The 115,210-nt window shown below is 45.0% G+C and overlaps 5 protein-coding genes across 10 annotated transcripts in view; 3 read left to right on the top strand and 2 right to left on the bottom strand.

Annotated features, from left to right (window-relative positions):
- SCUBE1 (signal peptide, CUB domain and EGF like domain containing 1) overlaps window positions 1–29,559 on the top strand; it is a 190,793-nt gene extending 161,234 nt beyond the window's left edge. For 4 of the 5 annotated variants that reach the window (XM_028728733.2, XM_028728732.2, XM_028728731.2 and 1 more), the window contains 14 exons: window positions 10,085–10,201; window positions 12,928–13,050; window positions 14,799–14,918; window positions 15,232–15,324; window positions 17,275–17,394; window positions 18,449–18,607; window positions 19,821–20,027; window positions 20,430–20,591; window positions 22,312–22,479; window positions 23,555–23,716; window positions 24,418–24,615; window positions 25,767–25,919; window positions 27,626–27,705; window positions 27,965–29,559. In XM_028728733.2, the coding sequence (XP_028584566.2) occupies window positions 10,085–10,201; window positions 12,928–13,050; window positions 14,799–14,918; window positions 15,232–15,324; window positions 17,275–17,394; window positions 18,449–18,607; window positions 19,821–20,027; window positions 20,430–20,591; window positions 22,312–22,479; window positions 23,555–23,716; window positions 24,418–24,615; window positions 25,767–25,919; window positions 27,626–27,705; window positions 27,965–28,117 (2,015 nt within the window). In that variant the 3' untranslated portion in view covers window positions 28,118–29,559. The remainder of the gene's footprint in view (window positions 1–10,084; window positions 10,202–12,927; window positions 13,051–14,798; window positions 14,919–15,231; window positions 15,325–17,274; window positions 17,395–18,448; window positions 18,608–19,820; window positions 20,028–20,429; window positions 20,592–22,311; window positions 22,480–23,554; window positions 23,717–24,417; window positions 24,616–25,766; window positions 25,920–27,625; window positions 27,706–27,964) is intronic. The other variant, XM_028728730.2, reaches the window with a different exon arrangement.
- A 13,687-nt stretch (window positions 29,560–43,246) lies between these two features.
- Window positions 43,247–67,766, top strand: TTLL12 (tubulin tyrosine ligase like 12). Of its 2 annotated transcripts, none has more exons than XM_028728734.2 (14): window positions 43,247–43,409; window positions 48,661–48,836; window positions 49,672–49,870; window positions 50,267–50,426; window positions 52,150–52,283; window positions 54,816–54,892; window positions 57,657–57,773; window positions 57,879–58,073; window positions 60,765–60,876; window positions 62,226–62,377; window positions 62,481–62,562; window positions 63,620–63,688; window positions 66,444–66,582; window positions 67,433–67,766. In XM_028728734.2, exons 1-14 carry the CDS (start codon window positions 43,290–43,292, stop codon window positions 67,582–67,584), a joined length of 1,884 nt encoding a protein of 627 aa, XP_028584567.2. In that variant the 5' UTR covers window positions 43,247–43,289; the 3' UTR covers window positions 67,585–67,766. The 2 variants fall into 2 exon arrangements, with proteins under 2 accessions (XP_028584567.2, XP_028584568.2); XM_028728735.2 differs by lacking the exon at window positions 43,247–43,409 and adding an exon at window positions 43,936–44,169.
- A 1,809-nt stretch (window positions 67,767–69,575) lies between these two features.
- Window positions 69,576–77,274, bottom strand: TSPO (translocator protein). The gene is given in 5 exon segments (XM_028728736.2): window positions 69,576–69,886; window positions 70,547–70,685; window positions 73,125–73,314; window positions 77,129–77,222; window positions 77,224–77,274. Coding segments are annotated over 5 exon segments (648 nt in total). The 3' UTR covers window positions 69,576–69,712.
- Window positions 77,275–79,750: 2,476 nt separating this feature from the next.
- On the top strand, window positions 79,751–86,006 carry MCAT (malonyl-CoA-acyl carrier protein transacylase). The gene is made up of 4 exons (XM_028728737.2): window positions 79,751–80,255; window positions 81,007–81,094; window positions 83,654–83,871; window positions 85,212–86,006. Exons 1-4 carry the CDS (start codon window positions 79,794–79,796, stop codon window positions 85,623–85,625), a joined length of 1,182 nt encoding a protein of 393 aa, XP_028584570.2. The 5' UTR covers window positions 79,751–79,793; the 3' UTR covers window positions 85,626–86,006.
- Window positions 86,007–89,088: 3,082 nt separating this feature from the next.
- Window positions 89,089–113,169, bottom strand: LOC114596893 (uncharacterized). Its single transcript, XM_028728738.2, has 6 exons — window positions 113,005–113,169; window positions 112,861–112,908; window positions 99,211–99,353; window positions 95,673–95,774; window positions 91,344–91,458; window positions 89,089–89,605 (listed from the first exon to the last, which is right to left on the bottom strand). Exons 3-6 carry the CDS (start codon window positions 99,330–99,332, stop codon window positions 89,504–89,506), a joined length of 441 nt encoding a protein of 146 aa, XP_028584571.2. The 5' UTR covers window positions 99,333–99,353; window positions 112,861–112,908; window positions 113,005–113,169; the 3' UTR covers window positions 89,089–89,503.
- Window positions 113,170–115,210: the final 2,041 nt, after the last annotated feature.

The following is a 115,210-nucleotide window of genomic DNA, read 5'->3' as shown; positions in this document are numbered from 1 at the left end:
ATACTCAGAGGTATACTTTCAGCTTCTCTACCTACAGCCACACCCTCAGTTTTCGCAATGAACTAGTTTTCTCCAAGGGACGCGGGTGGCGCTGTGGTCTAAACCGCAGAGCCTAGGGCTTGCTCATCAGAAGACCGGCGGCTCGAATCCCCGCGACGGGGTGAGTTCCCGTTGCTCGGTCCCTGCTCCTGCCTACCTAGCAGTTTGAAAGCACGTCAAAGTGCAAGTAGATAAATAGGTACCGCTCCAGCGGGAAGGTAAACGGCGTTTCCGTGCGCTGCTCTGGTTTGCCAGAAGCGGCTTAGTCTTGCTGGCCACATGACCTGGAAGCTGTACGCCGGCTCCCTCGGCCAATAAAGCGAGATGAGCGCCGCAACCCCAGAGTCGGTCAGAACTGGACCTAATCGTCAGGAGTCCCTTTACCTTTACCTAGGTCTTCTCCAGCTCTTCACCTCTGATTATTTCCTTAAGGACTCCTGTTGCTCTAACATCAGTTCCAGCCTGTAGATGGTGGTCATCCCTTCCCAAACCAATGCAAAGCCAAAGTGGACTTTAACTCAGCTACGCTGTCCAGGCTGATCTCCAAGGAGCACCATACCCAAATCCCAGTCTTCATGCTTGGCTGGGTCAGAGAGTCCTCCTTCCTTTAGGAGGCAGGGAAGCTGTCAAACTGACAAAAAGAGAGTGCCCACCTACCACACCTGATGCTACAGAAGTTCCCTCCCCAAACCCCACTAATTACGTTTCAAATGAATTTTCACTTCAAGTTCCAGTTGCAGCTCTCTCCTCACCGACTGATTCCTGGGAAGGTATGCCCAAAGATTCTTGAAGCAAAAAAAGACCTCATTTTCTTTTGAACGATTACAGCCTGATTGGTTGCAAGGCCAATTTGGTAACCTTCCCGAAGAATCCAGCTGCCTGGAAGTCCATGCATCTCTGGCAGTGAGACTTCTGATTCAGATCTTTAGACTAGAGGCTACTCTTCGGCTCTCCATCCCTGTCGGCCCCCTCTAATCCCCTTGATTGGACTCCCCTATCTGCCTGTCCTGGGGCTTACCATCCTCTGCCTGGCGTCCCCTCAATATTGTTCTGCAAAGACAGTTGGATGTGCTTGTAGGCTTCGGGTTCACAGTATGTGGACTTGCTCTGGGTTTAATTCCTCAGACAAACTCTGGTCCTAGGCTGGGATTCTGTCAGCAGACTCCTCGTGCTTTCTCGCTCTGTGCTTTCTAAAGCACAAGGGTTCATTTCCTCTCTTTCCCAGTGAATAAGTCTGCTTCCTTCAGCCCCAGTAATAACTGGACTAAATAAACTCAGATGGCAAGCTGGTTTTACTGATCCTTAATTACTGATCCTTACCAGAACCTTGTTATTGTTCTCATTAGTTATTCTTGATGAAGCCCTTGGCTAAACGATGTTAGCAGTCAGTAGGAAATGAATAATTAGCAGAATAAATAGCAGTCATGATCATTATTTTGCTAAAGCAGAAAAATTAAACAATTCTGGTCACATCACTGAAGAGCATTCTAGCTGGACTCTGCTTTAAAAAATTAAGATGTGTTTTTGTAATTTCAGATAGTTTTGTCAGTCTGTTGTTTTGGCCATATAGACAAGCCAGTATAGTACACTGGGCAGAGTGTTAGACTAAGACCACCATTGTGACCTCTGGAAGGCCTCTGTGGGGTTTGGTGCAGCAGCAGGGGCCACCAAATCTGGGCCCTGCTACTATTTGTTGCAACCAAGGGAGAAGAGAGGCAGGGAACGTCTGGATGTTTTCTGCGTGAAACTGAGAACCAGCTGCCAAATCAAGCAGCTGAAAGGAAAATGATGGGCTGGCCCTATAGGTGTTGTAGGCTTGTAATTGGATTCTTTGTAAATGATGGTCAAGAGTGTCAAATTGTTCTCCTATGCCATTTCCTTTTTTTAAATGGGGTCTAGGTGAGTATACTCTTGGTTTCACCTAATTGGTAATGGTATTTAGAGGCTTCTGTAAGCAACAACAAAATGACCCTAAATCAAAGTGTTCTGGTATGCAGCTTACTTATTGAATTTGGTTTTGGCCATTGCAGCTGCCACGCTTCACACTAGTTCAGCCCTCCTAGAAATCAAGGCTGGATTTAATGGCTATGGAGGTGTATGACAAAGAAATCAGTATGTAGCAATTCATTTGTCTTACACACATACACAAAGTCTTAAAGGTTTTCTGTTGTGGTATGTCTCTTCTTGAAAATGAATAGGATGAGAAGGGTGTTGAGGCCACATTTTAACTTGGCAAAGTATGGATTGTCCAGTCCTATCCTATTCAGAATAGGGCAAGGCAAGGAGCTCTTCAATGGCTTGCAATGCTTCTTTCTTTGGCAGCGCAGGGCACCAAGTGTTTCCCTGCGTTATGCACATACACCAAAAATTCCCCCTTTTTCCCTTCACATGTTTAGGGAAAGAGGGCCACTTTCTCTTCCAGGCAGTCTTCAGGGGGCCACATTCCATGCAGAGTGGGGCTGAGGAAAAGGCAAAAGTGGGCAATGAATGTGAATTTTACATTCCCACTGTTGGCTGTGTTATACACACACTTGCATATCCTTCTTGGATAAAGCTTGCTTGGATGGGTGACAGCGGTCGAGGGTGTATGGTAGCCAAGCAGAACCACAAAAGGGGTGTGGAGCAAGCTAGGGAGAGTTGTGACCTGGTGAGGGTTTGTGACCCTAGGGGAGTCCCAAGGACCAAACAGAGAAGTCTGCAGGGCCAGATTTGGCCCACAGATCTGAGGCTTCCCACCTCTGCACTAATAGCTCTTTCGCTGTAGATTGAACTGAATTAAAAGACACATCCTGTCAAAGGGATGAATGCCTCATCTCTTTATGGCTGTCCATTAGAATTTCATTTATTGTGAGAAAAAATAATATATTTTATGTTTTTTTATTTAAAAAAAGCTTGATTATGTAAGAAACTTTTATTTTAAAAAGTTTTTTTAAACAAAGGAAGTACAATTAATAGATGCAGAAATTAACTTGCCTGCCAATAAAAAGGTGCATTTGTTATTTCTCTTTTTTTATAATCCACCAGACCCAGCAATTTGTTGGTTTTTATTTTGTCTATTAGGCCTAGAACTTCCACTGGTTATGGGGGCAAGTGCCTAACTCCTTGTGCTACTATGGCAGCTTATACACTGAGGAAACTGCCAGCGCATTTTCTGTTGCACTGCACTGCACTGCAAATGGGTAGAGGGTGTTATTGCAGCAATTGATCCAGCAGGGATTGGAGATACAAGAAAGCAGCTACAGTGGTACCTTGGGTTAAGAACTTAATTCGTTCTGGAGGTCGGTTCTTAACCTGAAACTGTTCTTAACCTGAGGTACCACATTAGCTAATGGGGCCTTCCGCTGCCACCGCACGATTTCTGTTCTCATCCTGAAGCAAAGTTCTTAACCCGAGGTACTATTTCTGGGTTATTGGAGTCTGTAACCTGAAGCGTCTGTAACCCGAGGTACCACTGTAGTTCGTTAGCTTCTGGCTGTGTAAATCTGGCACTGAGCCAAAATAGTGCATAACAGGTGACTTTAGGCAGTGACCTGTCTCAATTGTATGTAAAGTGAGTATTGTATGTAAAGTGAGTATTTTTGTATTACCGTATTTTTCGCTCTATAACACGCACCCGACCATAACACGCACGTAGTTTTTAGAAGAGGAAAATCCGTAGGCATGCCACCCATAGGCATTCCCTCCATAACACGCATAGACATTTCCCCTTACTTTCTAGGAGGGAAAAAAGTGAGTGTTGTGGTGCAAAAAATACGGTATGTACTTTTGTGTTTTTATATCATAAACCTCCCTGTGATCCTCGGGTGAAGGGCAGTATAGAAATTTAACAATTGCTGGGCAAGCCTTAGGTCTATTTGATTGACGGTAATCTCCATTGAGCGGGACACGGGTGGCGCTGTGGGTTAAACCACAGATCCTAGGACTTGCCGATCAGAAGATCGGCGGTTCGAATCCCCGCAATGACGGGGTGAGCTCCCGTTGCTCGGTCCCTGCTCCTGCCAACCTAGCAGTTCGAAAGCATGTCAAAGTGCAAGTAGATAAATAGGTACCGCTCCGGCGGGAAGGTAAACAGCGTTTCCGTGCGCTGCTCTGGTTCGCCAGAAGTGGCTTAGTCATGCTGGCCACATGACCCGGAAGCTGTACGCTGTCTCTCTCTACCAATAAAGCGAGATGAGCGCCGCAACCCCAGAGTCGGCCACGACTGGACCTAATGGTTAGGGGTCCCTTTACCTTTAACCTCCATTGAACTCAATCGAACTTTTTTTTTATTCTGTGTTAAATGAAGAAAAGGAGGAGGAATGTGAAAAGATGGCATCAAGTCTGGGAATAAGGAGAAAGTTTCCAACTTTTTGTTGTTTTGTTGGTTTAATTAAGGTACAGCGGCAGCTGTAGTTGTCTGGGGGTGTGGGGGGCATCACAGGCTAAAGAGAGCCCACCTAGTAAGTAGGCAGACCAGCCAAGGATAGAGGGGTGTGTGTTGGTTCACCACAAGTAGCCATAGTTGTTTCCATGTTGCTGATTTCCAAAGATGTTTGAGATTAGCAGTTTGCCAAAAAGAAGGGGGTGGAGGGTATAGCACTGGCACAGAAATGTCTACTTTGGCCCTGCTGGGGACTTATTGATGTATCTGCAGCCACGACAGTTTGTGGTAACTGATAAGGCAACCCAAAAGTCTAGATTTACATTTGCTCACACTGTCTTTGTCTCAATCCACAGTGGTAAGCTGTGAATCACAAATGGTGTGCAAGGTGCTAAACGGAGAGGCTAACATCAGGAACAGAGGGCCTTTCACTTTTGAGACAGTGGTGGGACTCCAGACAAGTTTTGGGACTGGCCAAAAATCATTACTGTCTGATGGCTGCGTTGTGGCCTGAGCTCTCAGTCCACAAGCAGGAAAGTGTCCACATCACCAAAACCACCAGCATAATTTAGTGTTGCTGCAATTGGAAATTTTGAAAGCTTCAGTAAAAGGTTCAAGGTCATGTACTTGGATGGGCATGAAAAATGAATTCTACCCTCTAGTTCATGGCTACGGCCCAGCCACATAGAGAAATGTGCAAGAACTGCCTCTGTCCTTGCAATATACTTTCCTTTCTGTTGTGTAGAGAACCTCTGCCAACCACCCATCTGACATAATATCCTCCTCTTTGACAAAAGGTTCAGAATTGCATCTCAGAATTTGGTATGGTCATAACCCATCACTAGTTTTCAGTAGTCTTAAGTGTAGTAGGAATTGAGGACATGATCCAACCCCATAGGTACAAGCTGGGAGGCTTGTCATCTGTGTCATCACCATTAGAGACTGGAAGAGGGGAGGCATCGCCCAGTCTCAAATCTACCATTCTTGGGCAAGGTGATTGAGCGAGTGGTTGCTGAACAACTCCAAGCACGCCTGGAAGATGCGGACCATTTGGATCCCTTCTAGTCTGGATTCAGGCCTCACCATGGGACTGAAATTGCCTTGGTCGCGCTGGTTGATGATCTCCGGAGGGCTAGGGACAAAGGTGAGAGCTGTTTCCTAGCGGCTTTTGATACCATTGACCATAACATCCTTCTGGACCGTCTAGAGGGGCTGGAAGCTGGGGGCACTGTCATACAGTGGTTCCGCTCCTTCCTCCTGGGCCGTGTCCAGAAAGTGGTGTTGGGAGATGAGTGTTCAGACCCCTGGGCTCTCACTTGTGGGGTGACTCAGGGTTCCGTCCTCTCCCCCATGCTTTTCAACATCTACATGCAGCCGCTGGGAGAGATCATCAGGGGTTTTGGACTGGGTGTTCATCCATATGCAGATGATACCCAGCTCTATCTCTCTTTCAAATCAGAACCAGTGAAGGCAGTGAAGGTCCTGTGTGAGTGTCTGGAGGCGGTTGGAGGATGGATGGCGGCTAACAGATTGAGGTTGAATCCTGACAAGACAGAAGTACTGTTTTTGGGGGACAGGGGGCAGGCTGGTGTGGAGGACTCCCTGGTCCTGAATGGGGTAACTGTGCCCCTGAAGGACCAGCTGTGCAGCCTGGGAGTCATTCTGGACTCGCAGCTGTCCATGGAGGCGCAGGTCAATTCTGTGTCCAGGGCAGCTGTTTACCAGCTCCATCTGGTACGCAGGCTGAGACCCTATCTGCCTGCAGACTGTCTCGCCAGAGTGGTGCATGCTCTGGTTATCTCTCACTTGGAATACTGCAATGCGCTCTATGTGGGGCTACCTTTGAAGGTGACCCGGAAACCACAACTAATCCAGAATGCAGCAGCTAGACTGGTGACTGGGAGCTGCCGCCAAGACCACATAACACCGGTCTTGAAAGACCTACATTGGCTCCCAGTACGTTTCCAATCGCAATTCAAAGTGTTGGTGCTGACCTTTAAAGCCCTAAACGGCCTTGGTCCAGTATATCTGAAGGAGCGTCTCCACCCCATCGTTCTGCCCGGACACTGAGGTCCAGTGCCAAGGGCCTTCTGGTGGTTCCCTCCCTGCGAGAAGCCAAGTTACAGGGAACCAGGCAGGGGGCCTTCTCGTTAGTGGCGCCCACCCTGTGGAACGCCTTCCCATCAGATGTCAAAGGAAAAAATGACTACCAGACTTTAAGGGGACATGTGAAGGGAGCCCTGTTTAGGGAAGCTTTTAATATCTGAAGGACTATTGTGCTGTTTTGTTGGAAGCCGCCCGGAGTGGCAGGTGAGGCCCAGCCAGATGGGCGGGATATAAATAAGAAATTATTATTATTATTACTATTATTATTATTATTATCATCATCATCTCAGGGCAGAGGAGGGGCATGTTGGGAAACACAACGCTTAGAGCATTTGCTTGTAGCCACAGATGCTCCAGAGTGCTTTGTGAAAGCTAGCATGGGATATGATGGGCAGCACTTTCCCCCCAATCCCAATAGGCTCATTCTAAGCTCTGAACTGACTCCTTTCAGAACCTGCACACCCCCCGTCAGAAGTAATACCTCTCCTAGATGTGCTTTTGTCATAGACTGGATAATACCATTTAGTAACAGTTAGGGTCTCCAGCAGGGAGCCTAGGGCTTGCCGATTGGAAGGCCGGCGGTTTGAATCCCTGTGACGGGGTGAGCTCCCGTTGCTCGGTCCCAGCGCCTGCCAACCTAGCAGCTCAAAACCACGCCAAGGTGCAAGTAGATAAATAGATACCGCTCCGGCAGGAAGGTAAACGGCGTTTCCGTGCACAGCTCTGGTTCGCCAGAAGCGGCTTAGTCATGCTGGCCACATGACCCGGAAGCTGTCTGCGGACAAGTGCCGGCTCCCTCGGCCTATAGAGCGAGATGAGCATGCAACCCCAGAGTCAGGGGTACCTTTACCTTTAGGGTCTCCAGTCATGCCCCTGGTGGTGCGTGGTTGCTGCTTGCCAAACTGGAGTCAAAGGCTCCAGTAAGATCTAACAGGATCACGTAGTCAAAGATCCTGGACATAGGCCACAAATGTTGTCTTAAAGCCACACTTGTCATTTACCACCATAGACTGTCCGCCTCTTATGCCATACAACATGTTTGTTCAAATTCTTTTTGCCCAGGATTGGCAGATTGCACAAATAAATGTTCAGCAACTGCCGAACATCCATTCCAGTAACTTTGGTGAAGTCAAATACACCAGCAGTCCTCACATACCAGGAGCATGATAACTTGAGCCCCGTTGTTTGCAGAACTTAAGCAGGGTAAACGAGGAGAGAGGGGAGCCTAGCAGCGTTATAAACTGACAATCAAATTCCCGACTAAATCAAAGAGCTGCTTGAAATCAGCAGTTGACTGAGAGCGTGTATCTGAAGAGGGCTGGAAGAGAGAGTCCAGTGTCCTGCCATTCCCACACAAGAAGCTTCCCTTTCTGCAGAACAAGTGGCTGAAATAGTTTTCTCTTTTCTACGGCCAGTGCTGAATTTCACAACGGACTGGTGATTCTGTAGAGGGGAGATTACCTGGTGTTCTGCATTTTCTGCATAGCCGTACCTGGGGCCCTCCAGGCTGCTGTTCTGTCGCGAGGGTATTCTGCAAGATACTTTTGACGCAGTATTTGTGCACTAGTGGTAGATTTCATCAGCTTTATTGATTGCCTTTCGATTCTTCCATCATGCTGCTACATGTTGTGCTCCCTGGAGGAGCTATTGCACAATAAAAGCAGGACAGAAAACCCCCAGAACTTCTTGTGTATTTAAAATTATGGGATTTTAGTAGGACATTACAAGATATTCACTGACTGGAAATGCAGCTGTTTGAGTATGAATGCACCATAAAAAGGATGGGGCCCAGGAGACATAATATGAGCCAAAGCATTTTCGTGTAAAGCTAATAGAATGCCTCTTTGTTCTTTGCATGCTTCTTTTAATGCCCTCGTTGTCTTAATAATTGTCAGTGCATATCATCGGATGTAAACTAGTATTAGACAAATGTATTAGACAAGTACATATACATGGATGTAATCTAGGTACTAAAACCACACTGGCTTACAAAGAGACTCATCGCTGGAGCACAGAGGTACATTTGATGGAGCCTTTTCCTTGTCTCTCTCATTTCCTTCACACTCATATGCCAGGACCAAAGAGTTCCGAGCTACTGACTAGACCAGTTACTTTAGAAAGGATTTTCCATTCTCTAAAACTCAGTGATCTTTAGATACGTATATTAAGGATGTATAGATCTAGCTGGACAATTGTATTATTCAGGAACTGCTGGATTTGTGCTGCTCTCTGAGAAGTCCCATCATTCTAACTTGCTCTGGGCAGTCTAAACGACAAGAGTTTTGACAGAGCTAGAATAATCCTAATACTTCAAGACTTGTTGTGGCAGCAGCCCAGGAACCCAGCTGCAGCCGCCCTCCTGTGCAACAACCAGGTCCTCTGCTAGCAGGACCCTCCTTCTTGGCATAGCATAATAGCTGAATCCAACAGGTGCTTTGTGCTTGCAAAAGATGTTCTCCGTGATGGTTAAACCTTGTGCACCAATGCCTGCCTGACACTTTGCACAATGTCAACTCTAAAATCTCCTGTGCAGACATTATATACATCAGTATCAATGGAAGCTATAAATGTAATTTTTAAGATTCCTGAGACTTCAGAGTCGTCATTATGTAGCGTGATTCCACAGTAATTTATGTAAATTTTACAGCTCCTTTTTTTGTAAGTCACACTGAGACTTTTTTGTAAAAAAGAAGAAGAGTGACTAATAAGTGGAATAAATATTAATGACTAATCAATAATAATTCTGAAAAGACCAATTTTCTTTAAAGCTATATACACTAATTAAAATTTTAGTGTGTGTGACATGCAGTTAATGTTATTATTTTGCTCACGTAATAAATATAGCAGTGATGCTGTTGATATTTTTGTAGGTATGGAATGTCTGTCAGAAGATCCTAGCTTATAAAGGGCATATTAATTCCCAAAAGTGTTTGGGACTTATTTATTTAGTTATTAGCATAAATCTCTAAGCATTGTACAATTTGAAAAACCACATATCATTCAAACGAAATCTAAAACCAATAAAATACACAAAATCATATGCACACAAAAGCATATAAAATTGAGTAAGCCAGAAATTCAGAATGTGTCTGAAACACATTGGACAGCACAGTTTATAATATCAGCGCCCTGAATGCATACGGGCCGTGGGGTTGCCTTAGTGAGGACTATTGCAAAGGAGAGAGAAATTGCGTTGGTTCTCCTTCTGAAACCCACAAGTACAAACTGCTGCCTGAAAGACATTTCACTCCTGATGCACTGAAATTCAGTGGTGACACCCTGTGGGCAAAATGGGGATTGCAGCAGCAAGACATGGTTTCAGCTTTGTAATTAACTAAGGACTGTTTCATGTGAGCTTTTTCATACCTGGGAATGCAAAGGCAAAACATGCACTGTTGGTTGGCATGTGGGAGGCATGTGCAAGCTTTTCCTGCAGGCAGCAAAAAACTGTGTTGCATGTCTTGTCCTCGACTTGTATTGATCCTTATGGATAGGTTACTGAGGTACGTTGATTATTTTGAACTTAGATGTTAAATGCACAGTTTCTCACATCATCTCCCCCTTCTGTTCCAAATCAAGATATAGATGAATGCTCCTTCGAAAGGACCTGCGACCATACCTGTATCAACTACCCTGGGAGTTTTGAATGCCTGTGTCATAAAGGCTACACATTATATGGAATGACACACTGCGGAGGTTTGGAGAGTTTGATTCATTTTTCATTCTTTGCTTAGTGACATCTCTCCATAAGGCTCTAGAATTGCAGAGTTAAGAGGGATTACAGAATCATAAAGTTGTAGAGTAGGAAGGGACCCTGAGGGTCATCTAGCCCAGGCATGGCCAAACTTGGCCCTCCAGCTGTTTGGGGACTACCATTCCCATCATCCCTGACAGCTGGTCCTGTTAGCTGGGGATGATGGGAGTTGTAGTCCCAAAACATCTGGAGGGCCAAGTTTGGCTGTGCCTGATCTAGTCCAACTCCCTGCAATGCAGTACAGTCGTACCTTGGATTCCGAACGCCCTGGAACTCATATGTTTTGGCTCCTGAACGCCACAAACCTGCACGTGATTGTTCTGGTTCTTTTGGAACCCGAACATCTGATGGGGCTTCCACAGCTTCTGATTGGCTGCAGGAGCTTTCTCCTACAAGTTGGATGGCCATCTGCTATGGATGCTTCAGTTGAGATTCCTGAATTGCGGGGAGTTGGACTAGATGACCCCTTCCAACTCTACAGTTCTGGGATTTTGTGACCGGGAAACCATCTGGACCTGGCACCTGCCCATTCTTCATCCACTTAACAATGCTTCTCGTTTCTTCCACCTTCAGTGTCTCAGCAAGGTAATCTGCCTAGGAAGAAAACCCATAGTCTCTGGTGCCCAACAGTGCCTCCAGCTTTGATACAAAGCAGAATATAAGTTCTGGAACTAGAGATTCATATCTGTGGGCATGCTGTAATTCTTGTCTTGATCACCCTTAATTATAGGGACGTAGGATGCTAGTCTGTTGTTGACTTAGAGAGTAGGCCAACAGCAGGCTGGGCTTCTGTCCTCTTTCCCTTAGCACTGCTTTAAGTAGGCCAGGGGGAAGTCTGCCTTAGAGGCAAAGGGCAAATTCAAATCACACACAACTGAGCTCTGCATGCAGCTGTCATGGGCTGGCTGGACGCAGAGGAGTGGTGGGTGTCATCAGCTGGGGAACCCCCAGGGGAAGAAGGCTCAAAACCCAGGGACTGGTGGTGGGACGATGATGAGTGGTCAGAGGGAGCAGACTGGGAGGAAGAGGTGTCAGAAGCAGAAGAGGCAACAGGGTTTAGTGGGCAGGAAGAGTCTGTGGCAGAGAGTAGTGCAGAATCAGAGGCCGGAGAGGAGTGGGGCCAATAGGCAGAGAGGAAGCAGGCTGCTGAAGAATCCAGGGAATCTCCTTGTCCTGCTGTGACCATCTCCCTTCTTTCCTGGTCTGAGGTATGAAGCGGGCAGAGCAGAGATAGACAAGGTGTCAGAGACTCAGGCTGGATCTAGACACATCAAAAAAGCGTTTCAGGAAAACGTGTTGTAAACCTCATAGTGGGAAATCACGTTGGCGAAAGATGGAACTCCACAGCGCCATCTGGTGTCACAGTGTAATAACACATATGCACTGGAAACTCCGGATACGAACTTAATTCGTTCTGGGGGTCCTTGCGCAACCTGAAAAGTCTGCAACAAGAGGCGCTGCTTCTGCGCACGCATGTGGCGCAATAGAGCGCTTCCGCGCATGCGCAAAGTGCACGGCAAAACCCAGAAGTATACACTTCCGGGTTTGCCGTGTTCGCAACCCAAAAGTTACATTACCCAAAGGTAACGTAAACCGAGGTACCACTGTAAAACGCTTTTTCTTTACTAACGTAGCTGAGTCCTCAGGTTGCTTGGGATGGAGCCTCATTGGGGCAAGACCTTCTGGGCTCAGGCCTAGTGAGACTGCTGTGCTCACTAGGCCTGAGCTGTTTTGTTTCTTTGAACAGAGAGCTAACTTCGCTGACACCTTGTGAGTTATTCTTGCCCTTCTTCCAACACCTGCCCTGACAGCTCTTTGGGCAATATTAAACTACAGTTTAAACCTTGAATGAAAGCTGTCTTCTACTAGCAGCCAGGGTTTAGAATACCTTTCTGACAGTAAGAGCTGTTTGACGGTAGGACGGATCCCCTCAGGAGGTGGTGGCCTCTCCTTCCCAACCTTTAAGCAGAGGTTGGGCACCTTCTGTCCTGGATGCTTTAGCTGAGATTCCTGCATTGTGGGGGTTGGACTAGATGACCCTGGGGTCAGTGGCATAGCGTGGGGGGTGCAGGGGGGCCGGCCGCACCGGGCGCAACATCTGGGGGGGGGCGCGGAAGAGACTCGAGTGCTAAAATCCACGGGTTAGGGGGCGCAAATTACTTGCCTTGCCCCGGGTGCTGACAACCCACGCTACACCACTGCCTGGGGGCTCCTTCCAACTGTACAGTTCTATGATACTATGGTTCCTTGAGGCATAAGCTGTTGCAGGTCAGTTTCTTGACTAGTCTCGTTTTCTTTCTGCACAATGTCACGGCCCCACATTAAGGCCTTACCAGTCTCTGATTCTGTCAGCAGAAAAGCCATAGAACCCTCATTCAGTTCTACAAGCGTCCTCGCCATTTGTGAGGGAAAATGTGGGTCATTCAGCAGAGAAGTGTCCAGGTGTCAGGTCTTGGATTTTGCAAGGATTGGAGGGAAACGGAAAAATAGGCGTGGCCCACAATTACTATTTCACCAACTCTGGAGTCCACAAAAAGGATGAACATGGAATCAGGAAAATAATAATCTAACCTAAAGCAGTTCTGGTGGACAGACAACAGGAAGGAATAGTCACACCTGATAGTATTTACTTGCAGTGCAACGCTAATTCCTTTAAATGTACTTTCAGATATTGATGAATGCAGTATCAGCAATGGGAGCTGTGACTATGGATGCCTCAATACAATGGGAAGTTACGAATGTGTATGTCCATCGGGGAAGAAGCTACACTGGAATAAAAAGGATTGTATTGGTAGGTAACATTTTGGAACAGGGCGCCTTCCTCTTTTTTCAGTTCTTTCACTGATGAGCAGCTTATTGATATATTAAATATATAAAATTGCATGTCAGAAAACGGGCAACAGATGTAATGTTACCCTGATTAGGAAACCCAGTCCTTGCAATTCTGTAATTTTAGATAACGCAATTTGAGAAAGATATTTCGGAGGAATCTACTACTTGTTTAAATAGTTAATTAACCCTCAGAGAGTTAGGGACTTCCCCTGCGTGTGAAGACAGGCTGTGGCAGATTGAGTGAAGAGTCCAGCGGAGACTGGCTCGCCTCCCACAGCCCCCAGCAAGAGCTGTCTCTCCTTGAACTTCTCTCCTTTTTTTCCCCTCGGCTTGGTTTGCTTGACGGCATGGCCCAGCCTAGTTTGAGGGCAATCAAAAAAAGCTCAACAACTTTCTGCTCTCCCCCCCCCCCCAATTGTCCAAATTTTCACTTCTATTTTAGGGTTTAGTTTTCTTAATTTTGGTTTCAAAAAAATAGGGGTTGTTTTATATGTGGAAAAATATGGTAATTTTAGTTCTCCGTCTGTACAATATTCTCCAAGCCTAGACAGTTTTCTTTTTAGACCTAACTGTGTAAAACAAGAACCATATTGTCTGTATATAAAAGAACAGAAGGTCCAGAAGGTCTTAGGAGGTCCAGTTGTAGAGATTCAGCCTTAGAATTATAGCTGTGAGAAAAAGGTTGAAGCGCATGGGGATCAGAATGCATTTTTGTTTAACTCCTTCTTTTGTTGGAATTGTATTTGTCAAAAGAGCCTGAGAGTCCTACTCTGATTTTAGCAGAAGTATTGCTAGAAAGGGGACATGGGTGGCGCTGTGGGTAAAAGCCTCAGCGCCTAGGGCTTGCCGATCGAAAGGTCAGCGGTTCGAATCCCCGCAGCGGGGTGCGCTCCCGTTGTTCGGTCCCAGCGCCTGCCAACCTAGCAGTTCGAAAGCACCCCCGGGTGCAAGTAGATAAATAGGGACCGCTTACTAGCGGGAAGGTAAACGGCGTTTCCGTGTGCAGCTCTGGCTCGCCAGAGCAGCTTCGTCACGCTGGCCATGTGACCCGGAAGTGTCTGCGGACAGCGCTGGCCCCCGGCCTCTTAAGTGAGATGGGCGCACAACCCTAGAGTCGGACACGACTGGCCCGTATGGGCAGGGGTACCTTTACCTTTTATTGCTAGAAAGCTCATGGAGCAGATGCAAAAGATGTTTATATTAGCCCACAAAAGCCACATAAAGATGTTTTAGGGTCCTTAATACTTTGTTGGGTAAGACTTGATTTAGTAGCCATTTAAGAGTTTGTGTCAAACTTGAAACCAGTTGCAGAGTTGAAAAGGATAATGAAAACAATCACAATTTTAAGTAGCTTTAATACCCTGTATCAGTTTGTGTCTATTTAATTCCATTGGCTGAGGATACAGGTGACAGCTTCTGGTTGGTTCTCAAAAATGCATATCACCTTTTAAAATAATACACACATGTTAAGATTTGAAATGGAAATGTGTTATACCATCTTGTATCCAGGGTTGATTGGCTTCAACATTAATTTTTGTATTTATGAGGTGGCTTTATGAAGGAGGGGATCATCGCTGCCCTCAAGCGAAGGCCTCAGGCTTACATGCCCCCTCTGCTTCTCACTCCAGTCTGAAAAATGAATGAGCTTAACTGGAGTCTCCCTCAGACGTTATCTGAACCAGTGATTTCCTGTTTCTTCTTCCTCAGAGATGGTGAAATGCCTTCCGAATGCCAAGCCAGCTCCAAAGGCCCAGTTGGTCTGCAGCAAATTGGGAGGGATGGAAAGCTGTTTCTTATCATGTCCATCCAATACACTTTTTCTCCCAGGTTGGTATTGAAGAGCATATTGTTTTTCTTAAATTCCTTTCCTGGCTTCATTGAAGTCCAAAAATTGTAAAAAAAATTAAAATACGCTGAAGGAAGGTCTTTTTAGATTAGTATTTATTTGCATAGGAAAACAACAGATAAGTCCCAGCCCACGTAATTGATCACAAGGTGCTATTTGAATGGTAATGCCCATCAATCAATAAATAAAAGTTCTGAGCAATGGACAAAGGTTGGTCTTAACTCAGATGAATAAATGAAAGAAAGGCCTTCCATCATCTCAGTATATTTTGCGTTCTTCTTTTCTGTTCCTCAGACACAGAGAATAGTTATTCAGTAAGCTGTGGAGTGCCAGGGCAGCACAGCAAGTCGCTTCAGAAACGCAACAGCACTCTTCCTAGCTGTGCAGGTAAGTGGTACTCCATAGAATCTGGTGAGAGATGTAACTCCCAAACACCCATTGTCCTGATAGGATCTTATTTATATCTTCTTCCATTATATATACAGTGGCACCTTGGGTTACAGACGCTTCAGGTTACAGACCCCGCTAACCCAGATATAGTACCTTGGGTTAAGAACTTTGTTTCAGGATGAGAACAGAAATCATGCAGCAGCAGCGCAGCAGCAGCGCGAGGCCCCATTAGCTAAAGTGGTGCTTCAGGTTAAGAACAGTTTCAGGTTAAGAATGGACCTCCAGAACGAATTACGTTCTTAACCCGAGGTACCACTGTAGCTGCTTTCTTGTATCTCATCATCGCCCCACTCATACTAACCATCCCAGGGCGCTCAACCACGGCCACAATGTCCTTTCTTCTATCAGATCAAAATGAGCAGATAACAGCAAAGGTGGCCAGGTTCATAGCAGGGACAGTCAGAATAAGGGCCACTAACTTGTGCTCTTATATCAAATTTCCTTTTCTGTGTATACTGTAATGTTTTACTGTTGCTGTGGCCATTGGTTAATGCGAATAAAGTTTTATCTTATCTTATATATGGTTTTATCTTATCTTATATATGGTTAACCCGAGGTACCACTGTAATTATACAGAAAGGATGGGAACCACTGACTTGAAAAGTTGCTTCGCCTCCAGGATTCCCCTTCTGGCTCCCAGCACAGCCTTTGACTCCAGCCCTCCTCACCCTTGCTATCGACTTTCGCTGCATTTCCCCATGTGATCTGAGACAGAGGGAAAGGGCTCTTTATCGCCATCTTCACCATCACCATTTTATTAGTTAAAACGATCCTCAAGGCAGCTTACAGCATGGAAAGATTCACATAATTACAACGGTAGTCATAAGCTATAAATGGAACATCAAAAGGTGTAGAAGCAAATTGGACAATTCCCACATAAATAATAGGATCCAAAAATAAAGATCACAAAAAATTAATAACAGCAACAAACTCCACTAAGCAACGCCCCAGCCCAAGAGTCTGTTCAGCAGCCAGATATTTTGTAGCTGGAGTCAGGGCCCACCCAAGCCAGGTGGGAAAATTATTGTTATTATTTATTGAATTAATATACCGCCCTATACCAGGAGGTCTCAGGGCAGTTCACAGAATAAAATCAAAATATAAAACCACAAAATACATAATCAAAATAAAAACAGCAACCCAATAACCCCCCCAAAAAAAAACCCACATTTTAAAAGGTTATTATTATTATTGTATTATTATTTATTTAGGTGTCTACCATCCTTCATTTGCAGATCTCAGGCAGTTCACAACATCAATTTACAATATTTAAAAAATCACAAAATACATAATAAAAATAAGAACAACAACAACCAATAATCTCTTTTTTTTTTAAAGATATTTATTAAAGTTTTCAATTTTTATACAAGCAAAAAGCAAAAAGCAAAAAATAATAATATTGAAAACACATAAATTTCACAACTTATTTTTCAATGACATACTTCCCAGACCTCCTCATACCTCCCCTTCTTGTATTCCAGTTCAAATTATATGTTCAGCAAATCCTTATCTCAAAGCATTACAGCTAAAAAACACCTTATTTTCTCAACAACCAATAATCTCTCCTCCCCGGGTGTCTTTGCAGTCTTCCATATTGTGATTTATTCTGATATTTCAGAAGAGGTGGAGCATTTTTCAGCTGCTGGGCTTCTTTTAGAACCCTCTTCCATTTCCACATCCCCTGCATCTAATTGTACTCCAGCTAGGAATTATTCTTCATGCAGAAAAGTAGTCCCTCTAACTCCATTATCTGTGGTATGAAACCTGTGAAGTAATTCAAGACAGCTTATATCTCGTTTAATCTGCAAAAAACTAAATATCCAGGCCTGTCTTCAGGTTATCTTAAGAATGCAGCACGACTGAAAACTTTTAATTTTATTTCTCTAGACATATTAGTACCACCCATCAAGCAGAAAGCTCGTTTTAAAATCAAGGACGCAAAATGTCACTTACGACCTCGCAGCAAAGAAAAAATTAAAGATGTTGGAAATCATCAGGCTGTTATAGGTATGTCCATGGGCAGAAAATTCCATGCTGGGTTTTCTCTATTCAGCAAATAAATAAGAGGATGGGCAGTAACTTTTGAGCTACATTTGCAGCTCAGCTTTTCACCTTTTGGATGTGATTGGTGATTTACCATGATTTACTATGTCAAGTGCTTGTTTTGTTGGAGGGCCTTTCTAAACAAATGTCATTGCTGGGGGAGCGGGCTGTAATTAGGCCTGAGCAATGCAGTGGTGGAGAAAGGGGGTTCGGGGAGTGCGGGACGCCCCAGGTGTCATCACTGAGGGGGGTGACAAAATGACAAAAATATGAGTTTATAAAAATTAAAAATTGGGCTCACGAAACTTTTTAGTTCAGCCAACAAACGTAACGAATCGCGGCTGGCGCTGGGCGCCACACTGCGGGGGCAGGCACTTACCGTGGGGCCTGCAGTGTGCCCGAGCCACATTTTCTCCTGGGAGTGACGCGGTGGCTTGGGCGCCTGCAGGCCGGGTGCTGCATGAAACGGCAGTGTGGGGCTTGCGGCTGCCCACCACCTCTCCCTCAGCCACCCTACAGCTGAGGGAGAGGCGGTGGAGAGACTCCACACAGCGTGCCATACCCCCAGGGGCGGCTCACCCCGCCCCCGGCTGCAGGACGTGCGCAGCACACCAGGCCCCCATGCGGCTAGCTACACCGCTGGGGCAATGTATTGATACATCGTCCAGGACCAGTATTGCTGGGGCAGACTGCAATGGCAGCTTCACCTGGCGGGATATCACAAGTGAAACCAACGCCGCTCCTAAATCCAGCGCCTCTTTCGACGTTTGGCTACTGGAAGCACAGGAGCTCAGGAACAGTGGCTCTGCAGAGGGAGGAGCAAGCTGTATTTCCAGGCTGAGTTCTATTTTAGTAGTAGGCATAAAGCTTCTTTTGGGGCATTCACTGAATAAGTGGACGTTTCAGATACCTGAGGTTTTGATAATCAGGATTCTGCTGCGCAGGTGTTACTGATGCAACTGCAGCCATGCTACTTTGCCCCTTGATTTCTTTTCCATGTTGCTTCTGTTGTGCAAAGGAGGTCAGTTCCCTTGTACAGACAACTGCCAGGTAACCTTTGTGAACCTCAAGTGCGATTCCTCTAAGAAGAAACGCCGAGGCCGGAAATCGCCGTCCAAGGAAGTGTCCCATATCACAGCTGAGTTTGAAATGGAGATGAAGTCAGAAGAAGTCTCAGGTTTGTGAAAGACCGTCTGCCTTTAGCATACGTTGGACTTTTAAAAAATTGCCTGCTTCGTGCCTTAGCAACAACTTCTGTGGCAGATTCACTCTAAATATGCAATGTTATTATTATGATTATGACTGTTATTTATAATATACTGTGTGACATGCTTTTTTTACAAACATTTTGCACCCTCTGCGGGAACTCTTACTATAAAGGATGAACTATCCTGGTTCTAGGGTGGAGATTTGACCCAAGCTGCAACGCTATTCCCCTTTTCATTTTCCCTTAATCAGGGATGGCAACCTTTGACTTATATGGAATAAAGGGGTCTGCTGTTGGACATGGGTGAGAGAGCAGGACTAAACCTGGTCCTTGCCCCCTGGTGAACCCCCCCCCGGGGGAATAAAGCCTCCTCCTAAATATATAATAGTTCCATCCTTGCTCCTTGGTCACACTAGACTAGACGGTGCTTTTTTTGTGGCAAGATTTACGTACTCTAAATAAAAATGCCACTCTTGTGTTCCTTTATGATTGCTGCTGCAGTTGTAACTTACTGATGCTGCAGTGACAGATTCTTTCTTTATTTAAACTATTAGCCGCTCTTAAATCTTACCTCTCAGAGCATCATTCAGCAAAAGATATTAAAGAAATGAATGCAATAACACAGCAACAAATTGTCCAGGGTGATTAATAGTCCAATAATAAATAAGTATAAATGGGCAAAGCACCAACTTTAAATCCTAGGCATTTTTTAAATTAAACAGCACCAAAGGGAGGCTAAAAGACAATTCTAGGCTAGCCTCTCTAAGAAGGAAGTTCCACAAACCAGGCGTCAGAGTTGAAAAGGCCCCATCTCTTGACACAGACACACACCCCTCTTATTTCAGGTTGGCATAGTTAGCAGGGCCTGTGACGTCATTGCAGGAAAAGGTATAAGAAATCATTTTGTCTCATCATCTGACAGTTGAGCCTGATTCACACATGGAGCCTCCCACAGAACTTGCCACATAATATAACAGGATGGACAAAACTCAGCCTTGTCAAACATTTCTGGGAGTGGTTCCCCTTACGATGTTTCTGTATTTCCTTATTAGGATAATCCAACCATTGCTGCTGCAGAGACATCTAACATACTTTACTTATTGTGCCTGTTTATTTCTCCCAAGTCATACTAGGGTGTCTGTTCTAAATCTGGATTTGGTTTCCTTACCGTTTCTCCACTTAGACACCTGCAATGTCGACTGTTTGAGGAAAAGGATGGAGCAGAAGCTACAGTCGGCAATCAAAACCTTGAGGAAATCTATTAACAAACAGCAATTTTACATTCAGTTTTCGGGGACAGAGTATGAAGTGGCTCAGAGAGCAGCTAAAGTTGTCGCTGAAGGACATGACGCCTGCAGTACAGGACAAGTTCAGCAGGACGGGAAATGCGGTAAGACCCAAGTAAAATGCTACAAGCCCAAGCGCAGAAATGTACTCTGTTACAACCTTCGAAGGTATGGAGGCTGGAAGCTAGGAGGAAAAAAAGCCTGGTATAGGAGTCCAAACTCTGGACTAGCAGGCAGAACAGTATAGAGGGCTGCGTGTTACCAGAAAGGAGCACATTGCAAACTCAGTATTGAAATGCTTCAGCTACCATATTGCAATTTAAGAAAGAAGGTTCAGAGCTTACTTGCAATGTTAGTAGTGATGCTTTGTGACTGTACAACATCTAAGAGTTTGGCCTAGAGATTGCAGTGTCTTGTTGGCCTCCCTAGTAGTGCTGTGAAGACAAATCATAATCATAATACTAGAATAAAGGTACTTAATATAGATTCCATTTTTATTTTCCCAGTTACCTGCAGCACAGGCACCTATTATAGTGGAGAACATAATCAGTGCATTGCTTGCTCACCAGGAACATACCAAGACACAGAAGGTCAACTTTCCTGTGAACCTTGCCCAAGCAATGATGGACAGGGAGTAGCAGGTGCACGGAATGTGTCAGAATGTGGAGGCAAGTTTACTTTGATTCTACATGTTGCATGCAGGAGTTGGGTATGAAGGCTGAGAACTGGGAGAGAAGGAAATCTGTGGCGCGCCCCACTGTCAGCGTTCCATTTCAGCTTGTCTGCTTCAGGTAGACAGTAGCAGGTCAGAAGATTCTGGGATGTGTTCTTGGGTAGCCTTGCCAACCTAGTTCTCATTTCACTGGTGTGGCAAAGCTGTGTCTGAGCTGCATCACTTTAGGCTACTCCATACATACAAACAAACTCTTTCCCTGTAGAAAATAACCTGATGTTCAGAATCGGTATGGGACAAGTCTGGGACTTCCCAGAAACTTCTCTCATAATCAAGAATATGATGACATCAAAGTGCCACTTCCCTCTAAGCATGGGGAGCAATTACAGTGTTGTGTGCACAAAAAAGCTTGGGAATCAGGATATTTTGTCATTAATCTGGAAAAGATTAATTGTAAGCCCACTTTCAGTCTGACCTGATATGAACTGGGCCAAGAAGGTGGGTCTTCCTGTCTCTCTGTTTATGAGGTATTTTTTTTTATTATTGAGGGAGTTACTACAGACCTATTTTAGTGGCAGCATCTATTGTTATACATATATAAAATGTTGAGAGGACCCACTAAGGTTGGGCTTTTTTGTCCTATTCATTCTGCACCTAAACTCCCATTCATGAGATCAGTTCATTCGCATCTCCAATAGATGTTTGGAGGGTGGCAACGCGAGAACAGGCCTTTTCCGTGCTGGCCTCCCGATTGTGCCATGCTCTCCTCAGGGAAGCCAGCCTGGCGCCAGTTTTGTCATCTTTCCGGCACTAGGTGAATAAGTTTTTATTCTCCTGGAATCTGGGCACCATTGCTGATTGAGCTTTTGGTAGCTACTGGTTTCAGATTACTATTTCTTTGGATGAACACTTTTACTATTTCATATTTGTAGTGTTTTATTGATTTGATTTATGTATTTTGTATTTTTTAAATTATAAATTGCTTTAGGACACTTCTGAATGTGTGAAGTGACATATAAATATAATTAAAATAAACCCATATTGGGCATGTTTAAATTCTATTAATGTAAGTGAGAAACAGGAGTGCCAACTTGAATAAAATATTGGGGGGGGGATAAGCCCCGCCCCACATAATCGGTCACAAGACACACATTCCATTTGAATGGCAATGCCCATCAACTTTGGGGAGTCCTGACCCCCTCAAATATTTTATAGGGGGGCAAAAGGACCTTGGCCCCTAGGAGTTGGCTCCCATAGTGAGAAACAATTAAGCATGTGCAAAACTATCGCAATGAAATCAATGGCATCCTGCAGCTGCAATGATATGCACATTTACCTAGGAATGAGTCCCATTGGAATCAATGGGACTCACATGTTCCTCAGCCTTTCTTTAAAGGATATGTGCATAGAGTCAGGCTGAAAACAGCTTAACTTTGTTTAGATCATTCCTGTTTCAATAGCTGCAGAGTCCACACGTTCACAGACTGATGACCAATGAGACTGCTCACTTAATAGATTTAAGTAAGCAGAGAGTGACTGGTGTTGCTGATCTCTCATCTGAGAACTTCGACTAGTCCTTTAATCCTAAAGGACCACTTCCAGTTTACACCAAAGAAAGAGCAGGCAAAACTTTCGTTTCTAAATGTTTCTGATAAAAAAATATTTTTGCATTTCCGTAGAGAGGTAATAACACAGTAGAACTTCTCAATTTCTAGGGCAGTGTTCTCCTGGATATTTTTCTTCTGATGGCTTTAAACCTTGTAGACTATGTCCCCTGGGCACATATCAGTCTGAACCAGGAAGGACCCTCTGTTTTCCGTGTGGCGGGGGACTGGTGACAAAATACGAAGGCGCAATGTCGTTTCAGGACTGTGAAACAAAAGGTATGTTTTAAAGTTGACATAGGCAGCTGGGTTTCTGGGAGCTCAGACTGTCCCTCTTGAGCTTTTCATCCTAAATATAGTCATTCCCCCGGCCTTTATCTTCCAATCAGGCCCAGGATTTGGTCAAAATGCTTTTTAGACCCTCTTTCCCATTGTATACACAAACAGATGCTATTTGAGGGTTTTGCCCTAAGGCCACCTAGCATTTTTCTTTCACACTACCATTTTTAATTTATTTTCCTCCAACTAATCCCTCTCAAAATCTAACATATTAAAGTACATATAAAATATTACTCCTGCCACTATATATATATATAAAATATTTATTATTTTTAAAAATCCTCTGTGTAACCTTTTGTGGTGAATGAAACTGCTGCCTTTATCGCTTACCTTCCGCAGCCACCAATCATTCCTGGTAAAATCTCTGTTTTCTCAGTAACAGCCAGGTTTACCTGTAGGCACAAGACAAGATTTTATTTTCAAGTTGAAGGAAACTTATTTACAACAATAAATTAGCAGACTGGATATTAAAACTCAGTGTGTTGGATAGTAAACAGGCATTGTTCAGTGCTTGCTTACAAGTTATTATATCTTTGAGACAGTATCTCCCCTCCTGAGCTAGTTTCCTTCCCTAAGCAATACTGTTATCTGGTTGCCCTCATCTTAACTCCTCCACAGCAACTCTATAAAAGCAGCATCCAAAAAAAATGGGTCAACAGAAGTAAGAAGACTAAAACTTTAAGTTTACGATGGATTCATAATAAATGCAAGGAGTTTGTCAAAAGCGGCACCTGCAGTACCACTTGCCTTGTGTCCAGGTGTCATTTTGCTTTGTTCCTCCCTGCGCTCACTGCCAGCAGCTCACCAGGAAACTCTTCTTGCAAAGGATGCTGTGCCTTAAGGTGCTGCATGGCAGGCAGGGGGGACTCAAATGGTGCTGCTGTTTTTGACAAGACCCCTCTGCTCCTTATGTGCAGCATGTAGTCGTACCCTAGCATGTCTAGTGCATCATCCATTCTTTGTGTCTTCACCTGTAATATATTGAAAAAATATAACATGCCTTTATACTACACAGTTCATTGTTCTCCTGGCCACTACTACAACTCTACAACCCACAGATGTATCAGATGTCCTGTTGGAACTTATCAGCCTGAATTTGGTCAGAACTACTGCATCACCTGCCCTGGAAATACTAGCACTGATTTTGATGGCTCTACTAATGTTACACACTGCAAAAGTAAGTCGTATTTCCTTGTGAACAGCTGAAGTCTATAAACTGCCAGTGCTTAAGCCTGGTCATATAGTCATAGTCTGTCTGGAAGACCACGGTGTGGTGACAAACTAGGAGCAAAACACAGAATTTAAGCAGATCACTAGTTTCAACCAATCTACATATCTGGTCAGAAATTAGCTTTATTGGAAGGCACTGAGGAATGGCCTCCAACCCCTTCAGAGTAGACTGCTGGCACATCTCAAGGTGGCTTCGCCCCACAAATCCCCCTTGCTGACCCTTGATGGCAGTCTGAAGGACCCAATTTAGCCTGATGGGTGCCCCTTGTGGACCCCTAGTCTGAAGCCTGGAGTGTTTAAAACTGAAACATTGCAGTCCTCTTTGTGCATACGTGTGGATTACCTGTCTATATATCTATATCTGGACACAGAAAGATAAAGACTTTCAGAAGATGGCATAGGCAGATTTGCACTTTTGAGATCCAGATCACGAAGTCACTCAGATAAGTTACTGTAGTTGTTGTTGTTGTTCATAATCATTTATGAGGCACTTCTTGATATGCAAAATGGGTTACGATCTTCTTCCTTTTCATTCTCAGAACAAGCTTATGTCATAAAAATTCCCATTTCAGAAACAGGGCATTGAAAAATTAATTAGGCAGCTCACAGAGTCCATAGCTCAGTTTCTTACCATTCCTTCCCCTGTAGATCGACAGTGTGGTGGAGAACTCGGAGACTACACTGGCTACATTGAGTCTCCCAACTACCCTGGAGATTACCCAGCAAATGTTGAATGTATTTGGAATATAAGCCCACCCCCAAAGAGGCGGATTCTCATAGTGGTCCCTGAGATATTTCTTCCTATTGAAGACGAGTGTGGTGATGTTTTAGTAATGAGGAAAAGTGGTAAGTTGTTCTGCTGTCCTTTTTGTTGTTGTTTAGTCATTTAGTCGTGTCCGACTCTTCGTGACCCCATGGACCAGAGCACGCCAGGCACTTCTGTCTTCCACTGCCTCCTGCAGAAAAGGCATTAAAACACTACAGCCAATCAGAAGCCGCGCTTTGGTTTCTGAACGTTTTGGAAGTCGAACGGACTTCTGGAACAGATTCCGTTCGACTTCCGAGGTACAACTCTAGTGAGAATGTACATTCATAACTAAGCCAGAAGTGAACTGAACCTATTTCAGTGCTACATGGTGGCTACTTGCAACTTGGTTGCACTGACTAGATGGAGAGCTGGCGCTAATATTTGCTATTTAAATTCAGTAAATTCTGCAGACAGGAAATTGGGGTATGCAGTCGAGAATGTTATTTAAATGAACATACTCTTACACAGTTATATTTTAAAATGGCAGCTGCTCCTGATTTCTATTCCAACCGAGTGTTCCCTGGAACTGTTTCTTGCCACGTTACCTCCATGAGAACTTTTCAGATTGAACTATCGGTTACAAATTTCCCTGCTAATTCATAGCATTCAGCCATGCACTAAGCATAGCATTGCCATTGCCCAACCCCAGCTCCAAATGGATCCCCCAAGAGGTGCATGTAAAATTGTCTGTTTGTCAGTTGAGCAATTGGCATACACATTGGGGGCAGGGGTGGGGAATGTGCTGGGGGCCTGACCATCTACTGCAACAGGAGACTGTTCTGCATGGGGTTGAGCATATTCGTGATTGGTGTCATTTGGTCTTATGTGTACCAGTGCCTTTGGCCTGCCATCAGTTCTACCACCTTTATCAGCTTCAGGGCTGTGGGTTAGAGAGCTAATCTCTAATTGGGGAAGGGTCTCAGCTCAGTGACAGTGAACGTGTCTATATGCAGAAAGTCCAAAGTTCAATCTCCAACACATCCAGCCAAAATGATCTCAAGGAGGAGAGCTGGGAGAGACCTCGGAGCTGCTACCAGTTGGAGCTAATGGTACTGGTGGAAAGACCCAAAGGTCTCAAATGGTACAAGGCAGATTCACGTGTTCCTCTACTGAAAATTGTGCCGTTTGGAATGCCTGGTGTTTAACCCTTTCCCAAAAAATCTGCTATATGTTTGTTTTTCTTTTGCAGCTTCACCCACATCTATTACTACATATGAAACTTGCCAGACCTATGAAAGACCGATAGCATTCACCTCCAGGTCACGAAAGTTGTGGATTCAGTTCAAATCAAATGAAGGAAACAGTGGCAAAGGATTCCAAGTCCCCTATGTAACATATGATGGTGAGGCTTCTGCCGTTTCTCATCTCTGCAATACGTGCAGGAAAGTAGTACAGAGGATAAAAATTAATCTCATATTTTGGGGGGCTTTCCTCTGCTGGCCAAACATTTTTTTCCTTTCTGCTTTGTTCCAGTATTTTTCAGCAATTGTATTTATTTTTATTTATTCGCTTGTTTTTATTATAGTTAATTATCTTCCATGCTGCTATATACATAATTATTTAATAAAGGTATAAGAATATCTTCTTCTAACAACTGAAAACCTTTCAGCTACTTTTGCTTTGGTTAAGTTGTTATGGTATGAATTGATTGGATTCAATGGTTTTAGGTCTGCATTGGAATGATTTCATACCATTTAATAGTGAAGTCATAAATTCTAATAGCAAGCAAATGAAATTCAACACATTGGCTCAATTTACATAGAAACATGCCCCCCCCTTCTTATATATACAGAAAACATTGGGTGGAAACTTGAGAATACCTTTCTGGTGGTTTCTCCCAGGGTTAAGAACTCCTTGCCAAAGAAGACCCAACTAGACTCATCTCTGATTATTTTTTATAGCACACAAATACATTTTTAGTTAGACATGCCTTTGGCCCATAAGCTGATTTGTAAATATGTAATAATTGTTGTTTTTTATTGATGTTTTACCTGTCTTGGTTTTTTTAAACTTTGTATTGTATTGTACTTTAGAATCATAGAATTGTAGTGTTGGAAGGGATCACAAGGGTCATCTAGTCCAACCCCCTGCAGTGTAGGAATCTTGTTCTCAACATGGGGCTCAAACCCACAATCCTGAAGTTAAGAGTCTCATGCTGACTGAACTATCCCAGCCACTTAAATTGTAGTTGGCCACCTTGAACAGCATTTGGTGGAAAGGCAGAATATAAAATTAACAAATAATAAATAAATGATCTGGATAAATCTCATTGGTCCTTTTTTTCATATAACACCAAACCACTGTTTATTATTATGGGATTGGGTTTCAGGTTCACGTACTCCTCTTTTTTCCTTTGGCACAGCTACAAAGATGATACCGAAAGCTAATCAGATTTTCCCATTATGTTTGAAGTAGGAGAATTCTGATTAAACTATGGTTTGTTAACAAGCCCGATCATAAACAATGGTTCGATCCTGGCTTTGTTGAACAAGCCCAACTTTACCTGGTTTCCCTGATTTGGACATGGTGAGGAAAGTGAAAGCATTCTACCTCCTCCTTGTGACTGTGACAGAACTGGTTTGCAAAATATGCTTCAATATAAACTTCATTTAAACATAACACTAACCACATTTAATCCCAAAAAAGGAAAACAGAGAAGCTTGCACAAAAGAGGAGATTTTGACCTATAACTTTGATTCTCTGAGTTGACCCACAACCTTGCATACACGTTTTCTCTCTTCCCCCAACCTCCTTATGTTCTCATTAAACTGGACAGTTATGTGAGTATATAAAAAGGTTGGTCTATTATTTCCCTTACCCACCAGCTAATATGCTTTGCCTCGTGTCCAGCGTGTTTAGGTTGAGTTGAACCAAATAAGGAGACACAATTTAGTTCAGGATAATAAGATAGTCTGATTGGTATATAAAACCTTCTGTGAACTTGAGCTGAGCGCTGCTCACTAGTCCCTGGACCCTAGAGACTTTCTTTCAGGTTATCTGGTTGCTATATAAGTTGCTAGCTTGTTCTTCTTGCTGCTTGCTTTTCAGAGGATTATCAACAGTTAATTGAAGACATTGTTAGAGATGGACGTCTATATGCATCAGAAAATCATCAAGAAATTTTAAAAGTGAGTATGCAATGTCCAAGCTGCTATTTTAAATTGCAATGTCCAAGCTGCTATTTTTCTTTCATTGTTTAGCTCTGACGCTGTGCATAAGTGATTGCAGTACTCCTAAAAAGCAGAATCTTGAAGCCAGAAGCAATTTCTAAAGGGGGAAGTACAAAATGGCAATGTGCTCAGCAGAGGGCGCCATGCAAAATATACATTTGCTTTCTCTTTCTTTTCTCTGTCCCTGCTTGCTATCTCTGTCTCTTGTCTCCCACAGGACAAGAAACTGATCAAAGCGCTTTTTGATGTCTTGGCACATCCGCAAAACTATTTCAAGTACACAGCGCAAGAATCAAAGGAGATGTTTCCAAGATCATTTATAAAGCTACTGAGATCAAAAGTTTCCAGATTTCTACGACCATACAAATAGATTCCTAGTGCTTTTCAAAAGAAAAAATTGTTCTGTTGCGTTCCTGTCAAATATTGTATTGTCTTCAACAGTAGGAACATTTTTGCTATTTTGAAGACTCATTGGCAGTCTTTATCTTAAATTGTATATTGAAGAATAACTATAATGTTTTATAATCTCCAATATTTTGAATGGGATTTTTTTTTTTTACTTCAAAGAAGAAATCATTTTGGATTCCAGAATGCACCCAGTTGAAGATCCAAATTTATTCCTGCACTAGTTTATTCTTGAAGAGCATTTGTTTTAGAGAACGTATCTCTACACCTTTTCTAGAAGAGAAAAATGATTTCTTCTAAGCAAGGAAGGAACCTGGTCAAAGAAACTACCTGCAAAGAAGAGTTACGATATAAAGGAGTGTGTAGTATAAACTAATACTTGGATTTTGAATTGCACTTGAACTTTATATGTGAGATTTTATGGGGGAAATCTAAATTTCATTGTTTCCCATTGGTGGTTGTGGAGACTTTGTTCTAGGTATAAACCAAAAAATACAAAGAAGGGCAGGGATAAAATTGGTGAGTTTACTATTCTAATATTTTGTTGGCCCTGTCAGAATATTTCAAAAGTCTACTAGTGTCTAATCCTGCAGATGCAATTATGGAATTGTAGATAATTTGGTTTCACCAATGTTTTTTTACAATAGGATGGAAGAGACTTGGGGTGAGATAGCCAGTTTTCTTGCCCTTAATCTAATTAGGTACACTACTTCTGTATGAGGGTACTTTAGGATTGCTTTCTGAAGGTCATGTAAATACCGTCCACATCATAGAATTGTATCCAGCTGAGTCATACTCTGAATTAACCCATTGAAAATAATGACTCTGACTAACTCAAAACCATTCCTTTCAGTGGATATAGTCTGAGCTTGACTTAGTTTGATACAGCCCAGTCTCTCCCCACCCACACCATGGGTCCCAATCCAGAGATCTTCTTGTACGTGGTGGCAGCCCTGGCGGTGAGGAAGGCTGTGGGAAAGGGATCTCTGCCAGCGGCACTTTCACCTTCCACGCTCAGCAGGGATTCAGTTGCAGGATTTGGGCCAGGTTACCAGATTTTGGCTTTGCTGTTGATCCACAGTAAGTTTCCCAAATTTGGAGTAATCTTGACATCTTATGATAAGAGACTTTGATGTAGTCAGAGCAGAAAATGCTGGTTTGGGGGTGAACCTATAAAATAGGTAGAAGCTGTTACTCTGTTGTTTCCGATATGCTGAATCCATCGATTGCTGGCTCATAAACCTTGGTCCGTTTTATCTTAATTCAGCGTGGCCGGCCTGCTGTTTTCCTATGTATGCATTACTTGATTATGACCGCTTTAGAGAGCAGACTCCCAGCAGCACACCTCTTGCCAACGTTTGTATTGACAAGTGTTTCAAAAGAAATATTACCGACTGCGCTGCATTTTTTAAAAAATGATTTATCCACATACATGTATCATAAACATGGAAAAGCAAAGAAAAAACCTACTTGTAACCTCATTTTTCATCACCCAAATTGCAATGTTTAATGGATAGAAACAATCCTCTTGCATCACTTTGTCCCCCGTCCCCAGTTCTTGCAGTGTTGTGCCTACCACCTGTCAGATTATTGAAACAGTTGTGGTCAGTGGGGAAGGAACGGCATCACGACAGTGGAGTGGCAAAGCAGTGGGCCATTGTTGCTGTGCAGGACCATTCCGTTGGCTCCGTTGGTGCACAAGTGCAGCACTGACTCTTAACTCTTCCCACCAGCCCCCTTTGGCTGAGAGGTTTTTGCCTTTCTCCCAGTGTTTGCCACAACTTGTGCAGAAATGGCATTGAGTAGGATCAAAGCATAACGGGCGGGGTGGAGGCATGCCTGTCCTCAGCCTGAGCTTGGCAGGGCCTGTTGCCTCTCATCCCAGGTTGTCAGCGGGACCCAGCTCTGCTGGTCAGCTCCCATGGCGTTCCCCAACCAAGCAAGCTGGGATGGTGTGTCGGGCTTAAGATCGGAAGTCTTCGTGGCTAACAGCTCCCCACCCAGTGCCACGTCAACCGCACTTGCCTCGGGAGTCAATAGAAAGCTGTGGCCTGGCTTTGCCATGAGTCCCGAGTGTTGCATACCCGCTCTGCTTGGCCTCGGAGGCTTCCACAATGCGCCTGCCATGTGACTGGTTCCAGCTTACTGTCTTAAGAGGCTTGTCTTTGGGGGTTATTTTCTTTTATTTTGATTCAATATATTGCCTCAGGTTTGAGAGTGTGGTTTTTCATGTGTTTACCTTCCTCTGTCCTGGTTGGTGTGCAGTTTGTGTTATCTATGTCTGTGTCCTGAGTTTTCCCAATCAGGGACGCGGGTGGCGCTGTGAGTTAAACCACAGAGCCTAGGACTTGCTGATCAGAAGGTCAGCGGTTCGAATCCCCGTGACGGGTTGAGCTCCCGTTGCTCGGTCCCTGCTCCTGCCTACCTAGCAGTTTGAAAGCACGTCAAAGTGCAAGTAGATAAATAGGTACCGCTCTGGCAGGAAGGTAAACGGCGTTTCCGTGCGCTACTCTGGTTCACCAGAAGCGGCTTAGTCATGCTGGCCACATGACGCGGAAGCTGTACGCCTGCTCCCTCGGCCAATAAAGCGAGATGAGCGCCGCAACCCCAGAGTCGGTCACGGCTGGACCTAATGGTCAGCTGTCCCTTTACCTTTTCTTCTCCTTAGAGCCACAGCTACTTACTTAGTGCTCAAATCTACTTCCCTCTTCTATGGGCTGGATTAGGAAAGGTTGCAGACCTCCAGAGGCTATTTCCCTTGTTCAAATGTTGTTGTGGAATAGTTTAAACACTTGATGCCTGTTGCTGTCTAATTTTCCATATTTCTGATTCTCCACCTCCCACAGCAAAGGTTTTGAATGGCTTAATGAGCATTTCTGTTCAGGGTGCATGACGAAGATGACCAGAGGCAGGGTTTGTTTTGGTTATGGCATATCCACATTGGAATGCTTGCATGCTCCCAGTCTGATTTTTTATTTTATTTTTTGGTGTTGGAGAAAGTTTGTGGGGTTTTTTTTAATTTGCCAGAGTATTTCATCATGCTGTTTTAACTCCTATTTTCTGGTTCTGCCCGCTTTTATTGCTGGTTGCTGCTGTTCATGTGCTTATCTTGTTTTGCAATTGAACTTTTTGTTGTATAGATTTATTTTCTTGATTGACACCCCCCCCCCGAGACTTCTGCTGAAGGCGGCTTATACATTTCCTAAATAAACAGAAACAAACAAGTAATTCTTCTTTCAACACTTATTCTGTATCTGAAGTCTTCATCTGTGTACTTGGCAGTCTGAAACAGGCAGCAAGCATGCGCATGCCTCCCAGATACACATAAATATTGGAAAGTTATCTGGGTAAACTACCTCTCCCGTTATATGATATAGCTGCTAGCCTGTTGTGAATAATATGATTTCTTCTCCTTTATGTTCAACATTGTACTGGAGTCTGTAATATATTGCTTTTGAAAGATTGCTTAAAAAGAAAAGGGGTCGGCAAACGTCATTGTGTCTCAGGTTTGTGCCTGGAAGCAAATACAGTCAAGGAACAATACATAACAACAGAAAGATTATTGCCCAAAGGCTGTAAGGCAGCACTTAATACATTTGTAGTCAGGGCATCAAAAGTATATAGAATCAACACAAAGAAATAAACCTTTACTTCTACCAGTTTTCAATGTATACTTCTCTCATGTCTTGAATAACGTCAAAGGAATCAGATGAATAGTTGTTTCTTGTCTAAGAACATTAAGTTTCAAATAGTAGTGAGAAGACCATAGATTACTTGTCAGTTTGGGGGCTATGAAAATACCATTGGAGTTTAATTGTTGCAGTCCTTGTTGCTTACATTTGTTTCCAGTTGCCTTCCAGTTTTCTTTTATATACATAGCCTTAGTCCTCAGCTCTGTTGACCTGATGCCTCACAATGTTTTTGCGTCTTTCTTTTTTCCTTTTGGGATGCAAACGAAATGGCCAAGTCTTTGGCCCAATCCATCCATCCCCATGGCACACTGGAGGGAGCAGGCTGCTGGCTGCAAATGACTTCTTATGTGAGCTGGATGGGAGCACCTAGTGCACCTAAGCCGGCAGCATGCCTGGAGCCACCCTTCCTCTGCCTCTCCTCCTGGACAGCCTCAGCATCCTCATCTGCTAGAGCCTGACTTACAGGTACCATATTTTTCACCCTATAGGACGCACTGTCCCATAAGGCGCACCTAGTTTTTGGGGGGGGGAAATAAAGGGGGGAAATTTATTTTTCCCCCAGGCGCGAGGCTGGGGCGGGGGAAGCTCGAGCTTCCCCCGACCCCAGCCCCCAAACAGGCAGCTCTCTGCAAGCCGTGGGAGCGCTCCCGCTGCTTGCGGAGAGGTCCGCGAAGCCTGGACGCGCTGAGCTCAGCGCGCGCAGGCTTCAGCATGCAGGCAACTCTCCGCAAGCAGCGGGAGCGCAGTGCTGGGCTCCCGCTGCTTGCGGAGAGGTGTGAGAAGCCTGGAGAGCGAGGGGTCGGTGCGCACCGACCCCTCTCGCTATCCAGGCTTCAGCGAAAGCCTGCATTCGTCCCATAGGACGCACACACATTTCCCCTTCATTTTTGGAGGGGGGAAAGTGCGTCCTATAGGGCGAAAAATACGGTAGCTCCTTTTTCATGATGAACATAGCTCCCTACCTTTGCTTCACTTCCACCGACTTGCCACCTGCCATTTTGCGGGGGAAGCTTGAGTGCCACAATTCCCTAACCTCTATCCCATCCCTCTGGTTACCAAGACAGCTCAATAGTTTTGGAAAGGAATTGTGCAATAAATAATATTTTTTTAAATGCTATCACAAATTTACCAATTTAGACAGCCTCTTGCCATTTGTGTTTTCGGAAACAACAACAAACCCAAACAGTGAAGTAGCATATCAGCTCAGGGGTCCATCATAACAAAACAGTTTAACAGAGTTTTGATTTGATTTTTTAAAGGTTCCATTGATTCACCTCCTGTTCTTTACTAATGAATTCATAAAATTTAATTACATGGGTACATTATAAAGCTTTAATGCAGGTGCCTTTGGGAGATACTGATATACATATGAGAAATTACCATTAAATACACCACAGAAACCAGCAGTTCCTCGTTACAAGGGAAAGCCATCTGACTCTTTCATAATTCTCAGGCTCACTGATTAATATTTGCCCTCATGAATGAAAATCCATGCCAGTAACAGTGTATGAACCAGGACATTGCCTTGGCATATAATTCAGAAATCATGGTATGGGAGAAAAATGGTCCTGTTCACACAGCTGTTAATAATAGTAAAAACAATAATTAATAATTCATTGGTTAGCTATCTGCACAAGCATCTCAAGGCAGCGTACAATTAAAAATAGTAAAATCATAACAATGCAGGTGTATTTTAAAAAAACAATACAACATAGACAGCTGTGCCCTCCCCACCCAGCTAGGAGAACCTCTCTGATGTTAGGATGCAGAAAGAAATTTCTGGTTCTTAACCCTCTTATGTTATTTTCACAAAAATTCTTACTCTATATAACTTTCTCATTGTCACAAATACATGCAGCCCTGGAAATAGTTATACTGGATAAATGAAATAGTGGGTGGGTGCGCGCGCACACACACACACACACAATGTATTTTTACAAATTACAACTTGCAGATAAAAATCGTAGCTTATATCTAAATAGAAAATATACCTGGATCTTATTTAAAGAGCAAGCTCTTGGTGTGTTTATGGTTTCACTGATTTGTAGAGAACAATTAGAAATTAATTTGTGGAGACCTCATAAAAAGCCCTAACAAGTTGGTTGCTAAATTTGCAAATATTGGATTACAATGCAGCTATGCTAAGCACTTGAAAGTCCCATTGTTTATTGTGGATTAGGCACATATGTAGCTCTCTTATTTAAAACAATAGGACAAAGCATTTATTTTTGCTTGAATGTGCCCATTTTTTAAAAAAGAAACCTGTAGCGCTTAGTTTTTCAGCTTTGCCTTCCCTCCACTCTGCACTTATTGCTATCTTTTAAAAATATTGTTGTTATTATTATTTATTAAATTTGTATACCCCCCTTCAGCCAATGATAACAGGGCAGTTCATAACACAAAAATACAAAATAAGAACACAGAATACATAATAAACCAAAAGCAGAAGCAAACCAATAACCCCCTTCCCACAAACACATTTCAAAGACCATAGAAAATGAGCCCAAGGCCACATTATAGAGAAATGTTTTCATCTGGCTCCTAAAATTATGTAGCGAAGGCACCAGGCAAGTCTCCCTGGGGAGAGCATCTCACAGATGGGGAGCCACTGCAGAAAAGGCCCGTTCTTGTGTCGCCACCCTCTGGAGCTCTCATGGAGGAGGCAAACAAAGAAGGGTGAAGTCAACTACTCCTTGTTTTGTTTTTTGTCTTCTCATAATTATCAAGTCCTGCTATCGGGAACCAGTTAATTGATTACCAGACTTGGAAGCTGGAAGACAGTTGATATCCATACTCACAGATTTTTCTGCACACTAAAAATTGTGGGTTTGTGCACGCTATATGAAATAACAATTTAAGTCATTTTTAAATATGCTTTCATCCTACACATTCATCCTGAATATTTTTGCTTCTGTTGGTTTTTCAGAACAAATCCAGCTGTTATTTCAGAAGCTAACATCTGCCATCACCCTTTTAATGCAGCCATGCAAATCATTGGTGGTAGATACAATTCTAAATGAGAACTTTCAGGATAGTTTTTTTTCTTAATCTATATAATTGAGTTTCACCCTAATTTCTGCAACAATTGTGCATCAAATTTTTCCCTCGCCGACATTCCTATACCACTACAGTCAGACGTTTTTGACCCGTTCTCTTCTGGAATATTGTATAGTCAACGCCCAGTTTTAAAAGTTTTTCTGTCGTGCATCTAAAGCCATGTTACCTTGTGATCAGAAGTCACACTGCATGTGAATTCAGTTGACATCTAGATGAATATTTTAAGGAAGGGTCTCATGCATCCCATGTTATGTTTGACCGCAGAAAGTAGGGAGGGGAATTGAAGGATGAAGTAAGGATATTGTGCAGTGCAGATTGTCTGTTCTTTGGGGCAGGAATCTGTTTTGTGTGTTCATGTTACGGATGCACGTTGTTTCAGGAAAATATAGTTCCGAATCAGATTGACAAAAGGACTTTCAAACACCCCCATAAGCAGTCTATTCAGCACCTACACCTTAAAGATTAAGTGCCACCTTAGGGGGGGGGGAGTGTGGTTGCGCACAGATATTCTATACACACTGACAACATGGGTTTGTGTCCCTCATGTTCCCATTTCAGAACGAACACAGTGCATACACGATAGACACACACCATCATGGTAACACATCAATAACCCAAAAGCACACACCCAAACACTCACTGATTATATAACATTTTAAAAATAAGTGATTAATTCATTTTATGATCTCGCTATAATCTGAATTCAGTTTTTTCCTGAAAAGAATGGTGAAAGCTAGCTTTAAAAACTTTATTTCATGAGGAATTGCTTTCTGAAAACACATAATGCATTGAGTGTATTTCAGTGCACCTTTGCTTAACAATTCATCTCCACAAGCCACATTTCCTCAGATGAGAATTCTTCATTTGTCCCTCCTCTGTGTGTGGGGCAAAACCAGAGTCAGTCCCAGGAGTAGACTGCAACAACACAAGGCGCAATTTCTTTTCTCTGCGCCACCTAACTCTTGACGTACCTATCACCGTATCTGTCTTTATTCATGCCAATCTGAGATTAGCCCAGTTTTGTGACTCAGGAAAGCATAGATAGGCAGCTCACTGATGTTCTGTTCTCCCTCCCTCCAGACTTGCCATTTCCTAGTTACAGCTGTATTTCTCGTGGTTTCTAGGCTTGCACACTCTCCCCCACGTTAAACCCCTTAAAGTGAACTGGGTGCTGTGTACAAAAAACACAGAAATGTGCTTTTTCTCACAGCGGACGTTCAGAAGCAAGGCCTACTCTGGGGTCCCATGTATGTGCAGAGGGTTGATCTGTGGCCCCAACATATAAACAAGAGTCTTGTGCAAATCAAACCTCAGAAGTAAATACTTAACCATGTTTTAAAAAGTAATCCAGGATAAAAGAAGAACATTCTAAGCACTTGAAAAGAAAAATAAGATTTTCAGCCTACACCAGAAGTGGAACCCTAATTCTTATTTCAATAAAACCATCTTTAGACTGAAAAGAATATTGTTTGGATTGTAGTTGTCCTTTAAGTAGATAGATGCACAGGAAGACAAAACTATTCAGCAAAACCATGTTTATCTGAGTACCTACACTTCACAATTGCTCTTTCCTTTATTTATTCTGCTTGTACCATTCTGCTTTTAAATCCTTGATATCATGTAATATATAAACAATTATATCGTGTACATACAGAGATACCTTTTAGGTATTCTAATTAGTTTAGATATTTACAATTGTCAACACAAATGCCAGAATTATTCCAAATACCTTCATTTTACCGCATTGTAATTCAAGTGTCAGGGCTACAATCAAGAAACAACATTATTTAAGACTTGTATTTCTCATTCATTTACTAACTTAGTACTCTTTGGAACATATCTGGAGATGTTGGTACCACAAGGAAGGTGGCTTGATTTTGCATATTAGGAAACCATTATCCATGAAACATGCTTTTTTTATATATATAAAAAAAGACTGAAAATATTTTAACTTTTTTCTACTTTAGTGATGTAAATAGTGTTCCATATATTGTACTTTACACTGAGGAATAAATTTTAGGACATTGGATATATATGCTTCATTGTGATAGACATTGAATATTACTCCTCTCTATACTGGTGGGAGAAAAGTTCTATATGTGTGGGACGGCTTCCTGGTGGATGAACAGGCAGGAAAGTATTTTGTAACATTACTTTGAATGTCTGTATCCCTGGAGCGGAGTGGGCCAGAGTAGCTTTGGGTGGCAACCACATGGAATATATATATATATCTGCTCCATATATATAAATCTGCTCCCCATCTCTTGCTCTTGAGCACTTTCCTCATTGGTTGAGCAACTGTACCAGAATTGAGCTCAGCTAAGACAAAAGCACTTGGGGAAGCCACTGGGGCATGTTCCGCTTTCCTCCTTGCAGGGCTGCTACCACCATGTGTATTTTTACTCCCAGGTCACAGTGACAGCCACCTTGGGCACATTGAGGAAGTGTGATAGGATTGTGCATATATTTGAAAGGCAGAAATAAGATGGTTCCTTTCCTAACTTTAAAGATGAAATGATTAGGTAGTTTTGGGTGGGGTTTTTTGAGGGCTTGGGAAGGATGTGGTCAGGTAGGCTTAAAACTGAATGGATTGCACCTGTTTGAATGTGTGCATATGTAACTACACAAATTTTGTTAAAATCAACCTAGAGTAAACAAATCTAATAAATGATCATAATATTGTTTCCTGATTCAGTACTTAAGATCAAGTAAAATCAGCATAATGAAAATTACACAAATCCATTTTTGGTCCCTCTTCAAGTACCAGGAGTGAGTGCCCAAAGGGATGAAGCGATCTGGAGTAAATACTATCATCTGTGGCTACATGGGGGAATGCAAAATAGGTCATGCAATAACATAAATTTCACCTGCACCATTCCAGAAATTAGTTCCTCTATCTGAAATACCCTGAGAAAACACAATAACTCTGATTTGTGTACAGTAGTAACAGTTCTTACCCGACAAAACTTCTGTGAGCATTCAGTAGAAATCTCTTCGAAATGTGACTTGTAAAGGCCAAAGGCCAGTTAAGTTACCCATTTCTGTGCTTTGTAAATATTTCTTTTAGTTATGCAAATTCTGTGAAATGGAATCAACTAGTCTGACCTGGAAATCAACACAATCAATTCTTTGGAATTAGAATTTGCTCCCCCACGACACTCTCTTGAGGGAGAAAGACCCCAGGCAACTGTATCTGTTAAGACATCTGCAAAAAAGTGCCCATTGCGTTGTACTGAATGACACCATTCAGGAGCTTTAGCCTAGTTCAAGTCGCATAAAATGTAGCTAAATGTTAACATTACATTTTCCTGTGCTATTGACTCTAGGTGATCCTCCTTTCATGAGGCAAGGTAAGGTTGCTACCTCAGGATACAGGTGTTTATACTATGAAGCATAATAAATTTGCCTTAAAAATAGTGGGTTTAACATGTATTTAAAGCTGCCAAAGGAGTGGCAAATGAAATGTCTCTGAAACAGTGTTGGGCCCATGGGCTGGAGGGGTTTTCCTCTTGGCAGCTGTTCTTTATTGCCATCACATCAATTGTGAGTAGACGTGTGGGATGTTTTAGAGAAGGCTGATAATGGGAACTCGGCTAAATGCAGTGGAAGAACATAAGGTTAAGGCTAATTTCAGCTATTAAGATCGGGTGAGGAAGTAAGGAAGAAAGAAAAAGAATGAAACATCAGGAAAGATCTGCACAGAACAATTGCAGTGGGAATAGAGCTATCTGGCAGGTTCCCAAATCTTCACTCGTGAAAAAAGTACTGTTGTACCTACTCGAAAGGTAGATTAGTTTGTCTGGTACAGATACCTTGAGTTACAAACACCTCAGGTTACAAACTCCGCTAACCTGGAAGAGTTACCTTGAGTTGAGAACTTTGCCCCAGGATGAGAACGGAAATCGTGTGCCGCTGGTGGCACAGCAGCAAGAGGCCCCATTAGCAAAAGCACGCCTCTTGTTAAGAACCATTTCAGGTTAAGATCAGACCTCCGGAACGAATTAAGTTCTTAACCTGAGGTACCACTGTATAGGATTAATGGGGCCCTACTCTGGCATGGCCTGCAACACCTCTTCCCTCCTCTGTCTCCACGGTTGGCTTTCAGTTAATGATTCATTGCAGAAAATAGATTAACATTATTCTGAGTTTCAGTTCCAAACTGTTCATGATTGGCAGGTATGCAAAACTGAAGAGGGTACCAGCCTATTTCCTGTAAAAGCTACTCGTGCCTTCATCCACTAAAGATGCAAGGAAGCTCAACCCAGTGATGCTACACTGGCAAAGCTAAATTTACTGATGCCTTGTCTCAATAAGGTACATTAAGAACTTAACCGTCCAGGGGTCCTTTACCTTACCTTTACATTAAGAACAGGTCCATTACTCCTTACAAAAGGCGTCCCACCAGGACATGCATTCTTCTGGGTTCCTATCAATTTCTGGGCATGAATAAAAATCAGAATTAAAACCTTTGTAGATGCTGCTGGTACTTCTAAGCTTTATTTTCAGTGTAAATTATGTACACATTGCTGTTTTCCACAGGTACTGTATCATGGTAGGTTAGAACAATGATAGTGAATAAATGTATAAAGTTTGGTACTTAGAATATTATTTTTTTTAATGGTCTGAGCTTTACCAACATTTTAACTACACCGCCCAAAACTGTCATTGAAATGGTTGTTGTACATGTACCTTATTAACTCAACATCTCTCTTCATGTCTGTATATGAATAGCTTGGTTTCTACGTCAGAGCTCAAAAGGAAGCATGTAATGATTTTTGTTGTTAAATCGCTTTCATAATAAATCTAAAATTAGATAAAAGGTCTTTGGCATTCTTCATTCTGCTATGCAGGTGGTCTGGATAATCACCTATTAATAACTGTCGTTGTCAGAAGAGCACCACCAAGAGGCCGTGGGAAAGCGGACGAAATTTTGAACAGTGGGCATTTAATAAAACCGAGCTCAATTCCTTCATCTAAGTTGTTTAGAGAGAGGTTGAACAACATTGGACCCAGGACAGAACCCTGCGGCACCCCACAGTCACCTTTTTCCAAGGTGATGAGGAACCATTAATGAGTGCTCTTTGGGTTCGCTCAGCCAGCTACAAATCCACCAAACGGGGAAAGTGAGGGTGTTTCCTTTGCTCCTGAGCTGGCCTACCCCTCAGTCTTTTCTTACACATTTTTCTCCCTCTATTAATCTTTTCTTTCTCTTTGCACCAACCTTTTCATTCTTTCTCCTTAAAGCTCTAGTTGGGGCTTGCAAAAGAGCAACAGACTTCCTCAAGCCCTCTCTTTGCTATTGGGTTCACTTCCCCCTGCCATGCAGTGCACACTCTCAACGTGCTCAATGCCCAGTATTTCATCAATGAGAAAAGTTGGTTGTCTATGTTTTTTGCTTTCTTGGAGAAGTGCTCCTCTTGTCATCTGTCCCTGCCCTGCACATTCGGAAGAGACACAGAGAGAATTTCAGCTATGTATGAGGAAGAGGAGCCAGTTCAGAGAACTACTACACATGTAATAATCCCTGTTGGTTTGGGTCACAAAACTCCTCCATCTCCTAGTCTGGTCTTTCAGATTAACCAGAGCAGTCATAGGCCTGGACTGAGTCTGAGCTAGACTGTTGAGAAGCCCTCTGGAAAACCTTCATGGGTTGCCATTTGATTCTGCAGACAATACAAAATATTCTGGCACAGGGAACTCAGCAGACCGTCCTGCCAAGGGCAGAGCACGCTGAACACAACTGCTCATCTGGCTCTGATTCTGCTCTGACTCCACCGAGTCACCTGGCTAAAGGAGCAACTTGCACAGAGTTTTGTTGTGGAATTTAAATATGTGTGTGTGTGTGTGTGGCAAAACTATAATTTTAGCAGAGAACTGGCAACATCTGAACATTTAGTGGGGAAAGGGGAGAAAAAAACATTTTCTAAACTTTATAAGATAATAACAGGGGGAAAATGATCACATTTCAGAGATCCGATACATAAAAAGATGGAATAAAGATTTTCTAATGAACATTCCTGAAGGAGAGTCATCTTTAAACTGCATTATTCTCATTCTCTATGTAAATCAGCTCTGAAGAAAACTATTAAAATGCCTCTCCAGTGGCATTGGTCACCCTCGAAGAAGACTAAAAGGGAGGTAGGAGATGAGGACTGCCCTGTGACATTTTTCTCAACAGAGAGAGAGCTACTGTGACAGCAAATCGTCATAAGAACCTAGCACTCTGAAGGGCTGAGCAAGAAGACATCCAAGGGCAAGGAAAACTGTCGCGGCTAGAGATACATTTCGGAGCTCCTTGCTCGCCATGACTAGCATGAGCCAAGCTTTGTGTCTGATGCTACAGCAGGAGCGCCTGCCCTGTTTTGCCACCTGAGGCCTGCCCTGCGGGATTCTGCTGCCTGAGGCAGTTGCTTCAGTCTGCCTTATGGCCAGGCCAGCCCTGCTGCACAGGGATGTTTTCAGTCAGGAATGTGGGAGGGGAGAGTGGTTAGCTTGCCACTTTTCAAAAAGCCGTTAAGTATGCCCTTCACTCATGAGCCCACAAACCCTGAAACACTAAGAACATATAGTGTGCATAAAGACCACTTCCCTCTTACACAATTCCATTTTTTCTGGTGTTCTTGGTGGCTGTGGGTAGCAACTCTCGTGATTATGGCTTACACCCCTTTTGTATTGCAGCAGCCACCGCTGTGGGCTTGGCAAACATGACTTTGACATCAAAGGCATTGACAGGTGGTCAAAAAAGGCACCATGATTGGTAACAAACCATGTTTATACCAAGCTATATAAAATCTATCCTAACGTTTGCTTCTTATGTGGGGTCCACATTTTGGTAAACAAGCAATACCATGTAGGATGTACAGTCCATTAAAAACATTTTGGATACACCATCCACTTAAGATCACTCTGTGCAACAGAAACATGGGTTAAAAGAAAGATGGATTGTGCCTGGCTAAGTGGGAGACAGTGCAATAATGTTTTTGTGTGGCTCCCATGAATTTCAGCAGAGTGGGCTTAGACCTAAAGGATGACAACCTGTCTATATTGGGTAGCTTTCAGCAGCTTCAATGTCAAGCTGACAATCGGCATGTTTTGAAGACTGTGATATTATATAAAGGACAAGATAAGCAACAATAATTGGCTATTGATTAGATTTGAGATTGCACCAGAAAATACACATACGGTAATCCATGAAAAGAAATTGGATAGACAATCTTGGATCCAGAAGAGGATTCCGCAAAATGGGGGGGGGGGTGTAGTGGTGATTTTTAAAAACAAATTTCCTAACGCCAAAAAAGGGATTTTCTGGGCCTGTATGTAGATTGAACCATCTGCTGCCAAAGAAGACACAATTTTGCATAACATTTGCATATATTTTATGTGACATGCAAATTTCTACCCTCCTTTACAAGTGGGGCAAAAAAAATTGAGGGGTAACCATATTAATATATCTGACAGGCAAAATATAAACCTGTCAATCTTTCCTCATAATTGTAGTCATATGGAAACCAAGCTTTATGAGGGACTTTGGGATGCTTAGCCTGGAAAAGAGGAGATATGCTAGCCATCTTCAAATATCTCCAGGGCTGTCAGAGGGAGCAAGCTTGTCTTCTCCTCCTCCGGAGGTTGGGCTGAAACCCATGGCTTCAAGTTGCAAGCAAATAAATTCTGACTAAACGTCAAGAGCAACATTCTGGTGGTAAGAGCTGTTTGACCGTTCTCTGATTCTATACGATCTGGGATTTATAATTTCACTGCTAGTTCTTCCAGAAGTAATCACTGGCAAGAGAAAGCCCCTTTCCTTGTGAGCAAAACCAACATCCTTCAGAGTTCTCTTACTCTCTAACATGTTGCATTGGGACTTCCCTGCTCGCAGGGCTCAATGGCCGCAATAAAACCCTTAAACAACCATCTATTTTCTCCCAGTCTGGGTTTGTCAGAAAGGGCCAAGACAGTTGCCCCCTGCCGCCTGTGGGAGGAGAAGGTGCTGCTGCTGCTTTCAAGCTCCACTCGGGCCAGGCTGCTTGGCTTCTGCACATCCCTAGCTGCAGATGCTTCGCTGGGTCTGGGGAGCGATGCCCGGACTGGGCTGCAGGCGAGTCAGGCGACGGGAGGCGGGTCCCCTTCTCTTGGCGGCGCCCGGACAGGGCTGCCTTTCGGGCTCGCCGGGGCGGGGGGACCAGGGCCGAACCACCCCCCGCGGAAGAAGCGCGCCCCGTTGCTGCGCTCCGGGTTTCGCCCGCGTCCTTCGCTGGCGCGCAGCCCAAGGAAGCCGCCGCCGCCGCCGGGGCCCTTTAAGAGCCGCGCGCCCGCCCGCCCAGCCGGCCTGGCGGAAGGAAGGGCTGCTGCGCCCGGAGGAGGAGGAGGAGACGGAGACGCCTGAGCAGCATGGAGGGCGACTGCGCCGACGACTACAAGGCGTTCGTGTCCCTGCACGGGCCGGCGCTGCGCGCCTCGGCGGTGCCGCCCCGCTACTGGCAGAGCCTGTGGCGCAAACTGGAGGGCGAGGTGGGCGCAGCCGACGGGGGGGAAGCGCGCGCCGGGAAGGGAGGCAGGCAGGCGGGCAGGCAGCGCGCTTGGGCGCGGGCAAGGCTTTGGCGCAGCCTCGGGGGTCCTCCGGGGCGGAGGCTGGATCCGGCCCCCGGCGCCCTTTTCTCGCCGGCGCCTGTTGCGGCAAAGCAGCGCGCGGGAGCTGAGCCCGCATCCAAGGCGGCAGGCCGGGCCGGGCCCGCGCGGCTCCGCGCCCCCGGCAGTCCTTCCACGCCGCCCCGGTGGGCCTCGCCGCGTCCTGGGAAGCGCCTTCCATAGTCCGGCCGAGCTGCTTCATTGCGCGACCCCGAGACAGGGAGGAAAACGATGTTCCCATCCTCTCTTCCCATGCCGGGCATGGTTTTGTGAACTTCTATCATGGAGCCTCTTGCTCACTTTCTCTGTAACTTAAAAAGTCCCAAACAGCCAGATTTTGGTAATATGGCACCCTCAGCAAGGACAAAATCTGGCCACACTCCCCCCCCCCCATTTTTAAATTTTATTTTCACAATAATTCCTTTTGGTAGAGTTTCCTTTTATGGGTTTTCTCAGTAGGTACTGTACCTGCATAAATACAGAGGGAAACCAACTCACCACCCTAAATCTGGCACTGAATCCTGCAACCTTTCTTCATAGGGGAGTTGCTTAGCTGGGAGTAATTTGAGGAGGACCTTTTTCTCTCGCTTGCGCCTGCTTCAGCCTAAAGGATCATGGTGAACGACTAAGTCAGATTTTGGGAGTAAGCATAATTGATTTGAAATTGGTTACTTCTAAGGGAGGGTGGGGACGCAGGAGGCACTGTGGGTTAAACCACAGAGCTAGGACTTGCCGATCAGAAGGTCAGCGGTTCAAATCCCCGTGACGGGGTGAGCTCCCGTTGCTCGGTCCCTGCTCCTGCCAACCTAGCAGTTCGAAAGCACATCAGTGCAAGTAGATAAATAGGTACCGCTCCGGCGGGAAGGTAAATGGCGTTTCCGTGCGCTGCTCTGGTTCATCAGAAGCGGCTTAGTCATGCTGGCCACATGACCCGGAAGCTGTACGCCGGCTCCCTCGGCCAATAAAGCGAGATGAGCGCCGCAACCCCAGAGTCGGCCACAACTGAACCTAATGGTCAGGGATCCTTTTACCTTTAAGGGAGGATGCTTTGGGCTGAAATGCTAACCGTGCCCCCTAGTTGTAAGACCCATTGCATTCAATAGGGTCTTAGGTGAGTGTTGTTGTGTTGCTTCCTTGGTGATTGGTTTTAGAATCGAAGACTTGTTTGATCTTGCCCTTTCTGGTTTTCAAAAGAAGACTTGAGAGTTGAAAGTGAGTTTGATGAAGGGGTGAGATTCCCTACCAAGTTTTTTGAGCGGTTATTGGTAATTAACTTGGGCGGGGGGGGGGGGACTGTTTTGAAAGTGGCTTGTGTTTTTCTTTTTGGAGGTGGCTTAATTTTGTTCCCTGGTTCTAAATGCTGTGTTTAGATGTATGTCTCTTTGACGGAACTGATGAGAGGAGCAAAGGGGAGGCATTAATTCCAGTTAGGAATCATGTTGGCAGTGGAATAGAAACTTGATACCTGTCTTTATGGACAAGTGATGTCCATGTTTTTTAACCGCATTGTAAAGGCTTTCGGTAATTATGATAAAAATATAGTGGTCAGCAGCTCTGTTTGGAAGTACAAAGCAATTGTTCTTGTGCAAAACATGTGAAATTGGAGGGAGAATGAGCAAGAAACTAGTCCAAGAGCAGCCGTGACAAAGAATTTTAAATCCCATCTGCATAAAACTTGTTCAACTCTCTACTTTCACAGTTAATAATTCAAACACTACCGTGTTTTGAAATCAAGCGGTAAGTGTAATACTAAACATCCAGCATTTTGGCATTGTCTCAGTTAAGACGTGCAATCAGTCAGGGATTGCCAGCCTTTGGGGACCTGGGGACACATTTGCAAGCTGGAGAAACTGTCACAGCCCCCTCCACAAAGCACACACTGCAACCTGTGCTATTGGCTACAGTAGAATGAATGCATCTTTCTTGCCAAATTTTAGCAAGCAGGGCACCAGGAAAGGCCACTGTGAGTGAGTAGGTGACCATGGCTGTTAAACTGACAATCCCTGCCATCAACCATGGGTAAGGTAGATTAGGCTGCCATTGCATACCCACTTGCCTGAGTGTCAGCAATGGCTTGCCGCCCTAGAGCTACATGGCTAAAGCATGAATCGGAATGAAGCAATTTAGAAAGCTGTGGCTTATGCTGATTGTGGTTTGAAGTGACGTCTGAATTGACTGTGGGCTATTGCTGCTCTGTCACTGAGACTGGAATGAATTTATTAGTCTGAGTTCTTTTAAGATCCATTTTATATAAAGAGATCATGAAGTTTGTATAGGGGTGGCCAATACTGTATAGTCCATGTAGGCTGTGTTGCCCCCTTAGCAGCAGCAGCAGAAGAAGAAAGTATGAAGTTATATCTACTAGTTGTCCCAGTTTGTGCAAGGACTTCTGCCAGTGCAACAGGACTGCCCCCCACCCAAAATGTTCGGGGTGGTTGAAGCCTCATAACAGATCTGAGAGGGCATAGGAAATTCTGTTCTGGGTACAACCCATGGATTCTGCTTTTGTTTTTAACCTATACTTGGTTGTTCTTGTCCTGTTTTAACAAGTACTGTATTTTAGTTGTTTTTAAGGGCATGTTTGTTAATCACCTTGGGATATATATGTGGAAGGCATTTCACACATGAATGAATAACAATACATGAAATGTGAGTTACTTTGGATAACCTGCCCCACCCAGTTCCTGTACCGCCCCCAGTGAAACAAGAAGGAAAAACATGTTTTTTTGTAGGCTTAGGTTCTTAACTTGCTTTTCTTGCTTTCCCTTATTCCCCATTCAGTTTTTTCCTGCTTTATCCCAGTGTGTGCCATTGCCATGCATAGCTTATATAAATACCTTTTTGTCTGTACTTGTAAAAGCAAATCTGAGCAGTGATTTTTTGCTGCTCCATGAGTTAATGTTTTTCACTTCATTTATAACCTGTGGACCTTTCCATCTTACTGCGATGACTTCAGAAGAGAAGAGCAGTTTGACTCTTTCATGGTTCTGTAGTGGTCTAGCTTGCTTTTTAAATTGCTCCGTGTCCAACAGAATTTACCTTCTGCCTCTCCAAATACCGTGAAAGGAAAACTTCCTCCAGAGTGCAAGACTCAAGACAATGGTGTTTTGTTTTCAACATTTCTACCTTGCCGAGTTTAAGGAACTGCTCAGTATTGCAGCTGATTTTTGGTGGGAATGTTTGAGTTGAGCGCTCAGTTTACATGGAGCACTGGGCAGGCCAGTTAGACATTGCTCCAGAATGTTTCTGATACTCTCTGCAGCTTTACACTGTATCTGAGAATTGGAAATAAAGGACAAGATGATTTTCAGATAGGGGCAGCCAAGGTTCTCCTGATCTTTTCACTGAAAAATACCCAATAGCTTCTAGGGAACACAGAACACGGTTTGAAAATCATTGCTCTGTGGTAGATTTAACTTCCTTTTAAAAATTCGGGAGGGGGCACACACTTGCAGTCAGCCAAGGGAAACCTTTCAAATAAAGATGCAAAACAAGAAATGTGGATGTCACTGCACATGTATCCTTATTTTCTAGTCTTTGGCATGTTTTTGCCATTGCAATTTTTTTAAAAAAATGCTTTTGAATTCCAATGCCAACTCTTTCTAAACAATTCAACAATAGTAAGTTGCTTCTGGGGTGGCAGGTGGTTTGAGAATAGCGCATCCCCTTTAAACTGCTGAGAATCATTTTTGACCTTCCCATTAAGGGTATATATCTGAACAGTAGGACTGTTTGCATGAGGGTTAGTTTCGTATGATTAAAATGGTAGTTCTGAAAAGCAAGAAGAGTACTTTGCCATATTGGAAGCACGGTGCAATGTCAGGGACACAATCCCACTTCTTGAGCTCGCACCAGGAACCAAGTGACCAGGTTTTCTGCTAAGGCCAGCTATAATCGGTGAATCCCTGAGAAAGGCCATTCTAACGTGACTGCTGGCCATAGTTTTTTGTAATAAAACATGTTTTAACTTTTTTAAAAAATGCTGCCCTGTTAATTGAGCAATCCACAGATCGCTGCAGCCCTTCTGAGTAATCAGGTTATTTTCTTAGTTTTCTGTTATATGCCAGCACTTCGGTTTTATTGTTTGGCTTCCTCTTTTATGGTGGATTACTAAGTCGGTCTGCAGGTTGACACTTGATTTGCAACCTGAGAGCTGTAAGTGAATTCAAGGCTGATGGGAAGCTGGCACAAATGAATGCGTTTTCGTGTCTCCTGCGTGTATGTTTTTCATCTCCTATTGGAGTTAAAAGTGATATTCTCCTGCCATTGTGGATGAGATCGCTTCTCAGCCATTGGAGAGTGAACTAAATGGCAGAGATAATAAATATTGAATAACACGGCTGAAACTTCCTGCTGTTGAGGTGTGAACAAAATTAGTATTATTTTAAAAAACAGTGTTTTCGGAGATTTGTGACAAGTTCTAGGTGCTAACCATGATCCCTGTGCTGCCTCACTAATATCTATGACAAGCGCTTGTGTATTCAGTGTTGGTGTGGTATATTAAATAAGGACCATGCAAGTTGCATGTAAATGGCCAAAACCATTCTCTAAGCCCCCAAAGCCACTTTTGGATGAAGGAAGTGGGCGGGAAAGGGTTCTTGCCATTCACCTGGCAGTTGCTTCTCCACCTTTACCAAGGCTCCAACAGAACTCTTTGAATGTTGTGAAGGGATGATTTGGAGCAGAGAAAGGACAAGTAAGAGCAGGTTTAAGTACCTCCTGCTTCCCCTGATTCTCCATTCTAAATCCACACCACCCAAAGCAGCTCTTTTTTAAAAAAAAATAAAAGGGCCAGGTTAAACATGCTTGAAAGGAACAAGTGTTTAGCCCCAAAGAACAGGAGTGAGCAAATCTCTGAACCCTGAACTCTGGAGCCATTATTTTCTCAGCAGCACCTGCAATGTATGGATAAGGATACTGACCATCCTTACAATGGGGTAGTGAAATACATTCCCAAATACAGGTGCCTCTCCGCTTACAGACTTAAACTCACTGTACTATGTAGTTCACTGGAATTATATAGTGGTGAACTCCTACTTGATGCTTAACTTTCAAAGCTTTTTTTTAAATACCATGCTCAGTCTGTTGGGTCTAGTTTAAGGCTTTGCCCTTTCATCCTTGTTTACAATTTCAGATGTTTGATGCTGGGGAGTATTTTGGGATAATGCAAGTGGAGGAGGTGGAAGAGGAAGATGACGGCGACGAAGAACTTGAGGGAGAACTGAAAAAGAATTCAAATCCTGGAAATGAACTCTGCTACAAAGTGATAGTGACAAACGAAATGGGACTTCAGGCGGCAAATTCTAACAGGTGAGTCATTATTCTGAAGCCGACCTGAATGTTGTGTTGCAGGGTGCCCTTATGCTCATGAGCTTTACAAAGTATGAGAAGATAGGTCCCTGCCCTGAAGGGCTTACAATATATGCCAGGCATAGGCAAACTCGACCCTCCAGATGTTTTAGGACTACAACTCCCATCATCCCTGACCACTGGTCCTGCTAGCTAGGGATGGTGGGAGTTGTAGTCCCAAAACATCTGGAGGGCCGAGTTTGCCTGTGCCTGATATATGCAATCCTTGGAGCAACACAAGCAAGACAGCAGAGCAAGAAGAGGCAACAGGTAGATCGTGCAGTTATTTAGTTACGTGTGCTTGGAGTTAGTTACAATATGGGGGATTCTGGGATGGTTCTGAAGGATCTACGGAGAAGGTCGGTTTTGAGGAGAGATTTGATGGAAGAAAAAGAGGTGCCTTGGGGTATTCTGGAAGGCAGTTCCAAGCATATGTAGCAGGAAGGGAGAAAGGAGAGAGGTTGTTTTTGGGAAGCAAAAGGGCACAGATAAGGCTATATTGGGATACAAGAGGCCATGGAGGGTTTTGAAGGTAAATATAAGACGCCTGTCAGGATCCGGCAGCAGACAGGAGAGTTATGGATGAATGTTGCATGGCAAGGTGGAATGGGAGAGGGGGGAGGTGGCAGTAGTTGCAGTAAGAGGTGACCATGGCGTCAGCAGTTTTAATTCGGACTGTTATTAGGGCAGAGTTTTAGAATGCCTTGTCTATCGCCATCATCATGAACTGCCTGCATCATCATGTGTGCCTGTGTACTGTGTTTTGCTCTTCACCTGGCCTGTCTTGCCTTCAAAGCATTTTCCTCATTGACCATGCCTGGACATACCGCGTTGAACATGCCCACCAGCAGCTTCTGCAGGTCCCTGGTCTGCTTCACAGAATGGCCAACCTGATGGGAATAGACTTCCATGGAGAAGTGCCGGATGAGAGAGCTGTCGCTCAGGTCTTGGAGGAAATGTGGAAATACAACCAGACCTATCAGCTGTCACATGGGGTATGGCCGTAGTAGGAAAGCTGAAACTCTCACGGGGGTCTAGCTGCAAAATTAAGAGATTGTGAAGAACAAGCTTTTAAAAGCATTTCCCGGGTGCAAATGAATGATACTTGACATCACAGGCACAGATTTAGCACTTTCTGCTTCTGCTTAATTTGCTGAAACGGAGAACTAGTTGGGTATCATCTGCTTATTAAAGATATCGCACCCCAAACCTCTGAACAACCTCACTCAGCCTTTCATGTAGATATAAATAACATGGGGCAACACCAGAGCCTGTGAGACTCCGTAGCGTAACTGCCAAGGAGTCGAGCAGCAGTCCTGCAGAAACACCCCTGAAGTCAGATGTTACAGTCATTTTTATAACACATGACTGAGTTTGTTCTTCTTGTGCAGACTGCAGAGGAGAAGGTCCCTGTCTGGTACATTATGGATGAATTTGGGTCCCGAATCCAGCATTCAGATGAGCCCACTTTTGCAACAGCCCCCTTATTTTACATGCGGCAACAAATTGCTTATACGGTTCTCTGGCCCTTAAGGGACCTTGAGACCGGAGGTAAGTGTATCTGTGCACTAGGTGTGCTATCTGGGTAAGTCAGTGTTCTCTTTGCCTATAAGACTTCCGTGCAAGACGCTTCTGCGTTGTTGTTTTTTAAGGGCAGAGGGTGATGAAAAGGATGCGGCGACTGTGCCAAATCCTGAGCTTCCCCATGGACCACTTATCGGTGCAGCTACCCAACTCTCAGTTTCGTAACATTACCATGACTTCAGGTGACCCAACTTCAAAGGAACTTCAAGCTGGGTTACGGAAGAAGATCCCTGCCAAAAATGGGACTCGTAGGCTCCCTTTTGGAAGGGAGCTGCTTTTCTTGCGGAGCTGCTGATTGGGAACTCCCTCTTGAAACAATCCATCTTGTCCACAATCTGCAAAGTCTGAAACAAAAACAACATTTTTGGCAATACATTCATTTTTATAGCGGCAATTCGACCCAGCAAGGAAAGCTTCAATTTTGACCAAATTTCTAGATCCTTTTTGATTTCTGACCAACATTTTTCATAGTTATCTTTAAATAAATTCAGGTTTTTAGCCGTCATGTTAACCCCTAGGTATTTCACCTTTTTAACCACATTTAGCCCTGTCTCCTTCTGAAACCTTTCTTTTTCCATAGTTGTCAAGTTTTTCCCCAAAACCTTAGTTTTTTGTTTATTTAGCTTAAATCCCGCCACCCGACCAAATTCTTGTATCAGTTCTAGAACTCTTTTCGTACTAGATTCTGGCTCCTGTAGTGTCAAAACCAGGTCATCTGCAAAGGCCTTAAGTTTGTATTGTTTAGCTCCGACCTGGATTCCTTCAATCAACCGGTCCCTTCTGATCATGTTCAAGAGCACCTCCAGGACCGAAATAAATAACAATGGAGAGATAGGGCAACCCTGTCGTGTTCCTTTCTCAATTTTAAACTCTTCTGACACCACATTATTAACTATCAATTTTGCCTTTTGTTCTGAATAGATTGCATCTATACCATTTTCAAACTCCCGTCCCACTCCCATCCCTTTAAGATTTTTCTTCATAAAATTCCAAGAAATATTGTCAAAGGCCTTCTCCGCATCAATAAAGATCAACGCTGCTTTTGTATTAGTATTCATTTGCAATAGTTCCAAAATGTCAATAATGTTCCTTGTGTTATCAGACAAATGTCTGCCTGGGAGAAAGCCTGCCTGATCTTTATGAATCACTTCATTTAGCACTTTTTTTAATCTATTTGCTAAAATATCTGCAAAGATTTTGTAATCCACATTTAGAAGGGAAATGGGACAGTAGTTCTTAAGTTGTGTCTTTTCAGTTTCAGATTTAGGTATAAGTGTGATGAAAGCTTCTTTCCACGACTCCAGTGCCTTCTTCCCCTCCATAATCTCGTTACAGACCTCCTTCAGTGGTTGAATCAAGTAGTCTTTCAAAGTCTTATAGTACTTGGAGGTTAGCCCATCCGGCCCTGGAGATTTGCCCAATTGCATGTTCTGAATGGCACCTTCAATCTCTTGTTCTGTTATTTTATAATTCAATATTGTCTTATTTTCTTGAGATAGTTTTGGTAATCCGTTGTTTCTTAAAAATTGATCTATCTCAGTCTCATTTTTTTGTTTGTTTTAAATGTATGGAAATTTTCTGCAATTTTTATTAATCTCCGTTTATGCATAGCTATTGCATATTCATATCAATGACACTGAGTCGATAACAGGTGTACAAAAAATACCTACAACTTTTCATTTTCTTACAGAGGAAGTGACCCGTGACTTTGCCTATGGGGAAACTGATCGCTTAATCAGGAGGTGCCGGCTGTTGCCATGGCTACCCAATGATGTTTTGGAGATCAACTCTGTTACTGCAGAGCCATCAGATGATCACTACCAGGTACAATTTTTTATCTTCAACCGGATTGGTTTGTTACAGATAACTACTGTAACTTGCTATCGGTATCAACTATTTATGCACTTATCTGTTATACACATAGGCTCCATTACTACTCACCAGAAGTAAAATTAAAATACTGGGGACTAAGGCCAGTCTCCTGACCATAGTTATATCGGCCATGAAAGGGGAGCAGGAAAAAACTTAAACACGTAGCAGAGATTCAGAAAAATAGACCAGAGGCAATTGTACTTCATCCATCAGAGCTTTTACTTGCTACTGAAGCCAAATGAGCATAATGGTCACAAATCCAGAATATAAGAAATCCAGTTGCAGCACTTACAATAAAACTTACAAACTTATAATAAGACTAAACCTTAACACTAGGTAAAGGTAAAGGTACCCCTGCCCGTACGGGCCAGTCTTGACAGACTCTAGGGTTGTGTGCTCATCTCACTCTATAGGCTGGGAGCCAGCGCTGTCCGCAGACACTTCCGGGTCACGTGGCCAGCGTGACAAAGCTGCTCTGGTGAGCCAGCGCAGCACACGGAACGCCGTTTACCTTCCCGCTAGTAAGCGGTCCCTATTTATCTACTTGCACCCGGGGGTGCTTTCAAACTGCTAGGTTGGCAGGCGCTGGGACCGAATGATGGGAGCGCACCCCGCCGCGGGGATTCGAACCGCCGACCATGCGATCGGCAAGTCCTAGGCACTGAGCTTTTACCCACAGCGCCACCCGCGTCCCTAACCTTAACACTAGCATACAAAAAACAGAACACCAGAACAAAGAGAGATAAAGAGAGAGAGACCCAGGCTCCTCCTGGCCAGATTATTATAGGCAGCACGACCTTGACAGAAAGGATAACAAAGCCAGCTTAAACCAGCTGTACTCAGCTTCCCAGCAGAAATAACCCAGACAGAAACCTCCTTCCTGTTTCTTTCACATAGAAAGAAAACTTTCTTTCACAAAGAGAAGAAACCTTCTATATAACCCTCTTGAACTAATCAGAACAGGAAAGGTCTCTACACATCAGATCAATACTTTCTGTACTAAGAAATGCAAACTGACAAGTTAGGAGGTCACACATCCCCTTCTTCACGGACTTATATGACGTAGCATTATGCAGGCGTGCGGTTTGTTTGCATCTGTTCTTAAATTTGTTCTAGATATTTTATTGCCCTGTGTTGTTTTTAGATCCCTTTTAATACTTCGAATGTGTTTTTATTTTATTTTTAGTGTGTGTGTTTTTAAGTACAGAGGTGTTTGCCTTCTTGTCTCTTTTAAAAGAAAGAAGGCGGGTGGTAAATTTAATAAAGGAATAATAAATAAATTGCATCTCCACTGGTGCTAATCTAGTTGTGTACGTTGTTGTGCCATACTCAGTGCAAACTACAGAAGGGAGAGGGTTTGCAGAACACTCACTCTCCCAACCATTGTTCGGAGACCGCTAGCATTATAGGTGTAAAAGCTTTATAGGTTCAGGAAAACGCTGGGGGAAAATAACTGCTGGGATGATATACTTCAGACAGCTGGTGTAGGATTGCATTTGTGTGTTGACTCCACACACAACGTCCTCAGTGCTCATTGAAAACTAGCGCAGGTCTGAGAGAATGTCTGGTTTAGTATTCATTCTTTATTCTGCTAGTTATCCATGCGCAGGGAGACATTTACATGAGAAAGCATTTAAATGTGTGGTTTCCCTACTTGGACCAATCCCAGAAGGGTTCTGAAGTTGTTACTGACTAATTGTTATTTAATACTCAGCATTTAAATCACAAAATGCTGACGTCCTTTCTCCCTAGGACTGGGGTGAGGCACCTGTGGCCCCCCAGAGTGGTTGAGCTTCAGCTTCCATCAGCCGCAAACACAAGAGTTGGGGATGACAGATGTTCAGCAACATCTGGAGGGCCGCAGGTTCACCACCCCAGTATTCCTGCCATAGAGGGTGCCTAGATTTATTATAATAAATCAAGCTCATGTTAGTAGCTTCGAGAACACTGTCCAACCATCTCGTCCTCTGTTGTCCCATTCTCCTTGTGCCCTCCATCTTTCCCAACATCAGGGTCTTTTCCAGGGAGTCTTCTCTTCTCATGAGGTGGCCAAAGTATTGGAGCCTCAGCTTCAGGATCTGTCCTTCCAGTGAGCACTCAGGGCTGATTTCCTTCAGAATGGATAGGTTTGATCTTCTTACAGTCCATGGGACTCTCAAGTGTCTCCTCCAGCACCAAACTGCTAAATAATCCAAGCAAAATCTGTCTGACAGGTTTTTGTACAGCTTGATAGAGTTGGAAGAGAGTGAATTGAGTGAGAGCAGAACTAGATGAACAAGGAATTTAACTGAGGTGTTATGTCAAAATTGATCTTTAATTGGGTTTTCTGACTTCTGCGCTTTGCTGCATTTCAGTGTAGGACTTACCTTCTGAGTCAACACATATATGTGAGAATCAGCCTGCAAATTGTCCTCACCACAATTGAAACTGTTGTGTCTTCTACAGTATAAATTATCTTCATAACACTGGTGTTTTCTGTTTTAGGCCATCTTAAGTGAGAACAAGGAGACGCTTCCTATTCCAATAAAGCTTCCTGTTTATGACAAAAACAAAATCTTCAAGTACGTATTTCCAAATGGTGTGTTTTGCAACAAACGTATGACTTCTGTGAGTGGTTTTCCAGCAGTGGAGAGCTAGCTCCATTTATTGCATACTGTGACATTTAGCCCTGGATTCTGCTGCCTATATAGGAGAAGTTCAATGTGATGCAGAAAAGAGAGGAATAATGTTGCTTTCAAATAATTGTAGTGGATGAGTTTGTGTAAAATCGTAGAGATTATAGGTTGTTAATGTGAATCTTCATGTCCAACCCTGGGGAGAATAATAACAAGAAGGTAATGCATTTTAAAGAGAGGCTATATCAGTAAGGAATACTGTACTAGCAAGAGAACCATTTTAATTCTTGCAGTAAAAACAAGGGAGAAGATGAGTCACTGCAGAGAAAGGAAAACATTACTAAGCCTGCAAAGTTCGGTGTGTTTGTTCTGCAGGAGGGTTGCCAATATTTTGCTTCCTAGTTAACTGAAAAAACAGCAACAATGAGAGAGCAGGTTTTTTGAATACACAACTATGGGTGTTTGCTGCTAAGTAGAAATATAGTATGTTTGGATAGTGGCCTAGCAAGCCGCTGTTGTAGCATGCCAGAAGGTCTTTTTCCTTCACTCTGTTTGGAAATCTGTATTCCCTATTCACAGCTGTTAAGTGGTATGTGCTAGGTTGAGTTAATGCAAATCCATCTCTCTCCTCTCCATCACACAGGCATTCTTGTACATTTTGAGGAAAAAAGTGTGTTTGCCTATATGCATGTGTGTTTTTCAAAGACTGAGTACATAGGTTTTTAGTTTTTAATGGAAATATTTTTATAGAGGCATGACTGTATTCTTCTAAATAGACTAGAGACCTATTTGCACATTGCACTAAGTCATAATTTATTTTCAACAATGGCATTTTATTTTATGTTATTTTATTTATATACCACCCTTCATCAAAGGATCCCTAGCGCTTCACAGAATAAAATGCAAGATAAAACACAAGTAAATAATTAAACCAAAACAACAAAAACAACCCACCCCCCCACAGGTACATTTGTGAACATGCTTCCCAGGCCCTTGGGCAGCTTCCACCGCCCCCATGGTTTGTCATATTGTCCAAAGTTAAGTTTGTTTGTTTGTTTGTTTGTTTGTTTGTTTGTTTGTAACAAACCCCAAGAGGGGAAACAGAAATAGGCCATGGTTTCTTATTGTGCTATAAGGAACACTTGGGGGACAACACATTCATGGTGAAGTCATGTTTAAAACAAACTATTGCTTAACATGACAGCCACACTAGTTTACTGTTTTGGCTAAGAGCAAGTAGAAAATCTAGTGAACTTTCCTTGTTTTGATGATGTGATATTGTGAGCAATGTGATCTCATGTTAAATTTCCAGTAACATATTTCTGCTATTCGATGAAGGTGGTACTTATATCTTACTGGGGCCTCAATTCTTGGTTCCAAACTCAGCGATTCCAAAAGTGACTTTTAGGTTTATTTAAATAAGCAGCTACCTTTTGGATAAGAATTTTTTTGAACGGTATTATCTAGGTACAACTGGCAGGTGTTGTTGCTTTCATATCATCCCAGCACATATTATGCTCCTACTTTTTAAAATTGGTTTAACATCTTGCCTAATAAAGAGTTCTGGGGCACACGAAAGCTTGCTCGCTCTTTTGTGACATTTTGGTTAGTCTCTACCCTTTACTGTGGGTTTTGCATCCAGGTAGGGTAATGGTGAATTTTGAAATCGTGTTTGTGTATGTGTGTGTATGTATGTATGTATGTATGTATGTATGTATATGTATGGATACTGGTGATTTTTTATTGCTGTTTTAAATTGATAGTGTTGTGCATTTGATTCTCATAATGATAAAGGTTGGCATATACAGTGGTGCCCCGCAAGACGAACGCCTCGCAAGACGGAAAACCCGCTAGACAAAAGGGTTTTCCATTTTGGGGGCGCTTTGCAAAACGAATTTCCCTATGGGCTTCCTTCGCAAGACGAAAGCCCATAGGGAAATCTCCGGGACAGCGGGGAAGCGCAGCGCGTCTTCCCCGCTGTCCTCGGACCTCCTCCGAAGCCTGGCGGCGGGGCGGAGAGACCTCCTCCCGCCACCAGCCTTCGTTTCTCCGCTATCCCGGACGGCTTTTGAAGGCAGGCGGGGGGGGGGAGCAAAGACTTTTGCCCCCCGCCGGCCTTCAGAAGAGGTCCAGGACCTCTTCTGAAGGCCGGCGGGGGGCAAAAGTCTTTGCTCCCCCCTGCCTGCCTTCCCGGGGGCTTTTAAATCGCCCCGGACAGCGGAGAAGTCCTCCGCTGTCCGGGGTTTTTTTAAAATGCTGGGGGTGGGAAGAAAAGCCCTTGTTCCCCCCCCCCAGCCTTCAGAAGAGGTCGGGGGACAGACTGTCCCCGGACCTGGTCTGAAGTCGGTTTCCATAGGAACGCATTGATTGATTTTCAATGCATTCCTATGGGAAACCGTGCTTCGCAAGACGAAAAACTCGCAAGAAGAAAAAACTTGTGGAACGAATTAATTTCGTCTTGCGAGGCACTACTGTAGATGTGTCAATAAATATGTTTCTATAATTGTCTAGAAAAGACAGGAATGTGTGGCTTGGGTTGCAGGATGTTTGGGGGCTGAAAAGTCTCACAAGTGTGGCGCTTTCCCTAGTGCCAAAGCAATACTTCTCAGGAACTTCAACTGCGCTATTTATTAGAGTCTCCATATGCCTCCCTCCTGAGAGCTTCTTTCATATATTTTCTTCCTCCCCCCCCCCTTTTTTTTTAAACCAGAGTTTACACAGACCTCCAACAGGTCCTTCAGAATCTGACTCACCCCCGTTTTGAATTTACGGACTCTGAGCAAGAAGCTGACATTCTCTACAACTTCTCTCACTTCAAAGATTTCAGGTTACACAGCTATTTCCCTGCAAGTAACAATTTTTCTTACCTGTTCAATATGCGTATATTCGGCTGCGCAGCTCTCTGTTTTTAAATGCATTCCTTGTCTTGTAGGAAACTGAGTGAGGAAAGGCCTCATGTGATGCTGAATCAGTTTCCTTGCGAGAACCTCTTGACCGTGAAGGATTGTCTGGCATCCATCTCAAGGCGCATTGGGGGCTCAGAGGGGCCAAAATGGCTGCCCCGCACCTTTAATCTTCATACAGAATTACCACAGTTCATCAGTTACTTTAAGCAGCGCGAAAGGAGGTGAGTCCAGCTCGCTTCTTGCACAGAAATAACAATTTGCATCTGTAGTCAGTATCCCTAATTTTATGTGCCAAGATAAAGTGCAATAGTGGCTGAAATAGTGGAAACTATAGTGGAATCCCAAGGGTGGCGCTGTGGGTTAGACCACAGAGCCTAGGGCTTGCCAATCAGAAGGTCGGCGGTTCAGATCCCTGAGACGGGGTGAGCTCCCGTTGTTTGGTCCCAGCTCCTGCCAACCTAGCAGTTCGAAAGCACAAAGTGCAAGTAGATAAATAGGTACTGCTCTGGCAGGTGTCCTTGCCGCGGGATCACATCTATCCAGTGCTTTACCAACTGCACTGGCTCCCAGTGGAGTATAGGGTCAGGTTTAAGGTGCTGATTTTGACCTTTAAAGCCCTATGCGGCCTAGGACCCACGTACCTACGGGACCGCCTCTCTTGGTATGCCCCACGGAGGGCCTTAAGGTCCACAAATAACAACACTTTGGAGGTCCCGAGCCTCAAGGAGGTTAGATTGGTTTCAACTAGGGCCAGGGCCTTTTCAGCACTGGCCCCGATCTGGTGGAACGCTCTGTCACAAGAGACTAGGGCCCTGTGGGACTTGACATCTTTCCGCAGGGCCTGCAAGACAGAGCTATTCCGCCTGGTCTTTGGTTTGGACTCAGTCCGACCCTTATGTTTCCCTCCCCTTAGGGTCTTGATTTATCAACTATTTTAAAATGAGGTTGCACTTTAAATTGCATTTTAACCTGTATTTTTTAAAAAATAAATTCCTATTATGTTTTTATGTGATTTTATTGGTGTTAGCTGCCCTGAGCTCTGGCTGGGGAGGGCGGGGTATAAATAAAATTTATTATTAGTAGTAGTAGTAGTAACCAGCATTTCTGTGCGCTGCTCTGGTTCGCTAGAAGCAGCTTAGTCATGCTGGCCACATGACCAGTACCAGCTGGCTCCCTCGGCCACTAAAGTGAGATGAGCGCCGCAACCCCAGAGTTGGTCACGACTGGACCTAATGGTCAGGGGTCCCTTTACCTTTACCTTTACCTTTATAGTGGAATTCTACCCTCTTTGTCTGCTCTGGCTCTCTGGGTCACCCCTGTGGGAATCACGTAACTGGGGGTGAGGGAGAAGTAAGAGGTGGAATGAAACCACCTCCACCCATTGCTTTGCTCTGGCCTCATCTGTTGCTGGCATGCAGATCCACCCTCAAAGTAAAGGTAAAGGTACCCCTGCCCGTACGGGCCAGTCTTGACAGACTCTAGGGTTGTGCGCCCATCTCACTCAAGAGGCCGGGGGCCAGCACTGTCCGGAGACACTTCCGGGTCACGTGGCCAGCGTGACAAAGCTGCATCTGGCGAGCCAGCGCAGCACACGGAAACGCCGTTTACCTTCCCGCCAGTAAGCGGTCCCTATTTATCTACTTGCACCCGGGGGTGCTTTCGAACTGCTAGGTTGGCAGGTGCTGGGACCGAACAACGGGAGCGCACCCTGCCGCGGGGATTCGAACCGCCGACCTTTCAATCGGCAAGCCCTAGGCGCTGAGGCTTTTACCCACAGCGCCACCCGCGTCCCACACCCTCAAAGTAATGTGGCACCAGAAAGGGAAAAGTGACCTTCCCTTCGTACTCCTGAACGAAAGCTTTTAGTACTTAGTTACTTGAGAGGGCCAGTTTTAATTAGGGAGAACAACTTTTAATTGCTGGCTCTAAGAGTAGAGGAGTGTCCTGTAATGGAAAGGTGGCTGCCTTTTCCTAACCATGAGTGGTAGCCTTTATGTTTGCATTGTGATTAATACTTCTTCGGTATCTCTAAAAACAAAACAAAAAACCCTAACCTGAGAAACACATAAATTTTGGCAAGGTGTAGATGTATCTCAGTTCAGCTTGTTTGTTAAAAGGGTGGTGGCTGAAAACTTCTAATTGATTTGATCAGTATTGTTTTTATAGTTACTTACTTTAATGGCCTCACATTCTCTGTATGATGTATAGTAAAAAGCAAGAGGAGTAGGTGGCGCTGCGGTCTAAATCACTGAGCCTCTTGGCTTGCCGATCAGAAGGCTGGCAGTTTGAATCCACGCAACAGGGTGAGCTCCCGTTGCTCTGTCTCAGCTTCTGCCGTCCTAGCAGTTCAAAAGCAAACCAGTGCGAGTAGGTAGTGCTGTGGTGCGAAGGTAAACGGCGTTTCTGTGCGCTCTGGCACTCGTCATGGTCCTCCGTGCGCCAGAAGTGGTTTAGTCATGCTGACTACATGACCCGGAAAGCTGTCTGTGGACCAACAGTAAGAAGTTAAACAGCACTGTTATTTTATTTATTTCTGTGCTCAAATTCACCTAACACAGGGAGAATTAAATCAGATGATAGTCTCAGTTTAAACCAATATAATATAATCATTGGGTGTAAAGAGGGCTGCCTAACTTGTGGTCCACACAGCCCACCTGCTATGCCTGTTGCATAGCTTGATGAGCCCATTTCTGTTGGGCATCTTTCATCCATTTGTGCTTTGTGCCTCTTCCGTTGGGCATCTCTTGATCAAAGAGGAAATGAGGAGGACTAAGCAGAACATGGATTTGTCTTGGTGAATCACAAGTGGTGCAGCCCAGGGTAGAGTATTCTTGCCTGGGAATGTTTGCATTCAAACATGCAATGGACAAACGCCTGCTCTTTCCTTCCTTCCTTCCTTGGGCCCACTGTAGGGAAGAGGACAACCACTGGATATGCAAACCGTGGAACTTGGCCAGGAGCCTGGACACCCACATCACAAAGAGTCTTAACAACATCATCAGGCAGAGAGAGAGCATCCCTAAGGTCAGAGCAAAATGGGTCTTTGCAGCATAGCTTCTTATTCCCTGGAGCATCTCACTGTCGTTTTCCTTTTACATTTAAAAAGGTTCTCGATGTCTTTGCTGTGACGCGATCTTCGTTGTTCATGTTAAACTTGCATACAATGTTTAGCAATGTTTAGCAGTGGTCATTGCATTACAACATTTGAAGTGTTTTTTCCAGTGGCTTCTTTCAGCCCATATGTCTGTACATTTTTGACGGTAATAAACATTGGATAATTGCCACTTTAGGCCTTAGCTACCACACTGTTTTCTGAGAAGTAAGATACCACTTAGGTATAAACATCAAGAAGTGTTTTGCTCCCTCTTCCTAGACTGGTTATTCAGTTTACAGCATTAAATTTTTAATGCACACCTTTTTCAACTCAAGTATCTAAGTACCCTTTTGCAGCCCAAGGCAACCAGGTAATCTGACATCAAATTGTTTTCATAATTTCTGGTGATACTTGGTGATATATTCGGTTTGTTCCTTAGAATCATAAGTTCTTTTTAAGTGCAGTGCAAAAAAATCACTTTTGAGTCAAAACTACATGAAATTCTAGCATAGAATCATAGAATTGTAGAGTTGGAAGGCCCCCCAGGACCATACAGTCCCACCTCCTGCAAGGTAGGAATCACAAGAATCCATGGCAGATGGCCATCCAACTTCTGCTTGAAAAACTCCAAGGAAGGAGAGTCTCCCACCTCCCGAGGGAGACTGTTCCACTGTTGAACAGCTCTTGCTGTCAGAAAGTTCTTCCTGATCTTCAGTCAGAATCTACTTTCTTGTAACTTGAAGCCATTGGTTCGAGTCCTACCCTCCGGAGCAGGAGAATACAAGTTTTCTCCATCTTCCATTTGACAGCCCTTTGGATATTTGAAGATGGCTATGATACCTCATCTCAGTCTCCTCTCTTCCAGGCTAAACATACCCATTTCCCTCAACTGTTCCTCATAAGGCTTGGTTTCCAGATGCTTTGCTTGCTTTGATAAAAGCAGAACAACAGCTTAAAGGAAAACAAAACTGAAAAAAGGAGAGCACATTCTTGTTTTTATTTATAAGCCATCTGTGCCTGAAAAGAGACAGGTCTACATTTGGCAGCTTCATTGTGAGGTGGGGAGATTGGATACTCTCACTGTTGTGTGTGCAGCACCTTCACTTTGCTTTTAGTGGTTGATCTCACAATTATTCTTAATCGTGTTGCAGCTTTTTACACGGCTTGTAATTGTAAGCTGCTTTGAGGGCCCAACATTGGCCAGAAGGAGAGGTACAAATATTTGAAGGTACAAAGTTGAAATTGTCTGACCTGGGGTTTCTTATTCTTCTGTCTTCAGGTGGTATCCAAGTACATTGAGAACCCAGTGTTGTTCTTTCTTGAAGATGTGGGATTAGTTAAATTTGACATCCGTTACATTGTGTTGTTGCGATCAGTTAAGCCACTCCGACTGTATGTTTATGATGTGTTTTGGCTACGGTTCTCAAATAGGTAAGAAGGCAGCTTCTACCACGCATTGAGAAGGGTTGGACTTGAGGCATTGCTGAATTTTGTGTAGAATGAATGTTGTATTTCATCCATTTTTCCTTTTCAGAGCATTTTCACTTGATGACTTGGATGATTATGAGAAGCATTTTACGGTCATGAACTATGCTTCTGGAGTCTCGTTAAAACAGGTGAGTAAATTATACAGGAAAAGGAGAGCTTGGTGGACCAGATGGTGTGATGGGTTGAAATGTGGCCCACCAGCCCCTGACTCCCTTTAGCCCAGTGGCTACATGGTTGTTTGACACCCTGGGCTTCTTGGGGAATTAAGGGTGGGATAGAATTGTAATAAACAACAAATTACAGTTGTACCTTGGATCCAGAACGCCTTGGTACTTGTCGGTTTTGGCTCCTGAACACCGTAACCCCGGAAGTGAGTGTTCCAGTTTGCGGATGTTCTTTGGAAGCTGAACATCTGATGCAGCTTCCGATTCCGTGCAGGAAGCGCCTGCAGCCAATCGGAAGCTGCACCTTGGTTGTCAAACGTTTTCAGAAGTCGAATGGACTTCCGGAACGGATTCCGGTCAACAACCAAAGTATGACTGTAATGATAAATTTGAAGCCACCTTCTACAACAACCCTACCAAAGCTAACTAAACACATATGAATTTTTTTGGGGGGGGGGCACCTGGAAACTCCCATATGCTGCCTGGAGCAAATGCAGGATTATAAACGCAATACCCGGCCACTGCAACTGCACCCATGATGCAGCGGCGAGGGCTCAGGTGAAGCCGTGGTGAGGCCGGTAGTGGCACAATGACAGGGCGGATCTGGCACCTGAGGCAAATCACTTCGCCCTTCTTCATGCAAGCACCAGCCTTGATTATCACCTATTTAACGGAGCCTTCTGTGAGCCTCCATGTTTCCAGGGAAGGGATTTCCAAATCCCATCAGCTTGACAAGAGCCTATATTGTTGGAGTGCAGGTTCCCCAGCTCTGGAGTTCACCCTCCGCCTTCTGAGGCTGCCAGTTTCCCTTGGAGACTTAAGTTTTATGGGCTCTTACGACAAGAGTATTCAGCATGGGGTGTGGGAGAGAAAGCAGCCTTCAAATATGGGACGTAAAATTGCAAGAACTGGATCCTAACTTGCAGAGGTGTTGTAAGGAGGACAGAGGTGAAAATTGGTAAAGTTTCGTGATCATGCTTAAAAGAATACCTTGATAACCAAATGGTCTCTTCTTTTTCAGATCCACTATGATGAATTTATCCCTCTCTTTGAGAAACAGTATCCTGAGCATTCTTGGAAATCTGTGCAAGTAAGGCACCTGTGATTCAGTAATTTAATTTTTTTAATTAAAAAATTACCAGAGCTTCATTTTTCTGCCATAGATTGCTTTATTATCATGATTATGTCTCTCACACATAGGTCATTACTCCATAAAATGGGCCACAGGTGGTTCTAATTATACGTACTGGGATTATTTCCCCCCTGTGGCTTCAGTAGTGGTTCAAGATTTCACATGGTTGCATCCTGTGTCTAGTGCTAATTTGGCAGGAATAGTCATCAGTAAGGTTGCTTAGACCAGTGTTTCCCAACCGGTGTTCCGCGGCACACTAGTGTGCCGCGAGATGTTGCCTGGTGTGCCGCTCCGGCGGCTCCTCTGCGGCGGCGGCTACAGCGGCAACCTCGGGCGGCTCCTGAGGCGGCGAAGGCGGCCTCAGCGGCCGGAGGCGAAGACGGTTGTGGCTGCTCCCGACGCTCACCAGCGGCCTCCTCTTCCTCGCCGCTGCTGCTTCGCGGCTTCTCCTCCGCCTCCTCCTTCTCGCCGCCGCCGCCGCCGCCTTTTTCGGGCTCGGGCTCCTTCTTCCCCTCAGGCTCCTCCGCGGAAGGCCCGTCCGGCAGCTCGGCCTCCGAGTCGCCGCTGCTGCTGCCGCCGCCGCCTCTTTCTCCTCCGCTACCGCCGCCGGGCTCAACTCCTCCTCCTCCGGGCCCCTCGTCCTGGGCGGGCAGAGCGGTGGGGGTCTCGGCGGCCGCCGGGCTCTCCTGGGTCTCCTGCATGGGGGGCTACGCGGCCTTCCCGCTCGCCTCACACGCGCGGCGCACGAACAGGCAAGGCGGCGCGCTGGGCCGAAAAGGGGGAGGGAGGGGGCACAGAGCGCGTAGGGGAGGCGCCCTCTCGCCGGGCCATGTGCGCGAGAGCGGACCCGGCGGCGAGTCTCGCGAGAGGGGCAGGGACCAACTCGGCAGGCGAGAGGGGAAAGGAACGGATTCCAAAACCGGTGTCTTGCCGCGTTGTATATGTTAATTTCCTATGTTAATGGGCTAGGACAGGGTTTGCGATCGGTTAACGCCCAGTTATGCTTTCCTCCTAGGAATTAGGCGTTTCGGTCTTGAGGTACGCTCGCTTCACACCCCACCCCCCTCGAGGCCCCGCATTAAGCCCGCCCTTAGGTGGGGTAGGATGGACCGTCCCAGAGGGAGGGCGGAGGTGAAAGTAGTGTCGTGAATAGCGGTATCGTCATCGCGTCCTTTTACTTACGTTATTATTGTTGAAATATATATGTACCGCCCCCTATTTTAAATTCTAGCCTATATTAATCGTAAGCTGTCACTGTGGAGGAGATAGTAGCAAAGGGGAATCAAGCACCCCTTCAAAAATGACCGAAATGGGTCGAACTGGCGAGTCGTCATCCTGCCAGGCGCGTGAGCTGTACTAAGTCTCCCCACAAAAAGGGGAACGGTCTGAGCATGTCAAATAAACACGTAGTGGGAAGCCTAAGAATAGGGAGGTGCAATTGATATTAACAATTTGTTACTAATTAAGCTTATTAGTCGCTTTTCTTCCCAATGCAACCTAAACCAGTGTTTCCCAACCGGTGTTCCGCGGCACACTAGTGTGCCGTGAGATGTTGCCTGGTGTGCCGCGAGCGAGTCCAAAAAAGGTTGGGAAACACTGGTTTCTCTTTCAAAAAGGAAACGTGGGTTAAAGCGGCGACGCCGCCTCCCACTCACTTTCCTGCTCTGGCTTCCCTAACAGTTTTCCGAGTTGCGTCACTGGATCCAGCCCCCTTTTCCACATGTGACACGGGGCTGGAGGGAGGGAAAGAGGGCTTTACGTCGCGCACAAAGGCAGCCGCCTAGAAGCGCTCTGGGCCGGCGCCGTTTCGCCGGAGGACCCCCACCCTCAGCTCCTTCAGAAAGGAAGCCCCGCCCCTCGGCTCCCTACGCCGCCAGGCAGCTCAGCTGACTGACGAGGACGTTCTGCGGCGGCGGCCGCCGCACAACCACCGCAGTTGCTGGCAGCGTCCGCAGCGCAATATGTAACAGCGCCTGGTGCTGCCAACTCTTTCTCTCTCTCTCCCGCCCCGCCCCCAAGCTCTCGCGCGCCCCGCGTCAACATCGCCGCGCGCAGCTTCCCGAGCTCGAGGCCAGCCGCTGCACGCACGCGCCGGCTCGTCATCGGCTCCGGTTGTTGCCTTTCTCCGCCGAGGTCGGTGGACCCCGAGCCTAGGCTTCCTTCCCGCACCCCGCTTTCTGAAGACCGCACACCAGTTGGGCCAGTACATATTCCCCTCCCGTGACTGGAGCGGAATAGCCCTTTCTCTTCTTCCCCAACCCTTGTCGTTGGAGGAGTCCCTCAGTCCCTCGCTTTGCTGCCTCCTCCCCCCCCCCCCAAAGCTTGGAGGTTCCCCGGCAAGGGGGAGGGGAAAAAATTTAAAGTTACACTTTCGTGCGTCCCTCCCAGCGTGACGCTGCGCGCTGACGTCACGGGGCTGTAATGGTGGTGTGCCTCGAGATTTTTTTCATCAAACAAGTGTGCCTTTGCCCAAAAAAGGTTGGGAAACACTGGCTTAGACTCAATCACTGCCTCCCTTTCAAATGCTTATTTGACAAGTGTTTGAGTTGAGCAAAAGGAAGGAGTCTCAACTTAGTCCGAGAGCCGAATGCTTTGTGTGAAACGGGTCTGGGTTTCATTCCCCGCCATCTCCAAATTATCTCGGGAAATAATGTTAAAGTTTGTTGCTCTTACACCTGCATTGATTGTAAATGTGACTTTTTGTTGTTGCCAGGACGATATTTTCAAGGCCTTTGCTGAACTGTTCCAAGCTGCTTGTGCAAAGCCTGCACCACTTGGCATCTGTGATTATCCGTCCTCACGAGCCGTTTATGCCATTGACCTGATGCTTAAGTGGGATACGTCCAGCAACGGTAATTTCTCCTTCTGTCTTGTCCTTTTTGTATTGCATACAGTGGTACCTCGGGTTACATACGCTTCAGGTTACATACACTTCGGGTTACAGACTCCGCTAACCCAGAAATATTACCTCGGGTTAAGAACTTCGCTTCAGGATGAGAACAGAAATCGTGCTCTGGTGGCAGTAGGAGGCCCCATTAGCTAAAGTGGTGCTTCAGGTTAAGAACAGTTTCAGGTTAAGAACGGACCTCCGGAATGAATTAAGTACTTAACCCGAGGTACCACTGTATTTTTAGGGCTCTTCAGAAATTTGGGAAACCAGAAAAGAGATTTAATTGCTTTTATTAGTGGCCATTATAGCTTTGGTGTAGCTAAAGAGCAGAACCTTTTTCAGCCCTTCCCGGGATTGCCTTTAAAGGGGTCACTTTTTGGACAAAGGCCTTTTCACTTATCAATGGAAAGATACTGCTGCGTTTCAGAGCAGCGAGTCTTCAAACGTTGTGTGTAAAGGGGTTCATACTGAAAAAGTTCTTCACTGCCAGCTGAAAGGGTCTCCTGGAGTGCAAGTGAATAAATTGGGATGTGCAGCAGGTGGGAAGCTTTCCTTCTCTGCCCGGCCCTCCTCTCTGGGCAACCTCTCACCATCCCTGCCACCTAGAGAAGTTCCCATCTCTCGGTGCCCTTGGGCCTCCTCCTCCTCTTCCTCCAGCAGGAGGGCTCCTCATAATGGTCCTCTGAGAGCTGTCCAAGGTGCTACGCAAGTGCTAAGGGTAAGAGGAGAAGGTGTGTTCCATGTTGGGGAAGCCTCTTTGTGTTTAACACGCGTATCTCAGTAAAACTATGTTATCTCTGTCTGTCTTCTAGGCAAACGGTTTATGCAGCCTCAGATTCTGGAGGTGAATTTTAACCCTGACTGCGAGAGAGCCTGCAGGTATCACCCGACTTTCTTCAACGATGTCTTCAGCGCCCTCTTCCTGGACGAAGCCAAGGATTGCCATGTGACTGCCATTGTCTAGGGCTTGTCTTGGCTATTTTGCGCTTCACAGTGAGATGCTTATAATTTCAGTTCTATGAGCTGCTTATGCAAGAATCTTTCCTGTACTAGCAATCAAGACAGAAATCTACTCAATCAGGTGGAACATGCATATAATGTGCTTGTAAGCAGTTGTCTGGGTTGCCTTAAAAAAAAACTTTTTTACTTACTTGCCTGCCTGTTACTTTATCGCTAGTTCACTTTCACAAAGTGTATGTTTTTATTGCATTCTGATGCTCACAGAAGTGCAGTATCAATTTATTATTATTTTTTCTCAGTAGTTGGTATATTTTGTTGGTTACAAAGAAGTATCCGCACAGCTTTTCCCTATGTCCTTTGTGTTTTTATAACTTGCTGCAGATTTACTGAGGCCATTGTTTTTCTTAAGACCCTTGTGCTCCCGCATCTTAAAAGGCTTTGTTTTACAAATGAATATGAAGCAAATTATTTGAAAGCCATAGCTGGCTCCTATGCCTGCAGAATTTCAATAAACTATGTCCCCACAAATACCAGAAACTGCCTTTGAAATAACACAAGAGCATCTGTAGTTTTTGTGTCTTGGTGTATCAGGTCTTCACCTTGAGAAGTCACTTCAGCTTCCTTGTTTTGCAACATAAACCTTGCTTGCTTCCAATATTTCCATTCTTTATTCTAGCAAATAAAATGGTTCAGCCACTGGCCTTCCCCTCCTGCCTCCTCCTACACCTTAAAAAAAGAAGCAAGCATCACCTCTACATGTTCATTCTTTGCCTGACTGCTGCCCTCCCTTTTAATGAGCTCTTAATGTATTTGAGTTGCAGCATTGCTTTTGCCAATAGGGATGGTGGTTCAAAAATATTTAAGAACTCACCTCGTGACAGGAGTACACGTGTTTTAAAGCAGCAAGCAGACTTCCATCTCTTGCTTACCACAGCCCATCTTCTGCCAGCTGGACAACTCCAGCCAGATAAAATGTCCCCCCGTAATACAGTGTTTTCTTCCCTGCAGTGGGGTCTCCAGTATGGCAGCAAAGTAAAAAAGTTTTGCTTTGAAACTGAGTCTTGTCTCGCTGGTTTTAAGTACGGCCAGAACCAGGTTGCCTGTCAGCTCAGCCCCTTGACAAATTGCTACGCTCTGGTCTTGTTTGTCCCTCTCTAAAAATGAGCAAAATGCCACATCTGGCATGAGCACTTACTGTGAAGCAGCATTAGACGGGAATATAAGGGATTGGTTGTTACTGAGCTGCAGGTTTTCAAATGCTGATTTCTGCCAGCGCTCTTTTTGCCAGATAAGGTGCCATTAGATCGCTTCATATTCCCGATGGATAGCTTCTTCCTCCACTACGGAATACCAGTTGCTAGAAACGGCAGGAGGGGAAGAGTGCTGTCGTGCTCAGATCCTGCTTGCAGGCTTCCCACAGGCATCTGGTTGGCCACCATGAGAACAGGATGCTGATCCAGCAGCCAGTCTGTTCTTACATTCATACTCCCATTTCTAATGCTTGGTTGGGCTCCTTCCACCCAAGTCTGGCTGGCCGGTATCTGCTTTGTTTATAGCATCAACAAGTCTCATCAAGAGTTTCTACCCAGCTCTTAGGAAGCCCAAAGAGTTTCCTAAGTAGGCTGAGAGACTCAAATACACAATATATTTTTCTATTAAAGGTAAGTTAAAGAAAAGGTCTATAGTTTCGCTATAAAAATCTCAGCAGGAAGAATTTCCAGACCCTTTGAAGCTCAAGAATTCCATGACTTTTTCTACAGCGCTATTTTTTGGGCTGGTTCACCAGTGCGGGTGGCTACCAGAAGGCTGCATCTGCAGGTCAAATGTGCATGCGGCCTCAAACACAGTGCTTTCCGAATGAAGACAGCTCATAATCCGACTGCAGACTCTCTTGTGATGAGCAAGCAATTGGGCATACATGTGTGTTTCCCAAATTAAGGAGGTGGACATAAGGACAACCTGGCTACAAATACATTAATAATCACAATTTCTGGGTCCATTTCTGAAGTTTATTAGATTTATTAAGCAATAAATCTGAGACAACATATGGTTTAAGCACTGGGGTGGTGGAATTGGAATCCAACTTAGAAAATGTTTCTTTTTTATAGAAAATAGCCCTGGAAAAATGTGTGTTACGGGTGTTTCTTATCGCGATTGTCTTTCCAGATACGATAGTTCAGCACAGAGGCAAAAGTTAGCCAGGCTAAATAAGGGTACATCAAATATGCTGCTGTTTTGTTGACATGGTACCAGACAGTAGTTGTAGCTGTTGCTGCTCCTGTGGTGAGCAGTATAGTCACCAGCCCCTGAAAAAGAAATGAATGACGTTAAAATGAGTTCTTCATGGGATCCTAGAGCAGAGAGGGCTACAAAGAACTGCAACTTCAGCCACACACACCTTTGCCTTGTTTTTGTGCTGATTACACGGCATTTACCCAATGTAGTACTTGACCCCTTTAACAGCAACATACCCAAATATCCATGGGCTTTTGTAAAGCAAAAAGTCAAATGTCCAAAGCTCCAGGGATTTTGGTTGAGCATACCAACAATGATCTGTGCTCATTATTGCTCACATGCCCAAGTCCTTATTGTGGGAACTCTGCACAGCAGAATCTCCTTCCCTCTGCCATACATGAAGGATCATCCGTCAGCAACTTCAGATGTCTCTGAAAGTCAGATTTCTGGCCAGACTTCACGTGACTCATAAAACTGGACCCCATTATTGTTGAATGTTGCTTTTGGATTGTATTTTTGTATACTGGTTAGCGATTTATAAATATTAAGCAGTTAAAAATGCTTTAAAATTAATTAAAAACAAATAAGCATTCCTCTGACAACTCTACAACACATACAAGTTTCCCAGCGGGTAATTTATTGCTGAAAGAATTCCCTTAAGGCTGAAAGCTGGCAAACCACTGCTCTAAGCCACAAGGGCATGGACTGACACAGAGCATTGCCCCACTTACCCAGCCTGTTTGGTGCTTTCCGAAGAATATGGGGACCCATGACCAATTTAATGCCAGGTTTCCTGCGTACAGCCCAAGGGGAACCAGGGATTTTTCGTTGAAGCCTCCTAATTCCCTCCACACGAGGTAAGAACCATATCTGAAAGAATGGAAAATGTCATTTGTCAGAAAATGGACTGGGTGCATGAGGACTTTAACAGAAATCCTAAACTCCATACTGAGAATAATGCAAAAGTCATGAGACGCTAATACTTTCATACCTTGCCAGGGTTCCTGACCCATTAGAGAACACTGAAGTCTCCTTATTCTTCTCTACAAAGCCACCAATGCCTATATATTGTGCAGTGTTACTGTAACTATTAAGTGTATAAAATTTTACAAACCTGTTAACAATAATCCTAAATAATCCACCCCAAAATCAGTTGAATACTCATCACAATTGTTAATGTCACCATGTTTTTCATAACTATGTATGTTTCCCAAACTTCCGTTATTAACCATAACTTGCTACCTTTCCAAAACATTTCAACAAATTGATAATAGAAATTCCGTTACTGGGAGCGTCACAACCAAGGAGGTCTTGCTTATTAGAGTGTGAAGACAGTTGGCATAAATCAGGAGACCAAAGCTCAAATTCCTACTTGCCCTTAAACTTGCTCAGTGACATTTGCAGCCAGGCTCCTCTGATAAGGATAAAAACGAGTTTCTTAGAGGAAGGGTCGAATACATTGCATATGTGAGAAGTAAGAAATAAATGTGAATACATTAAAAGATGAGGTGGTTCAAGCAGCAAGGCTGTTCCTTTACATTTAAGTGTAATGTGCAATTACATGCGCCATTTGGCACATGATTCTTTAACATCAGCTTCGTTGGACTGGTCATGTTGTGCGGATGCCTGATAATCGTCTTCCAAAGCAACTACTCTATTCTGAACTTAAAAATGGAAAGCGTAATGCTGGTGGTCAACAAAAGAGGTTTAAAGACTGTCTTAAGGCAAATTTTTAAAAATGTAGTATAAACACCAACAATTTGGAAACACTTGTCTGTGAGCGCTCCAGTTGGAGAACAGCCTTTACCAAAGGTGCCGTGGGCTTTGAAGACACTCGAACTCAGGACACAAGGGAGAAACATGCTAAGAGGAAGGCACGCTTGGCAAATCCACACTGTGATCAACTCCCACCCGGAAACCAATGTCCCCACTGTGGAAGGATGTGTGGATCCAGAACTGGCCTCCACAGTCACTTATGGACTCATGGTTAAAACCGTGTTTATGGAAGACAGTCTTACTCGGCTATGAGTGATTGCCAAAGAAGAAGATGTGTAATCTTAGCTTGTGAAAACTAGCTTTTGCATTCTCTTCCACCAGGTGGCACTGAACAATGTGGAAAACACTTTGCAGAAACAACCTGTTCAAAACAGACGGGATCCCCTCCCTGTCCTGCTAACTAGGTCCCAGTGGCAGGGTTTCAAATCCCTGCTTTTAATAGGCAACCCAGTCAGATGGGCAGGGTACAAAAAATAACATTGTTATCATTGATTGCTTAGGTATGCAAATACCAAGGGGCAAGGCTACCTAACTTCCTGTACAGCCATTCCCTAAGCAAGTTCTCAGCTGCAAACCACACTCTGCAGCTCTGAAGGAAGCTGTTTCTTGCAAGCAAATGTCAGGGGTGCTGTCAGAAGGTGAAGCAGTGATGCCACACTAAGTTATCTTATGGCTGTCATGTGGCATTGGAGGAGAGCAGATGTTTTGCATGCAAAAGGACCCAGGTTTGATCCCTGGCATTTCCAAGTATTGCTGGAAAAGACCTGTTTGAAAGCAGTCAGTGAACACAAATGCTGATGCACCTGGAGCAATGGCCTCACTCAGCCTAAGGCAGCGTCATACAGGGCTACTGCACCTACCCCAGCATTTGTACTAGCAAATGTGCATGCTCCACCATTATTTATAGGTACGTATATTTATAGGCCTAGTACCAAGTGATACAGTGGTGCCTCGCAAGACAAAATTAATCCATTCCGCGAGTCTCTTCGTGTTGCAGTTTTTTCGTCTTGCGAAGCACGGCTATTAGCGGCTTAGCGGCTTTAAGAAAAAGGAAACAAACTCGCAAGAACTCACAAGACGTTTTGTCTTGCGAAGCAAGCCCATAGGGAAATTCGTCTTGCGGAACGACTCAAACGGAAAACCCTTTCGTCTAGCGAGTTTTTCGTCTTGCGAGGCATTCGTCTTGCGGGGCCCTACTGTACATACCTCAGCCTGTGCCCTTAAGTTCTAGATTGCAGACATCAAAACTTTACATCTCTGTGCAAGTGCTAAAAAAAACCTGGAAATGAACTTTTGCAACAATCTTCAGGAGCATGAAAATTCTCAAACTTCATGTTGCTAAGAATCTCTACTTTCATTTTCTTTTTAATAAGCAAGTTTTCTAGCCCATAGGGTAAAATATGGGCATAATCCCTTCAGATATCCAAAACCAGAAGAGAGCTTGATGGGATTTACTTAGGCAAGTTCAGATTTCTTAGTGTACATATTTTTAAAGGCCGTAAACAACTATATTGTAAATATAAGACTACATACCCCATTGACGAATATAATGCTCCCCAGACAGGTGGGAAAACCCAGTTGGGGGGGCGCCAAGATGGCTTCTCCAGTGATTCATACCACGTGGGCAGTTCTTTCTTGACAATCCTACCTCCCCAAATGCTCCCGGCGTTTGGCAAGAGTGTGAAAGCAACAGCAGGAGCCCACGAGGGAAGCGCTTCCATTTCTGAAACAAATATGCAAACTGGGTGAGAGTTGACTTTGCAAAGTGCAGTTTCAAAATATTAGCAGTGCAGAAAAGGTGATAGTTGGGCCTATATGCCTTTGCGTGCCAGTGGCTGAGGGTTCGAAAGCAAGGAAGGGTTGTGCCCTGCTGCAGCAACAAACTGGCCGCCTCAACTGGTTTCCAAAGACTGAAGGTGGAGAACTGATTCTATTGAACAGTGCTGCGTGTTTTCAGTTCATACAAAAAACTCTGTAGTGTTTGATTGGTGAGTCCCGAACATGTAGAATCATAGAATCGTAGAGTTAGACGGGACCTCTAGGGTCATGTAGTCCAACCCCCTGCAATGCAGGGATCTCAACTAAAGCACCCATGAACCGGACACAGAATTCCAGGTGTGGCAGAATAGAGGAGGACTATTACTCTCCCCTTGAGCTATCTGTGGTTACCCAACCCGTGTGTGCGTGTGTGCAATTCAGCATTTTTAAAAGTGCAAATGGGATTCAATTAGATTTAGGTGGGAAGAAGAGGATGAAGGTTGCAACTTTCCCAGGAGAAAGGTATTCCAGCAAATATGGTAATGGAAGCATTACCTGCGAGGAGGCCAAGCCTTATAAACAGCATCAGACACAGGAAGGTGTTACAGAAACCCGTATAACTTGTTCCAATTAATTGTTCTAACTGTTGCTTAGCATACTTAGAAAAGGCTCTTTTTGGGTGCAGCAAGGTAAAAAAAGCTCAGAGTTCACATATACTCCACCTGCCTGTTTTATGAACCTGAATTCCTGGACATGCTCTACGGTAGCAGTCCTAACCCCACTTGCCTGGAAGGAGGCCCCATTGAATTCAATGGGACATACTTCCGAGTTGACATGGTAAGGATTCCACTGTACCTCACTAGGTTATCCTTCCTGCCATAGTCAATAAGTTGTTTGTGCAAATAATTAGGTTTTTTTTTTATTACAACACCAGCAGCAACATGCAAAAGGTAAATGTTATCTCCATGCCAGGAAAAAATGTTGATTGTTTCATTTCTCTATATCCAGGTTCACTATGAAAGGCACAGGAACATCAGGGCCAGGGGTTTTTAAAGATATTGACTCTGCCAACCATGGGAATGAGAATTAATTCCCTACTGGAGGCAAATGTGCTAAAGGAAAACGCCCATCCTCCTCTCTTCAGTGTAATTTGAACTCTCTACATAATACATTTGGTAAAATAGGGCAGAGGTTGTGTAAGTTATTACAATGCTTCTACAACAAGCCTAACAGGAAAAAAGTGGCTTCAAAAGTAAGAGACGTGATCAGTTAAACAAGTAGAGACCTTTCCACTCCTATCAAGTTGTCCTGTGAAATTGGACTTGTTTCATAATGTTTGCAAAACTTATCACCCTTTTTATGTAATCTCGCCATGTAATGGTTGTGGCTGAACTGCAGCCATTTTACACATTCACTCTGTTTTGTAACAGCCAGCTCAAGTGGGGCTCGGGAAGAAAATGGATATAATAAAAAGCCCCCACCCCAAGTAACGGTACCACCCAAAGCTGCTCATTTGCAGAGTGGACTGGCTGACATCAATTGACAAGCCACCCAAATCCATTTATTTCAGTGAATCTGCTTAATTTGGATAGGCATCACTCACTGGACATAGTAGGGGTTAATTGCTACGCTTTAACCAATCCAGGAGCAAAGAAAGTCTATGCAGGTTGGGAAATTCATTCTGGACTAAGAATCCACCCAAAAAGAATGTGCCTTTAACAGCCGCTTGGCAGGCTAGAAATTAGCAAGTGAAGTGCCCCCACCCCCACCCGCTCACTGTGACTCACTGTGACTCTCTGCCCTGAGACCTCCAGGTATAGGGCGGTATATAAATTCTAACAACTACTACTGACCTGAGGAAGTGAAAACTGCACGCTCTCCCCTTAGCTGAGTTAAGATAAATTACTTCATTTTCTGGTCCCTTGTGTCCTCACATTTGTTTTTGTTCATTTCTGTATTCTAACTGTTCATCGGATAAGGGAGGATATTTTGGTCTTTGCCCTATTAATCCTTTAGCCCCAGTACTTCTGCAACAACCAACAATTTAACTGGAAGAAAGTTAGGCTACTGTTAAGGGCTCAAAGGCAAGACCAGAAACAAAAGGTGGCAAGTGAACAGATTGCCTCCTTTTGTTTCTGGCCTTTAATAGCAGCTCCACATTTTACATGTGAATTTTTCTCAGCACTTTTTCTGCAGGTCAAGAAAAGCTTTCTCTGCTGAATTCCATGCTGGCCAAGGGAGAAGAGCAGGGCCAGGTGTGGTGGCTGAAGAGGGTGACATCCCTAAAAATCTTCATGGAGATTTGCCAAAGGATGGTAAAACGTGTTGCTACAGAACGATAATCACATTTAATCTCATGTAAATTAAATTCAGGCAGTCATAACTTTCAGTCTCCAGTGCAAATCATCATTGAAATCCATGCTACTCCATTCAAATTTTTTAAAACTGCTTCAGGGTAGTGTGGGAGTTAAGCATGTCAGAATCAGGACCTGCTCTACCAGTCAGATTTCTGCTTTCTTTAGACACTTAACCCCTACAACTCCTGCTTGCAAACTTGCTTTGTTATAGCCAAGTACCGACTCCTAGTTGCGAAGGTAGCTGCTGTCTAACGTGTGTCTTTAAAGCTGAACGGCATGCAGAAATTCAACTGTTGAAACAAAGTGTTGAAAGAAATCATCCAGTGAATTAACACACAGCTATGAAGGCCTCTAGAGCCCTGGCCTTAAAAAGGCAGCAACAGAGGCAGATTTATAAAGTTGCTTCTCTCCTGTTGAATGCTCTGAGCCAGTGTGGAACTGTAGAAGAACCCAGAGCAAGGTTAACTTTTCAAGAAAAGGCCCACATCACCAAACAGCCCTAATACGCAATTCATTCAACCCCAATGACCGTAGCCCATTTAAATCGTGGGTGCTAGGCAGTTAGTTTTGGGTGAACAGGCTGGTGATGGGGGGCTGTTTTGCTGTAACTGCCCCCACCCCCTAAAAAAAACTCTGAACAAGTTATAAATACAGCTCTTTATTCAATTGCACTGGGCAAATTGTTCCAAATCTCCAGGAGGGGATGGAAGAGATTTATCTAGAGGTGCCAGAGGACCCCCTGCTCTTTAGGAGAAGCCTGGAAAGCGGGGAGCTGGGGTAGCACCCCAACCGCATCCTCTGCAGCAAGCTGTGGGGTTTGCTTTCTCCTGTTTAGTTTCTATGTTGGCAGCTGAGGAGACCAGGCTGCATCTCTCCAGGCTTCCGTTTTCAGTTGCTCGACTTCTCCAAACTTGCTCGCCCGCGGAGGTGGGGATCGCAGATGCGCTGCCAGGATTTCACGCCGCCCTTCAGCGGTTACTACGTTACCTGCTCAGGGCGCCCAGGTAACAATATCTCTGGCAACAGGAGGACCATCGGGGATACGCGCCCGACTCGGCGGAGCCCCTGCCTTCCTCGCAAGCTGTGGGTAACGCCCTTCCCAAGTTAGGCACAACCTCCTCGTGCCTTTGCCTTTATATGGACTCCCTCCTTTTCTTTTCTTTTCTTTCCTTCCCTTTCCTACGATCCTGGAGGTTTTTAAGCAGAGGTTCGGGACGGCTCAGTCGGGAGACCTTGAAACTCTTAAATCTCAAGGTCGCGGGTTCGAACCCCACGTGGCAGGTTCGTGCATTGCAGGGGGGGTTGGACTAGATGACCGGGGGATCCCTTCCAGCTCTACAGGTCCTAGGAAGCTGCCCACGCTCCTAGCCCTCAGTGCGCATCTGCTGCAGCAAGCGCTCTCAAAGGTGTTAGATCCCGTACCTGCGTCTGCTGCTGCTGCCGCTGCTTCCTCCGCTGACCTCGCTGCTCGGAGAAAGCGAAAGGGTTGTGGGAAAGGAAGCGAGGGAGCGGCCCACGGGGCGGGCGGGCGGGCGGGAGGCGGAGAAGGGAGCAGGGGGCGCGCCCATCTCGAGGCCGAGCGCTTTGGGAAACAGAAAGAAGCCACTCCTAGCAGCGCCTGATTCATAACACAGAACGCAACCATTTCATCATGGGACCCCGGGGCAGCCAGAAAGTATAACACAACGCGTCTGTTATGCACGAGCCTCTTACACAGGTGCCTTAATCGAAATAAAATAAAATAAATTCTTTCCAGTAGCACCTTAGAGACCAGCTAAGTTTGTTATTGGTATGAGCTTTCGTGTGCATGCACACTTCTTCAGATACTTCTTCAGATACAGGTGCCTTAAGTATGGCTGAAAACTTCGGTGAGAGGCCTGAGTTTGCTTTTGCCGGCTCATCTCATTGACATTAGGTCTACTTTGAGACAAAGAGAGTCTCATTTCCTTTTTCTCTTCAGATCTATCATATTTGAAAATCCCTTCTTGCAACAATGTGTTATGAACTGTAGAATAATGCTCTTAAAAAGAGGGGTGGATACAGTTTCTGGTTGTGTGTCCATAAAAAATTATTTTGATGGCATAGTATACAAGACTAAGGGACGCGGGTGGCGCTGTGGGTTAAACCACAGAGCCTAGGGCTTGCCCATCAGAAGGTTGGCGGTTCAAATACCCACGACGGGGTGAGCTCCCGTTCTTCGATCCCAGCTCCTGCCCACCTAAGTAGTTCGGAAGCACAACAAGTGCAAGTAGATAAATAGGTACCGCTCCAGTGGGAAGGTAAACGGCATTTCTGTGCGCTATTCTGGTTCACCAGAAGCGGCTTAGTCATGCTGGCCACATGACCCGGAAGCTGTACGCCGGCCAATAAAGCGAGATGAGCACTGCAACTCCAGTCGGCCATGACTGGACCTAATGGTCAGGGGTCCCTTTACCTTTACCTATACAAGACTAGGCTAAAATGTCTACATGTTTCTTTGTCCTGCCACACTTGCCATTCTCTCCTGCAACACCCTTGGAGAACCACTGCTTCAAAACTTGGTTCTTTGGTGGAAATGGCCTTTTCCCTTCTCTCTCTGCCACATCACAGCTGAGCCAATGCGTGCTTTTTATTTTATTTTAGGAACTGCAAGAAGGCCCTCCAAGAAATTCTGAAGGTTTAAGGCAAATGCGGGAGACAGAGGTAGCAGAAAAGAGAGAGGCTCCCAGGTGAGAGCCTATGGCTTTAAGCAATGCATATTTTCCTTTGCTGTAAGTCGCTTGGAGACCTTCAGGTGACAGCTGGGGGGGGGGCAAGGTGCTCGAGAAGCTGCAGGCATGTTTGGAGGAAATCGGTTATCTGGACCCATGACTCCTCCCTCTTGATCCCACCATTTAAGCTAAAACACTATGGTCATGAAAGAAAAACACAAACATTCCTGTTTTATAGTTGCCCTTTATTTTTTTTTATTTTCAGCAGTATAAAGGTAACTTCAACACACAGACTAAGCTCATCAGGCCTTAACTTCTAAGCAGAGATGTATATTTAATTGCATTTTTAGATGTGACATTTAAGAGAACTTAAGGTAAAGGTAAAGGTACCCCTGCCCGTACGGGCCAGTCTTGACAGACTCTAGGGTTGTGTGCCCATCTCACTCAAGAGGCCGGGGGCCAGCGCTGTCCAGAGACACTTCCGGGTCACGTGGCCAGCGTGACATCGCTGCTCTGGCGAGCCAGAGCCGCACATGGAACGCCGTTTACCTTCCCGCTAGTAAGCGGTCCCTATTTATCTACTTGCACCCGGAGGTGCTTTCGAACTGCTAGGTTGGCAGGCGCTGGGACCGAGCAGCGGGAGCGCACCCCGCCGCGGGGATTCGAACCGCCGACCATGCAATCAGCAAGTCCTAGGCACTGAGGCTTTTACCCACAGCGCCACCCGCGTCCCCCCTAAGAGAACTTAAGAGGTAAATAAATGCACACATCAAAAGTTAACCACCAGAATGTCTATGGGGATTAGAAATGTCTATATTGCAACAAAGAAAAAAAGTTGTGGAACCTTAAAGACTATCAGATTGGATTAAGATTCAGGTAGCCATGTTGGTCTGACGCGGTCGAAATATATACAGTATTAAAAAATATTAAAAATGTCCAGTAGCACCTTAAGAGTTTGTTCTTGGTATAAGCTTCTGTGTGCATGCACACTTCTTCAGCTACCAAAGATTAGATTAAGGTGTATCTATCTCCCTTAACATCTTCACACTTTAAACATATACGAATCTAGAAAAGTCTGTGTCTCTTTAATTCTGTGACTCACAGCACACACACACACGCAACAACCTGGCACATATGTACTCCTCAGAGCCATACGTGCCAGTGGATTTGTGCCTCTGTGTTTTTGTGGTAGATACGTGTCTGTGGATTTGTGCCTCTGTATTTGCTGCTAACACCCACGAGCACGTGTAGAGAGACGGGGGGACCTTGGGTGGGGTGGAACCCTCTTTTCTACGGCTCGGGTTTCCAGGCCGCGGCGGGGGAAGCTTTTTGCTGACGGACCGGGCCTTGCATTTTTCGCTCTCCAGCCCCGCACGCGGAAGGAGGCTCCCGTTGCCATGGCGACCTCCGCCGCGCCGCGCCTGCTGCCGCCGGGCCTCTCGGCAGGCCGCGCTCTCCTCTTCCCGGCCCTGCGGCGATGGCTCAGCCGAGGCGGAGCCCCGAGGCCCCCCGGCGCGGGGGAGGCGGCGAGCGCGGCGGGGCTCTTGCGGGACGCGGCGGCGGAGGAGGAGGCGCCGCGGTCGGGGCCTGGCGGGAAGGCGCGCCGGGCTCCCGAGGAGGCTTCGGTGCTGCTCTTCCCCGGCCAGGGCAGCCAGTTCGTGGGGATGGGCCGCGGCCTCCTGCGCTACCCGAACGTGCGGGAGCTGTACCGCCTGGCCGAGGGCGTCCTGGGCTACGACCTGCTCGGCCTCTGCTGCGAAGGGCCCGGCGCCCAGCTGGAGCGCACCGTGCACAGCCAGCCCGCCGTCTTCGTCAGCTCCCTGGCCGCCGTGGAGAAGCTGCACCAGGAGCAGCCCAGGGTGAGGGGGCACCCCGGGGGCATCTAGTCCAGCCCCCGGCCAGGCAGGAGTCTCAGCTAGAGCAGCCGCCTCCCCTAGGCAGGCGCCCGCCCGCCCGCTGGGGTGGGAAGGCAGGGGGCAGAGCAGGAGCATCTCCCACCCCCAGGGCTTCCAGCAACTGGCATTCAGAAGCGCTGACTGTGGTGGCCATGGGTTGCCCTCTCCTCACCTCCATTTGTCTAATCCAGGGGTGCCCAAACTTTTTTCAAAGAGGGCCTGTTTTGATGAAGTGAACATGCCTGAGGGCCGGCCAAAGTTACTGACCTTTTTAAAGGATTGATGTTGTGCTTTTTCTTAGATTTCACCCCCCCCCCCCAGGAAATAAACTGCCAGAGGCCGGATTAAACCAACCGGCGGGCCGGATTAGGCCCCAGGGCCAGACTTTGGACACGCCAATCCTCTTTTAAAGGCCGCCACCTCCTGTAGGAGGGAGTGCCGTAGTTTGACCACTTGGGTTTTGTCTGCCCCAAACTCTCCCAACGTTCAGCTTCCTGGGATGCTTCACTAGAGTTCTATGTTAGGAGAGAGGGAGGGAGGCTTTCCTCTGCCCACTTTCTCTGTGCCAAGGAGAAAGAAGCAGGCTGCGCCACAATTGACAGTGCACACGGGGATGGGGTGCCATTCCTGCTTTTCTCACACTATGTGAACTGCGTAAGGTGTTTCTGGATCACTTCCACTTGTTACTTACTGGAGACTTTTTAAATTTCTACAGGTAGTGGAGAGCTGTGTGGCAGCTGCTGGATTCAGCATTGGAGAATATGCAGCCCTTGTTTTTGCAGGAGCCATAGACTATGCAGAAGGTATCAAGAAAGTACCCTTGCACTTTCATATTAAATGTTTATCTAAAATCTTTGCAATGCAAGGATAGCATGTAGCTGGGGGGCATGGCGGGGGGGGGGGTGTAGCCCCAGGTGCACAATTTGGGGGTGGGGCACAAACCAGGCACCCCCCTGGGATCCCCATCCTGCCCTGTCTGCTGCTGGGGGTCTCTGGGCCCTGGAGCCCAGCCTCACTGCTGCATCTCCAGCCTCCTTGCTGAATGGCTGCCTGGCCAGCATTGGGGGAGTGGGATTCACATGCCAAGGCTCTTTGACTGGGCTCCTCCTTTTGCAAGTGGGGAGGCAGAGCAGCATGGCCCTGCTTGGTTCCAGTGGTGATGGCTGCCCACGTGCACATGCACCCCAGGTGACCACCCCACCCCTGCCCACGTGCACATGCGCCCCAGGTGCCAGCAGGCAACTCGTGTTGCTGACTCTGGCGCATTAGTCTTGGCACACAATTCTTTGTGGTCCTCTGCTAGTGAAGGCAGTGGCCGAGCTTCATGCTCTGGCACCGGGAGGGGGGCGGAGAGCAGGCAGGGGTGGGGCACACCGCCCGCAGGGGCGTGGTGCCCAGCACGGGCAGGGAGGCAGCCACGATGGAACCCCACCAGGGTCGCGCTGCCGGGGGCGGTGCGCTCCCCTCACGCTCCTCTTCCTCCGCCACTGAGTGAAGGGTATCTTAGTGTCCAGCTATTTTATTTCTTCCTCAACTTTATGTGTTACATCTTTGTGCTATTTAAGTAATAAGTAAGTAAAATTGAAATCCAGATCAAGTCCATATAATGTGTACAAAAGTATAAAGTATAACCAACTTTGCAGTGGATAAAATGTGAGGATTTCTTGTATTAATATCTTCATAGACATATTGGGAATAAGTTGTAAGATTCTGAATTTAAATATCATTGCTTGCAGGAAAGTTGCTTCAGCTAGTCTGAAGTCTAGCTTCTGTTGACATAAATACAGTTTGGGGCAGACAGTAGCTTAGTTGAGCATTATGCGAAATCATGACTTGTATGAACTCTATTAACTGAAACCATGGTTTGAGCTTCCAAACACCCAAAAGGCTTGCTAAGCCATGGATGACAAATTCACTTCAAACCGTGGTTTCTGTTTGTTGGCTTGTTAATTCAGGTGTGCAAAAGCATAGACTACATTGGACATCACACTGAACTATGTTTTAGCATAGCGTGCATGAGCCCAGCTTCTCCGGCTTTTGTGCCTCTCCTTTCCCAGCTCTGGTGACATGGGAAGCAACATTTACAGGTGAAACTCGAAAAATTAGAATATCGTGGAAAAATTCATTTATTTCAGTAATTCAACTTAAAAGGTGAAACTAATATATGAGATAGACTCATGCCAAGAGAAAGATGAGAGACATGAGACCGAGCAATGCAGAAGAGCTGAAGGCTGCTATTGAAGCATCCTGGTCTTCCATAACACCTCAGCAGTGCCGCAGGCTGATAGCATCCATGCCACGCCGCATTGAGGCAGTAATTGATGCAAAAGGGGCCCCAACCAAGTACTGAGTACATATGCATGCTTCTACTTCTCAGAGGTCCAATATTGCTCTATTTGCAATCCTTGTTTTGCTGATTTTATTTAATATTCTAATTTTCTGAGATTGTTAATTTGGGGTTTTCATCATCTGTATGCCATAATCATCACAATTATAACAAATAAAGGCTTGACATATCTCGCTTTGCATGTCATGAGTCTATCTCATATATTAGTTTCACCTTTTAAGTTGAATTACTGAAATAAATGAACCTTCCCACGATATTCTTATTTTTTGAGTTTCACCTCTAAATAAAAGCAGAAGTGAACACTTCAGTACTCTTCTCAGCTGTGGGACTGGACAAGCCTAGGAGGCTAGACTTGTTTATGCCATGCTAAATGAGAGTTTGGTGTGATGTCCAAATGACTAAATTTCCTTAGGCATGGCTTGGCATGTTATGTGAATGCAGCCTATCTATGTTAACCAGAGTGAAAGCATGAAAAAATATACATATGGGTCCCTGTTGCAAGAATCCAAATGCCAGCCCTTCATGCTTAATTTTCCTGGATACTTAGGTTCTGGTCATCTTGAATCTACATTAGTGGTGTTTTAGGGAACCCCTGAACTCTGTGGATGTGTATCAGATGTTCTTCAGTTGTGGACAAGGACCACACAGCTGCATGGGTGTGTTCCGTGGTGTGCTTTCTGTTCATGGCAGACAGCAGCCTAGCCAGTGTTCTTTATAACTGACTGTGCATTCTGGAACAGGTCCCAGAATCTTCTGCACCACATGCAAGTACTGGGGTGGTCAGTTTGATATGGAAAGGGTTCCCTGGGAGTAAAAAAGTTTGAAAGCTGCTACTCTACATCACAGAATACAATATTGTGTAAGTGAACATTTCAGAGTTTTCACCTCCCTATCTGTGTAATTGTTACATGGAAACATGCATTTGAGTTTGTAAAGTCACAGCCAATTTTCTTTGTAGCTTCCATTTATCTTATGCTGAAGTTAAGTCCTCTTAGAGTTTCTTTCTTTTCTCTAGCCTTATATGCAGTGAAGGTGCGTGCTGAAGCCATGCAGGAGGCATCGGAAGCTGTCCCAAGTGGAATGTTATCTGTTATTGGCCGGCATAATTCAAATTATGTCACTGCTTGCTTGGAAGCTCGTGAATATTGCAAGTCATTGGGCATTGAAAATCCTGTATGTGAAGTTTCAAACTACTTGTTTCCAGGCAGCAGAGTCATTGCAGGACATTTGCAGGTATTATTTCAAAATAATGGTTCTGAATATCTGGAAATTGGTGGGGTTTTCAGTAGCACTGCTGACAGCCAAGAGAACAGTACTACTTAGTCATATTCTGTATTTTGAGGGGAGAAGTTTGCTTGCTTGTTATATGAATTGTATTTTTATCCTGCTTTTTTTTACATGCAAAGTACCTATACTAATAGCCATCAATTGATATATTTAATTTTTAAAGATAACAATAAACACATTTAAAACCAGTTCACAATAATAAGAACAATAGTAATGAGAATAGCAGAAGAACAGCAATAAAAATAAGTTAATGTTTGAAATCAAAGGAGCAATGAAAAGATTTTCACTGATTTCTAAAGGGCGGGGAGTACAATAGATTTAGGCAAACAGGTCTTACAGACAAGCACATTTGCAGTGGGAAAAGGGCTGCCCTCCTCAGACAGAGGTGATATCAGGGCCAGATGACCTCATAGTGAAAGGGGCTCCCTGGTTTACCCGACTGTAAGTTTTTCTAGCTTTAAAGTTAGGCATCAGTACCTCGGATTGAACATAGGCACTGACTGGTGGAGCTCCTTAATATTCCCAGTGCATGCTGTTCTGCTAACCCTGGTCAACAGCTGTGCAGCTACATTCTGAAGTTTCTGAGCAATATTCAAAGGCAGCCGCTTGTAATTGGGATTAGAATTGAAGCCTGTCACCTGGCAACAGGATCTAACTGACATGCAGTGATGATGTAAAGCACATGTAGCAACCTAGTGCTCTCCAAATGTTTTGAACAAAGCTCTCCTCAGCCCCAGGCAGCATGGCCAATAGTCAGGGGTGATCAGAGATGTATTCCAACAACATATGGAGAGCACCACATTGGCTACCCTTGGTATAAAACAAAAATGGAAACGCAACAAATGCAATTCAGGTATAAAAGCCACCCACCAACATTTGGGTAGCAAAGTCTAAGCCAGTACTTTACATTTCCCTATAAAGTTTTAAGTCTCTGTTGAACAACAACTACCAGACTTTTAGAAAACATCTGAAGGCAGCCCTGTTCAGGGAAGCTTTTACTGTTTGATGTATTAGAGTATTTTAATAATTTTTTTGGAAGCCACCCAGAGTGGCTGGGGAAGCCCAGCCAGATGGGCGGGGTACAAATAATAAATTATTATTATTATTATTATTATTATTATTATTATTATTATTATTATTATTATTATTATCATCATCCTCTGACTTGTAGGCCACAATGAATTTATAGGGTTTTCCTAAGAGCCAAATGACATTAACAGCAGTTCTAGATTGAAGGCAGTAACTCTGTTTTTGTGGTTCAGTCTTCTGTTTCGTTTTTATTTCAGGCTTTGGAGTTTTTGCAGCAAAATTCGAAAAAATACTCATTTGTGAGAGTGAAAATGCTGCCAGTCAGTGGTGCTTTTCATACACAACTTATGGAACCAGCAGTGGGACCTTTGTCTGAAGCCCTCAACTCAATTAATATCCAGAAGCCTCTCATACCTGTCTATTCAAATGTGGAAAACCGGAGATACACTGAACCGAAACAGATCCAGCGCTTGTTAGTGAAGCAGTTGGTTTCACCAGTGAAATGGGAGCAGACGATGCATGCCATCTATGAAAGGAAAAAAGGAGTAGGATTTCCTTATACTTATGAAGTGGGGCCTGGGAAACAGCTAGGAACAATCCTAAAAGGCTGCAATTTGAAGGCCTGGAAGTTCTATAAACATATTGATGTTTCAGAAGATGAAAAAGCATAGAGATGTCTGTAGGAAAAGTTTTCATTTTAAATGGATTTATTTTTAGGTAAAAACGAAATCATACAAGCCCTGGAGGAAGACACAACATAGTCTTTTGGAGAGGGAGCTGTATACCGTTGTGCCATTGCTATCTCCCTACACAACTAGCACAGAAGAATTGCTTGTTACCTCAGAGGCCACTCTGGGTCTCACTTCTTCAGACAAACAGATTTGACCATGACTCATCAATTACTTTGCTACAAACTTTTTAAAGAATTGTTTTATATAAGCTTGATCAATAGTACCTGCATTGGCCAAAGAATCGTGGTGACTTATGCTCAGTGTCTTGCTTTAACTTTTAAGAATCAGTGAAATAATAATAAAGTTAAAATGTTTTCTTTGTTTTACATATCATTTATTGTGGGTGGGAGATCTGCATTTGGTGTATAATTGGTAACTGTAACTCGCCCCACTGAGATAATATATTGGATGCAGTGATTGCGTTACCCATTGTATGCTATCTATTCATAATGTCCCATTAGTTTTTTAGAATACTCACTCACACTATTAAGGTCCCCATTTTGCAAAGTACCTCATCAGTTTTCCTTCTGGACATGAGTAAAATTATAAATTAGGCACCACAGGACCCCTCTCGCTCTCCAGGCTTCAGCGAAAGCCTGCATTCGCTCCATAGGACGCACACACATTTCCCCTTCATTTTGGGAGGGGAAAAAGCGCGTCCTATACAGCGAAAAATACGGTAGCTGGTAACAGCATTGGTGTTTAAGCGCCAGGAGTTTTTCTTGAGACACTTCCATCTGTTCAGAAGATGTCCAGAAAGAAAAGCTGGGAAACGTTACATGGCATCCCAGGCCACTCTCAACTTACACGGAGTTCCATGGAGAACACCTATAGCCAAAATCACATATAGTCAAAGCACATTAGGTTCAACAGCAGGTGGATTGCCAAAGTTTTTCCCCTCAGATGCCCATCACCTTTTTAAATTCCCCCCCCCCCAGCGCATAAAGCTGATTGTGCAAAGTTAAGTGTGTAAATTGCAAGTTACCTGTATTCTTGCTAACAGCCTTCCAATATATGTTTGCTTTTCAGTCAAAAGTATAAGGGTAGTGCAGCACTGTGTTGTGTTAAGTGGCTTACAGTGCAATCTTCTGCCACTCTGAGAAAAGGCAGGACTTAAGGGAAAACACAGGATATTGGTCCCATGATTATATCATGAGAATGCTGCATAAAAAGCGAGTGAAGAAAATGTTACCATCCCACACTGAACACTTGCTGTGGAAGCACTCCTAACAGTGGATGGATTTTAGATATTCTTGCTAGAATCATCTCAGGTAGTCTCCTGCCAGAGGATGGCAGTGGTGTATAAATCATTTCTTACAGCTGAGATAGGTAAAAAAATTGCTTTTTTTTTGGGTAGCAAATACAAAATGTAAGCATGCTTTTTGTTTGTGCGACACCTGTGGGTTGAAATAAATCTCAGTGTCCAAAAGCATTGAACTGCAATAAAAAAAAGAGTTCCTGGATCTTCCTCAAGTCACAAGTCAGTGAGTTACAAACTGAAAGATATACATCTTTCAGACTAAATTATATTTTTTGAAACATCGGGATTTCAGTTCTAATAAAACCAGTGCATTATGTCAATGTAGTTTCTTGATTCTTGGCTATTCAACAACCACTTCTAGATATGAAAATCCACTCTTAGAGCTGAGCTCTGCTGCCATGATTTGCAGACATGGTATATTTCGGGCAGGATCTTATTGCTAAATGTGAGCCAGCAGTAGAAGGCTTAGGTAAGCTGGCACCGGACTATAACCAGCATTGGACTGCACAGTTCAGTGTTATCTACAATAGCACCTTTCTGAAAGGAATAGAGGTACAGTTTCTATGAAGAAGAAGTTTCTATGAAGAAATTGTTCATCGTAAATCTGAAACTGATTTCCTTCTAGCCTGTGAGGACAAATTCCACTCTTGATGTGTGTAAACATTAACTACAATAAAGCTCAGAGGAGGCCTCTGTATACTTTAGCATAAGGGTGTGGCATGATGTCAGCTCAATGTTCAAATTCCTGTTTTGAAGCTAATTCTTGTTTTTGAAGCAAGTGTGTCCTACAAAGAAACACTGATTCTTTGCTTTTAGAATCTGATTGCTAAAAAGAGCCTTGCAACAGCCCCAGCAGCAGCAAACCGGTGGAGGAGGCCTGAAAGGTGTCTTCTAAAAGTTCTGTGTCTTTCTGAACGTTTTCCTGGCAAACTTTTGTCAGTGTTGTCATTATTGTCATTCAATTCCCATCATCCAAGTGCTGGTGCATAGGTAGCCAAAACCCACTTATAAGAGATTGGTATTTGCAGAGTTGGGGAAGCCGTGAGGTGGCAGAAATATAAAACACAAAATAAAAAAAACCCTTTTAAGGGGGAAAGGCTCAGGTAGGACTCTGACGATCCCTGCAGCCTAAGATGGCCTAAGGATGCCAGCCCCAGCTCCTGCATCTTTTAAATGGGGCTTGGAGATTCATTTCTTTTCCATAGTTTTCAATGTGAAGTCATAAATACGGTAGTGGCTGTTTGTTGAGTTATGACCAAGTTTTCTTAATGTCTCTTTTAATTTTCTTGTAATTAATTACATGTTAAAGTTTTTTATCAGTCAAATTTATATTAAAAAAACCATAGTAAGCCACTTTATAATCCACAAATTCCTTAAGTACATAATCTTTATGAACTACAAGCTTTCTGTCTACCCATGTTAATTTATGTGTTTCCTATCTTCTTCCAAGGAGCTTAAGGGAAAACATACAGGTTTTTAGGTATTTTATTTTTAGGGATTTTCTTGTCAAACATGCAAGCCCCCTCTGGAGTCTGAACTGGTAAATATAGGTCACTGGAACATACTATTGTGTTAACACCAGCATTTTCAAGTTTGGTCCTGATAAACTTTATTGAATACAGGTGGCGACCAGAGCCCCTGCGCACATTGGCCGAGCACACATAAGCCCACCCTGCCCCCATTCCATTCTCAGAGTCCACTATATCTTATGACCAGCATCAGAAAGTAAACCCCACTCCACCCCCACTAATTTACGTCTGTATTTCTTCAAGCAGAGGACCAAACCTCATGAGGACCTTCAGAAGCTTCATGCAACCACAGACAATGGTACACTGTAAGAAATCAGTATGTATGCCATCAAGACATTGTCAAAAGCTACCAGCCAAAAGAGCTCAAGAGTGTTATCAACTTCAGATGCCAATTCTACCATATATCCATATAAAGCTTGAAAGAATGACACCAGGGAGAAAAGAACCAACTGTAAATGGGCGTAATACTAATCTCAGCAGTCTGTGGCAAAGCAGTCTCTGATGTACGTGGATGAAAGTAGAGGAGAGAGATGGCTGGATCCGTATATGGGATGTGTGCAGAATGGATCATGCTGAAACACGTCGAAGGAAATAATGTAATTAGATTTGGCAATTAGATTTGGAACATCAGTTTTATTTTTCAAGTCTTTTAAGATCTCCAATTTTCATTAGATATTTTACAGTGCAAGTGTTAAAAAGGATGGCCAGCATACCCTTCTGTCAACTTTCCAAATTCCCTTTTACAAAACAAAAAACCCCTCTCTTTTAGTATAAAAGTCAGACTTGAATCACTTGAACATACATATTTCAAAACAAGCAATTCAGGTAGTTATCCAGCAACAACCCTATATCAATATTTATTTTAAAAGTATGAAAACAGCAGTGACCCAGCACTAGCCTACATTTTAAATAGAAAAAAGTTATCCATAGCCAACTTCTTAAAAAACAAACAAAGCAAATGCCACCTCCTGGGTGAGTTGAAGATTGGTCAGAGTCCAGCAGTGACCTTCAATTGGCAACTCTTGCGACTAATCCTGCAGTCCGTAAGTGACCAGACCCCACATCAAAATAGCAAGCAGCACGGCTGGCCACCATTTCTGGCACACGCAGTTCAGAGGGACCCAAAGAATCTGTTTAGGAAAAGAATAAACAAACTGATTAAAAAACACAAGAATTAGAGAATGAGAGCAGGGGAAAAATCACCTGCGGTAGTTCCAGGGTGGCTGACCTGCAGCCCTGGTTTTGGACTCCAATTCCCCTCAGCCTCATAACAAAGGTATTTTTGTTTAAGAAGGCTTCCCCGGAAGTGTGTCCCAGTCATTTACAAAATATTAATTGCACAACTATAGGGATGCTTTTATGGCTTGCAGGAATGCTTTGAATGATTCTTTGAATCTGCTTGTTTTGCACATTATCTTCTCAACACTGTGCACTGCTTTGATTCCCTCAGGCTGTGGAGTGGTTTATCAATTTGTAAAATAAATGATGGGAGTTGGGAGTCCAGCAACATGGGCATCATGTACTTTGTCAGCTGCACCAGTTCAGAATTCAGGAGCAGCAAAATGTTTGTTCTTCACATCTTGGGATTCTCTCCCACATGAAAAGCTCCCTGTTTGCGCAATGCTAGTGCTGCTTTAAATAATAATAATAATAATAATAATAATAATAATAATAATAATAATAGGAAATGCCTTTGTTAGGACCAACCAATCTACCAAGTGTAGTTTTGATGGGGCAAGGGCACAAAGTGAAGAGTGAGGAAATTCTCAGGGACAATTCACACCCTGGCCAGCACCTTTTTAATCTTCTACCCTCGGGCAGGAGATATATAAGTATAATCAGTCGTAACAACAGGCTAAAAAACAGTTTCTATCTGTGGGCTGTTAGGCTGTTGAACAGAAAATAATATAGTGCAACTGACTTTCGGGGTTGGTGTGTTGTGCGACAAGCCCACAGAGTGCAATGAGACTGAGTGTTTGGGGGGGGGGGGAGGCTCAGTTAATTTCATTGTACACAGGTTGTACATTGACAAGAAAGGTATTATTATAATGATGATGGGCTTAGGCAGTGCTGCGATGGACACTACCCATAACCCCTTCAAGAACCACTCCTAGCTTCACAAATAAGAGTTTAACTTTTCTAAAAAGGTGAATATAGAAAGCCTACAATCATCATTATTTTTTGCTCCCTTGGAAATTTAGGGAAAGCGGAGGAGGAAAGAGTAATTAGTTAATGCAGGATCTGCCACAACAAAGCGTAACACATTAGGTTGGATTTTGTACCCATTGAGACTGATGTGAAAAGATAGCCATGACTTAAGTCCCGTTGATTTTAATGAGAATTTGAGCGCAAGATTGTACCCCTATCTGGCAGGAGATCTCATTGAACTCAGTGGGGCTTACTTCTCAGTAAGCATATCAGAACAGACTGCCTCTCTGGATCCAACCCATAAATCCTGTTTTGCACTAATTTGGGGGTTACAGGGAAGCACACTTTTTTCTGGCATTCACTGGCAACGATCTATGCATTTGTATAGAGGTCATCCTGATTTGCTATTACTGTAATAGTTCTCAAGGAAACACAAGCAAAATTGGGCAGGAACCTAATAGCAGTATAAGCAACAAACCTTTATAGTTCAGTTCTATGAAAACCATCAGGCCAAAGCACAAAAGTGGGCTGAACTGCAGGCTGACAATGCAATTCTATTTAACTTGGGAGTGAGCTCCATTGAACTAAATGGAGTTCAGCTTACAAGGAGACAAGCCTAGCACTGCACTGCAAGATTCCAAATTCCCTTTTACTACGTTTTTTTCTTCTTTCCAGCCCCTCAGTCGAAAAATTGCAAATTGAAAATAATATGAAATTTACCCAGTTACAGTCGAGAATCTTCTTTCTCCAGCCACTGTTCAAAAAACTCCCAAAGGCTTTCATAATACTTCTAAAATTACTCCAGATACAAGTGTGAAAAACGCTGGCTGCTATCCTATTGAGAAACAAAATAGTTGGGAGAATTAGAATTTAGTTTAAAATTAAACAGGCATTATGGAAATGCACCCTGAGCTCCAAATCAAGTATTAAATGCTTCTAATCAAACAAGCAGGGACATGGGTGGCGCTGTGGTCTAAACCACAGTGCCTAGGGCTTGCTGATCAGAAGCTCCCATTGCTCGGTCCCTGCTCCTGCCAACCTAGCAGTTCGAAAGCACATCAAGTGCAAGTAGATAAATAGGTACCGCAGCACCGGGAAGGAAAATGGCATTTCTGTGTGCTGCTCTGGTTCGCCAGAAGCGGCTTAGTCATGCTGGCCACATGACCCGGAAGCTGTCTGCAGACAAATGCTGGCTCCCTCGGCCTATAGAGTGAGATGAGCGTGCAACCCCAGAGTCATCCACGACTGGACTTAACGGTCAGGGGTCCCTTTACCTTTATCTAATCAACAAGCCAATCGGAAACTGACTTTGGAAAGTGTGACTTCCCATTTCTTCCCTCTCTGAAGCAAATGACTTTTTGAAGCTGTTTTATTTGTGAAGGCTGCCACTGACGTTCTCAGTTCACTTTGCAGAGTGAATCTCGGATTCTGTTTCTTGATTGTAAACTAGAGTACAAAGGAATGATGGGAGCTGGCCAGACTAGAAGTCACATAACATTAAATACATCCTTGGTGGTCTCAGCAGGTACAAATAAGAATTTAATCCTTTTTCCCTTCTGCAATCCTAAGCAAAATCAAAATCCCTCCTCTGGACGTGCTACTGGCATTGTGAGGAACACACACACACACACACACACACACACACACACACCCCTCAGTGCAAAGAGAAGGGATTTTCCTCAGGACTTCTGCAGGGGAAGAAAGGCTTAACCTGTCTTCTGTGACTCCATAATGATCCCTTATAATGATCTTTTTCAGGTTGGTACTATTAGCCATTGAAAACAGAATTGCACATTAAATGCAAAGTTACATTTAATGTCACATATAGTTTGGCCATAGATATGTAGCATAGACAATACAAATATCTACATATAAATCCATAGTTTCTTACAAGTCAAACCTGTGCCAAATGTGAGCACATAGATGATTCAGCTTTGCAGACAATCAAACAAAAATCGCCGGCCAAGAATTGTAGTTGTCTACAATATCTATAAGCCACCTGGTGGCTTCAATGTGAATGTAACAGCAGCGCTTCGTCAGATGAAAAGGACTCTCTAGTCCAGTGTTTCCCAATCACTGTTCCCCGGCACACTAGTGTGCCGCGAGATGTTGCCTGGTGTGCCGTGGGGAAAATTCGAAAGATTTTTTTCTTTTTTGTAAAAGTCAAATTAGGTCCTAATCTATCCCTTGAGCGCCTCTTGTCCGTTATTGTGACGCATGAAGCGTGTTCCCGCCCACTCCCCGCCCTCCCTTGCTTCTCTCTCTCTCTCTGTGGCGCTCTCCGCCGCTTCCTGCTGGGCATGCGCAGCTCGCCTCGCGCTTCCATTCCGGCCCCTCCTTCCCCCGACTACCCCGCCGCTCCGTTCCTTTCTCTTTCTCGCGTGTCAGAGAGCGGCGGCGCGAGCGCGGCGGTTCCCTCAGGGCTGACGGAGGGCTCGAGGAGGAGGAGGCAGGACGTGGAGGCGGAGAAAGCGGCGGCAGCCACCCCCCACCTCCGGCTCGAGGCCCGCGTAGAAAGCTGAGGGGGAGAGATAGATAGAGGTGGGCGGCGGCGGCGACCACGACCAACCGCCACAGTAGTTGTAGCAGTGGCGACGGCGAGCAGGGACTCCCGCTCTCTCTCCGTCGTGTCTCTCTCTCCCGGGCCCGTCCGTTGAGTCTCCCGCGCGCCTCGGCTACAAGATGAGCATCGAGATCCCGCCGGGTCTGACTGAGCTGCTGCAGGGCTACATGGTGGAGGTGCTGCGGCACCGGCCGCCGGACCTGCTGGCCTTCGCCGCCGAGTACTTCGCCAAGCCGCACTCTCCTTCCTGCCTCGCTTTGCTGCCTCCTCCCCCCCACCCCCAAAGCTTGGAGGTTCCCCGGCGCCGACCCGCAGGTTTGACCCCCTTCTCACACCTGTTCGCGCTCCTTGCACGGAATGGGGCGGATGGGGAGGAACGGGGCTCGCCGCTGCCTCCGCTCGCCCTCCCCCCCTCCGCCGGCGGTCCCGCGATTCTTGGCTTTTTGGCGGTTGGCACAGAAGGAAGGCAAGGGGGAGGGGAAAAAATTGAATCTTACACTTTCGTGCGTCCCTCCCGGCGTGACGCTGCGCGCTGACGTCACGGGGCTGTAATGGTGGTGTGCCTCGAGATTTTTTTCATGAAACAAGTGTGCCTTTGCCCAAAAAAGGTTGGGAAACACTGCTCTAGTCCAGCATCCTGATCTTGCAAAGGCCAACCAGATGCCTATTAGAAGCCTATCTAGAAGCAGGACTCTCCCCTTCGTGACACACACGGCCTCCGATTCTGCAGGTGTCATAGTTATAATGACAAGCAGCCATTCATAGCTTTATCTTCCATGAATTTCTTCAGTTACCTTTTAAAGCCATCCTAGCTTCTGGTGGAGTTGCGGGTGGCGCTGTGGTCTAAACTACAGAGCCTAGGGCTCGCCGATCAGAAGATTGGCGGTTCGGATCCCCACAATGGGGTGAGCAACCGTTGCTCGGTCCCTGCTCCTGCCAACCTAGCAGTTTGAAAGCACGTCAAAGTGCAAGTAGATAAATAGGTACCGCTCCGGCGGGAAGGTAAACGGTGTTTCTGTGCGCTGCTCTGGTTCACCAGAAGCAGCTTAGTCACATTGGGCACATGACCCGGAAGCTGTCTGTGGACAAACGCCGGCTCCCTTGGCCAGTAAAGCGAGATGAGCGCGCAACCCCAGAGTCGTCCGCGACTGGACTTAACGGTCAGAGGTACCTTTACCTAGCTTCTGGTAACAAATTCCATAGATTAACAATGCTCTGCACAAAGAAATACTCCCTTTTTGTGTGCCCTTAATTTTTCAACATTCAGTTTTATTGGACAAACCCAGGTCTAGTATTATGAGGGAGGGATAAAAACTATAATCACTTTCTCCACACCAGGGATGCATAATGTTCTTTGATGTCCTCCCTTTACTCCTTGACCTTTTTGGAAGCTTAAGAGCCCCAGCACTGTAGCATTTGGTCCTAGGGGAATTGCTCCAGTACCTTCATCTGCTTGGTAACCCTTTTATGAACCTTTTCCAGTTCTACAATATCCTTTTTGAGGTGCAGCAGCCAGAACTGCATGCAGCATTCCAAATGTTTTCAAGCCACATACAGATATATAAAAGCATTGTGATATTGGCAGTTTTATTTTCAACCCCTTTCCTTTTCTAATTATCCCTTACATGGCATCCACATTTTTCACAGCAGATGCACACTGGACCAGGCATAGGCAAACTTGGCCCCCCAGCTGTTTTGGGACTACAACTCCCATCATCCCTAGCTAACAGGACCAGCGGTCAGGGATGATGGGAATGGTAGTCCCCAAACATCTGGAGGGCTGAGTTTGCCTATGCCAGCACTGGATCAACATTTTCACTGTGATTCACCAGAATCCAAAGATCACTTTCCTGCTCAGTCACCTCTTGCTCAGACCCCGTTAATATTTTTTGCCTCGATGTGGACTAATTTACACTTGCTTACACGGAATCACACTTGCCATTTTAATACCTAGTTTGCAGAGATCCCTCTGAAGTTTCTCTCAATTCATTTAGTTTTTACAGCCCTAAGCAACTGGGTATTATAAGCAAACTGCAGATCATTTATGAACAAGTTAAAAGCACATTACATAATGGGGATGACAGGAACTCACAGAATAATGATTTGTTCTGCACCCTGTTCAAGTGGCCAACTGCAATCCTGCAAACAAGTGGGCACCATGGCACCATGAGGACTCTTCTAGGCACTGAGGCAAAGAGGCAATTTATTCCCTTCTGAGGGAATAAAGGTGGTAGGATGGAACATAACACTTGCAATTTCAGGTTGGGTAGCTTATTTTTTATGTTCCTCTACATTTAAAGATGAAACACACAATGCAAATAAAAAGTAGCAACACTTACAAAGAAAGTTTATTGCCTTGTCCACACCTTGCCATTGCAGAGAGGTTTTGTTTGTTTGTATGAACTGGTGAGCATTTTAAAAGCACTTGCTATTGAAAGAGGCATTTCAGAATTAGAATACAGAAAACCCCCCTAGGCGGACCTTACCCCTTTGCAAGATGAAGCAGTGAATCCTCCCGTTTCCCAGTGTACATCCTGTTACACTCGTCTCCTATCATTGCAAGCTGGTGTCCAACTTGGGTTGCAGCCCTGGAAATGTTGAACACACATGAAGATGATCCTTCATTACAGATCTGTCCCAATGCTGAACAAATTAACAGGCAAACAGACAACTTAACTGATAAATGACTGAACATAGATAATGCGTAAGCAGCTTGTGGTTTCCCTCTCAAAAATGATATAAGGGAGTTGAAAAAGAATTAAAATGGTCAAGAGGTTGGAGCAGCTTCCCTATGAGGAACAGCTAAATGTTGGGACTTCATAGTTTTTTAAAAAAAGGAACAGCAATGGGAGACATATACCTGATGGAACTCATTACCATCTGATGGGGTGATGGCGGCTACCTTAGATGGCTTTAAGTGGCTATACTCACTATATGAAATGTTCACATACTGAGGCTAGATGCCTCCAAGTACCAGATTCTGGAGTTTTAAGTAACAAGTGTATTCATGCTCTGGTTACTGCTTGGATCTGAATGCTAGATCAAATGGACTTTGACCTGATCAAGCAAGGCAGTTCTTGAGATTCTTAAGTATCTACAAAGGAGCAATTCTTCAAAATAATAATAGTAAATAAATAAATGGTTTTTTAAAAAAATCTCTAGGTTGCTGTGATTCTCCCACCCCCTGAAGTCCAATAAGCCACCATTAGGCTATTCTACGTACGGGCAACTCCCCACTTAGGCAGGGTTATGTTCCAGCCCCCCCCCAATGCATAATAATAATAATAATTTACTATTTATACCCCGCCCATCTGGCTGGATTTCCCCAGCCACTCTGAGCGGCTTCCAAAAGAATATTAAAATACAATAGTCCGTCAAACATTAAAAGCTTCCCTAAACAGGGCTGCCTTCAAATGTCTTCTAAAAGTCTGGTAGTTGTTTTTCTCTTTGACATCTGGTGGGAGGGCGTTCCACAGGGACGTGAAATGTGTGTAATTGGGGAGCTCTGTTTTCTGTCCCCCCCCCTTTTGTTTGGAAGGGTGATCTAAGGGGCAACAGAGGCCCCCTTCCTTCCCCCCCTTGCCCGCAATCTCGCCAGGAAGAGCAGGGGAGCCACGCAGCAGAGCCTCCGGCCAGGAGCGAATTCCCGCCCATCCGCTGTTGAGCCATTTTGGAAGCGGCAGCTCTTTTAAAGCATTCTAAATCTTCTCTTTACCTTGAACATTCTCCTTCATCTGGATAAACTATAGGACAAAAACTGGGAAAGATGGAAAGGATTTGCTGAAATAGCTAATTGAACTAGAATACAAAAAAGGGAGGTGTGAGGAGGTCTCGAAACAAGTAAATGAAAGATAAGATATGAAAATATTGGATGTGTTTTTAAATGTTTCTGTCTTTGTTTTTGCTTTTGTTTTGTTAAGATGAGCAGTGTTTTTCTTTTTTTGCTTTTTATGTATTGTATTGTTTTGTTTTGCTTAACTCTTTTTCTTCTTTTTGCTTCCTCTGACTGATAACAATTCGCCAGGGTCTCAAGAAAAATCATTTCAGCTGCGAATTCTAAGAGTTGAATCTGGGACTAGAGGTGGGTCTTCCTCGCCATAAAGACTACATGAATTTATTGCAGTATTTTGTTGTACTAGAGCAAAGTATTTGATAGGTGCCCAATAAGCATTTGGATTCGCACAGAATTTGTCTGATAATGGGGACAGGAGCCCAGCGAAGCTTATGCCACAAAACATTTGTCAGACTGCAATCCGAAACTGAATATAGCCCTATTTACAGTCACGGGAAAAAGAAAGTGCACCCTCTTTGAATTCTGTGGTTTTACATATTGGGACATAACAGCAATCATTTGTTGCTTAGCAGGTCTTAAAATTAAGTCAATACAACCTCAGATGAACAACAATACATGACATATTACGCTGTGTCATGATTTATTTAACAGCAAGTTAAATGTTAAAGTTCATGACAGTACAATTAGAAAAAGATTGAACAAGTACAGTGGTACCTCGGGTTACAGACGCTTCAGGTTACAGACTCCGCTAACCCAGAAATAGTACCTCGGGTTAAGAATTTTGCTTCAGGATGAGAACAGAAATTGTGCTCTGGCGGTGCAGCGGCAGCAGGAGGCCCCATTAGCTAAAGTGGTACCTCAGGTTAAGAACAGTTTCAGGTTAAGAACGGACCTCTGGAATGAATTAAGTTCATAACCCAAGGTACCACTGTATGGTTTGTTTGGAAGGGTTTCCAGGAGAAAGCCTCGTCTCTCTAAAAAGAACATGGCAGCACGGCTTTGGTTTGCAAAGTTGTATCTGAACAAACCATGAGACTTCTGGAGCAATGTCCTTTGGACAGATGGGACCAAAGTGGAGATGTTTGGCCATAATGCACAGTGCCATGTTTGGTGAAAACCAAACACAGCATATCAGCAAAAACACCTCATACCAACTGTCAAGCACGGTGGTGGAAGGGCGATGATTTGGCCTTGTTTTGAAGCCACAGGACCTGGGAACCTAGCAGTCATTGAGTCGACCATGAACTCCTCTGTATACCAAAGTATCCTACAGCCAAATGTGTGACCATCTGCTCAACGGCTGAAGCTTGGCTGGAATTGGGTCACGCAACAGGACAATGATCCCAAGCACACCAGCAAATCTACAGCAGAATGGCTGAAAAAGAAAAGAATCAAGGGGTTGCAATGGTCCAGTCAAAGTCCAGACCTCAACCCAACTGAAATGCTGTGCGGAACCTTAAGAGAGCGATGCATAAACAAATGCCAGCAAACTTCAATGAACTGAAGGTGCAATGCTGTAAAGAAGAATGGGCCAAAATTCTCCCAAGGTAACATACACTGGATTCCACCGTTAGTCTTTAAGACAGGCTAGTAAATGACCACTTGCTCATGGCAAGAATTGCCTACGAGTACGTGAATCATGCAAGTTTTTTGTAAATTGGAGAACAGTGTTGCTTTCCTCTTTGTTCTGTGTCATGTGGGCAGATGGACTAAAAACATTTTGGGGAACTCAATTGCAAGGCGACATCTTTGGTGTGTCACAGGGTTCTGTAGTCTTTATATTCTTATGTCAAGGTGTGGTAAAATTTAACAGGCAACCACTAGAAAAATAAGGGGCACATCTTTGAAATAAGTGTGTTTTGCTGTTGAGTTATTCCAAGCTTCCAAACAAAAATACAGTTTTAATGAGAGAGAGAGCTTTATGCACTGATCAGTAGGTTAAGTAGCTTTAAAAGACAAGGTATCTAGAGAACGCAGTGAAGATGACTTTGTCAGCTGCTCTTTGCAACAGCTGGGCTTCTTAGGAATGTCTGTTATTTCTGACCTGGAGACGGGAAAGACTGCTAGATATTTCATGATGAGGTCTAGACAACGTAGATCATCAGAAATGATAACACTGGATTTTCACTCTAGTTACTCATCTAACATATATCGTAAGAACTGACCTCATACAAGCTTAAAAACCAAACAGTTACCAGAAGGAAAAACAGAGCGCTAATACCATGTGATACCTGATATTCATCTCCATTTGCTCTGCGATGTCTACAGATCTGCTGTGACTGTTCTCTTCTGCATTGACATTGTTGTGGCTGGAGAGAAGGAAGTGTCTGGAGTTTTGTCCCCTTTGGGCCATGGCTTCTTCTAGCTGTAGAAGCTGTAATAAAATTAAACGTAATCTTTTCATATTGGTTAACAATGCCTTCGGCACACAGCTACAGCTAAAACGAACAAATGTTTTTGTCTGAATACAAGGCCGGTATTAGACTCTGCAGCAGAACCCAAAGAATGTGTTGATGGTAGTGGTTAGTTTCTTTGGGCTGGATTCAACTAACTACTTGCACTCATGGGAGCCAGAGTGAGTCCTACTAGTGAATGGTGCTCCCCTCCCCTTTCCTACCCCTGCACCTTCCCCAAGTTGGCTGGGGGCCTTGGAAGAACCCCACAAACAGTGGTGAGGGGTGGTCGCTCCATCAGGCAAGCAGAAATGCCTGCACTTGCAGAGTGATCTCCTTAGCGCTATTGTTAATTCCACCCATTAACTGCATATTTCAGTTTTGCAAAACGAATAATCTTTTCAGGCATCCTTAGCTGTTGCTTGGCAGTTACCATTGACAGAGTGAGTGTTCTGTGGGTCTCTGGTAAGACACTGTTTGCTTGTCGCTTTAACTGTTTTGCCAGGCGTACACCTCTTCTTTTCCAAAGGCTAAATTCAGCCCCCTTCTCGACACTTTTGTTTTTTCGTTGCTAAAGCTTTTTGTTGACAGAATGGCTGACCTGAATAACAGCCTATATGAGGGACCATCTGAGATGCATCTGTGCCGTTGGCAACACAAAACCAACAGGTCATTCATATCACGCAGCTGAAATCAGCTTGAAGACATCTGCTGCAACAAGCTTGCTCTTAAATATATCCAAAGAACCACCCAAATTCCAGTGGCAACCCAGAATAAACTGGTAAACTGAGCTCTGGACTTCAAGAGTGCATCCGTGCTACAGCATCTACTTATCTGTGTCTAGCTAGCTCCTCAGTCTGAGCAATCTGCTCTAGTTTGAAGACACTGCCCAGCTGGCATCTTCACCTCTGCTTGACTTGATGACAATTGTGTCCCTTGGCTCCATTGCTTCTTGTCTGCTGCAGTAGACCAAGGGAGAGGAGGTCCGTATCTTGTTGGGATCAGCCTCAGTGATCAAATTCTTATATTTTCAAAGGCTGGGGTAAAAATGTGCATCTTCAGCAACCTATGGAAGCTAGATGCTTGCCATCACCATTAAGGCCTCCTCACAAGCCACCCGCATCAAATCTCTGGGATCACTGGGTCACCTGGCGGGCCTTCATATTAACAGAGCGGTGGCATATTTTATCGTTTCTGATATCAAGTTAGACTTTAACTTAGGCCTCTAATTTTCTACAAGGCAAAGAACCATTTTTGCAGCCTTGTTCCCATGTCACGTTGGCTCCTACTTTAAACCAAGTGGACCCTTCCAGCTCTACAGTTCTAGGCTTCTATGAGCAATGTGGTCAAAAAGTTCAGCTCAAAACAATGAGCTCCACTCCACTCCAGCTTTGTTAGACACTAGTTTGCTTATAGCAGCAAACCAACTTTTGGTTTGTTTCCTCCCAGGCACGCCGAAGAAAGGAAAGGGGAAGCAGCAGGCAGCTCTACGTTGCTCATTCACATCAAATCACTTCAAACTATGGTTTAACATGTTCCGCCAAACGGGCCAGTTAGAGTGTTGGCCTAGCATCTGTGAGACCAGGGTTCAAATTTTCACCCACCCATTCTCAAATGCCATTCCTTTTCATAGTGATTTTTTATAACCCCCTTAAGTGTGTTATTTATTTATTTATGATGTGCGGGTGAGAATATTCTGAGACTCTTGCGGGAACATTTTAAAAACGTGTTTAAAACAAGAGCAGGAATGTCCGTATTTGTACAAAGCCAAAACTGTTTTCTGAAAAGGACTGAGAATGAGCCCACGTGCCTCAGAAATCAGACATGCAAACAAGTCCTACAACATCCGGGCAAAACTGCAAAGCGGAACATATGCCAGCTCACACCTGTTATGGTAATATAACCCTCCCTTTGGCTAATAAACCAACAAAGATATTTGCTTACGCAGTCCAGAATTCAGCTGCAAGTTAGCATGCGGTTTTCCAGCCAACTTGTTTAAAATGATAAAGCAAGGGAGATATAAGCAAGAGGAGATGCAGATTTATGATTCCAAAGTGGCCAGGTGGCCCGGTTTAAATGAATGCTGATAGCATGGAAGATAAATGCTTTATTTGCTTCTGGAATTAAGCCAAACCATGTTTTTCTCTCTCCCCCCCCCCCCCCGCACGCATTTTTGGAAGGAGGCCTAAACTGGTGCCCCATGATCAATGAGGGTGGAACAGTTTAGCATGCAGAGAAGTGACGCAGCTCGGTGGCTCTGTGTAATCGAGACAGCCCCCAGTTCTGATCTCACCTCAGCAGGCAACTCAAAAAGAGAACTTTAGAAACACCACTATTCTCTCAGCTGCAAGAATAATAAATTTGTGCAGCTAATAAAGCTGCTCAAATATATTGGGTGGCTGTAAGGACTATGGAGATAATATACGTGACGGGCTTCAAGCACTTTAAATGCATATATCATATCAGTAAGTATATGATTCTCAGGTTCGGTAAAAGTAAAGCTATAGAACAAGAACTAATATTGGCCATGTTGCAGGCCCAGCCTCTCATGGAACCAAGCCAGGCATGTCGGAAAAACGACTTCCATGCTTGAAAATGGATTAATTCTTCTCTTACTAAAGACACCCTGCAGAGTGAGAGCGCCGTAAGTCCAGGCTCGTCAAGCACAACTGAATTCCACTTGTCTACATTACTTTTCAGATAACTGTCTGGTGAGATCACTTCTGTATCTGGCGGATGCTATCAAAATATTCAGCACAGAATCTGTTCCGAAATTGCTATGACTTGACAATTGTTCTGAAAAACTGACTTCTTGCTGGTTCACAATGCCGCCTTGCAGTTCTTTTGAAGCTTTCCTCTGCCTCGACATTAGGCACGATGCCATGATCTTCCAGAGGAGCAGTGCTGTTCACAGCGAAGGAAGCAGAACGGGGACCAACTGACAGAATCAACTGAAAGATGTCCCCTTGCAGCAGAAGCTAGGACAGTCTGCTGTGACCCAAGGATACAGCAGCACTATGAGAGAGTATCTTGGAAGGAAACAGAACCAAGGGTGAAGAAAGGCATAATCTAGAGCATTCTTCACACACACTGTGGTAAAAGCTTAACTTCCTCACTGTATCTAAATCTGCATGACAGATGTATACACCAGAAAATCAAGGGCAGGGCACTTTGCCTTTTTTCAGTTTGGAGTGCCACAGGTAAGTGTGCCCACTTATATTGTCATCACTAGCATTGTTTTCAGAGGGGCTGCAGAGCTGCTCTGGAGGAGGGAGCTATGGGTTCAGAAGCATCAATTAACAGGCATATTCCACAGGTAGTCCTATACAAGCTTGGAAGCCTGAACTGTTTGTATTTAAGAACCTTCCTCCAATGCTCTTGCTCAAAAAAGGGAACTCCCAGAAGGGGATTCCCCATTGCAGACCCCTGCATCACACACCGAAAATCTTCTCCTGAGGGTTGGGAGAACCAGATGAAGGTAGCTTTGCTCTCACAATGCAGTCTCCATCCAACCCTCTCCTTCTGCAGCTTGCCCATGCCACATTGCAGACCTCTTCCTGAAAGTCCTGTGCAGCGGAGAGGAGGGGGAGAAAATTCCCCTTGTGTAAACATCATCGAAGGACTGCCGCATTGGATATTGACTGACTTATTTATGGGGCATGATTTTTGTACTAAGATGGTCCCTGCTCCCAGATTTGCAACGCAGAAATGCATGACATAAGAGGAAAGAGGAAGAGGAGGGAAGAGGAGAAGCAAGCTCAACTTACAGTTCTTATTGCACAGTTATATAGGTTCCGGTTGCCTTGTGCTTGATAAAGAGCAGCCCCTCCCTAGAAGCACTCTCCAGCCCTACCCAACATCCATCAGATCCAGGAGTAGAGCTGGTGACAACATACAATCCAAACATGTCACTCCAGACAGGTGACTTGATGGCAGTCAGAGACCAACTTAAGTTTCCTAGCATCCTAGAGTCATTTCTTTTTTCCAAAAAGGCATAGTTTGAAAGTCATCCCTCCAATACTAGGTACATCTGAATCCCGAAACAGATGCTGAATCCTGCAGAGACTGGGGTGCTTTGTGTCCTCATGTCCTGGAGGTGGGAAGATGGGATTGCTCTCCCCTGGAAGGTCCACAGTCTGGGACTGCTCCTGGATTCATCACTGTTGCTGGAGGCTCAGTTAGCCTCAGTGGCTAGGAATGCCTAATCCCTGCTCCGGATGGTTTGCCAGCTATGGCCCCGTTGGGCAGCGATGGCTTGGCCATTGCATCCCATGCTCTGCTAACTTCCAGAAGGGATGGACTGCAATGCGCTTTACATGGGGCTGCCCTGCAAGATGACTCAGCAATTTCAATTCGTCCAAATTTTATTTGTTTATTAAATTTATATGCCGCCCTTCATTCGAGGGCAGTTTACAGCACAGTCATACCTCGGCTCCCAAACGCCTTGGGAGTCAAACGTTCTAGCTCCAGAATGATCAAAAACTGGAGGCGAGTGTTCCAGTTTTCGAATGTTCTTTTCAAAGCTGAACGTCTGAGGGAGCTTCCGATTGGCTGCAGGAACTTCCTGCAGCCAATCAGAAGCCGCACTTTGGAAGTCGAACGTTTCGGAAGTCGAACAGGCTTCCGGAACGGATTCTGTTCAACTTCCGAGGTACGACTGTATTAAAATCACAAAAATACACAAGAACAAATGAAACATTCACACACACACACACACACAAGCAGGAAGCCAGCACAGAAAAGAACTGTTTGTTCTCATGTTGCCACCCTTCCCACAGAGGTGCGTCAGCTTTTGGAGAAAGCTGCAGATGCACCTGCTCAGCCTGGCTTTTGACACTTCAGGTGTATATTTTTAGGACCCACCTTATTTTTGTAGTTTTAAGTTGTGTTAAACTGTTCTTTTATATTGTTAATAAATAATCCAACCTCTCATCCAGGTTTGTCCAGAACAAATAAAAATACAAAGTGCTGAAGTTTACCCCCTCCCCCCCGCAAAACCACACATACCTGAGCTATTAACTGACATTTAGCAAGTTTTAAGTAATGACAGAAAGGTATTTCCATTTTGCCCTTTTGACCGAGTGAGTATTATTTGGTCACGTGTCTTCACAAACCACAAATTTTAATGGGGAACAAACTGAGCGGCTGTTTGGTCCAGGGCATATGCTGCTGTTCCAAAAACATGATACCATCACCAGTTTAGCAAATACAACCCCCATTTCATTTCAGAGGGATGCCTTTTTTGAACAAATGCAGTGGGAAATGTATGGAGCTTCATGTTAAAAGCACATAACACTTGCTCCGCATTTCTAAGCAATCGCTGTGTTAGTGCGGCACCAACCACTCTTGAAACTCCATGGCTGTTGAAAATATGTTTGTCCAGGCAAGCCTAACCAGACATATAGAAGGCTGACATGTGCTTTAACCTAGTTTTCAGCTTGCCATTGATTTTAATTATTTTTAAATGCTTTAAATAGTTGCTTTCAATTGTTTTTCACTGTTAATGTTACTCTATTCTGTTTTCATGCCACTTTGTGAGACTTTATTACAATGAAGCAGTATATAAATCTTGTGAGATTAAACATAATTAAATATTCCAAATATTATTACTCCCTAGGTACTTTCTGTACAACAGCAAAACCATAAAATCTCAGATGGGGGGACGGGACATGATTGTCTCCCTCACCCCCAGTTAGCTCCCTAAAGGGTCACAAACAGTAATCGTCTCATCCCTTCCTTGTGCCATTTCCTGTGACAAATCAACCTCAGTGACCTTGAAACACTGTTTATATTTAAAACAATTCCTAACACAGCTTGAATAACTCTCAGGCAGATTTTCTTCTGCAGTGAACATTCATGCATTCCCTCATTTTTTTTTATCTCATCCTTCCTCTGCAATACTAATCTGGCTGTCATAGGAAATTGATTCCTGCCTGCTTATTACGTGTAGTCCATTCCAATGCATATTTCATTCAGACGTTTCAATGTGCTATTTTGAAGTTCCATGGGACTGCAGCTTTAGGCTGCAATCCTGTGCACACTTGCCAGTAAATAAGCACCACTGAACTCAGCAGGACATACCTCTGAATAGATGACACAAGACTGCACTAACAGAGGGTTGCAATTGACATGTGAAGTGCCTCTCACTTCTGTCTACAGGAGGGGTCGGCAACTTAAGGCCCATGGGCCACAAGCAGCCCATGGGGGTCGTTTAACCGGCCCATGGACCCTCGACGCCCTCTCGGTCGGCTCCCATGCGCCACGCTAAACCGACACAGAGCAGAGCAGGGACTGCCTTCCGCGACGCTGGCCAGCTTCCCATTGGCTGCAGGAAGCTCCTGCAGCCAATGGGAAGCTGCGCACGCCTCCTCTGCACCAGAAGGGGTGCCGTAAATAGCGTTTGTGCATGCATGCGCGCGCACTCTGGCCCACCGCGCCGTCTGCAGGACCATGAATCGGCCCAAGCCACAAAAACTTTGCCGACCCCTGGTCTACAGCTTGGGCAGAAATCGCCTTCTTGACCTCTGGACCCCACTGTCGGTCTCACCCGCTTGGTCCACCAGAGCCTGACTTGGCATCCAGAGGCAGTCCCTGAGACCCACTACTCTTATGCATTTGTTGAATTGATACCCGCAGGTCTCAGGGTGGTTCACAGAATAAAATCAGAATATAAAACCACAAAATACAGAATCAAAATAAAAAACAACCCACATCACACACAGACCCCCATTTTAAAAGGGCATAGGATGGGGCTGCGCATGGCTACCCCTTACTTGGTTTAGCTGGCCACTACAAGCCGTTTCCCGGGATTGTGGCCGCTGTCGCCTGCTGGCATCTTCTAGGAGCCACGGGAGAGAGCTGAGTGCAGGGTGGGGACCAAAGGTGAACAAACTACTCCCGAAGGAGCAGGGCGTGTCCCCCACCAGAGGTACTACCCCTCCTCTAACACCCCATACACCCCAAGGGGGGTTCTTACACTGCCTCAAGGCACTATTTAGAGGGGAGGGGGGACCCTGCCCCCATGTTTCCCATCCATATTTCCAGATATCTCATTGGTTTTGCACACAGTGTAAAGCATATTCTTATAAACAGTTACACTGGCCTGTGTAACAGGCACGCATGCTGAAACGCACCAATTCTTGCATTCAGAAAGAAAGTTGCATGACCTGACATGGGAGGAGAAACGAAGGCAAGTGAAACAAGGAGTATGAAACCGCCTTCTGAACTGTTATTTGCAAGGCTGGTCTAATCTGTTTACTGAGCTTCACTAGGAGTGACTTCCACCTAACTATGGTGAAGTGCTATTTACTCTTAAGTCACGTGAATATATTCATTTTTATTTCCTGGTTGACTAACACTGGAAGCAAGTAAACATATTTCCCTCAGCAGAAAACATTTTCAGATTGGGAACAACCAACTTCTGTATTTTCTGGAACTATTCTATTCTATAGGGAGGGGCCAAAGATAAGCTCAGCGATAGTGTTGCTTACGGAAGGTCCCAGATTCCAACTGGCGAGATCTCTGGCAGCAGAAAAGGATCTCTTCCTGAGACCTTACAAATTACCGTATTTTGTGCCCCATAGGACGCACTGGCCCATAGCACGCACCTAGTTTTTTTGGGGGGGGGAATAAAGAAAGAAAAAATTTCCCCCCTAGGTGTGGGACTGGAAGAACCAGGTCGGGGAACAGCGGGAAGGCACGCTCCGCCTCCCCGCTGTCCCCCGAGCTTGTGGGGCTGCCGATGGGGAGAAGCGCTGCTTTCCCCACCGCAAGCCTCCAAACCAGGTCGGGGAACAGCGGGAAGGCGCGCTCCTCCGTCTCCCCGCTGTCCCCCGAACTTGTGGGGCTGGCGATGGGGAGAAGTGCGCTGAGCCCGGGACTGCAGGCAGCTCTGAGCAGCCATCGGGAACCGGCGCGACTTCGCGCCCGGCTCCTGATGGCTGCGCAGAGCTACGCTCAGCCCAGGACTGCAGGCAGCTCTTCGCGCCCGGCTCCCGATGGCTGCGCAGAGCTGCGCTCAGCCCGGGACTGCAGGCAGCTCTGCGCAACCCTCGGGAGACCGGCGCGAAGTGGCGCCGGTCTCCCGAGAGTTGCGCAGAGCTTCCTGAAGCCTGCATTCGCACCATAAGATGCACACACATTTCCCCTTCATTTTTGGAGGGGGAAAAGTGCGTCCTATAGGGCGAAAAATATGGTATACCTTTGAAGCCCATTTGAAGCCCATTTCCCCCTTCAAAGAATGCTGGACACTGTAGTTTGTCAAGAGTTGCTGGGAATTGTATCTAGGAAGGGTTAACTACAGCAATCAGAATTCTCTGAGGGCCTTTAAATGTGCTTTAAAGGTACCGTATGTACACAGCCTAGATGGACCAACTGCCCTACTCAGCATGAGACAACTCTTTATAAACTTCTACGCCTTCTTAGAAGTTCTGAGATGTGCTACAACACTTAAGACAGACCTAATACTTCAGAGCATGCGGTCTCTTATACAGAGAGTTTTTGACAATAACTTTCATTTCCATGATTTCCCCCCTAATTCATAAATGCAATGATTAAGTCTCACTAAAAGAGCACTACTAACAGCCCCTCGGTCTTATCTGGATTGAGCTTCAGTTTGTTGGCTCTCATCCAGTCCATTACTGAGGCAAGACACTGGTCCAGCACTTCCACTGCCTCACCTGAAGATGTAAAGGAGAAACAGAGCTGAGTGCCATCACAATATTCCTGGAAATGTACTTCAAAACTGTGGATGACACCACTCAGTAATTTCATGTAGATGTTAAACAGCACGAGGGATAAAACCGAACCCTGAGGACCCCCACATTGAAGGCTCCATGGGGCTGAAAAACACTCCCTTCTGGGAACGACCATCCCACTGCAAAGTGGAGCTACTGATCCCTAACTTAGAGAGCCACTCCAGAACGATACCACGGTTGATGGTATCAAAAGACACTAAAAGGAATTAATAAGGACCCATTTCCCCTGTCTCTCTCCTCACAGAGGAATCATACAGGGTAATCATCTGAAACAGTTTCTATGCCAAAACCAAGCCTAAACCCTGATTGAAATGGATCTTGAAAATCAGTTTCCTCCAAGGATCTGGTCAGCAGCGGAGCCTCTTGGGCACCTGGGGCAGCGGGGGCACCCATAGGGACGGCATGGAGCACGGGGCGCCCTTAGGGAGGGACGGGACGCATGGGGCCTCAGCCGCCCTACAGCTGGGGGGGGGGCAGCGGGTGGACAGAACAGAGCCTGTGGGTGCCGAGACACGTGGCTCATGCACGCTGCAGGCCCCGCAGTGTGCCACCCGCCATTTTGTCACACACACACCCCGTCAGGGTGGCACCTGGGGCAGACCGCACCCCCCTTCCTACGCCCCTGGATCTGGTCCACAACCACCCACTCAAGTACATTGTCCAAGAAGAGGAGACTGGCAACTGGCCGGGAGTTAGGTTTTCCGAATCCAGGGATGGTTTCTTGAGGAGTAGTTTTTGCACTGCCTCCTTCAAGCACCCCCCCCCCCCCCGTTTCAAGGAGGCATAATTTCCCTTACAAACGCTTAAGTCTGACTCCTATTTGTTCTTTCAGTAGCTTGATGTTTCTGCTTTGATGCTGGCGCAAATACTGATTATACTTTATAATCAAATGCCATGCCCTAATTAACAGGTTGGGTTTGTTCTTTTTATTTCTGTCATCTCCGTTCTCAACTTGTTAAATGTGTCTCGTCTTCCGTTCTTTCTCATTCCAACTGCACATGTGCTTCACTGTTTCACTCCAGTTCCTAATCAGATGGAACAGGTGGTTGTGTATGAAGCCTCATGCTATAAGGAAAACAGAAGCCCCGGTCGGTTCAGCCCCAAAGTCCATCTAAGGCAAGCATAGCATTGCTAACAGTGGCAACCTAGATGCCCTCCCTGCAGAAACTCATAGGCACAGGAACACAGGTTAGCTAGCTCCTATGTACCAGGTTATGTCATTGGTCCATTGAGCTCAGTATTGTCTACACCAGGAACCTCTGAACCTTTGGGGTCTGGGGGCATAGCAAAATACCCATTCCATGCAAGAAAAACTGGCAATGCTCACTACTCCCCCCCCCCAAAAAAAAAACCTTCTCAATTTTGAAAAATCAGGAAGGTCAGGGAAACTTGACGGGCACCAAAGGGTCTGTGACAGGGGCTTTCCAGGATTTCAGACCCTGTGATCTTCAAATACAGTCTTCCCTCAAACTATACAGGAAGGCAACATCCCTTCCGCATTGATTGTCCCCAGAATACCAACCATGGTGATTCAGGTGACATAGAACTTTGGGTCTGGGGCTTCCTCTGGCGTATTCAGCAATGGGGAATTATTTAGGAGTGTTCTGAAAAAATGGAATTGAGCCACACATTTCAGTCGCAATTTAACTCTTAGGAACCTGCCGGGGAGTCCTGGCCTCATGCACCTCCTCCCTCCACTGCACACAGAACGTACAGAAGAAATGCCTCCCTAAATCAGGTTCCAAGTAGCCCAGCCCTGCTTATCCTGAAAGTAACCAGAGAGAAGGTTGGATGTTTGCAGCCAGTCATGAAGACAACATGCAACCTTGTCATTGTCTCCAGTATCTGGTAGTAGCCTATGGAGGTTTCATTCATGGCCTGCCAATCACTGCTAAGAAATCCATCCTTCATTAGTATTGCTAATCCACTGGTCTTCAATTGGTGGATCAAGGCCCATTAGCGCATTGTGGCCTGATCCAAGATGGGTTGCAACAGGGAAAATACCATCATGCAAAGAAGATTTAAGAAATGGGTCCCCAAATGCATGTTTGGGTTAAAAGTGGGTCCTGGGCCTGAAAAAGTCTAATCCTTCTAAAATGTCATTTAAGCTAGCGGCCATAATCACATCTGTAGAAGTACCGTATTTTTCGCACCATAGGGCACACCGGACCATAGGGCGCACCCAGTTTTTTTGGGGGGAAATAAAGGGGAAAAAATTATTTCCCCCCCAGGCGCGAGCTTCCCCCGACCCCAGCCCCCAAACAGGCAGCTCTCTGCAAGCCGTGGGAGCGCTCCCACTGCTTGCTGAGAGGTGCGCGAAGCCTGGACGCGCTGAGCTCAGCGCGCGCAGGCTTCAGCATGCAGGCAAGTCTCTGCAAGCAGCGGGAGCCCAGTGCTGGGCTCCCGCTGCTTGCAGAGAGGTATGCGAAGCCTGGAGAGCGTGAGGGGTCGGTGCGCACCGACCCCTCTCACTCTCCAGGCTTCAGCGAAAGCCTGCATTCGCACCATAGGATGCACACACATTTCCCCTTCATTTTTGGAGGGGAAAACGTGCGTCCTATGGTGCGAAAAATACGGTATCTCCCACTTTAGGTATTGTTTTGTACATGTGTTGTACATGGACTAGAAGATGGCAGGAGGAGAAGTGCAGAAGCTTGAGACTGCCTCTCAATCTTGCTAACTGCCCTGTCCCAAGATGAGAGCATTCTGAAGGGAAGTGCTTTAAGAACTGCTGCTTCAAGAATTCATCTTGAGAAGGAGAGTTTGCAATCTGGATTTTGCATTCTGAAAAGGGCCTGAAGATGTACACACTCTACCCTCAAAACACACTCGTCATTTCCCTCAAATAATTCTCGACACAGTAAATTATCCCTCACAGAGTTACCAGTTTCAGCAACCCTCACAAACTACAGTGCCCAAAATTATTTGGGGGAAAGAATGTGCTTTGAATGTACTTTAAAGGTCGAGTGTGTACACAGCCTATATCTACATTTTCTAATTCTACAAATACGGAAGAGGGAGGATAGGAGAGGACTAGCTTAGTGGTGAGGCTTGATAAAGCAATTACAACTGATCTTTGGAGACAAAGAAAATAGAGATGACCCAAGACTTTCTGGTGCCTGAGGAATAAAATCCAAGTAGTGCCCCAATGATGGTAAAAATATTACAGTGCTATTATAATTGGCAATTGCCACCCTTTAATAGCAATAATGGGACGCGGGTGGCGCTGTGGGTTAAAGCCTCAGCACCTAGGGCTTGCCAATCGAAAGGTCAGCGGTTCGAATCCCTGCGGCGGGGTGCGCTCCCGTCGTTCGGTCCCAGCGCCTGCCAACCTAGCAGTTCGAAAGCACCTTCGGGTGCAAGTAGATAAATAGGGGCCACTTACCAGCGGGAAGGTAAACGGCGTTCCATGTGCTGCGCTGGCTCGCCAGATGCAGCTTGTCACGCTGGCCACGTGACCCGGAAGTGTCTCCGGACAGCGCTGGCCCCCGGCCTCTTAAGTGAGATGGGCGCACAACCCCAGAGTCTGTCAAGACTGTCCCGTATGGGCAGGGGTACCTTTACCTTTTTAATAGCAATAATATGCTATCTGATATTATTCTGATTCTGATTCTGCATAAGGATAATGCTGCACTGGCCATGGAAGAGTTTGCCTGCGTTTTTTAAGCTTTCAAAATTTAGAGTTGCTGCAAACTGAACATTCATCTTAATATGCTGATTTGCTTAGTTCCAAATCTTCTTTACGTTAAAAGAGAAGGGTTTGCTTCTGGAAAACCTGCTACCCTGGTTTTCTTTTCACAACAGCAAAACACAAACTGCTAGCTGAAATATGAACAAATACGTTGTTGTCAGACTCTAAGACAAAAGCAGACCAAAATAAGAAGAAGAGCAGGTGAAATTGCAGGAGGTTTCACTATTAGAGGGAGTCGACATGCAGCATTCTCACAAGAGTGTTCTTCTTCCTGTTTTTCATCCAACAAGTGCAAGTGCAATCCAGGAAATAAGAACAGGGCCTGCACGCCACAATTTACCTCCAGGGCAGACTATCTGTTTTGCTATTCTCTCTAGGCCAAATGGCGTCCGACTGGAGCGGAGCAAAGCTCCTCCACAGCCAGTGAGAGACTGTTTGCCTTTGAAGCATGTAACATTTGTAGAACTATCACACTAACAAACAAGCCTTAGGGGTTGAATTGTATTGTTAACTGTATACATTTTAATCTACCTGATCTTATTATTTATACGTTAATTTGAACTTTAACCAAGAAAAGGCATTTTGCTTTAATGGCACCTGGCACAGCAGACCTGAGTGTGCAAGAGGCATTCCCTCCTTTCCTGAGGCAGAAAGAAGAATTCCTCTTCTAAGATGGCACCTGCCAGCAATGTTGTTGTTGTTTTGGAAAGAATCACCATCTTTTACAAACTCTGCCGGCCAATTAATCAGGGTGCCCTCTTAGTTGAAAAAGAGGAAATAATTCATATTAGGGATGAAGTCTGAATTTGCTTTTTGTTTAATTAAGCCGTGACTTTTCTGTGTAACATTAAATAAAGTTATGCTCCGAGGAAGCTCTGAGTTGGAGCCCAAACTGAGCAGGTTAATCCAGTTAATCCATCTGAACTATTACCACTCGCTGATCCCCTTTGCAGACAACCATTTCCTGCAGTGGACCCCGGGATGATCGAAGCAGAAGAGGGATCTGCCCCGATGGGCGCCCCCGAGTCTTGTCCAGCCTACCTCGCTTTCCCCTCGCGCCCCTTTCCTCCAGCCGAAGCGACAGCTGCCCTGCAGACGGACGAGAAGAGACGTGAGCAAAGGATCGAGGCCATGGCGGGCGGGAGCAGCGGGGAAAGGAAGAAAGCGCCCCAAGGGCTCACTTACCGCAGCGTCACTTGCGCGCACTGGATCCTCCGCTCCAGCCCAGGCGCTTCCCCACCTCCTCGGCCCCGGAGAGCCGCCCTGCCCGGCCTCCCGGGGGCGGAGGGAAGCTCTCCCGTCCCGCCCAGCCTCGGCTCCGGAGGCTCGTGGAAGGAGGCGCCGCCAAGTGCCCCGAAGTCGGGACTCCCGGGAGCGGAGCAAGAAATTTGCCACGCGCCATGCCTTGCCCTCCAAAACGGAGGACGCCACACAAAGGGGGGTCATTAACTACAAACCCCGAAATTATGGGGGGGCCTCCAAACAGGTGCCCAACTTTTGCCGGCGCTTGCAGCGTGAACCCCACGTTTTGCAGCAGCCGCTCCCAAACTGAGTACCCGATGCATCAAACCCGGTTAACACCCCGAAATCCAACATTGGGAGTAGATCCCAAATCTCGGGGTTCATAGTTTGTGAGGCTGGAAAAATGAAAAGGAACAGAAGGGGGACGTGTGTACAGTGCAGAAGGTATTCAGTCAGATGGTTGAAAATAGGGGTTTTTTTGGGAGGGGTGTTCTCTCCAACCTCTTCATTCCAATCGCTTGGTTTTTTGTTAAGTAGCCTTAACGAACTACCATTCCCAGGATTATTGTTAGCCACCCTCAAACTGCAGTTCCCAGGATTGTTTTAAGCACTTGGGTGGCGCTGTGGGTAAAAGCCTCAGCGCCTAGGGCTTGCCGATCGAAAGGTTGGCGGTTCGAATCCCCGCAGCAGAGTGCGCTCCCGTTGCTTGGTCCCAGCGCCTGCCAACCTAGCAGTTTGAAAGCACCCCCGGGTGCAAGTAGATAAATAGGTACCGCTTTATAGCGGGAAGGTAAACGGCGTTCCGTGTGCTGCTCTGGTGCCGGTTCGCCGGAGCAGCTTCGTCACGCTGGCCACGTGACCCGGAAGTGTCTCCGGACAGCGCTGGCCCCCGGCCTCTTAAGTGAGATGGGCGCACAACCCTAGAGTCTGTCAAGACTGGCCCGTATGGGCAGGGGTACCTTTACCTTTAACAAACTACAGTTCCCAGGGGGCACCATTTTCTGGTTTGCCTCAGGCAGCAAAATGTCTTGGGCAGGCTCTACCTCCACAATTTCAGACAAAACTAAGAGACGGGGGGCACCAATCAAAGTGTTTTAGGGGTTGATGTGGTACCTTCTCAAGGTACATGGTGGGCTCTCCTTCATTTGAGGTTTTCAAGTAGAGGTTGTATGGCCACCTGTTCGAGATGAGATGACATTCCTGCCTATTGCAGGGGCTTGGACTAGATGACCCTCAGGGTTCCTTCCAATTCTGCAGTGAGACTCCTGAACATGCATACAGCACCATTAGATAAATGGACTAACAAATGTATCTTCACACCTGTGCTAACAACAATAGTACTGCTAATGACAGCAGTTTAATGACAGCCTATTGTTTTGTTCATTTGGTCCATGGTCCATGGTGATCTTTATTCCATGCCTTGTTCCGGATGTAGATCTTCACTCAACCCTTTTTTCTTGGACGTCATTTGTGGTTTGCCTCAGGTGCCAAAATGTACTCTTGTGTCTGCTGCCATCAGGTCTAATTTTGTCCTAAAGCAGTGCTTCATTTCTAGAGAGAGATGGTGTATCTCAGGCCTGCCATCTACTCTGGAGAAAAGTCCTGTTTCTTAATTTTAAAAACTAGGCATAGGCCGCATTTGCTCAGTGAGGAATAAAATGAGCTCCATACAGGTTCAGAGGTTTTAGTAAAAAAAAATATGGGAGTAGGAATGTTAAATGACATCATTGAAGAAGGAAGAGTAGACTGCAAGTTCACACACCATGACTTGCTTCATACAGCTTTGTTGGCACGTAAGGGACAAGGGACAAAGTTGCAGAATAAGAAATCCCTGATGGATGCATTAGAAACTATGTCCTAGAATTTGCATCCACTGCCTGTTTAATCAGGATATAGGCAATGCGCCCTTTGTTACCAGTGTTCCAGTACCCTTCTTCTGGCAGACGGTCTGGGTTTGCACAACAGCATCATTAACACGGAGACTTGGGAAGGAGGGGGAAGAAATAAGGAAACTAACGATGACCCCATACCTGCCAGTAAGTGTTGTTATAGAGTATAAAAAATTGAGCATTTTATATGTTATTTTTAGGGAACAAGTCTGAGAATTGTGTCATACACCTGAACTGCAAATTCGATGCTTCATGTGCTG

The sequence above is a fragment of the Podarcis muralis genome, chromosome 6 (assembly GCF_964188315.1).
Source record: "Podarcis muralis chromosome 6, rPodMur119.hap1.1, whole genome shotgun sequence".
Lineage (NCBI taxonomy): Eukaryota > Metazoa > Chordata > Lepidosauria > Squamata > Lacertidae > Podarcis > Podarcis muralis.
The sequence above is the reverse complement of the archived record's forward strand: the minus strand, read 5'-3'. Positions and strand labels throughout refer to the sequence as shown.

Bases quoted from the DNA above. Each gene is read 5' to 3' on its own strand.
- TTLL12 (XM_028728734.2), top strand. From the start codon at position 43,290: ATGGAGGGCGACTGCGCCGACGACTACAAGGCGTTCGTGTCCCTGCAC. The intron at 48,837-49,671 runs GTGAGTCATTAT...TTGCCTTCAAAG, and splicing joins CAGGCGGCAAATTCTAACAG to CATTTTCCTCATTGACCATG. The intron at 63,689-66,443 runs GTAAGGCACCTG...TGTTGTTGCCAG, and splicing joins ATTCTTGGAAATCTGTGCAA to GACGATATTTTCAAGGCCTT.
- MCAT (XM_028728737.2), top strand. From the start codon at position 79,794: ATGGCGACCTCCGCCGCGCCGCGCCTGCTGCCGCCGGGCCTCTCGGCA. The intron at 80,256-81,006 runs GTGAGGGGGCAC...AAATTTCTACAG, and splicing joins TGCACCAGGAGCAGCCCAGG to GTAGTGGAGAGCTGTGTGGC. The intron at 83,872-85,211 runs GTATTATTTCAA...TTTTTATTTCAG, and splicing joins TCATTGCAGGACATTTGCAG to GCTTTGGAGTTTTTGCAGCA.
- LOC114596893 (XM_028728738.2), bottom strand. From the start codon at position 99,332: ATGGCCCAAAGGGGACAAAACTCCAGACACTTCCTTCTCTCCAGCCAC. The intron at 95,775-99,210 runs GTATCACATGGT...CAACATTTCCAG, and splicing joins CAAATGGAGATGAATATCAG to GGCTGCAACCCAAGTTGGAC. The intron at 91,459-95,672 runs GTAAGGTCCGCC...GTTTCTCAATAG, and splicing joins CTGCTTCATCTTGCAAAGGG to GATAGCAGCCAGCGTTTTTC.